Raw genomic sequence first — 140,852 nt, forward strand, 5'->3', positions numbered from 1 at the left:
AAATAAATATCAGTATTTAATTATGCGTTGGAAAACATTACATTTTCAGCATCTTACAATGGAACATAGATTTTGAGAAAAGATATTAACACAAAATCTGACAGAATTTTAAGCTTGATTTACTTTCATTTCAAAGAATCAAAATAATTTATATAATGAGGCAAATTCTGAATCAAAATGAAAGCTTAGGTATTTTCTTGAAAATATTGCCATATTCTTTATCTCATAAAGTCACCCAACACCTTCCATTTCTATGCCAACCTGATAACTCAAGCAAGCAACACTTTGTAATTAAAATTGATGCTAGATGCCTCAAAGTCTCAAAAATGCAAATGTATTTTTGCTACAAGTACAGTGAATGCTTAGCAATTCCTCCAGCTTGAAGTTTAATTAAATACAAGTAGCGCGGTGCTCCAGAATGATTTATGTAATTATAATTACAAAAATAGTCTAAATTTCAAGTGTTGTTTCCAACTTCTATAACCTGTTATTCATCTGTTACATTAAGTTTCCCTTTTTTTGTAATGGATAGCTTGGTTCCCTTTTATGCAATGAATAACTTGGATGGCCTTGGTCCCAGGTTGATGGAGGTGTCTTCTAAACTCAGCATTTCCAGTGATACCTTTGCTATAGGTGGTGAGCCTCAGGGACTAGACCTGTGTTTATGCTAACGGGGTAACACAAGGTATGCTCTTTGATTGCTTATGCTAATATGCTTAGGACATGATCATTCGTTGATTCTGCATAGTTGTGGTGTTAGCCAGACAGAAAGAAAGACCAAGGATGTGATGAGAGGGTTATGGCTATGAATTAGATGATAGCACAATCTCTAGGGAAGAGAGAACTAGACTTTAAGCGCATCAGTTTGACCAATAAACTAATCAACTGAACCTGTGTAATGGGAGGTGGCAGTATGACTCTGAGCAACAAAATTGGTCAGCTCCCCTGTTTTGCAACGTGTCTTGTCATACATTGATGTGGTGGAATGTAATATGGTCTAAACCTATGTGTTCAGAACCCTACCAGGACTTGTCCTATGATTTTTTTTTCCCTTTGAGTTATAGTTTCTTGCTACAATAACACTATGATCATGATAATGATCCTCAATTACTCTGCATCTTATTTTTTGAGATAAGGTCTGTCCTTGACCCTAAAGCTCCCTGATTTGGCTATACAGCCTAGCCAGAAAGCCTAGAAGGCTCCTATTCTCCTCCTTTCCAGCACTGACATCACAGGTACACATTGCTGTGCCTGGCATCAAAGTGGGTGGTAAGGATCTGAACCAGGTCTTCATGATTGTGTGTCAAGCACTTTACTGACAGCTATCTCTGCAGACCCTAGTTTCTATATTTTAAATAAATTTAATTTGTATTCATAACATACAGCAATAAGGTAAAGAATTGTAATAGTTTGAATGTGTGCACCCCAATTGACTCAGGTGTTAAAATTTTCTGAGCTAGGTTCCTAGGATATTACCTAAGTAAATATGGTAAATATGCTAGTTATAATGGTCTCTAAGGTCTACATTAAATAGTAGCTTAAATATGGCTTAGGTTATGTAAGGGCTCTCTTATCAAAGGATTTAGTGTTCTGGAAGGCCTTAACTTCAAGGAGAGATCATGGTATTTCCCCAGCATTACCAAGGAAGTTTATGTTTCTGATTTCATTTTTTTTTTTTTTTGGTTTATTTTTATTTATTTATTTGAGAGCTACAGACAAAGAGCTAGAGATAGAGAGGAAGAGAGGGAGAATGGGTGCGCCAGGGTTTCCAGCCACTGCAGAAGAATTCCAGATGTGTGTGCCTCCTTGTACATCTGGCTAACGTGGGTCCTGGGGAATCGAGCCTCGAACTGGGATCCTTAGGCTTCACAGGCAAGCGCTTAACTGCTAAGCCATCTTTCCAGCCTTCTGATTTCATTTTTTGAAATGAAATGTAAAATGAGGAACTAAGATAAGAAAATGTAAATATTTTTGATATGGATCAAGGAGCCAAGATCAGGAATGTTAACAGATCATATAACTTCCTGAACCCAGCCAAAACACAACGTCAAAAGCTTTGTTTTCTGCCAAACATGATAGCCTAGGACGTGCATGTGAGTGACCTGGACGAATGAAACATTCTCTTATCCTGTCCCCATGATATTTTGATTTCTGGTAACTTTGGCTACAAGAGGTTGAAAAATGAGGAACTGAGAACAAGAGTCATGTCCACCTTAAAGGGGAATTCGTACCCCCCCCCCCCAAGCTGCTGTGTTTCTCAGGACATGAGTGGCTGCAAGTGGTGAGCATCAGGCCATGACAATGGTAATTTACAGACAATTGTCTACAAGACGGAAAACATGGGATATTGACTAACCCAGAGACCACTGGCCTCCTGAATTTCCCATGACAGCTAGCTTTGCTTTTCTCCCAACTTGAGTAAATTTAAAAGAAAAGACTCATATCCTTTTCTGCATGCTTTTACTTCATGCAGTAATTGTTATACCCTATGGCAAAAAAAAAAAAAAAAAACTAGAGGAATTATGATTAGTGAGCTCAGTAGCGAGGTACATATTTGTATCCTCTTGCAAGGAATTGTAACATGCTCTAAGTAAAAATTATTAGTGGTTTGTCTAACACATGGACTATATTCCTGTTTATTGGTTCTGTTTATTCCTTAAATTCCTGTCTAAATCTGCAAGCAAGCTGAGGAACATTAAAGTTAGATATATCAAATAATTTTTAAAACAGAATACGTGGACAGACAGATGTGCACATAGACAAAGTAGGCCACAGTTATGAAGCTGTTCCATGGGACACTTAGCTTTCAAGTGAAGTCGTGGGGCCGTGGTTACTTCATTCTCATTTTGCAGACAGGGGGTATCACTTTCACGTGCTCTAGGAAGGAAGTGTATCACAGAGATCTAGACTGGGCCATCTCCCGGGGAATATTCTTAGTATTAGTGCCTGGGTTGGGGGTGGGAAGAGCTGTGTGGACAGAAAAAGGAGTGGGGGCTGTGACCAGGGAACAAAAGCTCTCTTACGGAAAGAGCTAAAGCTGGCCTGGCTCTGCCGAGGTGTTTAATTTGGAGAGTACAAGCCTTTATACTCACTGGAGCACTCAGCTTTAGCCATCGGGGCATAGAGGCTGTTCCTAGAAGTGCAATGCTGTCAGGTCAGGTGGGGCTTTAGCAAGGGCTAAGGGAGGGTGGGGGAAGGGAGTCAGCTGCCGCACATTGTCATTCGCTTCTCCCAGGAGCTGAGCTAGGTGTGATTTCATCCTGACAGTTGTGGACTTAGGCGGCTCCTCTAAATCCACTACAAAACAGAAAACAGGCTACCCTGGAAAAACAAGTTTATTCCAAAACAGGATAAAAACTACATTATTTTTCATTACTTAGCATAAAGAAAACTGAGTAATACAATGGAAAAAAGTTCTCTCCAGTGACCTACTGGAAACATAGTTAACAGATCTCATATAGCCATTTACTTTTTTAACAGGAACTTTTGATAAGAAAACAAGATCAAACCATCTCTCCATGAAGGTGATTCTGCAAAGTGTTAGCCAAAGCCAACACTGAGATCCAGGCTACTGGACACAGTTTATTCATTCCTTTATTCAAAAAATATTTGAGTGTCTGCTGTCATGCATCATGCTAGGCATAGGAAATATGATACAAAAAAATCCCCCAAAGATTACATACTTTATCAGAATCACATGGGCACAGGTGAAATCAGAAATGTTCACTGTCTAGTGTCATCGCAGTTTCTAATTGGAAACATCTCTTATCTCAGTCTCATAAAAGATACATATATTATGTTGTTAAGAAGTTTGTAATGTTACAAAACCAAGAAGGCATGTTTAACTGCTGAGCCATCACTCCAGTTCCTATTGCTAAGTCAAGTTGTTAACAGGTGCAGCCCTTTCTGGAGGATCAAGGATAGAATCTCTGACATTTCTTGGCTCATGTCACTCTTCCACCTTCAAAGTCAGCAATGGCTGGCCAAGTCATGCCCATATCACATTACTTTGATAATTGAACTCTTCCCGCACAACCCACCCACAAGGGCTGTTGTGATTATACTGGGTCTCTCCAGATCACCCGGGAAACTCAGTATCGGCTGATTTCACTACCTTAGTTCACTTTTCCATGTATGTTAGGCTTTTGTTGTTGTGGCAATAGCCAAGAACATAAGAGATGAAGGCTTTTGGTGGCTCACAGTTTGAGAGGATTCGGCCCGCTGTCAGCTGGCTCCATTGTTTTTGAGCTATAGTAAGTCTGAACATCACATTGGAGAGTGTGTTGGAACAAAGTCACTCACCCTGTGGCAGCCAGCAAGCAGAAAGATACAGGGTGAGAAATAGCACCAGGCAACATGCTCCCCGGTGACTTGCTTCTCCCAGCGAGGCCCCGCCTCCCGAAGTTCCCACCAACTCACAAAATGGTGCCCCTAACTAGGGAGGAAGTCTTCAAGACTTCAACGCGTAAAGCTGTGAGGGATGCTGCCTGTGCCTGTAACACCATGTAGCATGCTCACAGGTTGTGGAAAGTAGAACATAGATTCTTTTTGGATCTACCTACCACGGGAAGGATCAGTGTAGATGCAAGAAGATCAAAGAGAGAAGACCTGTAATTCACTGTGTAGCTCTAATTGGTAGTAGAAAATATGTAAAGCTATATACAGATTTATGTTTGAGGGGAGGTAGTGAATTTTTTATTTGTGGAATTCCTTTTTGTTGATTTCTGTCCCTCTTGTTCTTCTCCCTCAATTTCCTCCCCCCACTCTCGCTCTATTTTTTTTCTTTAGAAGGAACTAAAACTAAGGGAGCTAGGTCATGATTATGTTGGGAGTGATCTCTGTGGAAAGAAAACTAGAGTGCACTTGCGTTTATTCATTTGTTCTGCTCAATATTTCTTTGTGTTCAAATATTTTGAGACCAGGTGTGGATTCTAGGGATAAAGTTCTTAACTGTTCATGAAACTCTATTTTCAAGAAGCTTAACTAAAGATAACTAATATTCTTTCCCACCTGCAAGGACATAGTGGACTTTATGAAGGGAGAGGTTCCTTTCTGATAATGGTAAGAGGAAGTCTTATCCGTGGTCTATTTTGCAAGGTTGCTAGCTTGCTGACACAGATGACCTGGATTTTAATTCCCATTTTGATATGACCTTATGCCCTTGCATTAAAATCTAGAAATTGGGCTGGAGAGATGGCTTAGCAGTTAAGGTGTTTGCCTGCAAAGCCAAAGGACCCAGGTTCGATTCCCCAGGACCTATGTTAGCCAGATGTACAAGGGGGCACATGCCTCTAGAGTTCATTTGCGGTGGCTGGAGGCCCTGGTGCACCCATTCTCTCTCTCTCTCTCTCTCTCTCTCTCCCTCTTTCTCTGTAAAATAAACAAATAAAATAAAAAATAAAACCCAGAAATTAGCACCTTAGCAAATAGTGTTCTAAATTTTTCATAGGTGGGTTCCTCATTTTTCCATGAGACAGATTTGGCCATGAATTTAATCTTTAATTCTGATTTTTACATAGCATATGACATTTTTAGGAGAAAGAGGTAATCTTTTAATATTTAAACTAAGGAGTACCACATTAGAGAAAGAGGTAATCTTTTGATACTTAAACTAAGGAGTACCACATTAGGCCAGAAGTTTGGTCTTAAAGAAGGTTTTCTATCTTAACCTACATTTATATGGTCTGATTTTTATAAATATCCAAATCCCTTTTATAGCTGTTGAGCATATGTTCAAGTGAAAATTATATATGGCTACAAAGTAGTAACTTGGTAACTGCTTTTTGCAGTAATAAATGTCTTTTGAGTTATATAATGTTTCTATTTTATGCTGGTGATTTAGCCCACAACTACTGAAGTATATGTTGGATTAGTTACCTATATGTTATTCATTCTTTTTCTTTTCGACAAGTCATTCTGTTACAAATTAAGTAACACACTGAGAATTCTGATAATAGAATAATAAAATATCCAACATTATCAGTTTGTATATTGATGATTATTCAACTTTTTCTTTTAAAAACATATATTTATTTATTGGAGAGAGAGAGAAAGAGGCAGATAGAGAGAATGTGTACACCAGGGCCACTAGCCATTGCAATGAACAAACTCCAGACACATATATGCACTCACCATTTTGGGCATCTGGCTTTATGTGGGTACGGGGTAAGTGAACTTGGGTCCTTAGGCTTTGCAGGCAAATGCCTTAAGTGCTGAGACATCTCTCCTGCTCTGATAATTCAACTGTTTTGTTTTTTGTTTTTGTTTTTGCTTTTGTTTTTCAGGGTAGGGTCTCACTCTGGCCCAAGCTGACCTGTAATTCACTATGTAGTCTCAGGGTGGCTTCGAACTCAGAGCAAGCCTCCTGCCTTTGCCTCCCAAGTGCTAAGATTAAAGGCATGCACCATCACACCTGACCAGATTATACAACTTTTCCAACCCAAATGTCTCTCTTGTAATTCAAGAAGTACAAATTTTCTTCCCTCTTTATAAATACATGGGGAAAAAAAATCACAACTAAAATCAACTTCTACATGCAAGAAAAGGGGTCCAGAGTACTGCTCAATAGTACAGTACTTGCCTAGCATGTATAAGGCCCTGGGTTCAATCTATAGCACTTGAATTAATTTAATTAAATTTGATTTAAAGAGGACACTTTGAAGATGAAAATATCATGTCATAAGGACAATAGCTTCCAAAGCATAGAAATAGAGTCATTCAGGTGGGAAAAAAATGAATAAATAAAAGCGCCAGTTCCCATGCAGCTGGCTAACCAGCATGGGGTTTGTGCTTCTCTAGCAAGAATGTCTCTAGGAATAAAGTTGTTAGCTAAAAATGACATGGGTTAGCTATGACTTTCCTTCAAGATATCAGCTGTACTTTGAATGTAAAATGCTCCCCAAAGGATCCCATGTTAGAACACTTGATGCACCCTGGCAGTGGTCTGAGGGAAGATTGTGAATCCTCTGGAAAGTACAGCCTCGCTGCATTAAGTGAGTCATGGGAGGTAAGCAGAGAGGTTTGACAGCCCTGTGTCCAGTCACATGCTGCTTCATGACTGTGATCAGCTCCTGTCCTGCTCATCCTCAGCTTCAGGATGGACTATAGCCCTATAACTGTAAGTCAGATTGCTTCCGTGAGCTGTTTCTTGTCTGGTATTTGGTCGCAGCAATGAATTGAGTAACTAAGATATCACAGTTACAGCACTCCGTGTGAATAAAAATGCAAAATTTGTTAATCCCTTTGAACACACACACACACACACACATCTACATTCACAGCTTCACCCATCAGATATTCTTCTTTAACGTGCAACATGGAAAACAACTGTGGCAGATGGAACAAACATTTATCTTCCATAGAAAACCGTCTGATTTAATGACTCACCTCATAATTTAAATTGTTCATTTCTTCTTTTTGGAAGAAAACTTGTATAAATTAGTGTACAAGTAAGCAGGGAAAGTACAGAGTAGCCTGAAAAATTATTTTCTAAAACCTTGTAACTTAAGACCCCTGTTTCCTGGCTCCTCCCACCACCCCAGTCTGGATTCCCTGCATAGACAGTGTGCCATGGTTGTGGCCCTCTGGGGTGCGTAAGCCAGTCCCCTGGTTCCTACCTTCTTCCAGTCCCCTGATCCTGTTAGGTCCCTTTGTGCCTTGTTTGGGGATGCCTGGTCCCTGTATAAGCTGTGAAATCAGGCATTATGCTCTGGAATTCTGACTGGCCACTGGGTACCAACATCCCTGTTCACCTGAGTCAGAGGGTACATGGGCCAAAGGACAAAACTTATTTACTCCTCAATAAAATAAAGAGTCTTCCTGAAATGGATAGACAGCAAAGCAAAAAGGCCAACAAAAGTCAGAAAACTGATAGATCTCCACCAAGGATGCCTAGTACTACAGTGGAAGCCTCTAATGAAATCATAGAGAAATCAACAGAAATTCATTCCTAAAATGAAAATACAACAAGCAATGAGACCCTGGTCAAAAAACCCACTGAACTGGAAGCAAACCAACAATCATATAAATGAAATCAAACAGAATCATCTCATAGAGCATTCAGTGTTTGACAGTAGGCTTAATTGGACTGAAGAAATGTTAGAACCCCCAAAGTAATATGAATAAATTGATGGTAAGTCAAGAAATGGAAGATATCAACAACTGGTTACTTAAGCTTAATGAAGACTTTATCAGATGCAAGAATAAACTCTAGGAAGCATCAAGAGAATCAGGATTTGAACTGAAATCATACTTCAAAAGAGAGATGGACACAATGCAAAATAACACAACAGAAAACAAAAATCAAATAGAAATGATAAAAACCTCTCTAGAAACCCTCACCAACAGAATTACTCATGTGGAAGAAAGAACCTCTGGCCTGGAAATCAAGTCAGAAGAAACTGATTGGGAAGCCACAAACTTTGCTAAGTTTAAAAAAAGTCTAGTGAACAGAATATGAGGGAACTGTGGGACACCCTAAAATGAGCAAATATCCAGAAGGAGAAGAAATCCAGGCCAGAGGCATACAGAGCATATTCAACAAAATTATTGACGAAAATTTTCTGAATCTCTCAAAAGAGAGGCCCAGCCAGACACAAGAAGCACACAAAACACCAAACAGACAGGACCAAAGAAGAACTCCCCAAGACACATCATAGTTAAAATGCCTAACAACAAAAGCAAAGAGAGAGTGTTAAAAGCAGCAAGAGAGAAACAATTTACAACATACAAAGGCAATTCCATAAGAAATAGATCATATTTCCCAATGGAAACTATGAATCTATAAGGGCTTGGAATGGAACACTTCAAAGTCTGAAAAACTATGGCTTCCAACCCAAGGTGCTATACCCAGCAAAAATATCCCTCATAATTGATGGTGAAAGAAAAACTTTTCATGAAAAAGGTCAAATCTATGATTATATGAACACAAAGCAAAACCTACAGAGCATAGTTGAGGTAACACTCCACACAGAACAGTCAAACAACCAATCTCAAGAGCCAACAAGAAGAAGATCAAAATAACCAAAATATACCAGGTTCAAAGTAGTATGAAAGCACCAAACCCCATAAAACAACTCTTCATGGCAGGGATTAATTCAAACCTCACAGTAATAGCCTTAAATAATAATGGTTTTAACTTACCATTCAAAAGACACAGGCTATCAGGAAAGATCAAAAAAACTGGACCCTTCTATCTTCTGTCTTCAATAAACCCATCTCAGCACTAAAGATAGACATGTCCTCAGGGTGATAGGTTTGAAAATGATATTCAAAGCAAATGGAAATAACAAACAAATGGTTGTTGCTATATTAATATCTGATAAAATAGACTTCAAACCAAAAGCAATAAAAAAGGACAAAGTAGGCCACTTCTTACTCATCAAGGGAAGGATCCAACATGAGAACATCACAATCATAAATACATATGCACCAAATACAGGTGTGCCAAAGATTATACAATAAAATCTACTCAACAGGGCTGGAGAGATGGCTTAGCAGTTAAGCGCTTGCCTGTGAAGCCTAAGGACCCTGGTTCGAGGCTCGATTCCCCAGGACCCACCTTAGCCAGATGCACAAGGGGGCACTCACACCTGGAGTTCATTTGCAGTGGCCGGAGGCCCTGGCACACCCATTCTGTGTGTGTGTGTGTCTGTCTCTCTCAAATAAATAAATAAACAATTTAAAAAAAAATTTACTCGACAGTAAAACAGAAATAAACACCAACACCATCACAGTCAGAGACTTCAATACTCCACTATCATCAATAGGCAAATCATCCAAGCAGGAAATCAACAAGGAAATAATAGAGCTCAACATCATAGATCAACTAGACCTAACAGACATCTACAGAATTTTCCAGCACAACTCTACAGAATACACATTCTACTCAGTAGCCCACAGACCCTTCTCCAAAACTGACAATACATGCGACCATAAAATGTGCCTTCATAAAGTCAGGAAAACTGAAGTAACTTCCTGCATCATGTCAGATCACAATTCTTTAAAGCTAGAAATTAACAACAAGAAACACATCAAGAACTCTACAGCTTCTGGAGACTAAAATACACACTTTTAAACAATGAATGGGTCATGGGGAAAAAAAAGAAATTGTAAAATTGCTAGAATTGAATGATAATGAAAACACAACCTACCAAAACTTAATGGGACACTGTGAAGGCAATAATAAGAGGAAAATTCATAGCCCTAACTGCCTTCATTACAAAGACAGAGAGATCCCAAATTAATAACCTTACTGTCCACCTAAAGGCACTGGTAAAATAAGAAGAAACCAATCCAAAGAGTCCAGATGGAAAGAAATAATCAAGATTAGGGCAGAAATTAATAAATTGGAAACTAAGAAAACAATTTAAAATAATCAATGAAATGAAGAGCTGGTACTTTGAAAAAAATAAACAAACCAATGGCCAAATTGATCAAGCAAAAAAAAAAAAAAAGAAGTCTCAACAAAAACAGAAATGAAAAAAAATCCTCACAAACTGAATTCAATAACACATCAAAAGCATTATCCACCTTGAAGCAGGCTGCATCTCAGGGATGCAGTGATGGTTTAAAATATATAAATTGGGGGCTGGAGAGATGGCTTAGTGGCTAAGCGCTTGCCTGTGAAGCCTAAGGACCCCGATTCAAGGCTCAATTCCCCACGTTAGCCAGATGCACAAGGGGGCGCATGCGTCTGGAGTTCGTTTGCAGAGGCTGGAAGCCCTGGCATGCCCATTCTCTCTCTCTTCCTCTATCTGTCTTTCTCTCTGTGTCTGTCGCTCTCAAATAAATAAATAAATAAGTAAATAAATAAATAAATAAATAAAATATATAAATTGGTCAACATAATACACCACATAAATAAACTGAACCATAAGAACCACATGATCATCTCAATTGATGCAGAGAAGGCCTTTGACTAAGTACAACACCATTTTATGATCAAAACACTACACTGGAAAGAATAGGAATGGAGGCTTTATATCTCAACACAATAAAGGGTATATATAAAGCTCCTAAAGCCAAAATAATACTTAATGGGGAAACACTCATGGAGTTCCCACTGAGATTGGGAACAAGACAGGGGAGTCCACTCTCACCACAGCTCTTCAACATAGTACTAGAAGTACTAGCCCAAGAAATGAGATAGGAGAAAGAAATAAAAGGGATTCAAATTGGAAAGTAAGGAGTCAAGTTAACCCTATTTACAGATGACATGAGCTAACATATAAGCGACCTGAAAGTCTGCATCTCAAAACTTCTAAAGGTGATAAATTCCTTTAGCAAAGTTGTAGGATGCAAAATCAATGCACAAAAATCAGTAGCTTTTCTATATGCAAAGGACAAATATACAGAGAAAGAATCAGTGAGGCTGTCCCATTTTCAATAGCAACAAAAAAAGTTTTAATACCATGGACTAACACTAATCAAAGATGTGAAAGAGGGCTGGAGAGATGGCTTAGCGGTTAAGCGCTTGCCTGTGAAGCCTAAGGACCCTGGTTCGAGGCTCGGTTCCCCAGGTCCCATGTGAGCCAGATGCACAAGGGGGCGCATGCGTCTGGAGTTCGTTTGCAGAGGCTGGAAGCCCTGGCACGCCCATTCTCTCTCTCTCCCTCTATCTGTCTTTCTCTCTGTGTCTGTCGCTCTCAAATAAATAAAAAATTTTAAAAAAAAAGATGTGAAAGACATATATAATGAAAGTGTAAAAACCCTCAAAAAGGAAATAAAGGAGGACATGAGAAGATGGAAAGTCCTCCCATGCTCCTGAATAGGTAGAATTAATATGGTAAAAATGGCAATTCTACCAAAAGCAATGTACAGATTTAATGCACTACCAATAAAAATACCTGCATCATTCTTCACAGAGATTGAAAAAATGATCCCAAAAATCATATGGAATGGCAGAAGGCCTTAGATCCAAGCATATCCTCAGGGGGAAAAAAATTAAAAACAAACAAACAAACAAAAAAACACCTGTGGTGTATCACCATACCAAATCTGAAGTTATATTGCATAGTTAGAGTGAGAAAACAGCATGGTACTGGAATAAAAAAATTAAAAAAAGAAACATAGACCAATGGAACATAATTGAAGATGCAGGACCTTAGGTCAAGTAACTACAGCTGCTTGATCTTTGATAAAGCTACCTGTAATGTAGACTGGAGAAAAGACAGTATCTTCAACAAATGATATTGGACAAATTCAATGACCATATGTAGAAAAGTGAAATTATACCCACTCATTTCATCATACACAAAAATCAAGTTCAAATGGATTAAAGGCTTCAATATAAAACCTGAAAGTCTTCAACTACTGTAAGAAAAATAGGATGCATTCTCTATGATATAGGACTGGAAAAGTCTCCCTGAACAAAACCCAAATAGCTCAGGAAGTTAATCAAGCACTCAATCAATGGGATCTCATGAAGCTAAAAAGCTTTTTTCACAGACAAACATACCATAACCAGAGCCAATAGATTACCCAAATGAATGAATGGGAGAAAATCTTTGCCAGCTATACCATGACTGAAGCCTAATATCTAGAATCTACAAAGAACTGAAAAAACTAACTTATATTAAAAAAAAAAATCAAACAACCCACTCCAAAAATGGGGTAGAGAATAGAATAGGGAGTTCTCAGAGGAAGAATTACAAATGACTAACACTTAAGAAAATATTCAACATCCCTAACCATTAGGGAAATGCAAATTAAGACAGCTATGAGATTCCACCTTACCCCAGTAAGGACAACAAACATTAAAAAAAAAAAAAAAAATCAAATGAAAACAAATACTAGGGAGGATGTGGAGAAACAGGAACCCTCATTCACTGTTGGTGGGAATGTAAGCTGGCACAACCACTATAGAAATCAATATGGAGACTCCTAAAAAGGGTTACTATAGAGTTACCAATAGACCCTGTTATTTCCTTATTGAGTATGTACCCTAAAAGATCCACATCTCACTGGGCATGGTGGCATACGCCTTTAATCCCAGCACTCAGGAGGCAGAGGTAGGAGGATCATTGTGAGTTCAAGGCTACCCTGAGACTACATAGTGAGTACCAGGTCAGCCTGGGCTAGAGTGAGACCCTACCTTGAAAAAAAAAAGAAAAAGATCCACATTCAGTTCAGAGATATTTGCTTAACCATGCTTATAGCTGCTCAATTCATAATAGCTAAAAACTGGAATCAACACAGGTATCCATCATTGGATGAATGGATAACCAAAATGTGGTCTATGTACACAATGGAATTCTACTCAGCAATAAGAAAAAGCGTTACAATGGAATTTGTAGAAAATGCTCAAACTTGAATCAGATAATTCTAATGAACTCACACAATCACAAAAATACAACCATTCAGATGGTCTCACTCATCTGCATTTCCTAACCTGGAGCAGCCAGAGTGGCTGACATACCTAATCGGCATCTGCAAGGCTTGGACAATAGGGAGGGCAGGGCTTGGAGGAAGGGGGAAGTTGGGGGGCACACAAAACTCAAATCAAATTTAACTGGTACCATAGAATCCTTTATCCTGGAAGTCAGGCAAAAAGGTGGAACCCACAAGAGGACTATAGGGGGGAACATCTGAATCAAAGAGCTCTGGAGAGGGTGAAACAAAACCTAATTTTAAATTTCTCCTATTTCTCTTTGTTCTCTGTCTTTTTCTTTTTTCTATTCTCTTCCAGGTAACCTGTAATTCCCTGTACCAGGTTGTGGTTTACATCCACATTGAGCTGATCAGAGAGACCAACTAGATCTCCCCAAACAATCAAAGCACTTCATTACCCACCAGAGATTGATGGTAAGACCCTACTGCTGAAGATACCATATGCTGTTGGCACAGACCATGGAGAGACCTGGTTGGAATCTGGAGGAGAGCCAGTCACCATACAAATAGCCCATATAGTGCTGGAATGTACATGAGCTACCAGGGCAAAGTGGCCAACAACTGTCCAAGCAACTCAAAATCTAAACGACTCAGAAGCAAACAACCTGATACGATGCTCACACAAGTGCAGTAGTGACACACATCTATGGTGGGTAACCAACTGCTCTTGTATTGGCTAACAGATTCACCCAGTAGAAAGGAAACCATGCCTGGAACTGGGAAACAAGGCAGAATCATATACAGATAATGTATCTGCATTCCTTTGTCAAACTCCCACTAACCTTGGGTTATAAGAGGAATCTACACCCTTTAAGTTTTCTCTAAATTAATAATAGTTATCTCATTTAACCAGTTCTGACTTCATTCTCTGTTGGAGAATCTGCTTCTATTTTTCAGATGGGAGCTGGACCTGAGGAAATAAACTGCCCAGTGCACTCCACCCCAACTGAAACCACAGAGGAATTGGGGAGATGAGCAAGAGTGTCATTTTCTTAGTGAATCTGATATCAGCACAAGGGTGAAAGAGATAGACACTGAGGACACTCAACACCTGCCAAACCAGAGATCCAGAGGTTGCTAAGTGCCCATTACTGAAGTAGACTTAAAATTCTCCCAACATAGCTCAGGAAATTTTGTGGAAGAGGCCACAAGTTGGGACATTTTACACAGTGACATTGTCTCACCCACCCATAATGCATGGCCCACAGTCCCCATGGGTTGACCTGCATCCCCAATGAGGAAGTCCTCTTCAGAAAAGGGGCAGGGGGGAGGAAAGGATGGTACCAACATGTGTTGTTTGTATACTCAATATGTCCATATCTAATTAAAATTTTTTAAAAATCTTGTAAATTCTTGGCTATTCTTAACAATGGGTGTGATACATGTGTCACTTGAAATGCAAATAGTTCTGAAATCCATACATGAATCACCTTAAGCATGATCAGCATGCTATGGAGTATGCAATGGCATGAGCAGAGTGAATCAATGACAGGGGAAAACCCATATTCCAATCAAAATGACAAGCATTCGCTTTAATGAAGAAAGAAGAAGAGAGTGGGGTTTCAAAAGAGTGGGGATTCATGCATATCCATGTCATCTCAGCACTGCCCACCTTAGACACAAAATGGAAGCAAATGGAGTGTCCATCAGAAGACACACAGACTGACAGGATGTAGTTCACACAGAGAACAGGTATTATTCAGCCCTAAGAAGAGAACTCTGCTACATACTACAAAATACACAGACAGATCTTGAAAACATTAATGCTACGTGAAATAAACATCACAAAAGTACTATATGATTTCGCTTACATCAGCTATCTAGAATAGTCAAACTCATATAGGTAATGAAACGATGATTACTAGGATCTTGGTCAAGGGGGAAACAGGGATTTGTCTAATGGTTCCCAAGTCTTGCAAGATGAGAAGTTTCTAGTGATTAGTTACACAACTCTGTAAATGTGCTTAACGTTACTGCACTGTACACTGAAGTGGTTAAGATGCCACATTTAAAAAATGTTTACTTATTTGAGACAGAGAGAAAGAAGCAGAAAGAGAGAGAGAGAGAGAGATGAATAGACAGAGAGAGAGAATGGGTTCTCCAGGGCATCTTACCATTGCAATAAAACTCCAGACTCATGCAGCACTTTGTACATCTGGCTTTACATGGGTCCTGGGGAACTGAGCTTGGGTCCTTTGACTTTGTATGTAAGCAACTTATCCACTAATCAATCTCTCCAGCTCCAAAGATGTCACATTGTTATGGGTTGTAGTTTTACCACAATTTTTAGAAAGAAATCTTTAGAAAGAAAGATGATTCAAAGTAGAACACAATTGAATGGTGATAATGAACTGGCTACCTTAGCCAAAAAAGAGAATGGTAAACCATGAGAGCAGATGCTTAGGTAGATATCTGCAGGTGGCGTGCTGCACTACAGAAGCAGAACCCCTAGGCCTGAGGAGGCGACACTTGGGGCAGCCTGCAAGGAAGCCCTCTCTGCCCCAGTGGAGACATTGCCTCATCTTCCAAAGTTGTCACTGCAAATACAACCCTGTATTGTGGCCATGCTAAACACTGGTAAGAGCTTTGCACTCTTAGAATATGTAGAAATCTATGAACCTATCTCTAAGAGAATGTTGGGAGGGTGGAACATGTTAGCATATACAAAGTACTAAGAAGAGTAATGTCTAAATGTTCCTAGAGATAAGAGGAGTCAGTTCATAATTACTTATCTTTCTTTAAACTAGCTCTTCAGTAGGATTATTAATATATATTATAACATATATCACATATAATTATTTTGTATATTATATAAAATTTTTATATAATGTATGTATATATAATGTGTGTTATATGATATATATCAAACATATTAAATAATATATATAAAACACATTAGGAAATATATATTCATATGACAGATATATAACACAATTAGAAAATTATATAAATGCATATGAAAATAAAATAACTATTAAAATCTTTAGTGCTGCCACTATCAAGTATTATCAAATATTTTATTTTCACATTTTCATGCATATGTACATTTTCATTTTTATAATATAATTTTTATAATGCCCAAATCCATATGACATATATTTGTTGTATCTTTTGACATTTTACCTCATTAACATTTTCCTTTTAGTAAACATGCATCTAATACTAATATTAAGAGCTACATGTATTGCATTAGATGGCTCCATCATACATTACTTATTCAATTCTCATCCTGCTGAATATGCATCCTATTTCTCATTTTCCATTTAAAGCTTAAACTCTACCTCACAAATACTTAAGATGAATGTGGGGGTTTTGATGGGTATTGTCCCCAGTAGCTTCAGGTGTTTGTGACTGAGCCTCATGCTTGATCGCCAGCTGGTGGAGTCTTTTGGAGATGGAGCCTTTTTGTAGGATGTATGCCATTGGGGGTGGACTTTTGGAATTTATAGCCCAGCCACGCTTGCTGGTTCTAGGTAGTTAATCCTTCCTGTGCTCTCCTTGCTGATAGGTGACCACGTGACCCAGGCTTCCTGCTCAAGCTTGTCAGGCTTTCACTGAAATGATGAAACTTTCCTGCAAGGCTGTAAACCCCAGTAAACCCTTTCCTTTCATAAGCTGCTTCCGGTCCGGTATTTTTTTCCAGCAATAAAAAATTAAATGCTCCAGGTAAATTAAATTCTAATTAACAGTAACTTTAAGTCTAAAGAAGACAGCTCGGTCAGTAAAATGCTTGCATTACAAGAATGAGAACTTCAATATGATCTCCAGAATCCATTAATTTGTAATGAACACTTTTTCCTTCAATCACATTAAGCATTCCTAATCTATCCCAAAGCATCTTTTGTATAGTGGTTCACTGTAGCAGTCAGTTTTTCAAGGCTAGAATACTAACATTAATACAGAAGCTTACATAATTTAGAAAAACCTAGTCTGAAAATTTTCTTAGGACTCCCTATGGAAATATGTCCTCTGTCCTTCCCCCAGTTACTACCTGAAACACTGAACAATGATAGCAACAATAAGAATAAAATGAAGCCAAGAAGGCTCCAAACATCCATGTACAAAACATGGATTTTAACCAAAAAAGAGCACTTAAGATCAACCTTCTTTTATGCTAGCTCTAATTATAAACATCTTTCTCAATGATTAATGTTTATTGAATCAATTCAGTAGACCAGACACATTACAGGTCACGGTTTAGTTTATGTAAATTGGCGAACATTTGTTAACCCTGGAGAGATTGTTAAGGTTAAGCAGTGTGTAACATCAGGCTTACACAGAGAATGCTAAGGAGAAAGAGGCCTGTGAATAATCAGCTTGCATTCTGAAACCCTGACCATCCTAGCCTTTCAGGACCATGGGCATCTCTATAGAAATAGCTGAAGAGAAACTTTGACTCATAAAATAATCTCTCAGGACATTAAGAAAACTCTTCACTGGTATTTTTCCTGTGCAAAAAGAAAAAAAAAAAAGACATATATTCTTAAGATGTTTCTCAGGCATTTTCAGTAACGTTCAATGATCTTGACCTTTTTGAAAGCATTTAGATAGAACAAACTGATTTGGAGGCTAAATCGGTAGAACGTTCATCATTGCACTGCTGAAGGTTCCACCTGCCACGGCAGATGGCTTTCATCTTATCTGAGGACGACTTTCCTTCTCTGGAATTTTCACCATCATGGAAGTTGTATAATGTATTGGCTACTCAAATGTAATTAAAGAATAACAAGAAAATATGAAACGCCTAGATCAAAATGATATTTTAACCAGAGAATACAAATATGGAGAAAAGTGTGTGCTCTCTGATGTTAAAATACATTTCCTTTGTTTATAAACCAAATAATACTGGGCTCGCCTTGCAGAATTTTTGGAAAGATAACCGAATGAATGGAATTGTGTTTCTCTGCTGGGAATCTTGTTCACTGGTGCTTTCCTCTCTTCTCTGTCCTATATCAGTTTACCTTAGTATTGTGGTCTCTCTGTTAGCACAAGTGCCCAGTTAAAGGCCCATTAACTTGACGCAATTACCTTAAGACTTTTCAAGATAAAAGATGGAACTTACCTATCATTAAATTCTGTTACACTTCTGTTTATCTAGAGCTTCCACTAAGAGGTAATGAGCTAATATGAAAAAAGTTGGGAATGAGAATGGAAGCACAACTACAGCAATGAGTGGAGAAATCTAGGACCCAAGTGTGACCTGGAAGCTGAGCCCAAGTTCCCAAGTATTCTTTCTGACAGATTTGAGACCACTGCAATTGCAGAAGAGAAAGTAAGAGGACTAGAGAAGGAAGTCTCTATGGGCTCCTCAGTTAGGAGAAAGCAGATAGCCAAGGTAAGTTATTGATTAAAAATAAAAAATCAGTGGTGGCGCTTTGTCTAGAAGGCTTCAGGTACCAAATTTCCCATCCAAGTTGGTCCCAAAACTTGGCAGAAAGGGAGCAAGGAACAGCTGAGGTGATGGACTAGAGTCTCTAAAGACCACTTAAACTGTAATCATCTGAAAAATTAAATACTATTTTTTGGTTAAAAGAAAAGCATTAAGAAGAATAATTTGGCCGGGTGTGGTGGCACACACCTTTAATCCCAGCACTCGGGAGGCAGAGGTAGGAGGATTGCCATGAGTTCGAGGCTACCCTGAGACTCCATAGTGAATTCCAGATCAGCCTGGGCTAGATTGAGACCCTACCTCAAAAAAACAAAAACAAAACAAAACAAAAAAAAAAAAAAAAGAAGAAGAATTTGCGAACATAGGGTTCAAATAGTAAGACATGTAGAGACATCAGTTTTACAAGCACACAGATGGAAACGACTTCAGGCTTAATAAGTGATAGCTCACTCAGAGTAAGATCCGTGAGCAGCCTGTTTGTTTCAGCATACTGTGTTAATGCTTGACCAGGGAAAAACAAGGATCCTGCCAAAACATAGTTTGGTTACCATGTCTGGCTGTTGATCTGATTTTTAAATGCAGTTACTCAATTTTATGATTATAGATCACATGGATATTATAGAAAGAAACAAAATGGAACATAACTAATCCCTATTACCTGACATTGTAGAAAAGGCACTTCAGATGATTTCATCACACATGAGAAAAGTAGAAGAACTTGCCTCTCTCGGTCCCCACAATTAATACTTGTAACCCCGCAATGACCCTCAGCAGAATTTAGGTGGGGGAGGGGGCTATTATGTTTTATAAAAATGTCTAAATTAAAAGCAAAAAAATCAAAATTTAAGAAAGAAAATAATAAACATTAACTATAAGGAAGAATATATGAGTGATGCCTTTTTAGGTGGCCTTTGTTTCTCCACATAAGTGCTATTGAAGTAAAGAAATCAAGCTAGAAAATAGTATAAAATAAGCAAAATTGTTCAAAAACAAGCAAAACCAACCAACAAACAAGAAAAGAATAGCTTGCCTCTTGCCTAAATTGGTAAGACTTTAAGATGAGAAGACAAAACTATCTTTCAAGATGATCTGGCCCCATAACTTTTGTTCTCATTACTGTACTTCCTGCTCAGGAAAGGTGGAGGATTGACTCTTCAGGAAAATAAACCATAGATTATATTTGAAAGCAAGCCATGAACACATTGTGATGACACAACTGCATTAGGAAGTGCTTTAAAGGAAGTGAAAAAGGCCCAGTCCACTGGAACACTGTCTTGATGATCTAAATCTTTCCAAAACATTGGGGATTCCACAACCAGACAGAAGGGACCAAGCACCAAAGCATTGACTGTACACATGTCAGGGGATTCCCCAGCCACTACCTTTGCTTTCCCCACTTCAGCACCAAAAAATACTACATCATAGAAGAGACACTTTCCCATTATGTACTTCTCCAACATGGTTTTTAAAAGTTATGTAAGTAATTAGTACACTCTAAAATGTGTGCAAACATGAAATAAAATAGCAGGTATCCAGCTCCCAGGTTAAGAAATATCTCATCATTGAAACTTTGGGAGCCTTTGACAGCAGGCTCTTGATCTTACCTTTCACTCTCACAAGACCGCCACTGCTAATTTCTTGCTTGTTGCTGTGTGTTTTGTATACTTTCATATCTGGTGTGCACTCCTAAGCAACAGATAGCATAGACTTTTCTTGTTTCTTACACGAAGTGTGAATAAGCTCACACAGGGGAGTCTTTGGCCACCTGATTTTTCTGTTTTTCCCTTTTCACCTATTTTCCCCTGTGTTATTATATTTGTGAAGTCCCTCTATGTTGTTACAAGGATTAACATCTGAATTAACCTCGCCACTGTGCTAACCTGATCACCATGGACCCACTTTTCCACTGACAAGCAGGGTTGCTTTGTGAATACAAACAACACTGTTCTAAGTGGTCTTTTCCTATGCCCACACACACGTTTCTGTCAGTTACACGTAAGCATGAGTTTTGGGATTGAAGGGAACATTCATTTAAGATAAGGAGGTATTGAAACATTGCCTTGAAAAGAGATTTACAGATTCATAATCTCTGCTTGCACATTTTTTACCAGATATTACTAAACATAAATTGCAACTTAAATACTCCTTGAACCTGATTGAATTCCAGCAGCTATTCCTAAAAGTTTGTTTGCTTCCTTCTCTGTAATCGTGTCCCATCTTCACAGCCTACATCGTTAGTGAAGGTAACCAAGCCAGAGAAAAGCGACTAAAAGTGGCTATATCCAGTGGGCCCATATGAAAAGGAAGAGGTTTTACCCCTTCTTGTGGGTAGATTTAGAGATTTGCAACCCTAATAAGTTCCTAATCTCTTTCAAAGATATCTAAAGATTTACTTTAAGAAAATATTCAGAGGTACACATAGATATTTGTATAGTAATATATTTAATAACATCAGGGTTAAGTATGTCTATTGCAATGTCATTAAGCAAAATATCCATTAGATAGGAACTAACTGAGTCAATGGCTTCATATCCTCAGAATTGTTCACGAATGTGTTAGGGAGATTGCTCAGCAGTTAAAGACAATTGTTTGCAAAGGTTGCCAGCCCCGGTTCAATTATCTTGTACTCACAGAAAGCCAGACCACAAAAGGTGGCATACTCGTCTGATATTCATTTGCAGTAGCAAGAAGGCCTGGCATGCTCATAGCACTGCCACACACACATAGATAAAAATATTTTTTAAATTGTACACTAAACAGAAAATAACCACTTCTTTTTGCTTTAGAAATTGATTGCTACTTAATTAGCCATTCAAATTAAAGCCGTTGTGTATCATGACTCAGGATTTTGTAGATCGGTTAGAAGTGTTCGCTTCATTCAGCTGGCAACTGACCCCAGAACTGGAACATGAAGAAGATCAGACTCATCCTTATCAGCTAGATGTGCCCTAGAACAACCTTGGCTCCCTTTCATGCAGCTCTGTAGGTGGGAGGATCAAGAAGACAAGCTTCAGTGTGCAAATTCTTAGCAAGTCTCTGTTTGCATCCAGCTGGCCAGTGTTTATTAACTAATATAACCATGGCCACAGCTCACAAAAGAGGATTGCACGAGGAGGCTGTCAATTCCAGTAGACATGGTTCATTGGGAGTCACCAGTGGGAAAATCCACTATAATCATGAAGGGAGCAAATGAAAAATATGAGAAGCATCATAGGATAGCCATTGTTTTGACAGTGTTTGTGCAAAAGTATCTGGAAGAATGCATTCTGGGTAGTTTTTGACACAGTGAAATAAAGTTGTTTGGGAATCTGTAGTAAGACTGGGAGACTACTTGCTTGGGCGGTGCTACATACAGGCTAGGTAAACACCCTGTCCCTGAACCACCTCCAAGCCTCTAATACGTGAGAGAGGAGACAGACAAACACAGAGAGAATGGATTGGCAGGTCCTCTAGCCACTGCAACTGAACTCCAGATGCACGTGCCACTTTGTGCATCCAGCTTTATACTAGGGAATCAAACCTGGGTCATTAGGCTTTGCAGGCAAGCACCTTAACTGCTGAGCCATCTCTCCAGCTACTAAAATTGGAGAGATTTTAATGTGTGTGGCTTTATTGCTTACATTTTCTATACTAATCATATATTTTATAACTTAAAAATGTTTCTATGTTGTTTCAGGCCGGTCTCAAACTCATAGCAATCCTCCTACCTCCAGAGTGCTGGGATTAAAGGTGTGCACTACCACATCAGGCTAAAAAGGTGTTTCTAATGGGTATTTTAGAATAAAAGAATTGTGGGCAATGTTTCTTTTCATGGTTTTCTGTATCTTCATCACTTTATTTAAGAAATATGAGCACATTTTAAAATCAAAAAAGAAAAATAAACATAACCAATTCAAACCAGTAGTCATATATTATTCATGATACAATCTTCCAAATTATTGCAACATCATTTTGTCTACATTTTATATTACCATGATGCTCATATGTAATAAAATCTTCCCAGTGACTGAGGACTTCATGTGTTAATTGAATCAGCTTCATATTTTGCAACCTAATAAGACCACAAAGCAACTGCCAGCTTCATGGTGATGGGTTTTTCTAAACGTTCATTGTGGAGTTCCCAAACCCAAGTCCATATGCTAACTTATGAGGCAGTTTCCACAATGTTTACATTTGTCATCCTGCTTTTTTGGATAGCAAGGAAAATGTAAGTGTCTATATTATTTCTTCATGATTGATATTTTTTCTCCCCACTTTCAGAATTTTTAATTCAAAAACAAATTTGATCTCAGTTTGTCCTTTCTTTTCAAATATAGGCAGCATGAACATAGTGTGGTCCCGTTTAATTGGATGCAGTGTGTTATGTGATAGTAAAAATCAAGAGTTTTCCCCTTGCTTCTTCCAATAAGAGATATTTATTTTTAATTTTGCATTAGGGTTTAGATATTCAGGGTTTAAATTTCACTTTGATTCATACTACTTATATAAAAATTAAAACACAAATTCACGTGATAGTTATGGGTACAATATACATATGGGAACAATTTTAAATTACAAATACATATCACATTTGGGATGGTGGTCATTGCTAGGACTGAGAAGTAGAAAAGAGTAGGGATGGAGGTTTCTTTGAAAAGTGCAAACTGAAAGAATTGTTAGATCAGGGTGGTGGGAAAACAATCATCTATTGTAGTATCTTCTCTATATTTAAATATTTTGCAATTAACTCATTTTAATTAGAAAAGCATACAAGTAACTTAAGTGCAGTGGGTACCATCATTGGGATGGTAAAGATGGAGCCCTGAAAAGCTAATGAGGTGACTTCTGAAATTAGCCAGGCCCAGAATGAAATCAGATGCTCCCCAGCCCAGACATGCCAGGATTATTTTTAGACTGGGAATTCTATCCAAGGCTTGTGTACAAGCAGGCTGCATTTTCTTAATATGTTCTCTTTGGAGTGAAAAGGGAGAGAGAGAACGCCCTAGTTTTGGCAACAAGTAACTGCTTTTTAGACACTTGCTAGAGACTGAGGGGAGTGGGAGGCTGGATCCCACCATCTCCTCAATATTGAAGACTGGAACCCAGGCAACGGTTGGCCTGATTAGAATCCAAACAAATCCCAAAGGGCAGGAATTTGCTTAAAAAAATGGCCAAGTTTACCTTTCTCAAAGATAGAGGGAAAATATCTTAGGAGATTTGAAGGTAGTAGGGTCTATGAGAACTTACAGCTTAGCACACATGTAAAGGAAGCTTCTAGAATTCCTAGGGTGCACTGTATTCAAGATATTTCTGGATCTTCGGTGAAAGAGGGACACTTACTTCACCACAGTTCATGTCAAAAGTTCTGGGAAGACAAGCAAGTTTCTGCACTTGGGAACGTAACAACAATGGTGTCTGAATCATGGGCCAGGAAGAGCAGTACAGTAAAATGATGGGAAAATGTGACCCCAAGGAGACATTGTCCCTCCTGTAGACTACCATGAAGATGATGGTCACTAGCTCTATGCTGAAGGTCTCCAGATCTGATCTTTGCATTGGGTTAGTCCAAATCAGACAGAGTTTCCTATCACATTTTACAAATGACAAATTCCTCACTCCATTGGCCCCCACATTTACCATTTCTTCTGAATCTTCAGCTATATCTCAGGGGTGTGTGTGTGTGTGTGTGTGTGTGTGTGTGTGTGTATTGTGTATGTCAGTTTGCATGATAATATGTGTGTATGTATGTACGTATGCTATTCTGTGATGCTTCTGTGTGCATATTGCTGTGTATATGCATGTGTTCACGTGAGAGAGACAGAGAGAGAGAGAGAGAGAGAGAGAGAGAGAGAGAGAGAGAGAGAGAGAGGGAGGGAGTTTAAATCTTTATGTGCTTACAATTCAGTCTCTCCTGTGGCCTTAGGTTGGAAAGCAGTCAAATTAGATGAAATTATATTAATCCCACAAGCAGTCTTCACTAACATAAATAGCATTTTTGTCACCAGAGATTGTCATCTTGACCAGAATAGCAGAGCTGGGCATTGTTATTGTAGTTTCTAATTTAGTTTCTACATTTTGAGTAAATGTTGCTCTTGATTCTTGGAGTACACTGTCTTATTTGTTTGGAAGGGTCTAATTAATGGTAAGACTAGATGTGTGGCAAAGGACAGTGCGTGTCTCTGTGTTACCACTGTATGCAAACACTCAGCAAATATTTGCTCAGTGAGCAAAGGATGGAAGCAACACAGAAGTCCAGTTGGTCTCAGGAACTCTCAGCCACATTGTAATGTTGAAATGCAGATGTTTTGGCCTAAACTCTTAATCCATCTGCCCCATGATATACAAGGCACTCTTCATCTGAGGCCTAAGGGCCACATACAATCACAGGCTGGTTTGTGCTGGCTTGTTTGTTTGGCTGCATGTGTTGACATTTCTCTTCCTTTCCATTAAACAGAAAATGTGAGCCAAAGAGGAAAGAAGGATATCTACAGAAATGCTACCTCTGGCAATATTCAGGATCAAGTGTTTCGTCCATTAGAAGCCTGTCCTATAGTTATTGAGGCTGTATGTTCCAGTCTGCATTGCAATTCCTGGTTTATCCTCACCCCTAAGAAACTTATGTTAAAACCAGAACCAGGGTCAGTTGGGTGATTGAGATCAAGACCCATGGGCAGGGCAAAACAGTAGCCTAGAAGAACTGTTAAGAGGCAGCAAGGTGGGGAGAGCCAAGGAGACGAGAGCAATCATCAGAAGTGGCCCTGGGCAAGTACAAGTCTCTATGTATTTGTGGAACAAGTAAGAACTTCCTGTAGCACTCAGTGACCACTATATATTTTAATAGTGTATGGACCTGCAAAAGACAAAATCCCATTAGCACATATACAGTAAAATGCTATGGTGAGATATGGAAATTAGGGGAGAAATGCCCATGGAAGCAATGAAAAAAAAGGTTGAAGACATTGCCTTATATTAAAATCAATAGTGAAAGTTTAATTGAAAATAAAATCACAGGGCTGGGGGAATGACTTATCAGGTAAGGCACTTGTTTGCAAAACCAAAGGACCTAGGTACGATTCCCAGGACCCACGTAAGACAGATGCACAAGAGGGTGCATTTGTCTAGAGTTCATTTGCAGTGGCTGGAGGTCCTGGCTCACCTATCCATTCTTTCTCTCAAATAAATAAATAAAAATAATAATATGGAAAACCTTAAAAATATAATAAAATTACATGCACTTCTAAAGTGATTTTCAAAAAATGAACAAAGAATTCCATTTATTTATCATATATGCAAAGATCATCTGTAATAACCAGTACATTAATAAACATCTAGGGCTGCGGAGGTGGCTCAGCAGTTATGGGCACTTGCTTGCAAAACCTGATGGCTTGAGTTTGATACCCTAGACCCCACATAAAGCTAGGTGCACAAATGAGCACGTGCTTTCAGAGTTCATTTGTAGTGTCAGGAGGCCCTGGTGTGTCCATGCTCACTCAATCTCTTCCTCTCTCCTTTCTCTCTTTCTTTCTCCCTCAAATTAATAAAAATACTTTGTTTAAAATAAGAATTTACCTGATTGTACTACGTACCATATATTAGGAGAGGCATGTAAAATATTTTAAAAATAAAAACTAAACATCTAGGTGCGATTTGTTTCCCTTCCCAAACCTCTATTTTCCCTAGTGCTAAACTTAATAAGCATATTTCACACTTACTGGGATTACCATCAAACTTCTTCCCAATCTGCGGATTTGCCCCTCTTCGTTAGCATCAGGTTCTTGTTGAATCCACTGGGGCAGCGATTTCATGCTCATCCTCAATATCTCTTTTGCCTTCATACTTAATTTAACACTCTTCCTTGAAAATAAATTCTGGATGTGTTACTGCCTCAAATGCTACCATTCAGATCCAAGGACTGTGATTTCTCACCTGGTTATCAGCAGAATGTCCTAAACGCAGCGACTGCTCTACTGTCTGCTCATTGGAACCTGCTCTACAGCACATCCCTCCACGTCCCTTTCTCGTCCCTTCAGTGGTTCTCTGTCTTATTTCAAGTGAAAAAACGTTTCAAAACAGCGACAAGGTGCCACGTGACCAAGGCTTCAGTTCTCTTGTGCAGTCCTGTGGCTGACCCTTCTGAAACAAGAGGTGTGAGGTGCTGGAAGCCCTGTGAGGATGGTTTGCATTCAGTGGCTCCTGTTAACTTCTGCAATTTCAGTGTTTGATTATTTGCTATGTGTAATTACTTAAGTCTGTAAAAAGTGGCTTCTTCCCCCAGCCTCACCTCTTTTATTTACCATTCAAGAATTCAAGTGTCAGCCAGGCTTGGTGGTTCACACCTTTAATCCCAGTATTTGGGAGGGACAGGTAGGAGGATCACCATGAGTTCGAGGCCACCCGAAGACTACATAGTGAATTCCAGGTCAGCCTGGGCTATAGTGAGACCCTACCTTGAAAAAGAGAGAGAGAGAGAGAAGTTTAAGTATCAGCACCTTGGTAAGAGTCCAAAAGTTGGGGTTTTTTTTTTGTTTTTTTTTTTTTCCTGTTCAGGAAATAGATTGTTCTTATTGCTGTTGATATTTCATGAATTCTTTTTGCCACTAGGCATGCTTGGTGATATATTTGCTTCATATATTATTTAAGTATCAGTTGTATAGTTAACATTTTAGTATGTATTTAAAAAATATCAAATGATAGTGTGTATATATAATTAATGTATAGAATGAAAACTAACATTATAGCATATAAGATAGTTTTAAATGTGTGTGTGTGTGTGTGTGTGTGTGTGTGTGTGTGTGTGAATGTGAAAGGATTAAAATTTGTTTTGAGTCCACATGTGGAATGTAAGTAGTTTGTCATGTTTTTACTCAAGGTCCATGGAATGTATTCATTCTAAGTAGTCCAGGTTGAGATGTCTGTTTCCTAATTCAATGTGAATGAACAGCTAATCAAATTAGGTTTAAAAAGACAGCTCAACTATAAGCACAGTTCTGTCTTTGTAACTCTATCTGCACATTTGCCTTAGCTTTTAAAGATTTTGTTCCTCACTGTTATTTCACTACCAGACGTCATAGTTTTGATCTGGAAGCTATAAACTTTATTATATTTAGGCTGGATTATTCATATGTTTTTTTTTCTTCTAAGTTATATTCCATAATAACAAATTCTAAAAATTTTCAAGAAATTTTAATTCACGAAACTCAGCATTAATAAACTGTTTCATTAATTCTTTTTGCTCTAATTCCATAGTTTTTTCTTATTCATTTAATATAGTGAAGGTTATCAGTGCACAATCCCTGAATTCCTATTTTTCTTATGAATAATTTTTGTCTAGTTCTTTCTGACAAAACACTGATCCTGATGTTTATCAACCCTTTGGAACATCTTCAGTCATATTTTAAATTTTGCGTTTTTTTTTTTTTTTTTGGTTTTCTGAGGTAGGATCTCAGGCTGACCTGGAATTAGTCTCAGGGTGGCCTTGAACTCTCCGCGATCCTCCTAACTCTGCCTCCCAAGTGCTGGGATTAAAGGTGTGCGCCACCATGCCTGCCCGACATTAAACGTTGCTTTTTAATTAATTTATGAGACATGATCTTGTTAATGTAGTCCACCCTAGCCTCAAACTCACTGTTCTCCTGCCTCAGCCCTCAGAGCACTGAGATTTCAGATGTGGTCGGCACGCCTGTGATGGCTTGCTGATTTGCCCCGTTTGCTACAACGTTCAAGTCATATGGTCCTGACTTCAGCTTACTACCGACCAACGCCAACCAAACCTGCTTCTCTGGTCGTGTGGTTTCCTTCTCCAAGAGACTGCGTGTGTGGTGATGTCACCACTTGGAAATTCATCTTTTCACTCCTTGTTCATAGGCTTCATCTTAAAATTCTTATGTAGCAGGAAGCAGGTCCATTTTTGAGCTCTCAGAAGGTAACACAACAGAACATCTTCCACCTCTTTTCTACTCTGCCAGCCGACCAGAAAAGACAAGAAAAGAGAAAAAGGTTGCCTCAGACAGCCAGTGAAAGGACACCAGAGAGGAAGTTCCTTCACGTCACATTTTGCTGTACTTCCCCTTAGCTGATCCTCAGAGCCTCAGAGATGACCTCCAAGGTGGTTCCAGTTATTGTTTCATCCACCACGGCTTCACTCACACATGAAAAGCAGTCAACTTCTTGAAAAGAAAAGCTTGCAAGCAAACTTGGTTGCACAACAGCATGTGGTTGTGATTCATTTCCCATCTGTGTCACTGAAGTAATCTGGCCTTACTGTTTTTCCCCAAAACTCTGCAATCAAAAGCCATTAACTACCCAACAACCACACCCAACACCCATATCCAACAACTTCAAGGGGAACCTGAAGTTTCCGATGAAAAGAGTTGTGGAGTGGTTGACCATTATGGTATGACAGAAAGATTACCATCACTCAAGTCAAAAAATCCCTGAGTTGGAATCATAGCTCTGCCATGTACAATATCCCTGTCTTGGGGAAAATCACTTAATATCACTTAATTAATTAATTAACATCACTTAATACCATTGATTATTTCTTCTACAATTTGAGCATATGATACACCCCGACTGATGTTTTTGGGAGTGACATCTGAGAACACTTAGATAAAGGGAAGCACTGGCACATTGTTCCTGCTCTCCCATGTGGGCACTGAGGGCAAGCCCAGGGGCAGTTGTTGCCATGGAACCTCTTTCAGATGGTCTCTAGTGATGCAGCTTCTGGAGATTTCTCAGAAGAGGCTCTGTAGGCTACTCTCAACCTTTGCCAAGGAATTTTCACCTGGCTATAGATAACAGAGACGCACAACTGGTCAAATTGCTGAGAATAAATGACTATTGATTGCTCAATCCCCAACTTGCCATCTATAATAACACCCTCTACAAAGCTCAGGGAACAGTGGGGAAGAAAGCGTATTGCAGTCAAGTTTGCATTGCTGGTAGAAATCACCCAACCAAGAGCAGCTTGTGGGAAAAAAAGAGGTTTATTTTGGCTTAGGGGCTCAAGGGGAAGCACTATGATGGCAGAGGAAAATGATGACATGAGCAGAGGGTGGACATCACCCCCTGTCCCACATAAAGTGGACAACAGGAACAGGAGAGTGTGCCCAACACCGGCATGAGGAAACTGGCTATAACACCCATAAGTCCTCCCCCCGCAATCCACTGCCTCCTGGAGGCTTTAATTTCCAATTGCCATCAGCTAGGAGCCTAGCATCCAGAACGCCTAAGTTTATGGGGGACACCTGAATCAATCCACCACAGGGGGACAGTAAGAATGTGAGAGCTGGCATATGGGGAGGAGTGCTGTGGCACGGCTTCTTCTGGATAAACGAAGCCAATATCCTCAGGGACTGGTAGCAGCAGTTGTTCCCTTTACAAGACCGGTGCTACCAACGTTCCATCAGGAACGTGGAAGGGCTCATGAGGCTCCACCCCTCCTTGGAACATTATGAGCAGTCAATGGTTACTAGGAGAAGCGAAGACTTTTTCTTCAGTGGTAAAGTCACTGGCCAGTTGCACATGATCCAGTAAATAACCTGCAACCCGTGCTTATGGAAGCAACCCTAATTAAACTCAGTGAGCAGGCCATCCCCCCAGACACACAAAGAAATGAAAGAGGGAGACTCTGGGGGAAGAAGGAGTTCAGAAGGCAAGGGATAGGGATAAAGAAAAGGTAATAAGGGGTGCTTATGATCAAAATACATTGCATGCACTATGAAATTATCAAAGAGGGAAAAAAAGGAAGATGCTACCTAATATGTTTTTCAAGTTAGACAGAGTTCTAGGTTCCCTCTATGGTCATCCAGTAAAGAATCCCGGGGCTGGGGAGATGGGTCAGTGGTTAAAGGGGCTTGCCTGCAAGAGCCTGCCCACCTGGGTCCAGCCCAGGTTCAGATATCCACCATAAAGCCACATGCACATATAGTGCATGCATTTGGAGTGCATTCTCATATTCTCTCTCTCTCCCTCCCTCCCCTCACAAATAAGTAAAATAATTTTTAAGGCTAAGGAGGATTGCTCAGCACTCAGAGAGTCTTGAACAACTTCTGGTGCCCTTTCCCCCCTGTCTGTACTTTAGGATTTTAGACACAGAAACCCAGACTTGCATGTACAGAAATGAGAGGATAGGGTAGTCAAGACCGGTTGCCTAATTTTAAAAGAATTAAAATATTCCCTAAAACTGCCTCTAATAGAAACAACGAAGAAAACTTCACATTCCACAATTATAAATTATTTACTATTTCATTGACACCCATTTTCAGTATAAATGGACTTACTAGGAATGACAAATTACCTTTTCCAGCCATGTTTATCTCAGTAGGAATAACTTTATGATGAAATGATTTATGAGCCCAAACTGGGCCCAAAAGGAAAAGAGATGGGAGTGAGGTTTTTGTGTGGTGCCTATAGCAACAGGAACCACAGAAAGCTGGGGGCTCTGAGGGTAATGTCTGCTCCATCATTCCACGATTCACACCACCCCGTATGTCACGCAGAACTCAGAGCAATCCCTTAAGCAGGGACAGGATACTGAACTTGAAGAATAATTCTGACACCCACTCAGGAATGGGAATGGCTTTAAGCTACATTCCCCAGTGATAGCAAATAAAAACCAGGATATCAAAAAAATTTAATTTTCAATAAGCAATAAATAATCGATACTTTAATGAAATACTTGTCCATTGTTTGTCTTTTTTCAATTTCTTAATATTTCATCAGTTTTTATTTGACACTCATAAAGCTTCAATTTTCTTCAATTTGGTAATCATGGATGCATAATATCGATATATCTTTTTTTCTACTCTTTTAAAATTTTATTTCACATATATCATAACAAGTTATACTATTATCCCCTTGGCCTAACTCTCCTTATTCTGGGGGTCCTCCTTAGTGGGGTTATGGTAATCACTGTGATCTCCTAAAGGCATATCTTTGTTATATTATAAAGTGAATAACTATAATTGTGACAATGTCTACTAGTGTTTGATATTAAAATTTCTGAAAATAAAACTTGAGTCTATTATTTGGTCAAGAAGTTTTCATTCATTTATGATTAAATGTATTACCTTGTAACCTAAAAAATGTGAGTTTTCTTAACTTTTTTATATGAATGACATCCCATTTTCTTTTGAACAAAGGACCTCATGCATAGTAGATAAGCACTCACCACTGAGCTATATCCCTAGCCCTCGGCCTTTCCTGGTAACATCCCAAACTGTTCCTTCAAAACGGTTTGCTAGTCATTTAATTTTTTATTTTGGTTTTTTGAGGTAGGGTTTTGCCCATGCTACCTGGAATTCACTATGCAGTCTCAGGTTTGCCTCGAACTCACAATGATCCTCCCACCTCTGCCTCTCTAGTACTGGGAAAAAAACATGCACCAGGGCTGGAGAGATGGCTTAGCGGTTAAGCGCTTGCCTGTGAAGCCTAAAGACCCTGGTTCAAGGCTCGTTCCCCAGGTCCCACGTTAGCCCCATGCACAAGGGGGCGCACGCGTCTGAAGTTCGTTTGCAGAGGCTGGAAGCCCAGGTGCGCCCATTCTCTCTCTCTCCCTCTATATGTCTTTCTCTCTGTGTCTGTCGCAAATAAATATTAAAAAAAAACATGCACCACTACATCCAACTTGCTAGTCATTTGATGCAGAAAATTATACAAAATAATGTAAGTCAAAAGTTTCAGATCTTGGGGCTGGAGAGATGGCTTAGCAGTTAAGCACTTGCCTGTGAGGCCTAAGGACCCCGGTTCCAGGCTCGGTTCCCCAGGTCCCACGTTAGCCAGATGCACAAGGGGGCGCACGCGTCTGGAGTTCGTTTGCAGAGGCTGGAGGCCCTGGCGCGCCCATTCTCTCTCTCCCTCTATCTGTCTTTCTCTCTGTGTCTGTCGCTCTCAAATAAATAATTAATTAATTAATTAAAAGAGTTAAAGACCAGCAGACACTGTTACACCATGAGTTTTTGTTTTTGTTTTGAAAAAAATACATGAAAGGCAATGAAGGAAAAGTTGTCCCTTTTGTTGGGCATCTCTGGGCTGTTTCCATTCCTTCTTTCTATTACCAATGATCTTTCTACCATTTTCATTCATTTCTGAGGTCTTTGTGTTTGCCCCATTTCTGTCATCCCTCTCCTACATGAACAATAATCCAAACAAATCATGAGCAAAGCTGGGAGTGGTGGTGCAGGCCTTTAACCCCAGCACTAGGGAGGCAGAGGTTGCAGAATCACTGCATGCTGGAGGCCAGCCTGAGACTACAGAGTGAATTCCAGGTCAGCCTGGGCTACAGTGAGACCTTCGTCGAAAACAACAACAAAATGCGAACAGGTACAATTACCAATTCATTAGTTAGTGAATTTTTGTTTGTTTTCTTGAAGCAGGAGCTCAGACTATCCTAGATTAGATGATCCTAAAACTTGAGAGGTAGTCCAGAGTGACCTTGAACTCCTGATCCTCTTGCCTCCACCTCCCGAGATCTGGAATTACTGGTCTGTACCACCTTGCCTGCCATGTTAATACTTTTTTTTTTTTTTTTTACTGAAAGTATTAAAGCAAAAACAGTCTCTGATTGAGACCTATATTTTTTAAGATTTCCCAGGGAAAAATATATACATGTTCTCTTAAATTAGCCTTTCAAAGTTAATGCAAGTAATAATGACCAAATTTTGCCTTGTTCTGGGATAACCTAAAACTCTGCCGCTTGGGCAAATTTCCTCTTCCTCAGGCTCTGCCATTTAGATCATGATGTCACTAGTCCTGCCTGGCACCTGTACCAGTGATAGAGAAATAATTCTTGAATGTGTCCTTCTCTTGTTCATTTTTTTTTTCCATTATCAATTCTTAATAAACCTTCTCAAACACAGTGGCTAGCTCAGCCGGATCTTCAGTGTCTCTGGATTGTGAGTTGATCAGACAGATCTTCTGGGCTCACTCACATGACTGCTTTCAGCTGAAGGATCAGCTAGGATACTCCTACACCACCCAGGCGGGTCATGCTGCCACTGGCTGGGAGCCAATCTCATCTTCCTCTGATCCTCCTATCTTACTGAACTGGCTTTCTTCCATGGCCAACCTGGGCAGTGTTCCACGGGCCAAAAGCCAAGGCTACAAGGTCTAAAGTCATGTGCTTTATTTTTCTTCATAGTACTTAATGTCACATAATCTAATATGACCACGTACGTTAGCAGACTTCTCTTTCATTAGCATGAAATCTTTGTAGCAGCAGAAACATTTAACTTTCATATCCCCAATATCTACAACACCTCCTATCAATGAAGAGGAGCTTGACAAATAAGTGCTGAATAAAAATAAGACTGGGTGTTCCTTTCCTGTAGTCACCAGGCCCCGAGAGAGGTGCACCAGCCCTCACAGGGACGCTGTCATGATTTCGAACCCATGACCCTTGCTGGGATTCATCCTCACCTGCTGTCCATCACTGTGCAAAAGAGGACAGGGCTAAACATGGTATGTCTTTGTTTTATAACATTGTGACTTCCTTGCCACCAACACAATAAAACCATCAGCCATTGCCATGGAAATCAACGTCTCCCTACCCAGTTCCTGTCCCTCTCAACTTCCCCTGACCAACAGGACTTCCAGGTTGTGGCGGTCTCCCACATTTACTCTTCCTTCATGAGTCGTCAGGTCCTTGGATGGAACCTGCACCTCCGCAAATGCATGAAGATTCCTTGTGCCTGCTCTGCCTGGCGAATTGATGTCCATCTCAAAGAGCCAGCAGCTCTACCATGTCCTCAGACATGCCCAACACGTCCTTTCCTCGATTTCCTCAGAAACGTGAACCTGACTCAATCAGTTTCAGTCTCTTCTCTTCCTCTCTTCACCCATAACAAATTCTTGTCTTCCCGCATTTTTCTTTCTCTTTTAATTTCTATACTCCCCTCTAGTCAGGGCTTGGCACAAAGTGTGTGTTGAAGAAAGGTCAGCTGAAGAAATATCCAAAGAAAGATATAGGAGATATTAAAGTTCTAGTAGAATAAGTGACAATCATCCTTCCTAGGCCACAAGATGTTTCCAAACCACAGAACACATAGGACACAAGCATTATAAAGAAATATTGACATACCCACAGATGTTTTTTCATTTAATTTAAAACTTTAAGCTGCTTTTCCTCAAATAACTTCATCAGAAATAAAAACAGGTTTGGAGAGATGGCTTAGCAATTAAAACTCTTGCCTCCAAAGCCAAAGGACCGAGGTTCAATTCCCAGAAGCACAAGGGGGCACATGCATTTGAGTTTGTTTGCTGTGGTTAGAGCCCCTGACATGCCCATTCTCTGTCTCTACCCTCTCTCTCTTTCTCTGTCGCATAAATAAGTAAGTAGATATTAAAAACAGATCAATTCTCAAATGGTAACTATTGGAAATATGATTTTAAAGAAAGTGTTCATACCCATAAGTAATTGCAAGAACACCCTACGGGTTACTTTGCCCAGTCATTTCAAAGGATCACAGGACTTGGCAGGGTAATGAATATGAAATGCCTGAATGTGGGCCTTTTGGCCAAAGATTAATGTGATTTTTAAAAATCTGCTCAGCCTCACAATGAATCTGCTCTTGATTGGTGAAAACCAGAGACTCCCAGAGTGAATAAACAATCTTTTGGAATCCTTTTTTCCTACTCAAGGTCCACGACTCATTAAATAAATACACATATTTTTCTCAATGAAATATTAAATACTTTTCCTTATACACCCATAACTGAGAACGCTTTTGGAAACATTTGAGCTTGTGTTGATACAGTTTTAGTTCTCATCCCACGGTAACTTTTCCTGTAGCTCTGCTAGTATAGAGTGAGCCAGTGTCCTGACGACCTGCTCCATGATATTCCCAGCAGAGTTACACAGGTTTGCCCTCCATGAAGCCCCCCAGCTGTCAGTCCCTGTGTGAGGCATTCCCACCAGCATGGCTCTGCCATATCCCAGTCTCAAGACTTGGTGTTGGCAAGAAAACTGAGAACAGATCCTTCTACTATGGAATCATTCTCCCTGGTCAAGGACAATCAGACCTCAAGAGAGCAGTTTGTGTATTTTTGCTCAATGAAATATTGAAATTTTTTTTCTTGTACAGTTTTTTGGAACTATATCAACTAGTATTGACCTTGTAAGTACTGAGTTCCTTTCTGGCTCTGAATCTGCCTCAATAATTATCAACAACAGAACATTCTTTCTATATTTTTTCAACAAGCATGTGATTAAATGCAGTAGGTTAAATATGATTTATTTTTCTAAGGAAAATGGCTTTAATTAGAATCTTTTGGCAATTATTGATTACAGTCATGAACATAAAAATGTTTAGAATAATACTGAGGGTTTCTAAGGATGACAGTTTAAGTGATTAGTGTTAATCTTTCCATTAAAGCAGATACATTACTGAATGCCACTATTATCTGGAGATGTGATCTCTGCACATGGCTAGTGTATCCCCACAACATGGCTAATATGAAGCTTCTGGTACAGCACCACCCCCTGGCCCCGTGGATTGATCCCGGAGACTTGTCCTCCTTCCCCACTGAAGCCAGTCCCAATGTCATTAGACCCAAAAATCTTCTTCAACTAATGGCTACTGCTGGAATCCATGACCTACCAGACAGGTTAAGCATGTGACATATTTCCCTGAGCATGAACCACCTTCCAACTCTGAAAGAAAAGTGACTGGATGATGAGATCTGAGATATGCAAGAACCATCCTAAAGTATAACCTGCTGAATACTAACCAACTAGCAATGAAAACATGGGGCAAAAATAGGATGGCTTGAATTTAAGTCACACTAAGCATATTAATAAAGTTGAAGGAAACTTGTGGAGAAAGATGAAGCAGATGTAAGTACATGAAACAGAAGTCAGAGATACAAAATTTGCAACCAAAGGAAAGACATTGAACCTGGGGCTCTGTGTCATGGACCAAGAATAGCTCATAAGGCTTTACCAAAATATGCATGAAGTATTCCCCTCAAGTAGCCAAGCCCATCTGAGCTGATTCTGTGTCCATCAAGCGACTTTATATATCTCCTCTCTGTTACTGGTCAGTAAGCCAGCACCGTCAATCTCTAGTGATAGACACATGCAAGAAGAATTTGGAGGCCTGAGAATGATATAAAACTTGGCCAAATGTTTTGCAGTTATTCCATTTAGTTCTTGAAGCTACTCTTCCAGTTGTATTATTTTCATTTTGTGAAAGATAGAATGGACACATGATCAGTTTAGACAACTTGTCTATGTTTACATAGTAAACATGTAGTGAATACAAATTTTGTGCATGGGATTATTTGCTTTCAGAACCCACACTCATTCTGGGTAGCTGGTTCCATGCTTGCCATTAAACAGCACTTTATTATTTACTTCTCTGGGCTTTTCCTAGGTTGAAGTCTTGTAAGCCGTTAACCAGGTGTTGACTTCCGTTACAGCTCAAGCCTCCTTTACAAACCCACTGCTTGTAAAAAGTGGCAAGTTAGGAATGGTAAGTAAGCAATTGTGGCAGGTAGCTTAAAGGAAGCATGCCTTGCCCAAGGACCTGCTGTACTTATTCTAAGAGCACAGGAATTTGGACAGGTGGACTTTATTAAGCCTCTCTTTGAAGTATATGTCCTTTGCAAATCTCTTGAAAGACAGGTTCTAAAGAGTAGATTTTATGAGAAGAAGTTTCAGATTGCTGAAATATTTCTACTCATATTTACATCTTGTTCTTGTCCTTATAAGTTTATGAATTTGTATTGTTATTTTATGAATTATTATCATAAATTCTTTTATGAATTTGTATTATTGTTTATCAGAATTGACTTAAATATATGACTGAACGGTTTCAAAAGATAGTTTCAAGAACACGCTGTATAAATGTGCTAGTTTTAAATGGGCAACATAATGATCTAATAGAATTGCTTTTATGTTATTTGAATATTTCCCCCATTTCATGCTTCTTCAGTTAAATTAAAATTGCTTGATTGCTTTCCCATTCCTATTTTATTCAGTAATTTTCATAAAATGTCTGTTAAGTAAGTTAAAAGAGATGTTATTGCCTCTTAGCAGCAATAAAAAATAACGCCCTAATCAGGCAGTATATAAATTAGTCAAATAGCTCTCAGAAACTCATTTGCTATGATCTACCATAGGGCAGTCTGAATCTTTGTTACTACTAGAATATAAAGTAACTGGTCAATATCATAAACTTTTACTTTATCAGAAAAAAAAGTACCCATGCTATTTGTGACTTTATGTCTTTTTCTTCACCTTAGTTATAAGCAATACTTAATAAACTTTGAAGTTTCAAGCACACAGAAAGAATTCTAAGCTTTGTTCATGTAGTATTCTAGGATGTAAAGATGCAAAGTAAATTCTTTTTATCTAACAAAAGCTGGGATAGGTGTGAACAGATCCTGCCTCACAGAGCTGTCAGTTAACCTGACTAGGGATTCAAGATCAGCCACTTAACAGCAGGACAAGTCACTGGAGTTTCAGAAACTTTACCTGAGCTTTGGGAACAATAGTGTTACCATAGTAACCATACTTTCCAGAGGGGAGAGTCACTCCCGAGTCACCAGTCACGTGTGAGAAAGGGGGAGAGGAGGGTAAGGTGTCAACATGGAGCTCCTCTTGGCTGTCTCACTCATTGGCCTTTAAAATGTGTCTAAACCTAAGATCTCCCACTGGCAAAGTAAGATAATGGCATTGTGCTAGCTGTACATTATTGTGGAAAGTAAAGGAGATAATGACCATAAAACACCTAGGTTAGCACCTGGCTGCATTAATAAAATACTATGGACTGGATAGCTTAAACCACAGAAATTCATTTCCAACAGTTCTGGACTCTAGAAACCCAAAGATCCAGCAATCAGGATCATGTTTCTTGGTTAGTACATGATCTATATCCCTATCTCTTTTTGCTAGAAAGACATCAGTCATATTAAATTGAAGCCCAATGTGATGATTTCTTTAATCTTCCCCCTTTGAATACCCTCTTTCCAACTATACTCACGTTCTGAGGTACTGGGCTGTTGGGACTAAAACAGGAAATGGGAAGGGACTTAAAATTTGTCCTATAAAACTGATCTGCTGGCAGCAGAGGGAGCTGTCATTGTTGCAGCTGCTGCTGATGTTTTATGTTATTACCATTGCTAGAATGATTAATTGAATCACTTGTTAATTCTAAAGGTCATTAAGGTAGCAATACTGAATTAAATGTAGACTATTTTTACATATTTTCCTTCAGAGGCCTGGAGAGATGGCTAAGTGGTTAAGGCACTTGCCTGCAAAGCCTAAGGACACAGGTTCAATTTCCCCATTTAAGCCCGATGCACAAGGTGGCACAAGGTAGCGCATGTGTCTGGAGTTTGCAGTGGCTAGAGATGCTGGTGCACTCATTCTCTCTCTCTCTATTTCATATTAGAAATTAAATAAAATATATTTTCCTTCAGAAACAGAGATTTTTGGTCATAATGACAAAGGTACAGTCCTTCTGGTCACATGGCATGACTAAGAACATTTCTAAGGGCAAGTTTCTGATCATTTCCCACGATAATGTAAATGCTAATGGAGTTAGGGTCAGAATTCGGTCCATGTTTTGTCCAATAGCTTCATTTTTTTTTTCTGTAGTAGAATGTACCCTATTCTGGTCAGGTCACATCACAAGTACAAGCCACTGTTTCCTGACAGGACTACAGAATGAGAGTGACCACGCCTTATCAGAAATCTGCGGGCAAGGCCAGAAAAACAACCCAGAATATGTCCCCTTCTCTAAATGAGTAAATGATTTCTTATCACATTTTTCTTTTTTTCAGAGTTAGATGCCAAAAAAAAAGTGTGAGGAATGATTGTTTACCAAAGAAGCAATCAATGACTAAAAAATGAGATTGACTGACTTTCCCTTTTGAAATCAATTATGCTAAAACAAAAAGAAAGAATTGGCATGGATAGAATGTCCAGCTAGACCTTACTTCCCATTCTGGTAACTTTCATGGAAGTTTCCCAGAACTGTGGTCTGAGTGGGCAAACAGAGGATAAAGGCTTGGTTATGTTTTCAAGTAAGGATACACACACTTTATTCCCTCCTGGAAAAAAGAGTGTTAAGGACTCAGTTCCAGTTTGGGAAATTTTTTGTCATAGAGTAGGCACAAATGAAAGGCTTAAATGCACTTAACAGCTTGCATCCCAGATTCTTAAGTTACCATATTTTGGAGTCACTACCATTTACACGGAACCTTACACTTATTCATGAAACTAAATTAAATAAAAATAGAAGTACGCAGGCCCAGAAAGTCAAACATCGCATGTTCTCCATCATATGTGGCTCCTAGCTACAAATGTTTAGGTTTCTTTGTGAGTTAAATTAAAAGTCAGTAGTGGAGGCCCAGAAGCTAGATAGAGGCTATAAGGGTCAGAGGAGATGGGAGGGCTTAAGGGGAAGAAATTATAGATGTGTAAGTAGAGGAACAGACTACTGGGGGTGGAATGGCCCAAGTGGGATCAGGAGAAAAGACTGAATAAAGGAAGGATGAGGGAGGGCTGAACAAAATTTAAGATGTTATGAATAAGCTATATGGAAACCTACTTCTTTGCTAACCAATAATATTTTTTTTTAAAAAGGAGAGAGTATTGACAGAAATACCCTATGCACATGGATAGTGGTACACTCAGAAGCCATAGGTAATTATTAGAAAAAAATTCAGTTGCAGGGGGAGATACCTTCCACTGAGCTGTTGGCCAGGGGGGAGGTTCCTGATGCCCTCAAAAGGTTATAGGCTATTGCCGAGGCTCTTGGTTTGCCACCATAACTAGATGGTAAGACGCTACTACTGAAGACTCCATATGTTTGGGCTGTAGGTCACTGAGAAATCAAGCTGGGGATGAGCTGAAAACCACCTTCCTATTGACTAGTTGTCAGAAAGCTGGAAAGAGCTACACTGCATGCAGCCCTTTGGGAAAAAGAAGTCATCAACAGTGTTAAATAGCAGTGGCCCCTATAAGATTCAAAGCTGGCCAGCCAGGCTAAATATGCCAACTCGTACAATAGTAGCCTATCTGTTATGGGGTAAAAACTGCTCTCTAATTGGACTAGAAGCCTACTTCATGGGAAGAAATACATGCCTGGTACCGAATTCCTAGTCAAAAGCTTATGGCTGGAGAGGTCATGAGCTAAGTGCATATATTATGCCCACCAAACTGCCTTCTAAGCACTTTTTAATATTTATACATATATTAATGCTACTTTCAGTTTTAGTTGGAGAAGCTTCTCTTCAGATGGTGGTGACTACTGGAGTGACCCCAAAGTCACCATAGTGTTGAGAAGTGATGGTAGAGTGGTCAGCACTGAGACATCTCTATCACACCGTCCAAGACGCAGAAACCATTGCAGAAGAGGTGGTGGAAAGTAGGTAAGAGCCAAAGGAAGGGTAGAACTGCTTACAGTACAGTCTTCCAGGCATAAAGTGGCCTTGATATTCATGACTCCTGACACTACTTATACATGGCCTTCAAAACAGGAGGAAAAGATGATGACATCAAAATAGAAGAGAAACTAATTGTACAGGAGAAGGTATTCAGTAGAGGGGATTTAGCAGGGGAGAATGGGTGTGGGGTGGAAATTATCATGGTTTATTGTCTATATTTATGGAAGGTGTCAATAAAAGGTTAAAAAATGATCAAACATTTTCCTAATGAAATTCTCCTAACTTGGTTCTGCTACTAGCAAAAATTATTAATTAAAATTTGTGGAATCTACAGTTTTGTTTTGTTTTTAACCCTCAATGTCTTGCCTTTCCTTCCCTGGGAGGTGCCTTGCAATTAGGCAGATGCCATCTTGACCAGAAGTCTACAGGGTGTTTTTACATTGCTATTTTATATTTTATGGCCTGACTTACATGAAGCACTTTGAAATTCACATGCCTATCAGAATATCCTGTGGTGTTATTGAGTTATTATATGTTTACAGTCACTTATTCCCATCTAAGCAAGGTCACTAGTGTGGTTTGAGTATCACCAGAAATTCACCTGTTAATGGCCTTGTCACCATACAGCATTATGAGGAGATAGTGAGAACTTTTAGGAGGTAAGATGTGGTTGGAATCCTTAGTCATTAGGGAGCTGCCCTAGAAATAAATCGTGGGGCCTTACCTATTCTCTTTGCACCTGGTTTGAGAGAGACTTAGCTATTAGTGATGAGTCCAAGGGGTATGTCTAGACTGAATTAATATCTGCTTACAGAGGCACAGTAATGCAGCTGCTCTCCTGGATGCAAGGTGTGCCTAGTGCACTTCACTGAAGACAGCAACAGAACACCAATCCTGTGTTAGTGAGCTGGAATGCTGGTCTTTCTTACTTATGGATTCCAACTGAAATATGGGCTCTCCTTGGGTCTCAGTGTGACAGACTTTTGGACTGGAAGTTACTCCATCAGTTCTCCTAGTCATTGGCCTTCAGACTCTGACTAAAAGTATGCACTGGCATTTCTAGGTTTCCAGGGCACTGACTATGGGTCCCTGGTCCTCTTGTTCTCCAAAATCACACATGCCAATTCCTTATTATATATTTCTTTACATCTATAGTAGAAAAGTGAAATAGGTACATATAAATGTTGGCTCTGTTTCTCTGAAGAACTCTAATACAGACTGTGGTACCAGGAGAGGATGCAATTGCAGCAAAACCCTAAATATGTAAGAGAGGCTTTGTGACTGGATAGAGGATAGAGAGTTGAATTTTTGAGGTACTTGCTAGAGGCAGAAATGAAGGTTGCTTTTATCAAAGTCACACAAATAGCAAATATGTTATTGGAAATCAGAGGAAAGACTCTCCTAATGACAAAGTGACTTATGATAAAGGACTTGGATGATCTGAGGTACAGTGCTTTGTGGAAGGGAGCCCTCGTGAACAATAGGATATTTAGTTGAGACAAATTCTGAGTCATGTTGAGAAAACACCTTGACTTCTCGGACTATTTATAAGATGTAACAGTAGAGAGAGTCATTAAGGAAATGTGAGGTCAAAAGAGACCAGAACTGGGCTGGAGAGATGGCTTAGCGGTTAAGCGCTTGCCTGTGAAGCCTAAGGACCCCGGTTTAAGGCTCGGTTCCCCAGGTCCCACGTTAGCCAGATGCACAAGTGGGCGCACGCGTCTGGAGTTCGTTTGCAGTGGCTGGAAGCCCTGGCGTGCCCATTCTCTCTCTCTCCCTCTATCTGTCTTTCTCTCTGTGTCTGTCGCTCTCAAACAAATAAATTTAAAAAATATTTTAAAAAAAAAAAAAAGAGACCAGAACTTGCCAATACGAGAAATTCTCAGCCTATCTAAAATTGCAAACAGTGAGGTCTGAAGAGAGCACTCAGTGTATCTGAACATTCAATACAGACAACAAGAATTGGACCAGTGGGCTTTAACCACCATCTGTACAGGAAACAGGAATGGTCATGTGGTGATGCCAGCAGAGACACTGCCAACTAAACTAAAGAGGACAGAAAGGATGAAATGCAAAAAAAGGATGTTCAACTGCTTTCATTTAGCAGAATGGGACAATAGAATTATTTGGCTTGAAAGTATGCCTTTTCTGGCTAGAGGGATGGCTTAGCAGTTAAGGTGTGCCTGCAATGCCAAAGGACCCAGATTCAATTCCCCGGGACCCACGTTAGCCAGGTGCACAAGGGGGCACATACATCTGGAGTTTGTTTGCAGTGGCTGGAGACCCTGGCGCACCCATTCTCTCTCTCTCTCTCTCTCTCTCTCTCTCTCTCATTCTCTCTCTCTCTCTTTCTTTCTCCCTCTCTCTATTTCTTTGTCAAATAAATAAATAAAATTTTTAAAAAAGAAAGTATAGGCGGGAGAGATGGCTTAGGGGCTAAGTGCTTGCCTGAGAATCCTAAGGACCCCGGTTCCAGGCTCAATTCCCCCAGGATCCACATTAGCCGAAAGCTCAAGGGGGCGCACACTTCTGGAGTTCATTTGCAGTGGCTGGATGCCCTAGCATGCCCATTCTCTCTCTCTCTCTCTCTCTCTCTCTCTCTCTCTCTCTCTCTTTCTCTCTGTGTCACTATCAAATAAATAAATAAAAATAAAAAAAGAAAGAAAGACAGAAAAAGAAGGTATGTCTTTTCTTCAAGAAAAGGGGAGGGTAACCCTGAAAGGTGATTCAGAGGTCATCAAGACCACCACAGTGATCTCAACAGTCCAAACAGCCTCGAGTCAGACTGAGGGTAGCCTTGCTCTGCAGAGCCTTGGGATTGGGGTTGCCTAGAGCTGTGCCCCTGGCCAGCACTAGAACAGGGACACAGATCCCATCCCCCATGGGTCAGGAAGGCAGGTCCCATTGCCCCTTTCCATCAAGAAAGCAGGCAGTTCATCACAGAGGATTATCCTATGACCTTAAGATTTCACATAGTGTTTAGGACTTATTTAGAACCCCATCACCCTTTGGGAATGTCTACTATACGCTAACCTTTATTATGTTTTAGAAGCATTTCTTTTCCCTCATTTCACAGGTTCAGAACCAGAGAGTACTTTTTGTGTGTAAATGAAATATACCTTAAATCTTACCCACATCTAATCTAGATTAGATTTACATGAGACTTTAGGCTTTTTGCTTCGACATTCACACTTAAAGGACTTAAGACGTTCAAGGTTAAGACAGAATGAATGCTTCATGGACAAGGTTAACAATTTTGAGAAGCTAGAACATTATAGACTGTATACATTCTAGGGAAAGCACATTAAAGTAGAGGAAAACTTCTAGAAAAAAAGTAACTCCCTGGAAAAGCTCAAAGATGGACTAATAAGACCCACTCTTCTATAGCATAAGCTTGATATTCTGGGAAATGTTCTCTGCCTTGATTGTGAGGGAGGAACAGAGCATTTCCACAGAAGGAAACAAAAGCTCATTCAGTACTTAGAGGCAAATGTTGGCCTCCTTTTTTTCCCTTTCCCCTAAGATATTTAACCAAAGTGTGATGTCACACAGACCTTACAGAGCTAAATAATTGTTAGATTCCATGGTGACCTTAACATTTGAATTCACACTCCTACTCAATGGGTGGCTTTTTGCAGAACAAAGGGCTTTTTAAAAATATATATATATATTTGCTACAAAGCACAGTGAGATTCAAGGGAAAGAGTAAGAATACGTGACAGTTGAAGAGCTATGCAGACGGATTAACAATCAGCTGAGGGGTGCATGAAACACGCACAGCGGCTGTGCTGACTGGAATATAACCCGTATTTAATCCCCAGAGGCCAGTGAGCTGTATATGGGCCTCTTGTTTCATAAAATACCAAGTGATTGTCACCATCTTATCTGTGGACATCAGCATGAAGAATGACGCTTGGTCTGAAGTTAGTTCCAGTAGGTGAAGGGAGAGAATAAATATCCAGGGCAGGAACCACCCAGAAATCTAGAATCCAGGATAGGAGAAAAGGTAATGCTGCATTTTGGGGTTTTAGTTTCTTTTATTTTTTAGTTATTTATTTTATTTTATTTATTTATTTATTTATTTTATTTTTTTGGCTTTTCGAGGTAGGGTCTCACTTTAGCCCAGGCTGACCTAGAATTCACTATGGTGTTTCAGGGTGGCCTCAACCTCATGGCAATCCTCCTACCTCTGCCTCCCGAGGGCTGGGATTAAAGGCATGCACCACCACACCCGGCGTTAGTTTCTTTTATTTTTTAAATATTTTATTTATTTTTATTTATTTGGTTAAGAGAGGAAAAGAGGCAGAGAGAGAGAATAGCCACGCCAGGGCTTCTAGCCATTGCAAACGAATTCCAGATGCATGCGCCACCTTGTGCATCTGGGTCCTGGGGAATAGAACCTGTGTCCTTTGGCTTTGCAGGCAAGTGCCTTAACTGCTTAGCCGTCTCTCCAGCTCTAGTTTCTTTTATTGTTTGTTTTGTTTTGTTTCTTTATAACTAGAAAAGGAGTCAATTACTCTTCTGGATTTCTTTTTATTTATTTTTTTGCAGATTTAGCGCTTGCTGTTCTACCCCTAGTACTCATTGAGTCCTTCAGACTTACAGAAAGCGGCTGAAAGTAGCAGAGCAGGAATAAATTTACATAAATATGAAACTAAAGCACTATAAGGCAGTCAGGCTTGCTGACTAACAAATGGCACGTCCCCTTTGATGACTGCTGGAACCACAATAGTAAGAGGTAGGAGGTGGGCTATAATCCTCGGCTTGTTACAAAGCAAGAAACCTCAGATCCACACAGTCTCTCCTGACCTAAGACACCGATTCCTTGAGAGAGGGGGTCAGGGAGTTTTGTTAGCAGTTAGGGTGGCTGGGACCCTGAATATAAAAAGCAGGAATGTCGGGCTGGAGAGATGGCTTAGCGGTTAAGCGCTTGGCTGTGAAGCCTAAGGACCCCGGTTCGAGGCTCGGTTCCCCAGGTCCCACGTTAGCCAGATGCACAAGGGGGCGCACACGTCTGGAGTTCGTTTGCAGAGGCTGGAAGCCCTGGCGCGCCCATTCTCTCTCTCTCTCTCTATCTGTCTTTCTCTCTGTGTCTGTCACTCTCAAATAAATAAATAAAAAATTTAAAAAAAAAAAATAAAAAAAAATAAAAAGCAGGAATGTCTTTGGGCTTTGCTAGAGATGAGAGAGGAAGCTAACTTTTTTTTATCTCTTGCCTAAAGGAGTTCCATAGATTTTTTTTTTTTTTTTAAACTAATCTCAACCTCTCCTGGGAGGTCCTCTTTCCTAAAATTTAAGTTTGATCCTGACATTGTGATTGGTCAAGTTCTGCCCCTATCCCTTGGAGTCTTGGCTTTCCTTTTCCTGAGACAGCCTCTAGCACAAACCCATCAGCTGTCTCTGTGGCTCACCTGAGCCAAAAGGTAAAGCTCACTACAGTAAGATTATAAATCTATATGCCAGGGGAGGACAAGCTCTCTCCGTGGCCTGTTTCTCACTGGTGAACCTGCAGCTTCTGATGAGTCTGTCCCTGACCCTACACTACACTGGTTCTCTATCCCCTCCTGCCTTCCACATGGCAGGAGCTCTTTGTACTTTCTTTCTTCCCCACCCCACCCCGTTTTGTTTCTGTCTTTGTTTTGTTTATTGAGGCAAGGTCTCACTCTAGCCCAGGATGACCTGGAATTCACTATGTAGTCTCAGGTGGCCTAAAACTCATGGCAATCCTCCCACCTTTGCATTCTGAGTGCTGGGATTAAAGGCGTGTGCCATCATGCCTGGCTCCCCTCTCTGGATGTTTCTTTCAGGTCTACCACGTGGGCTTTCAGACCCATATGAGTGTAATATCTATTTTCCTTCCCTTGGTTTTGTACTTTCCTAAATAAATATAATTTAATAACTATCCTTCTTGGTCTTATTTTATCTAATTCTTTGGTTAAAAGTAAACACGAACTAAGGGCTTGGGGTTTGATAACTCTATTCTCTAACACCCCATTTTACTTGTATGAATGGGGACTGCAATGGGGACTCAATCAACCTCAGAAAGTCTGATCTTTACTCTCTGAGCCAAGGGGACCAAGGCCGCCACAGTGCCCCCTAGCGCTTTGCTCCGTTGATGCACACTGCCAGCTAGTGTCTCCAGATTCCTCTACATATTTATTTAGGTTTATCTCACAGTTCCAAACAATCTCACACCTAGGTGTCACTCATTTCAATTTTACAAACCACCATTTTATTATAATTATTTATCTAACCTTAAGACATTCCATTTAAATGAAGGAACTCATGAAATAATCAGAAGTAACTCATGGAGTAATTAATCCCCCAAAGGTGTTGATTACAGGTAATTTATAGTTAGCCCAGAGTATAATATTTAGGGTAAATTATTGATCAGATAACATGACCAGAAGAGGCAAGATTGATCCTAGGGCATCATACATGCTAGGCAAAAACCTGACCACTGACCTGTTTTACTTTGTTTTGAAAGAAGTTCTCTCTAAATTGCTTAGGCTGGCTTCAAATGCACTTTAATGCAAGTAGGCCTTGACCTTGCAATCCTTTTGCCTTAACCTATGCCATAATTGCAGAACTTCTAAGGTGCAAGGAGCTAAGCCCTTAACCTTTAAATAACTAAATGAAAGGGGAAAGGAAGCAGGGGAGGGAAGAGAAGACAGTAGAGAAAGGACCAGGTGTCTTGTGCCTCATAATTTCACCATGTATACAGTAATAATTTCAAAGATGCCTGTTTCATTTGGTTGGGCAAGTACAATGAGTGCAGGTGAGAAAATATTATAAGCTAAAGATGTCGAGTGACACAGAATCCTTTGTGGTTGATTTTTAAGTAATCAAAAATATTTAGTGATTAGAATGCAAAAATAATTAGGAAAATATTTCTTTTTCTTTTCTCCTATCTTCCCTTTTTCATTTCTAACAATGTCAACGCAGCCTTAAACAAAATTTTCTAGCATTCAAGCTGAGCAAGAGAATTTCCAAAATCAATAAGTGGGACCCTGCTGTCACTGTGGATAAATAGGACTGTCTTCCACAAAATGGCCAGATTCAGGGATCTCCTTGCCCATGAAACTTGGTCTCCCATACATGGAGGGGATCATAAACCAAGATAACATATCAAGACAAAAATTATCTTAGGCAAAGAAAGTGATCCAAAAGTGAGATTTTCAGGCAGAAATATGTTGAGTCTTGTGATATCACCTCAAGGATGACCACAGGATTCATACATCACAGGTGACCCCAAGATTCATAGCTCCCTCTTCACTCTGACTCATTGAACAGGGTTTCTCAGAGACCAATGCACTTAGGCCCAGGGACCGAGAACTATAGAATCTTATGTTCTTGGTCCTCTAAGTGAAATCTTGGGAACACCAACGAAGTTCAACTATATTTTGTTATGAACTCATACTAATACTCAAAGAAAACTAGGTGCCTATTTTTTTTTTTCCTGAGATAAATTAAAACAATCACAAATTTGACAAAATTTACAAAACTCCTCCCCACAAATTTCGAAGTAAGTAACAGATGGGCTAAGGAGAAGACTCAGTCATTAAAGATACTTGCTCTGAATGCCTGACTACCCAAATTTAATCCCCAGCACCCACATAAAAGCCAGATGCAAAGTGACACATGTGGCTGGAATCCCAACATGCCTGAAAAATGACAGACAGATCGAGGGGAATCCTGAAGCTCACAGGCCAACCTAGACCAGCCTTCCCAGTGGCCAAACAAGAGAAACTCTGTCTCAAAGAAGGTGGAAAATAGACACTTGTGTATTGTCCTGTGGCCTCCACATGTGTACCATAGCACCCTCCCCCCCCCACACACACACATTTATAATCTTTTAAAAGTAAGTAACAGAAAAATCTGTTGGCAGCAAACCCCGGAAGTCAGTGAAGCATTATAGGCTTACAACCATGGATTTGCTAAATATCTGGGTTGACTCAGTAGATCCAGTGACAAGTTAGAATACTGTGAATCAACAGGTCAGGTCTAACACCAAGGGAGATCTGATCAGTTCCCCAGACAAAATCTTGACAATGTTTTAAAAAATATTAACTATAAACAGAAATAAAACTCAATCCTCAAAATGATATGTAATGATATAAACATAAACATAAGTGAAACTTTTAAACAGGAAAAAAGGAATGCAATCTTACCACAGCTAACATATCTGCTTGTAAAATATATAAATAGCCCATTTTGAAGTCAAGAGATGAAATTATCTCCTTTAAAAGTTAATTGGCAGGCAGCAGATGGAAGATAATTCTCCTTTTAACCTCCGACTTGCTGACTCATTGCCAGGAGGGTGTGATGATGTCAGTTCTCATCAGAGCCACCCACTGAGAAGACACAAATTAGGAAGGAATAATGACTTGTACAGGAAGTGAAATTGTAGATTTAGAGCCAGCTTTTCTTTCTAGCATCACCAGATAACCTGATATGCTCTATAGAAAGAATCAAATAAGATACTAGATAAACATTATATATATCTAATTTAAATGCATTGCTGACTTTTTAGAGACAAAAATAGAGAAATGCAGAGAGGAGAAAAAAAGAGAAATATCACATAGGTGCACCAGAAACATGGTTGGTAAGGTACATTCTCTCTCTGAGAGTTTCTGCCCATATTTGGATACTTGAGCATCTTCTAAGGTGGCAGAGAGGGAATAATGCTTGGCACTTGTGGTGGTTTGGATTAGATGTCCCCCATAAACTCATGTGTTTTGCATGCTTGGTTCCCAGCAAGTGGCAATTTGGGAGGTGGAGCCTTGCTGGAGGAGGTATGTTACCGGGGCAGGCTTAGAGGTGTTATAGCCAGTTTCCTCTTGCAAGAACTTGGCTCAGTCTCCTGCTGCTTTTTTCTACCTACTGTGGCAGAGGTGATATTCAGCCTTTGTGAATACCAGGTTCTCCTTGGGATTGTAAGCCAAAATAAAAACTTTCCTCCCATCAGTTGCTTTTGGTCAGGTGCTTGTTTCCAGCAACGAGAAGGTAACTGCAACAGCACTTGTTCAAAGTGTGAGACTTAAGAGTAAAGAAGAGGGGCAAAAAAGATTGCCCAGTGGTTAAGCACTAGCCTACAAAGGCAAAGGGTCACAGTTCAATCCCCCAGGACCCACATAAGCCAAATGCACAAGATGGTGCATGTGTCTGGAGTTCATTTGCAAAGACTGGAGGCCCTGGCATGCCTATTCTTTCACTGTCTCCCTCTCCCTCTATGTCAAATAAATGAATAAAAATAAAGGAATAAAATCTATGGAGAAAGTTAGCAAGCAGAGGGTAAATCCAAAGAAAATTGTCCAGACTGGATAACACAAAACCTATAAGAAATAAAAGTAAGAGAGTAAGTGCCATGAGTATGATCAGACCTTCAAAAGAAATGAGAGATGCAGTTAGGATAAAGTAAAATTACAAGAGATGAAAACTAAAATTTCTCCAGATCTCTGAAATAGTGACAATAAAGAATGGTAACTATACTTTCAAAATACAGTTACAACTCTGAAAATTGGTAAATTTAAGTAATAAAGCTTAAAAATTCTGAGGGGAAAGAAAAAGATTATTAAGGTAAAAAACAGTATTGGCAAGAAAGGAGTCAAAGAGAAACAGAAAGTGCAAGGCAAAAGGGAAGCACATGCTACAATGGCAAAAAAAAAAAATGCTAAAAACACATTGCTAATCATTATGAATTACAAAAAAAATGCTAAAAACACAATACTTCAAGTCATTATGAATGACAAAAAAAAAAAAAATCAAAAGACAGTGCCAATCAATATAAACATAGATTCTACAATAAAGGTGAAGTCTGTCATACTAAATTTAATTTTTAAAAATTTGCTTGAATTTTGCATATGATTATAAGGAAGGAGAAGATTTGAAAGCTGTAAGAACAGACCACACATACCCAACAAGAACAAAGGAAACTTAATTAGCTACATTAACACAAGGAAGTAATAAGGCAGAAAAATAAATAAAGAAAATGCTCACTACAAAATCAAATTCCAAATTTGAAAAGAAAACATAACAAATCTTTACTTCTATGGACCATAAAAAACAATTTCAAAAAAAGGAAAAATTGATAGAAGTATAAAAAGGAAACTCACAAATTCACCATTATCACGTGATTTTTACATCTCTCTGTAAACAGAAAATTCAAACAGATAAGAAACAAGAATGATATATAGAGAATTGAAAATGAATTGAACAGGGCTGGAGAGATGGCTTACTGGTTAAGCACTTGCCTATGAAGCCTAAAGACCCCTGTTCAAGGATCAATTCCCCAGGACCCACATTAGCCAGATGCACAAGGGGGTACATGTGCTTGGAGTTTGTTTGCAGTGGCTGGAGGCCATGGCACACCCATTCTCTCTCTCTTTCTATTTGCCTCTTTCTCTCTCTGTCACTCTCAAATAAATAAATGAATAAAAATAAACAAAAAAAATTTTTAAAGAAAATGAATAGAAAAATGTTCACCTAATGGTTATCATCAATATTATACTGCACATATGAAGGGTATGTATCTTCATTAAGTGCTTATTGGATTTATATATAATGATTCTGATGTTTTAACTGTGGTTTGAATATGGTTTTAGTGTGCTGTGGTAGTTTGAATATGATGATTTAAATGTTTGGCCTCATAGGCTCAAGGGTTTTATTAAAAGTGAGCTTATAATTGGTCACTTGAGGAGGTGTCACTGTGGAAGAATGCAGGAGCCCAGCCCTCAGGTGTGTTTGGGGACAGATCTGAATTCCTGCCCAAAGGTGTGCATCGAGTTTTTGCACCCTGCTGCCTGGTGGTGCTGGTTGGAGGTGGTATGTCTGTGCATGGATCTGTGAAAGGCAGCCAGCGTCTTCCACAATTCATGGTGTTCCTCTTAACTCAGAAACCCTGAAATAAATCCCTTCCTCCCATAAGCTGTGTCTGGTTGGATGCTTGTCTCAGCAATATGAAGCAGACGACAACATGTGCCAAAGTCCTCAAATGTTTAAATTTAATCCTCATTGTTACAGCAGCTCAGATGCTTAACGGAGTGTCTTTGGAGTCTAGATAAAATCATTAGAGTACCCCCTTACAGATGAATTATGGTGACTTATGAAAAAAAAGAAAAGAAATAAGCCTGATAGATACATCCTCGTGTATGTCCCTGATTCTTGCCATGTGTGATCTCCTGTACAATTCAGAACTTTGCCAGCAAGAAGGCTATTCTCACACATGGCCCCTCACCCTTGGACCAGAACCATTGGCCAAATAAACTTCTTTCCTTCACAACTTACCCAATCTGCGCCTAGTTATACCATCAGCAACAAAGAACAGTTGGATACAACTTTCAGAATAGAATATGTGCTCTAATAGCATTTTCTTTAAATAAATAAAAAAAGAAAGAAATCTGTTCTTGACCTTGTTTAAAATCATCTGTAGGGTCTGTTTTTAGCTTTTTAAATTAGAAAGAAACAAGGACATCAAGAAGTAGGAAAATAAGTTACATAAGAAAAAGGTTAAGAAGTCTTTTACTTCATTGATTTCCAATCTTTATCCTTGTGTAGAAAAATAACAGAGCCATATTATGATCATTAGTCTCTGGTTTGCAGAATTACAGGAATTAGAGTCATCATGGAAACAAATCTTTTCTCACATCTGTAAGGGATTTTCTAGATTACATGAGTTGATGCTGAAGGTCCCACCCCAGGTGTGGGCAATACCATCCGGTGAACTGGGTTCTTGCACAGTTCAAATGGAGAGAACTAGGTGAGCATTCAGCACTCTTAACTATCTCCTCCCTGCTAGTGTGACAGAGAAAAGCTGGCTTCCTGCCTCTGCATGTTTTCTCCACCATGATGGACTTTTCCTTGAAAACTATAAGCTGGATATAAACTTTTCCTTCCTTAGGCTATGTGGTACTTTGAATGAATATCCCCCAATAGACTCAGATGTTTTATTAAAGCTTATAACTTGGATTTTCATCCACATAGCTGGAAGAGTTGTCACTGGGGGTGGATCTGAATACTAGCTGAAAGTTATGCAGAGTGAGCTCTGGGGGCCAGGGGGCGGGGATCTGCTGAAGGTTTTGCTCTTACTTGTGGTACTGGTGGTAGCTTTTCTCTCTGCTTGGATCTGTGAAAGGGGGCCATCCTCTTTTGCCATTGTGGAAATTACCCTGGATCTGTAAGCTTCAAAAAAATTCCTTTCTTGTATAAGCCAGGCCTCTTGTTTGGAAGTTCGTCCCAGCAACATGTAGCTGACAACAGGCTGCTTCTGGTTGCATTCTTTTTTCTCCCCAGCAATAAGAAAGTAACTGATATATAAATGAATGCCTTCAAATTGATGAAGAAGAGGAACCCATGAACACCTGTCAAAAACTGAAAAGGAATGAGGCTTAATTTGCAACAAAGGAGACAAAGTGCATGAGCACCCCTAAGAAAGAACAATTCATCCACTGGAAGGGTGAGGAAGCACTTCCCAGGCAGCACCATGGCCCTTCCATGCCAGGGACACTGAGTGAGAAGGTCAACTCACGTAAGTTATTTTGCACACATGACTAAGGCAACAGGGTAGGCAAATAACCAATTAAGTCCCTTCTAGTTCCTTGATTTATGACTTACCCTTAAAGAGCAAATTTGAAACCACAAACTCAACACTGAAAAATTGTAAGCAACTTTGGACTAGAAAGTGCAATTAGATTTTTATTGGACTTTATTGAAATCATAGTTCAGGCAAACACAAGGATTTCAAAACTTTCATTAAGGAAAAGATTATTAGAAAACTATGTGGGGCGCATTGCTGCTTTTCAAAGTTATAAGTGCATGAAAATTATTAGTCTCTGGTATGAAAAGCAAATGATGGTGTCGGTGTTTTTTGACCTGTCTTCAAAAGAGATCATTAACTTCTTAAACAACATAAGTAATTCTTTCTATAAACATACTGGGATGTCTTGTTTATACACACTTCACACGTTGTTAATTGTACATGCTCTTTTAAGTCTGTCTCCAAAGGAGGGATTTCCCAATCTGTGGCTCAGGAAGAAATTAGTTGCTTTATTTTTTTTTTTAATTTTTATTTATTTATTTATTTGAGAGCAACAGACAGAGAGAAAGACAGATAGAGGGAGAGAGAGAGAATGGGCGCACCAGGGCTTCCAGCCTCTGCAAACGAACTCCAGACGCGTGCGCCCCCTTGTGCATCTGGCTAATGTGGGACCTGGGGAACCGAGCCTCGAACCGGGGTCCTTAAGCTTCACAGGCAAGCGCTTAACCGCTAAGCCATCTCTCCAGCCCAATTAGTTGCTTTTTATCTTTCTGTTTCAGTTACATTTACTTGTGAATATGTGTGGTGTTTGTTTAAAGAAATACTCATATGGGGGTAGCGTGTGTGTGTGTGTGTGTGTGTGTGTGTGTGTGTGTGTGTGTGTGTGTGAGAGAGAGAGAGAGAGATATCAGCTAGTTTAGCTCGCCATCATGTTCCGGGCACCCATCCTCTGCCTCCACCACATGGACACTGGGATTATAGGCATGCATCATAATTGCAAGCACTTAGGTGAGTGCTGGGGATCTGAACTCTGGTCCATGCTTTGTGCAGCAAGGTGATTTAACCACCGAGGCATCTCTCCAATCCCTTGGTCAACATTTTAATGGTTTGGTAGCACCTATGCTAGAGAACACCTAGCAGAAAAAATAAGCGATAAAACCCATAGTCGTTGCACTTCAACTATGATTTCTGGAAGGTTTTGAAATTTTAAGACTATTTGTAAACACAGTATATGAATTGTAAGATGATTTTTGACATCTCAGGGCTTTCACCCAAAAGAAACTCAAAATTTTCCTTCAATTAACAAAAATAAAAATGGATAAAATATTATGTGTTCTACATATTTCTTTCTTTATAGCAGTCCAGACCTAATCATTTATCAGATATTCATAAACACAAATATGCCTTAGATTAAGGTAAAATATCATTAATTCATACATTTCTTTAGAATGTGAGAGAAAGATTGCACTAGGCTGTATGGTTTTGGAAAGGACTATAGTTCTACATCCAGTGCCTGGCACATAGTAGGCATTCAGTAAAGGCTTTTTGAAGAGTTGAATAAACAATTTAAAAACATTATGGTTTAGATTGTCCCCAAAGACCAGGAACTAAAGGTTTGGTTCCAGTTGATGGTTCTGTTGGTAAGTCAAGGTCACTTAGGGACATGCTTTGTTTTTGTTTTTGTTTTTTTTTGTTTTTTTCAGGAGGTAAAGGTGTTTAGCAGGGAGGGGTTACTTTATTCATTTTATATTTATTTTTAATATTTATTTATTTGGACAGAGAGAGAGAAGTAGACATGGGGAGAGAGTGAGCATGGGCATACCAGGACTTCCTGCCACTGTAAAGGAACGCCAGACAGATGTGCCAGATTTTACATCTAGCTTTACGTGGGTGCTAGGGAATCAAACCTCAGTGGTCAAAGTTTGCAAGCAACTCTGGTTTGTTTCTTTCTTTCTTTGTGACAGGTCTCACACTATAGCCCAGGCTGCTGTGGATCTCAGTATTGTCACCCATACTAACCTTGAATTCACAGCAATCCTGCTGCCTTAGCTTTATAGGTTTTGGGATTACGGGCATGAGCCACCCCACCTAGCTAACCTGGCATATTTTGTCTCTATCTCCCAATGTTCCAGTGTTCCTTCTCTGCTTCCTAGTCTTCATGAGGTAGGCAGCTTTACTCCACCATGTACCTCTGCCACCATAGTCTACCGGTGTGATGGCTGAGTTCTACCGTCAACTTGACCTGTTTAGGAATCCATAGACATTCTTCTTGAGTGGTTCTCTGAGATTGCTTCCAGGAAGGATTACCTGAAGTAGGAAGTCCTTCCCCCAGAGTGCACCTTTTCCCCAGACTGAGTGGTTCCTCTTGGAGGAAGTTCTGAGAGTAGAGAGCCCTTCCCCCCACCTGGCTGCTGGTGCTGCTTGCTGCCTTCCAGCATGGACTGAAGACCACCAGCTCTCCAGGAAGCCTCCAGGTATTCAGTGCTGGATTGGGACTGCTGGGGCATCCAGCCTCATGGACTGAGCAGCTACTGGGTTCCTTGACTCTTGGGCTTGCAAACTGCTATTGCTGGATCATAATATGGCTCTGTTATTTTTCTACACAAGGATAAAAATTGGAAATCAATGAAGTAAAAGACTTCTTAACCTTTTTCTTATGTAACTTATTTTCCTACTTTTTGATGTCCTTGTTTCTTTTTAATTTAAAAAGCTAAAAACAGACCCTACAGACGATTTTAAACAAGGTCAACAACAGAGTAATATACTCACCATAAACCCAACCAGACCTGGCAGAATAATCAGGGCTGAAACCTCAGAAACAGTGAACCAAGATCAAACCCCCGTCTGGTGAAAGTTGGTTCTCTCCGAGAGTTTGTCTCAGCAATAGAAAGCTTACTAATGCAACGTACGTCCTCACAAATGAAGGACACAAGAATACAACTGTCTTCAGTGTATTGCTTACTACCAGAACTCCAAAGATAACTGATAATACCAGGAGCCTGGAATCTAGTATCTGTGGGCAAAATGTGAGTTAGCTGGTGTCAACTTTCAGTAGGCAGAATAACAGACAGTTTTCATACTTTATGGAACGAATATCAAAGTAAGAAGCAAAAAAGGTGAGCTTCAGGTACAGCAAGTCACAGGAATAATAACATAGTATAAATGTTGTCTCCATATGTGGCCACCTCTGTCCAGAAGGCAGACGGGTCAGCTTTTTGCTCCTGAGACATAATGTCTGACATGAATAACCTGAAGATTTATTTTGTCTCACCAATTCAAAGCTCTCAGCCCACTGGCACCATAGTTTGGGGGTTGGAAAAAAAGCTACTTGCTTTATGGCGGCCAATTAGCAATGAGAGAGGGAATAGAATGACCAGGGTCCCAATATCTCCTTCAAGGGCACACTCACGGTCATCCAACTTCCTCCCAGTAAACCTTATATTCTAGTGGTTCTACTATCTCCCAACAGTTCCTCATGGGCCTTGGGAAATTTTTAAGTGCTAAACCATTAGAAGACCATGATGAATGTGGTCCGTTGAGAATGAAAACGTAAGGAGTTGAACAGTTGTAGTCTTAGGAGAGGACAGAAAATGACATTTGGAACCCAGAAGAGGTCTTGAGGTGGGATAAAGTACAGGGAGCTGGAAATGCAGCTCAGCAGAAGAGTTCCTGAGTAATGCACCCAAGGACCTGGGTTTGATCCCAGAACTGCATGGGGTGGGGGGAGAGCGAGGAGGGAGTAAGCTGAGAGTGAGGCACTGTCCTCTCATACATGAAGCCCTGAGTGTGAGTGCGGGCACATGTGGACGTTCTGTGAGTGGCACAGATGTAGAAGCCATGAGAGTGGATGAGGCTAGCCCTAGTAATTCTGCCAAAGAAGAAGAAAAGAAGTCAAGAGAAGTCCAAGGAGCCCTAATATGCAAGGGCTATGGCAGGCATCCAGCCCATCCTTTCACTCTTTTGGTTGTAATATTTGCTGTCATATCTTAAATGGATGTCAGAGAAAAGTGTGGATCTACAATGGTTCTGGCACAACTAAGAAAAATCCTGCCTCATGTCTGCACTTAACCTATGACATTTAACATTAAAATCCTAGTGGTGTGTGCTGAGGCAAGAACAACACATTGCTGAGTAACCTCTACCCCATGAAGACCTGCTTTTCATCTAATTTCCAGATATATACATTCTTTTCTGGGACAGATGAGACAGAGAGATATTTAGAGGTAAGTGATGAATCATGGTGGCTCCCCATCCCAGGTCCTCTGCCACCCACGGAGATGGGAAGGTAATGATGCAGTGATGAGAAATTAAGAAAGGCACAGCGAAGGATGGTTACCAGGCATTCAGTCACAGCTCTGCTCTGTAAATATCAACGCCACAGCTTTCTACTGGCTTTACAATAAATAATCATTCAGTTCTATAACACGCAGGTAAGAGATGAGAAATCATGTGTTAAGTTCAATTCCCTCCTTCTCTTCCTCCTCTTTCTTCTCCCCCTCATATTCCATAGATGACACAACAGAAGAAAATCAGTTCAAGGTCAGTCTCCCCTTGCCCATAAGGTTTCCTATGTAATTAGGATATGTTTGGTAGCTGTGTATTTTGCACTTTCAGATAAACCATGAAAAAAGATTTATTCATCCATTTGTTCATTCTTCAATCTATCAGTGTTTATTGGGTTCAGCATTTATATGCATAGCATATAAGATATCTGTGGTGAGTAAGATAGGTAAAATTGCTGTGATCATAGCCAAGTTTTCCAGAGTCTCTAATGATAAATGTAGAGGGGTTGGGAATTTAGCACCCTGATAGAGTGCATACCTAGCAAGTTTAGGCCCTGGGTTTGGTCCTCAACACCAGAAGGAAAAAAAATGAAAGAAAATTTAAACAGCAAATATTTAATGATAGCAATAAGTATTACAGTAGAGAGATTCTAGGAATCTAACCTATCCCAGAGAGTCTGGTAAAATCTCCTTGAGGTAAAGTCTTTTAAGCTAACTGCTAAGTGACTGAGGTTTAAATACAGAGACTTGGAGACCAGTATGTGAATTATTAGGAATAGCATGTGAATGTTATCAAAACCTGGAATGGGATTTAAGAAAAGATAGGTGTGTAGGTGGTGGGTGAAAATTTGAGGTAGGAAGTGGGAGAAATCGCTCTTCCCATAAAGGCCACCAAATGTTACAAATGTTAATAGGTACAAGAAGTGAACTGGTGTCATGCAAAATTGGGAATTCATGCAAGAGGAGGAGTGAGAAGCCAAAAGACTGCATGATAGCCTTGCTGCCAGCCCAGATACAGCAGTGTGTGATGGGTGCAAGCTGAAAAGCAAGGGGAGAGGGAGAAGGAGAGAGATACGGGGGGGGGGGGACATATATAGAAAGCAAGCAGATGAGAGGCAGATTAGAGAGATTCAGAGAATACACAGCTGACTTCAGGAAAAGAGGGCTTAAGGAGAAAGAGAGAGAGAACATAGGAATGACACCTGGCCTTTTATGTCCATGACATTGGGGTGTGGCTTGCACGGTGGGAAAGGGGCTTGTGGAGGTATAAGCCAACAATCAAGGAAGAAGACAGGCTGGCTAGATGCCGCATTAAGTTTGTGAGCCCTTTGGGAGATGGAAACATTTGAAGACTTTCATTTGGGCCAGTGGAGAAGTGGAGGGAGCTTCAAGACTTTAACACTAAGGAATGATGAAAATTTAAGGAGCTGGGTTTCATGGTGCATGCTTTGGAGCCTAACACTAGAGAGGCTGAGGAAGGAGGATCGCCATGAGTTTGAGGCCAGCCCAGGCTACAGAGTGAGTTCAGCATTAACCTGGTTAGAGTGAGAACCTATCCCAAATAAATATGCATGTCAGATAGCTTAGCAGTTAAGGTTCTTCCGTACAAAGCCAAAGGATCCGGGTTTCATTCCCCAGGACCCATGTAAGCCAGATAAACATGGTGGTGCATTGTTTGGAGTTCTTTTGCAGTTGTTGGAGGCCCTGGTATGCCCATTCGCTCTCTCTCTCTCTCTCTCTCTCTCTCTCTCTCTCTCTCTCTTTCTCTCTCTCTCTCTCTTCCTCTGTTTCTCCCCTCCCCTCTCTCTCCATCTCTCTCTCAAATAAATAAAGATAAAATATTTTTAAAAACTTAAGGTGGTGAAGCATGAATTTGTCACACAGCACGCATGAAAAAGCAAGAAAACTTCCAGAAAAAGAAACCACCAAATGAAGCTGAGCTCAGTGAAACAGGAGGACAGGGATGAAGAAGAGGCCATAGGCAACAGACATGGGCCACAGGCAGCAGTGTTGGATCGTGCAGAGCCCTGCAGGCCAGATGACAGATTCAGGCAGTCTGTAAAGATATTGCTAGTCTGCATGGTATCTGCCTTAGTCTCTTCTCCTAGAGGCTGATGCCTACAGACTGGATTACCCAGTGTCCTGGATCTCTGTGGTCTGATTTCATTTGACCAACCAGAGGCACTGTCAGGAGAGCTAAGACTCAAGAAAATAAGATAATCAAGGGACTTCCTCTCCCCACTTCCTCACTGCTTCACCACAGACCTACCAACTTGTCATAGATAGTAACCTGGTCCCATGAGAGCCAAGAGCTCACTCATGATCAGGAAAATTAACCTCATCCTATTAGAAAGGTATTAATCCCTCCTAATGACCTATTCACATCTTAAGGGCCACAGTACTTCTCCTTACTATTCATTGGTAATTGAGGTTAAAACACATGAACTTTGGAGGATGCATTTAAACCACAGATCTTGAGAGACTTTTAGGGATTAGCAGATATGAAAAAAAAAAAAAAAAAAAAGTCTTGTATTTTGAGACTGTGAAGCATTCTGAAGTGATTCTCTGATGGCTAAAATTAACTAACTTATTGAGCTCTGCTAGGCACTATGCTAAGAGCTTTGCAGATATGAATATCAATGATCACATTATGCTTATGCAACTCCATTTCCTTTCCCACAAAGCAAACTCTGCATGTACAAATGGGCCTAAACTATTACCACCTTAGTCCCACCTGAGGAAGAAGTGTTGGCTACAATTGCAGATACTAAGACTTTCAAAGGTTTCCTTGATGTTGTATGTGTCCTTTGAGTCTTTATAGAGGTAAAATGGACTTTCAGGATTAGTTTATTTTAATTTTCAACCTTGCATATTTCATAGAACTTGAAAGGAAGCCTAGGATACTAAGTATCTTACTCCAGATTAAACAAATGGAAATTGTCCAGTGACACTTCACCTGAGAAGGTTACCTTTCTTCGAATTTCTCATGCATGTGCTCAGTATCTACACAGCAAGACCGTGCTATTGCCCTCACAGCTTAAAGTCATGCATTGAAGTATTAATTCTTATTTAAATTTCAATCAAATGACATTTTGTTAAATGATTTTTGTTTCCAATGGGATCACTTTTGTAAGATGACTACCTGGTGTTTGATATAGGACAGCTAAGGAAAATATATTATGAGCCTTGGGCTTATATCATTTGCTACATTAAGTGTCAAAAGAAGATAATATTGTGGTGGTGTGAATATAAATGGCCCATAATCCTAGGGTTTGTTTTATCTATTATTTTTGAGAAAAAGAGAGATAGAGGCAGAGAGAGAGAGAGAGGGAGAGAATGGGAATGTCAGGACCTTCAGCCACTGTGAACGAAATTCAGACATATGCAACCCTTGTGTGCAGGTGTGACATTGCACGCTTGCATCACTGTGTGTCTGGCTATATGGGACCTGGAGATTTGAACATGAGTTCTTGGGCTTCACAGACAAGTACCTTCATTTCTAATCCATCTCTCCACACTGCCCCCCAAGATACTTTTTTACTATGCTTCCTACGTGTCTCCAGCAGGCATAGCCATGCTGGAAGAGGTATGTCACTGGGTGGATATTGAGTCCAGCCCTAAGGTTTGTTCAGCACCATATTCAGAATGCTAGTGCGTAGTGTGGTGTCTCTCTGCTGTTGATGTCGAATGAAACGATCCAGCTTCCTATGCCTTGATGAAGCTTCTCCTGGAATCTGTAAGCCTGAAATGAACACTTTCTCCCATAAGCTGCTTCTGGTTGGGTGTTTTATACAGCTATGAGAAGGTGACTATTACAATATTCCACTTGGAGAGTAAGGGATACTAGGGTGGTTAAGCAGGTTTTTAAGAAAGAATGACAATGTATATCTTATACCTGTATCATCACACATGAATTGTAGGTTTTTAGAAACTGCAGGTATAAATATTCTCTAATTTTACTAAATTTGTTCAACTTTGCAATAGTGAATATACAAGATAAATCACTTTTGGTGTGTATATTGAGTACGTGTGGTGTGGTGTGGTGTGGTGTGGTGTGCACATGGGTATACATGTTACTGTACATGCATATACTCTGTGTGTGCAGAGACCAAAAGAAAACTTTGGGTGCTATTCTGTATTGCTCATCTACGTACATTCTTGAGACAAGGTCACTCCTTAAACTTGGAGCTCCTGTACTTCAGCAGACCTAGCAATTCTCCATTCTCTGCTCACTGAAGACTGGAGTTGCAAACTGGTCACACCCAGTTTTTAATATGGGTTTTGGGAAGTAGAACCTGGGTTATCTCAGGCCTCATGCTTAAGTAGCAGTGACGTGCTCTTAACCACTGAAACATCTTCCCAGTCTGGAATCATTTCTAGCCATAGGTTATTTGCATCACATTTGCGTATTAATTAATCTGTGTATCTCCTGCTTTGATGGGCATACATTTACTAAAGGGTATTCCCCAGCCTCCCTTGTAACTGGGAATGAAAGGAATAAGCAACTGCGTGCTAAGCAAGTAAGTGCAGAAAATTTTTTAGCTGTGAGCTCCTTTTCTTCCTTCTTTAATATTAGTTTTAGGTCACTAAGAGTGTTAGAGAGCCCAGCTCCTATTTTTAGAAGAATAATTTGTCTCTGTCTGCTCTTACTTAGTTGTTGCATACAGTCCCGAACACTCCTCCTCATATTCCATCTCTCACCATCCCCTGCTTATCCTTCTCCTTTTCTGTTGTTCATAAGCAACTTGTAAGCTATCACCATGGTAACTGGCACAATGGCTGGCCACAGGCCAAGGAGAAGGGCAGCTTTTAAAGCCTAGAGTTTTTCCATGTCCACTTCCTTCCTATCATTATCCATGTGATGTCATATCCTCCTTCCCTCTCAGGTTAGCACAACGACCCTTTACCTTTGCTTCATCCTTAGACGCCCCACTATCGGTCATTCTTCTGTCTCGAGCAGAACTAAAATCAGATTGATCATTATTTCTTTTTTTTAAAAAAAAGATTTATTTTCATTCAAAACTAACTATGTTTGCTAACTGTTGTTTTGTTTAACTAGGCTTTACTTATGTGAGTTCTAAAAAGGACAATGAGGTAAACTCACCTGCACTGTAACTCCAATATCCAGTTATCTTTCTCCTCTCTTTATTGGTGGAATTCTAATGTGATGGACTGAGATGAAGATTTGTATTGTTTAACCATATTACAATCTCAAAATTTAGCTAAATACATGGTTAGTATGGAATATTGTTTGGCCTCATTGCTGCCTACATTTTAGTTTACCCTAATGATATTCTACAAACTAGGGTTTCTCCAACTATAGCATGAATCAGAATCTCCTAGAGGGAATGTTAAAACCCAGATTCCTGGGTGCCTCCTCCACAGATTCCAACCCAGGAGTTCTGAGATAAGCCACATAAAGTTGTATTTATTTGGGGGGGATGAATCCAAAATGCTCCATCACGGGCTCCCGTGTTTAACCACTGAGCATCCTTTGGGAAGTTATAGGATCCTTGTTCTGCGGGACCTAGTTGGAGGAACCACATGCATAGGAGCAGGCCTCCAAAGGCCTCACTCACTTCTGGCTCACACCCAGTGCTCTTCTTTGTGCTCTGACCTCCACGTGAGCAGTTTCTGCCACATGCTCTTATCACCACGACTTCCCAGCACGACGGACTACATCCTCTGAAACCAGGAACCAAAATCAACCTTCCTCCTTTAAATTGTGTTAGCTGGTGATCCTGTCACAAGAGTAAAATAATTTCTAATACAGTATTCCTTTTAAAAGTTCCCAGGATGTACTGATAACCATGCGTGATACTGTAAGTATGAAAAACCTACAAAGTAATTTGATAATCATGGCAGCCTGAAAAAGAACAGTCTGATCAGTTTCCAACTGAAAGAAAGACATGATCAAATCTGGCCCACATTTCAACAGGAATCTTTTGAACTAAAACATCATTTAATCATGTAATTCTATAGTTGGAAGGGAATTTATCGAATCTATCACTATCATTATAAAAGTGAAAGAAGCAAGATCTGTAAATACTGTTTCCCATCTGAAGAGAGCTGGGAATAAATTTAGAGTATGGTAGAGAATGTTTTCAAAGACAGAACAGCACTTCCTGTTTCTCTTTTGCAAGAAGACCTTGTTGACAAACCTTCAAGAAGTGCTATTTGCCTGCCCTCTGAATCTAGACTGTCCACAGACAGATTCAGCCAATAAAGTACAATAAATTGAGGACCTGTAAATTTCCAAGCAGAGCCTTGAGGAAATACTATGTGGATATTAGCTCTTGATAAAAGCCAGTTGCTGACCACATGTAGGACACCGTCTTGGATCTGCTAGCTATCCCATAGAGCCTACAGACAAAGCAGAAAGAAAAAGAAGGAACAGAAGGCTTGCCTGCCACCCACATAATTATGCAGAACGATTGACCATTGGTTTAAGTCACTAAGGGGGGTGTATTTTGTAACATCAGGTGGGTTTTGAGACTCCTTATCCAGGGTTGCCTGCACCTATACTGTGCTATCATCTCACATCCTCTCCCTGACTTCTAATTTGTTCTATTTTGCAACACATTTTATATGTATTTTTAAAATATTTGTTTGTGAGAGAGAGAGAATGGGCACACCAGGGCCTCTAGCCACTGCAAACCAACTTCAGATGTGTGCACCACCTTGTGCACCTGGCTTACATGGGTACTGGGGAGTCACACCTGAGTCTTTAAGCTTCGCAGGCAAGCACCATAACAGGTAAGCCATGTCTCCAGCCCTAGCAACACTTTTTTGATATTTAAAATATTAATATTAATAAAAATATAACTCATACCACATCCATCAAAATTGTGAGCAAGAATCAAAGTTAGAATGAACAAATAAATGGCAAGTATTATGATCAAAATATTAATACAACTATGTAAAGAAGTGGTAGATATGGGGCTGTGTGTGTCTGTGTGTGTGTGTCTATCTGTGTGTGTCTGTGTGTGTGTATGTGTGTGTGTGTTTAGGGGTTACAGAATCAACTGGGGAAGACACAGAGAAGACTTTACAAAGGAACTGGTGCCTTATACATTAGCAAGATAAAGGCAACATTGGGAAAAAAAATTTTAAAGATAAAGACAACAAGGAATGATATAAAATCACTATCATACCTTACTCAAATGTATTACTTTTGAATAACTTGCAATCATTAAATTCTCTCAATATTTTGCCTAATGTGTGACTACATTAATAGACAATACATATTTATAGTACCTTTTTCCTAAAAACATCACTTAGATAAAAACACATTTTCCCTTATATTTCAATACTACTGTCTTCTGACCATTCAGAATATGTCTTGTCCTGTTCTGTTCTGTTTTGTTTTATTTTGTTTTGTTTTTCTAAGAATGTTTATCAAAACCACAGGTCAAATGACAAATCAAACTATTGTGGAACATGGACAAGTGTCATTGTCAAGGGAGGGTAAGCAGCATGCTCTTGAATAGCTTATAAAGTTCTACTGCCCACAGCCAGAAACTATCTAATGGGATTTGTCATGGTTTAAACATGTTTGGAGTGATCTTTACATCAAGGCACATTAAACTCTAGGCAGAATATCCAAGAAGTTCCCAGTCCCAAATAGAGGTCTACTTCTGCTCTATTTGGGGAGACTGAACCTGCCACAGGAGAAAGATGCTGAATAACAAAGCCAGTGACTTGGGCCCTTGCTGCCTTTGCCACAGGCCACCACAGCAAGGCTCTGGTCCATATCCTGTTGTCTTCACTGGGAATTCAAAGCTTCTGGAACAGACCAGATTGAAGAAGCAAATCACACCGGAAACACTAGCCACAAGAAATTCTGGGAAATGTTTTATTTTGCTGCTTAACTCCCAGTCCCTGCAGTATAGAAGGACAAGGCAGAAGGGGTTCACCGGAAGCACATCCAAAGCTAGCAGGGATGTTGTTACGTGAAGACAGGAGTCAGCGTGCAGACAGAGGAAAGGCGCTGTCCCCACTCAGTGGCAGGTATTTAAAAAGGTCAGGCTCATTTATCCATAGAAGATCACACTTAGGGAATGCATCCCAAACCACTAGGGCCCTAGGACTGAGGAGAACATCATTTTTATTCCTTTCAAGTAAGGTCATTTGTCCAAAAGTCATAAATGTGACCTTTGAAGCTGTGAACACAAACACATAATCTGTTTCTTTTCTATTTTCAACCAAATTTCTTTTTGTCACAAAATTTCAAATTACTCTGATATGTAAAATCATTAATCTTCATTTAAAAAATATAGTACATTTTGTTATTAGAATTAATGTAATGTGTTTTGACATAGCCTCTTAATTTTGAATATTTGAAGAAACTAATAAAAATACAGAGCTAGAGATGGACCAGGAGATGGCTTAGTGGCTAAGCACTTGCCTGTGAAGCCTAAGGACCCTGGTTCAAGGCTTGATTCTCCAGGACCCACGTTAGCTGGATGCATAAGGGGGCGCACATATCTGGAGTTCACTTGCAGAGGCTGGAGGCCCTGGCGGGCCCATTCTCTCTCTCTCTCTTTCTCTCTCTCTCTCCCTCTTCCTCTTCCTCTTTCTGTCTGTCATTCTCAAATAAATAAATAAAAATAAACAACAACAACAAAAGAATATGGAGCTAGAGAGATGGCAGTGGTTAAGGCTCTTTCCTGCAAAGCCTAACAACCATGGTTTGATTCGCTAGTACCCACATAAAGCCAGATGCACAGGGTGGCACAAGCACCTGGAGCTCAGTTGCAGCAGCTGGAGTGCCTGGTGTGCCCATATTATCCGTCTAGCTCTCTTCTCTCTCTCTCTCTCTGCTTTCAAATAGATGAATTAAAATGATTTTTTTTTAAATGCATTTTTGTGCCCTTGTTTCTTGAGTTAAACCAGTTGTAATTTCTTCTCATAATATACTGCCATTACATAGAGGCATCTGGACAACTGGGAGAAGAAATAATTTTCATAAATACTCATAAAATAATACCCACCATAGATTATGTAGAACAAAAATTCTAGGAAAAGACATATTTGAAAAGTTTTAATTCCAGACCAAAAAAAAAAAAAATGGGGCATGAATAATATCTCTGAATATTAGCAAAAGCACCCCCAAGGAAAAGTACTATTTTCTAAATATGAATCTTTTCAGTTTTAAAAAATTAAAACTCCTGGCTTCCCACAATCTAATCTACACTGAATAATGATTTCTTGAAGCCTATGAATTTCACTAACTCACATGCTTGTCCAGAAAAGTGAAAAGTTGAAATTTTATCAGAAGATAAGCTGAGCGGAAAGGAAGCCAGTAGTTCAGCCGAAAGTCAGATGTTATTAACGAGAGTGGACTGCAGCTGTAACACATGAATCATTATAAGGAGCTGAAAGTCTTACTGTTCAGTGCACAAAACTATTAGTCTAATTCAGCCTCGGCTAAGTGAAGAGAGTTGGCAATGAACCAGCTGGATGACGTGGTGTAGTTAAAATGATAAATAGGATATTTTCTTTTATAAGACATGGGGAGCTAATGCTCCTTCCCACAAGAATAGACTAGTGATACTAAATTCAAGGACGAAAGAAATATGATTGGTGCTATTTAGAATACAATTTTGCAGATAATTTTTATTCTCTTTAAAACGGAGCTTCTAAAAGCTACATAATGAACCAACTAGAACAAAAACTGAACTTGCCATGATTATGTTAACACCATTGAAAATACTGGTTTTATATCCTCACCCTCAAAATTATAATCTTACACATATATATGTACATATATTCCTGAATAATTGTTATTTCTGAATGGCAGGCTTCCAAGTAACTTCTAATAGAAGGTTTTGCTTATCTTTCCTCTCCATAGCTTATGTCTATTTCTTAAAGAAATATATAAAGTAACAGCTAATTTACAGTTGCCTTCAAAAACCAAGTTTTTTAATATTCCTAATTATAGGGGAAATGGCTTTCAAATATGATATTTTGTTAATTTTAACTATAATAAAAGCAACTGCAACATGGATTTGCCTATAGAAATTTCAGATTTTGGAGTACATTTACTCATGATATATTATTTGAGCCCTATAAAAACCCTATAAAATAGGTAGGAGGAATATTTTTCCATTTACAAAGGAGATTTTAAAAGCTCTAAGAAAATAAGCATTTTGTTCAAATGGCAAAGACAAATTTCTAAAAGCTGGGCTCTGTGCCATCCATGATTATGCTAAATAAATACTCAATCAAAAGCTATCTCCACCCCCAGCCTCAAAGCGAAAGCAAGCAAGCAAACAAACAAAACCCCAAAATACTTCTGTTTGTTTTAAATCTCTCTTATGGAAAATGTGTTGTCTGGGCCATATTATGGGGAACAGGAAGAAAGGTTTTCTTCTCCTCTCCACCCAGGGAACTAAAGAGCTTATCTTATCAGGGCATTAGCGTATGAGTTATTCTCCCCAAATCAGTGGCTTCCATAGAAGAAATAAGGCCAAGAAAAAGAAGACCTCAGGACAGGCTGATGGAAGTGCCTGTATGCTGAATAGCTTTTGACATCCTCCTTAGACCTCTGACCAGCCCAGACTCACCTAGAGAAACCAAGACTATTTGTATCGACTAATTACAGTACCATACGCACCCTGAGCCTGATGGGAGTACTAAAACCCTTAAATACTAACGTCCACAGGGAGAATGGACAGACATCGACTGATAGAAAGTTTTCGAGCACGTTCTATAACTATCCCCAGAAGGATTATGTAAGGAAAAGCACGTGAGAGATGAAGTTCTTTACTTGCTGTACATGATGATGTACAGTTCAGTGATCCAGTGAGAATGAGAGAATTGTAGCGCTTCTACGCTCACAACGTAAGTCGCTGAGCTGTGCTGCACCCGGACGAGGCTTTATGTGCCATCCTGGGCTCGGTGCAGGATACACAGGGGCTCTTCTCAAGCACAGCTGTTTCAAACCTGAAGGGAAGCTTCACATTAAATTTTCAAAATCTGTGCTGGAGAGATGGCTTAGCAGTTAAGCGCTTGCCTATGAAGCCTAAGGACCCCTGTTCGAGGCTCGATTTCCCAGGACCCACATTAGCCAGATGCACAAGGGGGCACATGTGTCTGGAGTTCGTTTGCAGTGGCTGGAAGCCCTGGGGTGTCCACTCTCACTTTTTCTCTCTCGGCCTCTTCCTCTCTCTGTCGCTCTCAAATAAATAAGAATAAACAAAAAAATAATTTTAATAAAAATTTTCAAAATCCATTTCTATTGTGGACAAAGGGCTTCATATGAACAAAATATATTTTCTGTTGACAGCTAACACTGATAGTGTGTTGGGTTCTGAAAGGCCCAGGCGTGAGACCTAGTGGAACTTAAAGTTTGGCGACCTGTCTCTGGTCAGCTGGGACTCAGCAAGATGCCTAATGGCTTCTGGCCTCCACCTCCAATTGTAATTACCATTTCAATAGTTACCATTTACTATTGGCCCTTACTTCTTCCCCATCCTAAAATCCCCGCCTTCGTCCCCAACATGATATAGGCAACTGCTCAGAATAATAAAGTGAGTTATTTCTGCGAGTTTCTGCATTGAAAAGACTCCCATCTCAGTGTGGTTTTCCTCCAGTGGACAGGAGAGGTCTGGGTCGTGGGACGCTCATCATCCCCTCAACCCCTAGGGAGGAACCAGCGGGCCTGGTCCTTCCCTCGGCACTGCCGGTCTGCCGCGGAGCCCAGCAATAGTGTTATGAAGACAAATTAAATATTTATTCCAGAAAGGAACATATTTTACATTATGGTGCTTTGGGGTTGTGATTAGTCAAAAATTCCAAATACGATGAATTTACGTACAGTTTTTGAAAATAGTTATGTCCTTAACAGAATAAATATGAATATACAAAGCCTATTAAAAATGATGATAAAAATGGAATTTATAAGACCTGGAGGAGGAAAAGCTCATTGCCTTTCTTTTAAAAGAAATGAACACCTTTTTTGATCCTTGAATTTAACATGTGGCTGATGTTCCCAATCTGAGTCAGTCCCAAAGTTGTCGATTACGTCCATCTGACCATAGAGAGCCAATGCGCAAGGCCAGTGGTGAGCAACATGGACTGGGCTTATTTATACAAACTAAGAGCCTAAGAATCCATTATGTTTTAGCAACAGAAATCCGTTGTGGAGAGATGCCTCAGGGCATACAGTACTTGCTGTGCAAATGTGAGTACGGAGTTCAAATCCCAAGAATCCATATAAAAGCTAGACACTGCAGAACAAAGGTCTATAATCCCAGCAGACCTGCTGTGAGAAGGGAAGTACAGATAGGAAAGTTAGCCAGAAGCTCATAGGCCAGCTAGCCTGGCAAATAGAACAGCAAGTGACAAGAGACCCTGCCTTAAGTGAGATGAAATGCAACAAACACCAAAAGTCCTCTGAATTCCACACGTGCTCCAGGCACATGCACACCACCTTCACACACATGAATGCATACACATGCACACATGTGTGTGCACATGGGTGCGTGCAAACACACACACATACATACAGATGGGGCTGGGGAAATGACTCAGTAGGTAAAAGTGCAATTGCTATGCAAGCATGAGTTTTATCTCATCAAAGGTCAAGTGTGGACACACACACACACACACACACACACCCATAGCCTCAGTGCAGAGGTAGGCAGACACAGGATCCTCTGGTGCTTACTGACCAGTCTCAAAAAAAAAGACAAGGGCTGGAGAGATGGCTTAGCAGTTAAGGTACTGGCCTGTGAAGCATAAGGACCCAGGTTCTATTCCCCAGATGCCACATAAGCCAGGTGCACACAATGGCACAAATATCTGTAGTTTGTTTACAGTGACACACTCATCCTCTCTCTCTCTCTCTTTCCCTCTCTCTTATAAATAAATAAATAAAAATATTTTGAAAAGAAAAGAAGACAGGAAACCACTAAGGGAGAACACCTAATGTGCTTCCCTGGCCTCCACAGGAGTACAAAAGAGACCTGTACACACATGCATACAACAAACACACACACTACATATTACGTAGATCATCCAGCTGTGCCTTTAAAACCATTTCAAAATAACACCCATACAATGAGCCACAACAATGAAATCAGCTAATGGTCAATACTAATGAGAACCTGAAGAAAGAGTTTATGTCTTATGTTCAGGTAGGAATTTGGGGCAGTACAATTCTTAGGCAAAGCAAAATTGATAATATTTACCAAGAGTCATAAAAATATGTGATTTAACCTTAAATTCTCTAATTGCAATAATAAAATTGAAACATAACCTATATGATGGTGTATAATGACACTAAATACAAGTGACTTACTGCGGTTTTTATTCCAAACATTATATGGAATGATACTGAGTGTTTGATACAACTGAAGTAATTTACATTGAAAAAAAAATACAACTTGGAATAAATAGAACCAGCATATGAAATCTCTAATAGGAATTCTTAGAGGTTTTATTTGTCTTTTGTTTTTCAAGGTAGGGTCTCACCCTCACTCAGGCTAACCTAGAATTCACTATGTAGTCTCAGGGTGGCCACAAACTCACGGCGATCCTCCTACCTCTGCCTCCCGAGTACTAGGATTAAAGGCATATGCCACCACACCCAGCAGGAATTCTTAGTTTTAATCTTCAAATTAATCAAGCTCTATTACTTTTAGTCTCTAATTGCTTAAAGGAACAGTCTAAATCCATATGTAAAATGTATGGTATCAAAAAGCAAATTACTGATTCATTTCAGGGGCAAAACTAATACAATTTATGTGTCACACATGTGCAAATGTGTACTTAGTGTCTCAGGGGGCATACTACCCCAGTCTGTGCTATTATTTTAAGTTCTAGTTGTAATAGTTTAATGGTGTGCAAATTATGTTTCTTCCCAGAAAAATCTAGGGGAAGACTTTAAAATAAGACAAAAATTGATCTCCACCAAAGATTGACAGTACTAATCACTAGAATGGTAGCTATTAAATGAAGTATTTGAGGTAAACATAGCAATCCTAATACAATCACTTAGAGTTGGGCTAGAGTTAGAGCTCAGTACCACAAAAAATAAGTAAATATACATGGTTAAATTTCCCAGAAGCTTATAAAATTAGGATGATTTATAATCCAATAAGTATATCTATTTTAAACTCTTGTTAGGTTTAATACTTTCTTATTACTAGGTAACTATTCTAATATAAGTCTTTTCATTATGAGTCTTTCCCTCTCCTACTGTAACTTGACAAAGACCCAGGCTTGGGCAGAGGGAGAGAGAGAGAGAGAGAGAGAGAGAGAAAGAAGAGGGAGCAACACAGAGATAGAGAGAATGGGCACACCGAAGCCTCCATCTTCCGCAGACACAGCCCAGATGCATGTGTCACTGTGCATCTGGCTTTATATGGGCCCTGGGGAATCAAACCTGGGTCATTAGGCTTTGCAGTTAAGTGCCTTCACCACTGACCTATCACTCTAGCCCCAGTTATTTTGAGACTTTTATGAAGATATTCTTATAATGTTTTGATGTTAAATGTTATTTTGTATAAACAGTACAATTTTGTTATATTACTTAATTAAACTTTTACCTTTTTATGTGATTAGGCTTCTTAAATATTTTATAGATTCCTCCACCAAGACAAGTTTCACAGCGTTTCATATAAGCCACTGACATAGGGAGTTTTTCACCACAACTCTAAGTGTTAAGGATTAGTCAGTTGTGGCAACCAAGATGGTAAAATGATTTTTTTTTTTTTTCTGCCACTTAAGCGATCACCAGAACTCTGAAGCCCAACAGAGGAAGAAAATATAGGCCACAGAACAGAGAAAGGCATGCAAGGCAAGGTATCTTGGAGCAGTTTAGGGAGAGAGAAAAGCAAAGGGAACTAGCAGAAGAGAAGACTTTCTGTGGCTGGGGAGAGAGGCATCAGTGCTGTCCTGACAGAGCATGGCAGCGCATTATCCATTGTCTCTCTGCTATTTGGATTTCCATATTGCCCGTGAGCCCCATGAGGGGAGGCGCCTGTGGCTTACGGGCCACACCCGTGACTCACAGTGACCTACTGTGAAGGCTGCTGCCCCAAAGGCATTCAATAATATTTTTGAATGAGATGATTCTATTTAAATGTTCGTGTTCCATCACCATATTTTCTTTAACCCCAATAGTTCACATTGTTCCTATTTGTTACTGTCATTCCCACACCCAGGATAACTATATCTGACATTCATCTGTAAATGGTACCTGCAAACACACACACACACACACACACACACACACACACACACACACACATACATTTCTCATCTAGCCCTTCTCCTCCCCAAAACAGCCTAGTCCTACTCCCAGCCAAATAAAACAAGTAAAAACTAGAAAGCTATTTTAAAATACTGCTAATGGGGGAAAAAGGGGAGCTTTGTTTTTCAAGTTACTGGTTCTTTGTATTATAAACACACACGCACGCACATACATATATGTATTTACACATTGAAATTTTACCTCTTTCTTTGAATAGTGATTTGAAATGGCCTGAATCCTTGGTCATGAACCAGTCTCATCTATTCTAAAGCATTATGTACCAAGATCCTACCCAGAGTGCCTAGAAATGATAGTTAGCAACTAGAGTCTCGAAACAGAGCCAGGACAAAGGTAATTAATGCAGCATTTCATATACCTGCTCTCATCTTTTTGCCATGTAGGTGGTAAATCTCTAAGAAGAGAAATGGCATGTTAATGCTTAGACAAGATACTGAGGAAAACAGGGAAATTCTGAATCCAAGTAATATGCTTATTTCAATACTACTCTTACTATAAGGTTTACTGCTGAAATTACAATTCTGCTGGCTTTATCAAAAAGCACTAATGCAGCTGGGTGTGGTGGCAAACGCCTTTAATCTCACCATTTGGAGGTAGAAGTAGGAGGATCACCATGAGTTCAAGGCCACCCTGAGATCACATAGTGAATTCCAGGTCAGCCTGAGCAAGAGTGAGACCCTACCTCAAAAAAAAAAACAAAAAAAAAAAGCACTAATGTGGCACCGGGGAGATGACTTAGTGATTAAGGCCCTTGCCTGCAAAGCCAAAGCCAAAGGTTTTTGTTCGATTCCCCAGAGCCCACATAAGCCAGATGTGCAAGGTGGTGCATGCATCTGGAGTTTATTTGCAGCAGCTCGAGGCCCTGGTATGCCCATTCTCTCCCTCTCTCTCTCTCTCTCTCTCTCTCTCTCATCTATCTATCTATCTCTATCTCTCTCTGGTTCCTTCTCTCCTCTCACTCTCAAATAAATAATAAATAAAAATTTTAAAGGTATATTAGAAAAAGCATTAATGTGGGCTGTGGGGATGGCTCAGTAGTTAAAGGCACTTGCTTAGAAGCCTACTGGCCTGTGTCTAGTTCCCTACAACCCATGCAAAGCCAGACGGAAAGTGGCACGTGCATTTGTAACCCCAGTGTGCCTATGGAATGGGAGGTAGAGCCAGGGAAATATGGAAGCGTGCAGATCAGCCAGATAGACACACATGCAGTAGGAAAACAAGAAAAATGATGCTGTCTCAAAAAGAAAGTAGAAGGAGAGCACACAACAAGGCTGTCCTCTAACCTCCATGCATGTACCTTACACACATGTATGCACACACAAATATACATATATTGTCCATTTATCTTTCTATAGCTATATATACATATATTTCCACATAGAAACACACATAAAGAAGAAAGAAATGAACAGAAGAAAACGCTAGCAAGAAATATCCATTTGACAATGAATACTGAAAGGAAGTTTCTACAATTCTAACGCATGAAAAAAAAAAAAAAAACACTGGATGTTGAAATGGCTAAAAACTCAGCTTATAAAGTCAGAGTCTTCTAAGCCATTGTGACAAACAGTACCAATGCCCCAGTGACAGCACAGGGTTTATCTCATGCATCTGGTGTTCTTTTGCATCATTGAGAAATCCAGGTTTCCTCCAGTGGTCCCACCAACTCCAGTGCCTTCCAGTCTGTCCTTAATGAGTATGGTATAATGCACACATATTTACATACTTAGAAATCAGGAGATGAGGGCTGGAGAGATGGTTTAGCACTTAAAGCACTTGCCTACAAAGCCAATGGACCCTTGTTCAACTCCCGGGGACCACGTAAGCCAGATGCATAAGGGGGCTCATGCATCTGGAGTTAGTTTGCAGCGACTGGAGGCCCTGAGCACCCATTCTCTATCTGCCTCTTTCTCTCTCTCTTAAATAAATAAATAAATAAGAATATTTAAAGGATAAAAAAAGAAGTCAGGAGACTCCGAATTCTAATTCAAAATAGAATTTTATGAAAACATGGCTGGAGCTAAACATTTTTAAAGTAAACCAGTACAAAGAGAACCATAATAATTCATTGCTCCAATACTGAATTTCACTAATAAGGTGATAAACAGGGTTTATAAATGGCAAAAGTCCTTTTCAGGTCAAAATTCTATGGCCTGAGTCTGATTTTCATGAAGTTCCTCAGTTCCAGGTACATCATTTGCAATATGTGCATCTCCCATGCCCCACGGCTTTGATGAGGAAGGAGTTGAGGGAACGTTGAGACAATGAATCCTACACACCTCAACATAGTCAAAGAAAGCCACAAGCAACTATGAATAATGGCCCTGGTGGAAAGGCTATATGACCATTTCCTATATATGCCCTGATCTGACAATAGTTAAGAAGATGTATGGTATGTTTATATAAACCACCCCTTGCTGTGCTGGTTTTGTAAGTAATAACATGGGTAAAAATTCCTTTTATAAAGATCAAGAGGCTTGAAAAAGTCTAGAAAAATTCCCAGAAAAGTCAAGTAAGGTTTAAATAACCCTATGCATACTCATGGATCACAAAATGTAGGGTTATTTCTTTGCTTTTGAAATGTTGCTAGCATGTACGGCCTCAAGGAAGGCAAACACAAGAATTGTGAACGAGGACCACTCATTGTGACGGGCTGAACGGTGTCGCTCCAAAATGTGTTTGTTGAATTCTAAGCTCCGGCACCTCAGTGTATATTACTGCATTTTGAAACAAGATCTTTAAAGTTAAATGAAGCCAAAGGATGGGCCCTTGTCTTATATGATGAGTAATTCTGTCATAAAGATTAAGACACAGGGACACAGAAAGTAAACCATGAAAAGACACCAGAGGAAGACAACCCCGTGCGTACTAAGAGCAGAAATCTCAGAGGAAATCAATCCTCAGATTCCATCTTCCCAGTCTGCTGAGGCCAGCTGAGAAAAATGCATTTCTATTCTTAAAAGCCAGCCAGTCTGTGGCACAGTGCTATGTGAGCCTTCACAAACTAACACATCTGTGTTTACTAAAATCAGACACCTCAATGCTTTCAGACATATGCTCTCCCCACTTCTGGGATAGCTTTGGTTTTCTTTAGAATAGAGTAAGAAAATGTAGTGGTAATCAAAAGTAGTCATCCTATACGAGACACTTTTTCTTTTCTTTTTAATAGTCCTGACATGACTCAGGAATAAGAATGAACTGAAAGCAGAGCTGAAGGAATGGCTTTGTGGTTAAAGTGTTTTCCTGCAAACCCAAAGGACCCAGGTTCAATTCCCCAGGCCTCATGTTAGCCAGATGCACAAGGGGGCACATGAGTGTGGAGTTCGATTTTAGTGGCTGGAGGCCCTGGTGCATCTATTCTTTCTCTCTCTCTCTCTCTCTCTCTTTTTCTCTCTCTCCCTCTTTCTCTATCAAATAAATAAATAAAATATTTTTTGAAACATGAATTAACTGAATGCAAACACAGATGCTGCTCTAATAGTCACCAATGCACAATTAGCATCAGGCAGAGTCTAAAACAGAAAACAACATCCCCACTTCAAAGTCCTTTATGCAACACTCTCTCATCTGGAGAGAAGCCTCACAAGAGACTTCATTCCAGAACAATACTTGGGTCAGAGTAGTTCTACTACCAGGGACAAAAGCAGTGTGTAAAGTTCTCCAGAGTTTAGAAACTGCCTCTCAGGGAGACTTGATCTTTAGAGTCCATGTCTTGAAAGCACAAGTTAGTAAACAATGGTTGACTATGAAGAAACAAAACAAAGAATTAGAAGAAGAGGGAGGCTGGGAAAGTGAATCGATGTCTCTTAAGGAGGGATTAAATTTCCTCTGATTGCTATCTAATACTCATAAGCTAAGTAAGTCCTAAAAGTGGGGCTTTTGAAAAATATTTTTATTTATTTGCAAGCAGAAAGAGATAGAGAGAAAAGAGACGTATGGAGAGAATGGGCATGCCAAGGCCTCTGCCTGCTGCAAATGAACTCCGACTCCAGACACAGCACCACTTTGTGCAGCTGGCTTCACATTGGTACAGGGGAATTGAACCTGGGTCATTAGGCTTTGCAGGCAAAGTGCCTTAACCACTGAACCATCTCTCCAGCCCCCAAAGCGGGACTTTTTAATGCAGAACTGTTGGCCACTGAAACTTGTCCTTTTGGAACACTGCCTGCAGTAGATGGTCCTTATTAGAAGAGATCCCAGGATCCAATTTTGTGGGGAAAAAAAAAAAAGCACTCTAACAGTTCCCCCACTACCTCACAGGGACTGCCTGAGGCCTTCATGACCCCATAGTAAATACCCTAACCCCACTTAGAAAGGCTCCCAGGGTCACAGGAGCCAGGGTGAGGGAATAAAAGAGTATAACCTGTTATATATTAAAAAAATTGGTTTTGGCCAGATGTGTGGTACACGCCTTTAATCCCAGCACTTGAGAGGCAGAGGTAGGAGGATTGCCATGAATTCGAGACCACCCTGAGACTCCATAGTGATATCTAGGCCAGACTGGGCTGGAACAAAATCCTATCTCAAAAAATAAAAATATTTAAAAAAACTTTGTTTTAGAGTTTGTTTTTCAAGGTAGGGTCTCACTCTAGCCCAGGCTGACCTGGAATTCACTATGGAGTCTCAGGGTGGCCTCAAAATGGCAGCAATGCTCCTACCTCTGCCTCCCAAGGGCTGTGATTAAAAGTGTATGCTTAAAATAAAAAAAAAAATTAAAAGCCTGCATTGTAACACTCCCTTAGTGATTCACAGTTTGCATGAATACACTAAAATACCTTAGAAATCTTGTCATTAAAAATTTGTAAGCAATGGTAGAAGCCGGTTCCCAGGTGGCTAGCCTGTACACTGCTGGGAAGCAATACAGGAGCTACAGGAAGGGCGGGAGAGGAGGGAGCATGGCCAACAACATTGTGAGCAAGCAGGGGAGCTGCTATTTGAAGGCATCCAGCCTGATAAAACACACTCACCTTTGCAATGGTGGCACCCAGTCTAGGTAGGTAACCAATGGCTCCCTGCTTGGCTATTAAATCCACACTCAGTGAAAAGGAACTCACAGCTGGAACTGGAAACAGAGTCGGCATCCTACAAAGACCAAAGGTTCTGGACTCCAATGAGAAGCTCCCATTAGTTTTTGGTCATGAAAGAGGCTCCACCCATCAAAATCTCTCTAAATTAACAATGCTGATCCCCTTAAGCGTACACTACTCTCACTCTTCATTGGAGAGTCTGTTTTTCTTTTTCAGAAGGCAGTGAGAACTGAGGAGTACCAAAATCTATTAACAAGACAAGAAAAGAGCCGAGTCCACAGCAGGAGATGAACTACCACTGCACAGCAGCCCGGGCTCAGGGGAGAACTCAGACGAATTGAAATGAGCAAGAGTGCTGAGCCTAACATGGTGAGCTGAACATCTTATGCCAGGGTGATGGAGATAGACACTGAGAATACTCAAAATGCACCAAAACAGAAATCCAGAAGCTTCTGACAGCTCAACACCAAAGAAAGTAGACTTAAAACACACCCACCACGGCTCAGAGAACTTTCCAGAAGAGGGAGCAGATAGATTGTAAGAGCCACAAAGTGGAAGGGAATATCCAGAGGCGTTGCCTGCCCCTCACAATGAGGGACTACTGCTCTCATAACTCCTAACCCACAACTCATGGTAAATACCAGCAATCCCACTGAGAAGGGGCCTCAGTGAAATGGGAGCAGGGAGGAGGGGAATGTTAGTACCACCACGCGATGTGTCTGCACAAAGTTTCTACTTAATAAAAAAAGTTGTAAAAAAATTTTTAAAGAAATTTTGGACTCTGTCAGATGAGAATTTTCCAAACCCATTTGAACATGAAACTGTTCTTAGATTCAATAATAAGTACTCTGTGTTAAACATTTGGGGATGAGATTTTTTTTTTTTTAATTTATGAGACACACTTTTCTAGACAATGATGAAACAAAAAGATATATACACTAAAGTTAGAACATGAAAGGATAATAATATTTAATCATTTTGAGCAGAGCCATATATTTTGCTTACTCAAATATACCGCCTCTCCCTTCTTAAAATATTTGTTTAATTATATATTTGTGACTGGATATGTCACACTAAGTGCTTCAGCATGTGTACAAACTCATAATCCAGCCATATTGTTTATTTCCAAAGACTGTTTTAGGCATCTGCAGTGGAGTGATGGCCCATTTGAACTAAGTTAAGAGGCAGCATGTGGATCAAAAAGGCAACCTTCTGTAAGCATGATTTGATTCCAAATACTTTGGACTAATTTGAGAAGTTCTGTATAATTCTGTCAAAAAGAGGACTGGCTCAGAGAGATTTGGCTCTGAATCACTGGCAGCAATTTTAGTTTCATGACTGTTTATGCCAAAAACAACCAGCCCAAATCAAACTCGTTACAGGCAGAAAGAACATTGTCCAAGTTGGTATGAAGTCAAGTGAAGCGTTAACCTTTTCAAATAGATTGTTAGTTCATTTTTTAAAATAATTTTAGATGGAGGATTTTCCTACCAGCTTTGACACTAAAATATGGAAGAGCATATGAGATATTGCTTGAGATATGAAATTAATGTTAGGTAGACTTTAAATAAGTAAGAATAATTGAACTTGTTTTTAAAGAAGAAGACCTCTGGTGAATTTTTAGGTTATCTAAAATGCCCATTTCCATTTCTCAGCCACAGATTTTGAACACTTTCCTTTGACTATATTGTGTTTGTTGTGCACTGTAAGTATATCAAGAAAAAAGACAGGTCCATCTTGTCTCTAAACTCTCTTAAAATTGCAAGTAAACAATGGTAGCAGGTATATTATTTATTTGTGGACCTCTGCATGTAATTGAGGATAATGATGTAACTTGGTTCTTCCACTTACAAATTGTTAACATTCTACCTTGGGTAATTGTGACCACATCATATACACACACTTGAGTCTATTTATTTATTCAGATCACTATGAATAAAGTTTAATAGAAACTAACAACATAGATAATATAAAAGTACAGAAAATCAGTGAAATGAAGATCAGATTATTTCAAAGCATTAAAAACACTGACTAGGGCTGGAGATATGGCTTAGCAGTTAAGGTGCTTGCTTGTGAAGCTTAAGGATCCATGTTTGACTCTCCAGATCCCACATAAGCCAGGCACACAAAGGTGAGGCAGGTGCAGAGTTGCACATGTCCTCTAGGTGGTGCGAGTGTTTGGAGTTTGGTTTCAGTGGCTAAGGCCCTAGCCCACCAGTTCTCTCTCTCTCTCCTTGTCTCCCTCTTTCTTTCTTTCTCTGTCTCTCACTCACTCTCTCTAAAACAAAAATTTATAAAAAGCAAAAACAAAGAAAAACAATGTTTAGATCAACAAGAAAGAGAAAATATTCAAATTACTGAAATAGGGCCTAAAGAAGAGGCATTTCTATCAGTCTCACAAAGGAATGCTATGAACAATTGTTAGCTAATAAATCAGATAATGGATTATTAATGGACAAGTTCCTAAGAGGACACATGCTACCATAATTAATTTAAGAATACTTTGGGAGCTGGAGATATAGCTCACCAGTTAAAGTGCTTGCCTACAAAGCCTAATGACCTTGGTTCAATTTCCCAGTATACATGTAAAGCCAGATGCACAGTAGTGCATACATCTGGAGTTTGCAGCAGCTGGAGGACCTGGCATACCCATTCTCTTTCTCACACTGTCTATCTTCTAGCTTTGTGCTTGCAAATAAATAAATAAAAATATTTTTTTTAATGCTCTGAAAATTGTAAATATTTTTTAATAATTTTATTATTTTTTATTTTTGAGAGTGAGAGAAGGGGGGGGGCAGAGAGAGAGAATGTGCACACCACAACCTTCAGCCTCCTGCAAACATATGCGTGTCCCCTTGTGGCACATGTGTGACATTGCATGTTTGTGCCACTTTGCATCTGGCTATGTGGGACCTGGAGATTTGAACATGAGTTCTTAGGCTTCGCAGGCAAGCACCCTAACCTAACCACTATGCAATCTCTCCAGCCCTATATAAATATTTTTTAAAGAAATTAAAGAACAAAATAAATGGAAAAGTATGCCATGCTAATATTAAAAGATTAACATGATTAAGATGATAATACTCCCAAAACTGAAATACAGATTCAACAGAACCCCTGTCAGGATCCCAGCTGAACTTTTTGTGCAAACTGAACTAAAATTCATAAGAAATTTTAAGTGGTTCTGAGTAGCCAGAACAAATATAAAAGGGAAAAGGTAGGGGTGATATGTCATTAAAGCAAAACTTAACTAAAAAGCAATAATAAGTAAGACAGCCTGGTATACTCCCAAGTATTGTCATATAGAACAATGAAATTACTGAAATGAACTCATGTGTTTATGGGCAATGGATTGTGGACCATTCAGTGATAGAACAGCAGTCTTTTCAACAAAAGGTGTTGGGGCACCTAGCTCTGAACATGTGAACCAATGAAGTTCAATCCTTATCTCATACATTTACAAAAATTAACTCAGAATGGATCAAACACCTATATGTAAAAATCTAGTACTATACAAACCTGATATGAAAACATAGGAATCTAATCTTAATCTTAGTGGTCAAGGACTTGTCAATTAATTCTTAAATTTGGCATTATAAGGATCAATAAGCAAATTGGACTCGATGAGAAGAACTTTAATACTTCAAAAATACCATAAAGTGAAAAACAATACACAAGGGGCTGGAGTGATGGTTTGGAGGTTAAAGCACTTGCTTGTGAAATCTAAGGACCCATGTTTGGCTCCCTAGATCCCATATAAACCAGATAAACAAGGTGACTCATGTGCAAGGTCACACATACACACAAGGTGGTGCACGTGTCTGGAGTTCCATTACAGTGGCTGGAAACCCTAGCATCCCAATTCTCTATCTCTATCTCTATCTCTCTCTCTGTCTCATAAACACACACACACACACACACACACACACAAAGGCCAGTCTGTTTGGCTTGCTTCAAAAACATTCCACAGAATATTCAAATATTAATATGTATAATATTTATGTTACATAGTATGTATATGCACTGTGTGTGAGAGAGAAAATAATGTATCTGATAAAGGATTAGTATTGAGAATCTTTTTTTAATTTTTTACAACCACCTTTTGGAAACTTCCTGAATTTTTCAACTGTTTTCTCAGCAATTATTCCAATCAGAAAGATGTTCAGCCAGGCATGGTGGCACACACCTTTAATCCCAGCACTTGGGAGGCAGAGGTAGGAGGAACACCAAGAGTTCAAGGCTACCCTGAGACTACATAGTTAATTCCAGGTAAGCCTTGACCAGAGTGAGACCCTATCATGAAAAAAACAAAGAAACAAACAAAAAAAGATGTTCAGCTATGAAGAACTGAAGAAAACATGGTTTCATGAGATTTCTTTCCTGATATTTACTTACCCCTACCCTCAGTGGGAAAAGTTTAACTATAGCTATTTTAATAGGTTTCCTTGAAACATCATAACTAACAACAAGAACAGACCCACATTTTTATATCCTGGGCTTTGGCAGATATCATAATTGTGTAAATATAGCTGGTGTTTAATTGATATAGATTAAAATACTTCTTTTCTGGTAAAATCAAATAAAATATGCTACATTTCAGAAAACTTGTACAAAGCTAAGTCTTAAAGTACAGGTATCTCAGCAGGATGGCCAGGTTAAAGCCCTCTATTTCTGTTCAAAATTTATATAACTGCAGAGTCCATTTGAAGGAGGGTTAATAGTAACCAAAAGGGTGCTAGTCAAAACCTACACCTTTGACTGCTACTTTTGTGGTGGCTACAATTTGTTACCACAAAAAGACTTTAACTCTTACTTTAGTAATTTCTTTTCCTTTAAAAACTGTCTGGCTAGTAAAGGTACTGTTTTCTCTTTGTTTGGGGTGAAGGTGTGTAGGAAGGTACACACTCCCTATAATCCCCTCACAATTTGCGTTTTGTCAAATCATCATTTAACTATTGCCCGTTGACTTGCATGAGTGTAGAATGGAGTCTGACACTCTTTTTCCTGCATTTAGGTTTTGTTTCCAAACCTCCATTTTGAGTGTTAGAACGCTATTTCAATATTAACCAAAGATTACCGTGATTGTAAGAGTGTCTGTGTCTATACCGGACAAGGACAACAGAGCATCTGGGAGCAGAGGGAATATGTTTGCCCTAACCGAGCCCAGAGTCGTGTGTTCATTTTGTCACTGTGCAGCTCTCTTTAACGGTCACCAGAGCCTTTGGAACATCCATTTTGCTTTACAGGTAGATGGAAAAGAAATCATGCATTTAAGTCATTGAGCAAAGTTTCAGAGAACAACATGACTAAAAGTTGATTCATCACTCTTGGTACACAATTAACATGTTTACCAGTTTGGAGAAATACTGAAGTCCTCCTTAGCTCTCAGGAAACAATTCTAAATTCAGCTTGTTCGAACAGAAGGAAAAGTATTAGCATTTGCTTAACAGTGCTACAATTAACGTTCTGGCTTTGTGACTCACAAACCTATCATGTGTTCTAGACAGAAGTTAATTTCATCAGTGTCTACAGAAAGCCAATTAAAATATTACAAGTTCAAGACTTTCCTAAATATTGAAATCAGCAGGTTTTAAAGATGGAGTGAGCTGTTACAACTGATTCTGTGAAATATAAAAGTTCATACCTTCCACTGCTTGCCAGTTTCCTAGCATTCTGTCTTTAGGGCTTCAACATGAACACATGGTGGGTTCCCCTCCTTCCCTCTGCAGTTTGTCCCTATGATCAGAGTCTCAGTCACTCAGGGGTATCTTCTGCTGGACAGAAATGAAGTCAGAAAGGTTACTGTCCTGGTCCCTCAATGTTATCTTATCCAGGAAAATTGTGGCAAGGCCCCTGGATGCTTGTCTTCCAGCAAACACCCCACAGTGACCCTTGCAACCTTGGAACCTGTGACCATTGGTTGTGACTGAACACCTACTCTGGACACTGTGGAATGACAGGCTGGCCCCGAACATGATCTTATGTAGCAAGATGTAGAGGCAAGGTGACCAAAGGCTGAGCAATGAAGTGAAAATGGTTCCTCCACTGGTTCAGGTCTCCCTCCACAGCCCTGATCTTGCCTCTGCAGAAGGCTCGGGAACTTACGGCTTCCTTCTCCCTCACAGCAATCCATCTAATGTTTTCCTTGCTACACAAAATGATGGTTTTCATTATGACATTGCTATGCATGTTCACATTTGCTACCCCTCTGCCCCGCATTATGCCCAGCAGCAAGTGCCCTCTGCCCTTTCTCTGTAGGCTCTTTCCCCAAAATAGGCTCCCTTCTTTTTTGTCCCTAGTGTCTTCCAGACCCTTTCAGAACAGGGGCACCAAATTTTTACTGTGTGTAGTAACGCTCACGGACAGGGCTCACTGGACTGCCCTGCCCGAGGCCCAGCTGCAGAGACCCTGGTCCAGCTCTGGAACAAGACTGAGGCTTCCCAGCTGGTTCTCATGCACGTGATCTTCAGGTGGCTCCCTCAGGAAAATGACTGATGTGGATGGATGAACAAGAATTGAATGGCCCCAAAAGGTAACAGAGCCTACTCACACCAGAGAAGCATCTCTTTTCAGAAGGTGGTGACCACTGGGATGACTGAAAAGACACCATAGAGCTGAGAAGAAGAGACAAAGGAGTGCTCAGCACTGAAACATTATCTATCACATCCTCCAGGGCTCAGGGTTCATTGTGGAAAAAGTGATGGAAAGAATGTAAGAGCCAAAGGAAGGGTAGGACTGCTTACAATGCAGTTTTCTAGACAGAAACTGACCTCAATATCCATGACCTTACAATGCCTAGCACTACCTGCATAAGATCCTCATAATAGGAGGAAAAGATGATGACATCAGAATAAAAGACAGACTAACAGAGAGAGGGAGGGGATATGATGGAGAGCAGAGTTGTGAAGGGGAAAGTGGGGGAGGGGAGGGAATTATCATGGTTTATTGCTTATAATTATGGAAGTTGTCCATAAAAATGCCCCCCAAAAGAATTAAATAGCAGTTAAGTAATCATGTTGGGAACTTTCTGGCTGTGACTAAGGACAAATATTTAAACCTTCCTAAGCCTGGGGTTGGGAGACTTTAATTAAGATCAAATGTGAAAGCCGTGAATTCAGTGCCTATCACTTAACAGAGTGTAAACAAACATGTACTCTTAGTCACATTACCTTTCTGTGTAACAAGAACTATTTATTTTATTTACATTTTATGTGTTTGTAGTGTATGCATGTGTTATGTGCGTAAGTATATTTGGACACTATGGTGCGTCTGTGGAGGTCAGAGGTCAGAGGAAACCTTCTTCCACACACTGTCTCTTGATGCTTCAGAATGTAAGTCTAGGTGGAACACGACCTTTGGGGCCACCCATTGATGTAGGCACGTTGGGATCATGGGCATATGTGCCACATTGGATCTGGGTTGACATGAATGAACAATAGGGACTCAAAATCAGGTCCACAAGCTTTGTAAGCAAGTGCCTTCAACACCAGAGGCATCTCCCTAGCCCTTCATATTAAATTCCAACACTCAAATCCTCACACACCAAATCCTATTTTCTTTCTAGTCCACACACCACTGCTAAAGAAAATCAAATTGTTGCCTGCTCAATACGCTATAACTCGAAAATTCTACTTGTTTTCTGACTAGAGCCATTCACTTCCTCCCAATGAATCCTGTTTTCACCACTAATTGAATTTTTCTTTGCATCGCTATGTTTTGAGCATTTCGAGCTTACTGTAGGTAATCATGCCATTTTTCAACCCTTTGCAAAAACAGTGCATTGGGCACCATGTTCTAGACTACAGAACTTCACCTGAGTTTTATCATGGAGCCTCACGGCCTCAGTCCCTTCAAATGCCACTGTCGGCAAGCTCAGTTCACCCAGCCTGACCAGATCCTATACTGGCTCCAAATCCAAGTACAGAACCCACTAGTTCTGGACACACTCCAAAGACATGAATGCCTTGAAAGTACATTCTCTACCCTGGGTAATACCTGTCTGTGGAAATGGGACAGGGTAGAAATGAAAAGCTTGGGTAACTTATGCTTCAGGGTTTTTTTTTTTTTTTTGAATGTAGATTCTTGATGAAATGCACAAGAGAATTCTCTGACTTATTAACTTCTTACAGCCTATGGACTTTTAACTTAAAGGGACCCTTAATTTAAAATGAATTGCTAATGGAAAACAAATGGTAGTGATCTTTGCATAAGTGTAGAATGGTACAGTCCTCAAAACATTATTAAAATAATATGAAATATATATTTGAAATAACCGCTGGCCTCACCAGAAATGACCTTTGACATTTCCATAAATTCTCGCTTCCAAATTTAGATTTGATCAAAACCAGCAGAAAATATATAAGAAGAGTGTCCTCAGAGCAGTATATACATACATAAAACTTATTTTGCCATCTTTCGCTGGTAGTCAAAAAAAAATATCATTGTATGTAATGGCACTTACCAACATTTCATGTTCTAGATTATTTCTTTTGGGCATAAGCTCAAGAACCTCACTGAATACTTGTTTCTTCCAGTCCAAAGTCTGAAGCCTGGCTCTTCTGGCCTTAAGCTGTGGGGCACAGGTGATAGGTGTCAACATCTCTGACCCTTCTTGTTGCCAGCATAATACAGATATCCAGTAATTTCCTCACAGAGCCATTGTGAGAACTGTGAACTTTTTTTTTTCTTGATTTATAAAGGCAGGTTCACACTGTAGCCCAGGCTGACCTGGAATTCACTACATAGTCTCAGGCTGGCCTGGAACTCACACCTATCCTCCTACCTCAGCTTCCTGAGACTTGGGATTAAAGGTGTGTGCCGCCACCACTCCCTGCTGTAATTTTTTTTTAAGGTAAATTACAGTACAAAGTAGAGTTGCAAACAAAGGCAAGAAACACATTTTCATGTGATATCTAGTTATTTCAAGCATAAATCTTACATGCCACAGACTCTTTGGAAATAAATGTGCATATTCTTAGCACAAAATTTCTTACAAGTTTTAAAAATTAAGTTTGTAAGCTTTCACTGGTTTAATATTAAAATCATCATGCTAACCTTTGGTTTTGATGAAATGATAAATTTGCTCATTTTTCTTACCATAACCGCTGTGCCAGAAACTCTCTGTCCCTGGAGTCTATGGAAGAACACAATGTCCCCAACCCTTTCAATAACAAGGAGATCAGGAGACTTGGGACATAGCTTACTATACCGTAATATGATCGGAAAGTGTAATCCTATAAGAAAAAATGTATTATTATTACAATAAACTGAGGATGCTATCTTCAAAGTGTTAATAGCATATAAGCAAAATTACTGCAGCCCCAAAATATGCAACAGTTTGGAGTTTAATTGCAACTGGAAGACTCTCCTTTGGAAATTGTATGTGGATGGAAATATTTATGAATTGGCACAGAGAGATGGCTCAGTATAATTGCTATGGAATAATTTCTTAACTGTCACCTTTTTTCATGAGTTGGACTTTATCGATGCCCTTACAGGAGGTTGGATAAGTCTCTCTACTCACTCTATCTGCTGAGGTTGTTGCTATCAATCTCATATGTGCTTGAGAATCTCTTAATAAGCTTTTTGTAGAAAAATATCTAAACGAAACAAGCTAATAGTTCCCATATAAGACTGTCATAATATCTCACATGTGCTATTGTTTTATAAATCATCAATTTTGCAACAGTTTTTGGAAAAAGAAAGGAATAATACTGCACCTCAAAAATATTTGGGGACCACAAGCATACAAAAATAGAAGCTGGGGACGTGGTTCAGAGGCTAAAGCCACCTGTTTGCAATGCCTTCCAACACAGACTCAATTCCTCAGCACCTATGAAAAGCTGAATGCAAAGTAATGCATGCATTTCAGGAGCTAATTTGTGGAGGTAAAGCCAGGAGATCTGAAGCTCTTAGACCAGATAACCTGACTTTTGTTGGCAGTGTGAAGTTTGTTTGCAGTAGTCAGAGAGGTTGTCTCAAAGAAAGTGAAGCACTGACAAGATGAAATTGTTCTCTGACTTTCACACACATGCGGTGGCATGCACACCCACCCCCCACACAGAGAGAGAGAGAGAGCAAATAAATAAAAATCAGAACCATGAGTTGGATGCCAAATCTAAAAAGATATAAATTTTCTGTTTATTCCAACTATAATGCATTTGTAAATAGAGTGCTCTTTCTTTAAAAAGTGATCTAAAATCCCTAAGCTTACTCTTAATTATAGTTACACTGCAAAACTATTATAAAGATACATGTATCCACAGCGGCAGCCGGGGGCAGTGACCTGGAGTGTGTGTGACCACGTTGGTTGCAGGGACCCAGTGACAGCCTGAGAGGCACTAATTGCTAATCAGTTTGCATCATATGAGAATATAAACTAGTCGTTCTTGGTTCAGAAGGCATTGGAAAGTCAGTGCTGGTTGTACAATTTGTTTAAGGATTTTTTTTGTTGAAAAATATGATCCTACAATAGAAGATTCTTACAGAAAGCAAGTTGAAGTACATACAACAATGTCTGCTTGAAATCTTGGATACTGAGGGACAGAGCAGTTCACAGCGATGAGAGATGTGTACATGAAAAATGGACAAGGCTTTGCCTTAGTCTGCTTCATCACAGCCCAGTCCCCAGTTAATGACTCACAAGATCTGAGGGCACAGATGCTTCGAGTAAAGACCCCGATGATGTTCCGATGATTGTGGTTGGTAAGAAATGTGACTTGGAAGATGGGAAAGAGTTGTAGGAAAGGAACAAGGTCAGAATCTGGCAAGACGGTGGAACAACTGTGAATTCTTAGAACCTTCTGAAAATTCAAACATAAATGGGTTCATGAGATCTTTTATGACCTAAATTAACAGAAAAACAACAGTGCCTGGGAAGGCTCACAAAGAGTCATCACATCACTGTTTTAATATAGAAACTCACTGTAGCTCTGAGCCAGGTCCGAAGAACCATTGCCCGATGCAACAGTGCCAACACTCCAACTTTGTTAAACCTACCCACACCTTCAATGGACTTTTCCCTGGCGGAACCTTTCAGAGGTGGACGAAAGCTACCGTATCAGTTTGCACATTCTAATCATGTTCCAGTATCACGAGAGAGATTTTTACTTACATAACAGCCCTAGAGTAAGCAGCTAGTAAAACCAGAGGCTATATCCAGTATTAGGCTAAGAGACAATCTTCATCCACCAAAGTTGTACATTACCAAAATGGTGTACTGTGTACTCCACACTTTATATTGGAGAGTACAATATGTAAATCCTAAAAGCACCAATATTTTAGCATAAAAAAAGAAAGCCCAAAGAGCTCCTATGTAGACTACTCCAGATAACTTCGCTTCTTTGATATTCGTAGCTTATTATAAGCTTTTTTAAAACTCAAGATCATTATCATTGTATTGTACAAAATAAATACATTGATTAACACAGCTATATAGTTTTTTTTTTAATTTTAAAAAACCTGTGGAGACAATGATCTTGTCTTTAAAATATGATAGTCCTTTCAATAAAATGTCTTAGATTGAAGGCATTGCCTTTAATATCTGCTGGGAAGGAAATGTCCAGACTTTTCAAATCCCCTACTATATGTTTCCTTTTTTTTGTTTTCAATAGGAAACAATGTCTATAGTTGTGTGTACAGTGGGGGGGGGAGGGCTATAACAAGTCATTTTCAGGCTTCTGCAGCTGCAGATTCTCACTGTGAATCCATTGCTGGCTCACATATAAGTATACTGCAATACCAAATATACAGGTTGAATATTTTTGCCTGTTAGTGATTGTTTCACATGTGTAACATTTTGGTTGAGATGTTAAGTGGTGGATGAGTGCTGTGTATGTGAATGTGGAAAGTAATTTTAATCATATGTGTAATTGATCACAAGGCCTAATTTGCAATAATTATTGCTGTTTTATTTAACAATGCCTTGTTGCTTCATATGCATTAATGTTTGGATGCAAAGATTGTGAGTCTCTCCAACAGGGAGCCACAGTATCTAAATTGACCAAGCTGATTTATCAACTACTTTGAGGTGGCCAAATGTAAACTAAAAGCCTTAATTAAAGTGGTGCAATTTTTGTATAACTTAGCATCAGTAGTTCAATAAATTTGGATTGCCTGCAAGGGCTTGCATTATAATTACTTGCCACTTGAATGTGTTTTGTGTAATGTTTTAACAGTGCTAGTAAATAAATATAGGTTTTGTTTAAAAAAAAAAAGATATATGTATCCAATTGTGAATATATGCCTCAAAGATACATAGTTCTATCCTAAGAGTGTATCTTGAGAAAATATTGTACAGCCATTAAGTCTACAAATATAAGGATGCTCCTATAATGCTAACAAAATAGTTAAATATTTTGAAAACCTAAATTTATTTAAAGTAAGGAGTTGAATAATAAGATACATTTACAGTAAATGATAGGACAGTGGGCATTATTTCCAAGTCTGATAATCCACACTGCAGTCCCACTTTTGTTTTCAAACTTATGTTTAGGCACAAAACTTGACTTTTAGTTCTACTAATAGTAATGTTTTATATGACATAGATTTACAGTATTACTGTTTTGTTTTGAGGTTAAATGTATGTTTTAAAACTTCTAGAAATGGATACACTTATGGTAATTGTGATGAAAAGATTTGTACAAAAATAAATGAATGTGGTGGTTTGATTCAGGTGTCTCCAATACACTTAGGTATTCTGAATGTTAGTCTCCCCACTTGATGGAGATTCGGAAATTAAACCTCCTGGAGGCAGTGTATTGTTTGGGTGGGCTAATGGGTTTTATAGCCAGTTTCCCCTTACTAGTGTTTGGCACACTTCTGTTGCTATTATCTACCTGATGTTGGCTAGAGGGTGATGTCCACCCTCTGCTCATGCCATAGTTTTTCCTGCAATCATGGAGCTTCCCCATTGAGCCTTTAGGCCAAAATAAACCTCTGGTTTTTTTTCCCACAAGCTGCTATTGATTGGGTGATTTCTACCAGCAATGCAAACCTGACTGCAACAGGAAAGTGGTACCAGAAGTGGGGTTGCTGATAGACACCTGACTGTGTGGCTTTGGCCTTTTGGAGCTGATTTTCAAGAGGAATGTGGAAGGATTTGAAACCTTGGCCTAAGAGATGCCTTTCAGTGCTGTAAGAACAGCTTAATGAACTATTCTGGTCAGAATTCAAAGACCTGAATGCAATAATAACTGTGGACTGTGAGGTTTGGCTTATAAGTGTTAGAAAGAGCTTTGATTGGACTGAGCCAGAAGTTTGTGTGAGAAGCTTGCTGTTATACCTTTGCTCTGAGAACTTGTGCAGGGTTGCTTTGCAAAGAAATGAACTTGTGTGAGCAGAGGGATATATCACAGAAAACACTTTGAGCCTAAACTGCTGCCTGTTCACCTGAAAATTGTTTGAGTGATAACAACTATTGAGATTGGGCCAGCTGACCTGCACTTTGGCAACAGGTAGAATGTAGACTCTTTTGAAGGGACCTTAGTGCTCGAGGAATGTCCTGTTCTTTCAAAGTCTACTTTATTCCCCCTGGATTAACAAATTGGCACCCTACCTGGTACTGTGTAATATAAGAAATGCAGGAAAGAAAGAGTCATTGAGTTTGAAGCATGATCTTGTGTTTTGGAAATGGCCATGGGCAGTGTGAAGCAGGTTTGCTGGATGCCTGCAATGGAGACCCCATGGGGCCATGGATTGCAGTGGAGACCCATTGGAGATGCCAGGACCATGAGATGGCTGCTAAGAAAAGCTGCCACCCTGAAAAAGTTTTTCAGGACTGTGAATAGCCTAGCTGGAGGGGTGGAATTGAAACTCCAGAGACTTGTGCTGGTTAGAATTATTGGATTTGGAGACTTGTCATTGGCTAGAATTATTGAACTTGGAGCTACTGAGTTTGTTGTTTTCCCTGTTTAAATTATGTATTGCTTGAATATTTCTTTGCTATGCCCAATGCCATCTTTTGCAGTGTGAATGTTTATTCTGTACCATTATGTTTTCTTTTTCTTGAGGTCAGTTTTTTTGGTATTATGGCTTGTTAAAAGATCTTGGAGGGCTGGAGAGATGGCTTAGCGGTTAAGCGCTTGCCTGTGAAGCCTAAGGACCCCGGTTCGAGGCTCGGTTCCCCAGGTCCCACGTTAGCCAGATGCACAAGGGGGCGCACGCATCTGGAGTTCGTTTGCAGAGGCTGGAAGCCCTGGCGCACCCATTCTCTCTCTTCCTCTATCTGTCTTTCTCTCTGTCTGTCGCTCTCAAATAAAATAAATAAATAAATAAAAATATTTTTAAAAAAAGATCTTGAATTATAGGGATGTATGAACATCATTGGAATTGATAAAAACTATGGGGACTTTTAAAGTTGGATAAATTAATTGCATTTTACATCATGTATGGTTATCAGTTTGTGAGGGCCAGGGGAATAATGTGGTGGTTTGATTCAGGTGTCCCCTATAAACTTAGGTATTCTGAATGTTAGTCTCCCCAGCTGATGACAATTGGAAATTAAACCTCCTGCAGGTGGTGTATTGTTGGGGGCAGACTTACGGGTTTTAGAGCCAGTTTCCCTTTGCTAGTGTTTGGCACACTCCCATTGCTATATTCCACCTGTTGTTGGCCAGGGCATGATGTCCACCCTCTGCTCATGCTATTTTTTCCCTGCCATCATGGAGCTTCCCTCTTGAGCCTGTAAGCCAAAATAAACCTGTTGTTTGTTTTTTTTCCCAAAAGCTGCTCTTGGTTGGGTGATTTCTACCAGCAATGCAAACCTGACTGCAACAATGATTAAAGATTGACTATAATTAATCATTACTGTGTTTTTTTTGTTTTGTTTTGTTTTTTGTAAGTGAGCAGACTATTTCCACATTCAAACTAAAATCAGAATGTTCAGATATGTCTGGCTTGGCATGTCACCAGAATAGCCAAATCCTGAACCAAAGTGGAATTCCCAAAAAGGGCTAAAGGTGATGATCAGGTCCTAGAAAAATAGCACAGAGTTAACTGAGGGACACCAGAGAGCATCCTCTCTCTCTCTCTCTCTCAAATAAATAAATAAATTTTTAAAAGTATGAGCAAGGGCTGACTTTTCAAACAGTGCATTTCCAGCTGGCTTTCTACAAAGTCTCATCATCTCCCAGTGGTAACACCCACTGGACAGAGCCTCTCTTCAGGATCCTTACATTTGATCCTAAAGATTTTTCCTTTCATGTCTCCTTTATTAACTATTTTATACACTTACACATGTACATAGTGTATTTTAATTATCTCTTCCCATTACCTCCTTTTGTTTGCCTTCCTCATCCTCCTCCAATTTAACCACTTTTCTTCCCAACTAGTCCCTCTTCTACTTTGGGGTGTGTGACTGTGTGTGTGTGTGTGTGTGTGTGTGTGTTTTAGTATTACTTCCATGGATATAAGTGAAGGATTATTTACCAGATCAGATCCAATTTACAAGTGGCCACACCACTGAAGAAAGTTAAGTGTCTTTCCCTTCCCCAGCAGCCATTAGCTGCCAATAACCTCTCAGGGTGTAATGGAGGCCTCATGCCCTCCTCCACCACCCATGATGGGCCCAATATTGTACAGGTATTGTGCAGGTAAAGATAAATTGCTATGAGGTCATAAATGTAGCCACCTTGTCATGTCTGGAAGACAATGTTCCACAGCACTCCTCTCCATCTTTTGGCTCTTACATTCTTTCTACCACATCTAAACCACTTAGATACAGATCTACAAAAAGAAATTAGATTGAAGCAGTTATTTAAAAAAAAAAAAATCTCCCAACTAAAAATGTTAAGGACCAAATGGATTTGTTGATCAGCTTTACCAGACCTTCAAAGAATAACAAACACCAGTGTTTTACAAATTGTTTCATAAAATAATAAGAATAAAAAATAAGAAAAATAAAATAAAATAATAAAATAATAATAAAAAAAATAAGAAAGGAAGGAACACTACCGAACTCCTTTTATGAAGCCAATATTACCCTGATATCAAAACAAGATAAAGGCACACACACACACATACACACAGCACTACAGACCAATCTCCCTCATGAACACAGATGAAAAAACTCAACTAAATACTGATAAACAGAATAAAAGAACATGGGCAGGAGACATTGCTTGGCAGTTAAAGCACATGCCTGCAAAACCAAAGGACCCAGGTTCAATTTCCCAGGACCCACATAAACCAGATGCACAATGTGGTGCATGCCCCCAGAGTTCGTTAGCAGCAGCCAGAGGCCGTGGTGCACCCACTCTCCCTCTCTGTCTCTCTCTCCCTCAAAATAAGTAAATAAGAATAAAAGGGCACATCAAAAATATTATTCACTAGATCAAGAGGGTTTTATTCCAGACATGCAGGATGGTTTAAAATATGTAAAACAAGAAATGTAATACATCATATAAACTGACTCAAGGATAAAAATCACATAATTATCTTAATACATGTACAAAGATACTTTGAAAAAGCCAACATCTCTTCATGCTATAAAGGCTATATCTGACAAATCTGGAGGCATCATTACACTATATGGGGGAAAACTCAAAGCATTTCTACTAAAAACAAGAACAATATAACTGTGTGCTTTCTCCACTCTTATTAAATATAGTACTGGAAACCTTAGCTACAGCAGTAAGACAAGAGAAGCAACTAAAAGGAAGAAACAGAAAAAGAAGAAATTACCCTTATATGCAGATTATATGGTTCTATAGATGATTTGAGTCTATGTAAGAGATCCTAACAACTTGATGAAAAAACTTTCAACAAAGTGGGAGGATACAAAATTCACACAGATAAATCAGTATCTTCCCTATGTACCAACAATGAATGTGCTGAGCATGAAATCAGGAAGGTGATTCTATTCACAGTTGTCTTTAGAAAATATAAAATACCTTAGAACAAACCTAACCAGCAAAGTTAAAATCCTCTAAATACAAAAATGTTTGCATTTCTTATGGGACATCCTCTATGGCTCATCTCGATAGAGCCTACCAAAACTGCTGCCAAGAGAAAGAACCTCAGCTGGACGTGGTGGACCCAAGTTTGTTATCCTAGCATGTGAGAGACTGAAGCGGGAGGATCAGAGTTCAAAGCCAACCCTATCACAAAAGCAATCAAACAAATAATTGTAGCAACACTTCTCTCTAAGTCTAATAATCTCAGAGGACACATTTCACCTAAGTTTAGACTGGTTACTCACTTTATCTTAGCATAGATACATAAATACATAAATTCAGGTCCTGCAGATAACTAATTCTATTCCCCATCTGACCACTATATGCTATACATTAGTGCTTAATCACACCCTTGAAGAGCCAACCTGAGCGATTTCACGTAATCCACTAGGGGGCAGGAGTGCTCGCTTGGAAGTGGAGACAGCTCCTGGGAACTCCTTATGTAAAGTTCATTAAGCAGAAAATGAAAGAAAACCTGATGAGAGAAATTTGTGGCATTTCTACATGACAACAAAAATAAGCATTAAACTGTAAAACAATACATAAACACATAGAAACTTCCATCTAAAATATGACCTGGAGTCCATCACAAATTGTAATGGCTACATGACTCAGCCAACCCTGCTCATTTTAATTGTATAACAAAATTGTCTACTTTGTTTTTCAATTCTTAGGAGAGGAGCTTGAAAGGAAATCCTAGATGACTGGCACTCTTGTGGCACAGTCATTTATTTCCTGTTTGCCCTTCCAAGCACTGAGTTGTTTCCTGTTGTGCTATTTGCTGCATGGCATCACTTGCAATTTAATCAGAGCCAACATATGACCCTTTTAGCTGTGCAACTGGACTCCAACCTTGGCACAGTTTGCAGGAAGACATGCTTTGTTCTCTTTCAGCATCCCTGGTCAAGCTGTGTTAAAAATCACCCTGTTGGTTTAACAATCACCTTAGTTCCATGTGATAAAAACTGAGGCCTGGTGGGGAAAAGCTCAGAGTTTCTGTTCAACCAGAGCTCTCAGTTTAAGTGGTGATGTTGCCTCTTATTACCAGTTTGATCTTAAGTGAGTTTCCCATCATCTCCAAGACTTAGTTTTGTTGTTGATAAAATAGAACATAAGCTAAGTGCGAAAGATTGTGATGATCGCATCATGAAGCTGGAAAGAGAATATGTAGAAAACATAGTGTTAAACAAATGTGAATGAATGTGTATATATATACATGTGTGTGTGTGTGTCAAAATATGTGAATGTGGAGCTAGAGATATTGCTCAGTGGCTAAAGGCACTTGTCTGCAAAACCTGATGGCCCAGATTCAATTTCCCAGTACCCACATAAAGCCAGATGCACAAATGGGCGCATGCATCTGGAGTTCATTTGCAGTGGCAAGAGACCCTGGTGTGCCTCTCTCTCTCTCTCTCTCTCTCTCTCTCCTCTGTAAACAAATAAATAAAAATATATTAATAAATATACATATTATAGCGTATTCACAAATAAAATCCGAAAGCACAAGATCTGAATGCGACTTGGCTCTGATGAGAGCAGGCAGGCTCCGCTGATGGACAGCTCTATGAGCCTTGCAAGACAACATGAGAGGATCAGACTGCAAATGCTCTTCCCCAGAAGTCAAAATTACTTAACTAGAAGAAGGTGTGATTCGACAGCTTCCTTTGACACAAGTGCAAAGAAGCATTCTCTAAAGCCTCATGTCGCTTCGCTTTGTTCTAAATTCTTGTCATTTTACTTCAATCCTGGAAAATGCACACTTGCTAGGCAGGCTCTCAGCTGGGGGTGTAGCTCAGCAGTAGAGAGTTTGCCTAGCATGCATGAAGCCTTGCTGGGTTTTACTCCCCAGGGTTAACCCCAGGGTTAATAAATTAATTAAATAACGGGGACTATTTCTCCATTGCGTGGAGAGCTCTATTGCTTCCTCGTTACTGGAACAGAACACCTGACCAGAAGCAGCCTAGGGAAGGAGAGGGTTTATTTTCGGCTTACGGTTTTGAGGGAAACACCATCATGGCTAGGAAAGTATGCCAAAAGCAGCAATCTGGATTCACCTTGTCACAGCCACAGGAAAAAGGTAGAGAAGAACCCCAAACTGGACGGGACTAGAAAACCTGGAAGTCCACCCCAGCTTGCCCCAGCCAGGCTCCACCTTCCAAAGCCTCTACAGCCTTCCAGAACAGCGCCACCAGCTGGAGACCAAGTGTGCAGACACATAAATCTACGGGGCCATTTGACACTCAAGACTACCACATCAGAGTATAAAGGGAATGAAGATTTTCATGTTTCATGTACAATGAAAAACATTTGTTCTCTATGAAGAAAGTCTCACTCTCAGGTTTCCTTCCCCTAAAAATAACAGCATCAAAATAATCACATTTTTAAAGCCTTAACAACTTGACTTCAAAATATTTTGTAATGGGATATATATATACATATATATATATACACATACATACATACACATACACACACACACACACACACACACACACACACACACACATACATACATATAACTTGATTGAGAAAGAATAGGCATGCCAGGGCCTCCAGCCACTGCAAATGAGCCCAAGACACATGTGCCACCTTGTATATCTGGCTTTTGTGGGTCCTGGGGAATCAAACTTCAGTCATTTAGCTTTGTAGGTAAGCACCTTAACCGCTAAGCTATCTCTCTGTTCAACAATGGGTAATTTTAAAGGAGTTTAATGTCTCAATCATTCAACCATAAATACATATGTGTATTCATGTGTCTGTGAAGTATATATACATATATAAAATCCTTTAAATTGCTGGTTAGTATAAATGAAATAAATAACCAGGAATAATGTATGTATGTATATACATAGATATATATGTGCATATATATATATGTGTGTGTATATATATACAGTATATATATATATATACATATATATACATATATATATACACACACACACATATCTGTAGGTATATTCCTACAAACTCACTTATATACGAGAACTCACAAGCCTTGTGAAGAATTATACTGCTTAAGGTCATAGCATAAAATTAAATAAAGATGGTTTTGACTTTGAAGAATTTATTCCAGAGCTCGCAGTTAATATTAATCATATTAATTTTCATATTTGCCTAAGGTTAGTACTGACTCTCATCTTGCCTGGCTTAGTTCACAGGAAATGACATAAACAGTCCCATTTTATGACAAATGATCTGATGGGAAATTATTTTTCCCGATTAAAAAAAACATTGTGGGGACTTCCAGATAAGATGGCTGCATAAGAGTCACACCAAACCAGCTTAGGGAGGGATTTAAGCAAAACCATAGCAACATACACTTTCGTTCTGAAAATTGAAGTTATATAGGTTTTTACTGGCCACATCAGAGAAGCAGGAGAGACCAAGATCTACCAGGATGGAGGAAACCAGCCAGAATCCCACCAAGGCACTTGCCGCCCATGCATGTCTGAGTGAAAACATTTGAAGGACTCCTTCCTGTTGAGGAGAAAGCAAAGCACACATATGAAGAAACAGGAAAAAAATAAACCATACTCAAATAATGGTTAAAACAAGAGAGTAAAGGAAAATCAGGAAGCACTAGAATCACAAGAAGAATGGATAGAATAAATACATACCTTTCATTAGTAACTCTTAATGTTAATGACCTCAAAGCCCTAACCAAAAGACACAGGATTAAAAGGCAGGATTCTGAAGTTTGTTGCCTCCAGGAAACTCATCTCTCAATAAAAGATAGGCGAGGTCTTAGGGTGAAAGGATAGAAAATGATATTACAAGCAAATGGGCCTAGAAAGCAAGCAGGGGTTGCTATTCTAATATCTGACAGGATACAATTCAAACCAACATTCATGAGGAAAGATAAAGGTCACTTTACACTAATTAAAGAAACACTCCAACAGGAGGACATTCAAATTCTAAATGTACCTTACATGGGGGCTACCAATTTCATCAAACAAACAGTATTAGACTTTAGGTCTCAGATATAATTGTAGTGGGTGATTTCAATACCCTACTCTCATCAATTGTCAGGTCATCCCAGCAAAAAAGTAGAGAAACATCTTGATTAAACTATGTCATGGAACAAATGGACCTAACAGATACCTACAGAACATTCCATCTAAATGCTCCAGAATAAACATTTTTCTCAGCAGTGCATGGAACATTCTCCAAAATAGACCATATATTAGGACACAAAGCAAATCGTAACAAATACAGGAAAATTGAAATAATCCCTTGTACTCTATCTAATCACAATGGGATTAAACTGCAAATCAGCAACAAGAAAAACTACAGAGTATATACAAATTCATGGTGACTAAACAGTACACTATTGAATGATGAAGGGGTCAATGAAGAAGTCAAAAAGAAAACCAATAAATTCATAGACTCATATGATGATGAGAATACAACATACCAAAACCTTTGGGACACAATGAAGGCAGTTCTAAGAGGGAAATTTGTAGCTCTAAGTGCCTATATTAAGAAATTAGAGAGTTCACAAGTAAACAATTTAATGCTTCACGTTAAGGCCTTGGAAGAAGAAGAATAAGGAAAACCAATAATCAGTAGATGGGAAGAGATAATAAAGATTAGGGAAGAAGTTAATGAAATAGAAACCAAAAAACAAATCAATGAAACAAAGAGTTGGTACTTTAAAGGATAAAAAGGATTGATAGGCCCTTAGCAAATCTGATCAGAAGAAAGAAGAGACAAAAGTTAATAAAATTAGAGATGAAAAATGCACCATTACAACAGACACCAAAGAAATTCAGAAAATTATAAGGGCATGGTTTAAGAATATATATATGCCTCTAAATTTTAAAATCTGAAAAAATGGGTGATTTCCTAGATTCATATTACTTACCAAAATTAAATTGAGATAAACCATTTAAATAGACCTATAACATCTACAGAAATCCAAGCAGTTTAAAAGACTCTCCCAAATAAAAAATGGCCAGGCCCATATGGATTCACTGTAGAATTTTACCAGACCTTCATAGAAGAACTAACACCGCTGCTTCTCAAACTTTTCCATAAAATAGAAAAGGAAGGAATTTTACAGAACTCCTTTGACGAAGCCAGCATCACCCTGATACCAAAACCAAACAAAGACAGAACAACAAAAAAAAAGGAAATTACAGACCAATCTCCCTCATTACCATAGATGCAAAAATTATCAACAAAATATTGAATCATAATACAAGAATATATCAGAAAGATTATTCACCCCAACCAAGTAGACTTTATCCCAGAGATGCAGGGATAGTTCAACATATGCAAATCAATAAATGTAATACACTATACAAATGGACTGAAGGACAGATTACGTGATCATCTCAATAGATGCAGAAAAGGCATTCAGCAAAATCCAACATCCCTTCATGGTAAAATTCCTCCAGAAACTGGGAACAGAAGGAACATATTTCAACATAATAAATGCTATTTATGACAAATCTACAGCCAACATTATACTAAATGGGTATAACTTGAAGCTTTTCCACTAAATTCAGGAACAAGATAAAGGTTTCCACTGTCACCATTTTATTTAATATAGTACTGGAAGTCTTAGCTATAGCAATAAGGCAAGACAACTCATAAAAGGGGTACAAATTGTAAAGGAAGAGGTCAAATTATCATTATTTGCAGATGATATGATTCTATACATAAAGGACCCAAAAGACTCTACCAGCAAACGGTTAGAGCTGATAAACACTTGTAGCAACATAGCAGGATACAAAATAAACACACAAAGATCAGTAGCTTTCCTATATACTAACCACAATCATGCAGAGGATGAAATCAGGAAATCTCTCCCATTCACAATTTCCCCAAAGAAAAAAAAAGTACCTTTGAATTAACCTAACCAAGGAATTGAAGAATCTCTACAATGAGAACTTTAAAACACTGAAGTGAGAAGTTGCAGAAGACACTAGAAAATAGAGATACATCCTATGTTCTTGGATTTGAAGAATAAACATTGTGACAATGCCAATCTTACCAAAAGCAATCTACACATTTAAGGCAATCCCCATTAAAATTCACAGAAATAGAAAAAGAAAAAAACAATTCTAAAATTCATTTGGAAGCACAGAAAAGATCAAATATCCAAAATAATTTTAAGCAACAAAAATAAGTCTGGTGGTATCACCAGACCTGATTTTAAGCTATATTACAAAGCTATAGCAACAAAAACGGCATGGTACTGGCACAAAGACAGACACGTAAATCAAAAGAACAGAATAGAGGACCCAGATGTTAATCCAGGCAGCTATAGCCATTTGATTTTTGACAAAAATGTCAAAAATATTCACTGGAGAAAAGTCATCCTCTTCAACAAGTGGTTCTGGGAAAACTGGATATCTATATGTAGAAGGATGAAAGTAGATCCGTGTCTTTCTCCATGCACAAGAATTGAGTCCAAATGGATCAGAGTCCTTAATATCAGACTGAAACTCTGAAACTGATAGAGGAACAAGTTGGAGAAACCCTTCAAAATACTGGCATAAATAATGACTTTCTGAATATAGCCCCAATTACTCAGGAAATAAAACCAATAATCAACCACTGGGATCTCATGAAATTACAAAGCTTTTGGACAGCAAAGTACTTTGTGCATAGAGCACAGATGCACCCTACAGAATGGGAAAAAAAATCTTTGCCAGCTATACATCTGACAGGATTATTGTCCAGAATATATGAAGAACTCAAAAAACAAATAATAAGAAATCAAACAACCCAACTTGAAAATGAGCTGTGGAACTAAATATAGAGCTTTCAAAAGAAGAAATACAGATGGCATATAAACATCTAAAAAGGTGTTCTACATTCTTAGCTATCAGGGAAATGCAAATTAAAACTACTTTTTGAGATTCCATCTCACTCCTGTCAGAATGGCTATCATCAAGAAAACAAATGAGGGCTATAGAGATGGCTTAGTGGTTAAGCTCTTGCATATGAAGCCTAAGGACCCTGGCTCACGACTCTATTCCCCAGGACCCATATTAGCCAGACGCACAAGGGGGCACACACATCTGGAGTTCATTTGCAGTGGCTGGAGGCCCTGACATGCCCCTTCTCTCCCCCCACTCTCTAATAAATAAATAAAAATGAACAAAAAATAAAGAAAAAAAATGACAATAAATGTTGACAAGGATGGGGACAAAGGGGAACCCTTCTATACTGCTGGTGGGAGGGAACTCAGTACAGCCATTGTGGAAATCAGTGTGAAAGTTTTTGAGACAGCTAAAAATAGATTTGCCATATGATACAGCTATAGCACTCCTAGGCATATATCCTAAAGACTCTTCTCACTACCTTAGACATACTTGCACAACCAGGTTTATTGTTACTCTATTCACAATAGCTAGGAAATGGAACCAGCCTAGATGTCCCTCAACAGATGAATGGATAATAAATATGTGGCACATTTACACAATGGAGATCTATTCAGCAGTAAAGAAAAATGAAATTTGCAGGGAAATGGATTGATCTGGAAAGGATTATACTTAGTGAGGTAACCCAGGCCCAGAAAGCCAAATGCCACATGTTCTCTCTCATATATGGATCCTAGCTACAAATGGGTGGACTTGTGTGTGAGCTGGAACCAAAAATCGGTAGCAGAGGCTAGTAAGCTAGGCAAGAGCTGTAAGTGAGGGAGGATGGGGAAGGTCTTAAGGGGATGGAATTGTACATATGTAAGTAGAAGAACAGTTTACAAGGAGGCCAGGGGAGGAGACCAAGTAAAAGAAGTGTGCAGGATGATGGTCAACCTAAATGCAAAATATTCTGAATATGACATATGAAAACCTACATTTTTGGATAATAGGACATCCAGAAGCCACAGATTGTTACTAGAAAATTTTCAGTGTCAGGGATGGGAGACCTTCCAGTGAGTTGTTGGCCAGGCAGGACCCTGTTGCCTCAAAAACTTTACAGACTATTGCCAAGGTCCTTGGTTTCCATGAGAAAGAGATGATAAGACCCTATTTCTGAAGACTTCACATCCCTGAGTGGCAACATCACTGAGAAATCAAGCAGGGTCTGAGCTGAAAATCGCTTCCCTATAGACCAACCAACTGAAAGCTGGAAAAAGCTAAACTGCGTGCAGTCCTATGGCAGACAGAAGTCATTAGTGGTGAAAACAATGGACACTGTAAGCCTGAAGTTTGGCCAGCCAGGCCAAATGACCAAACAATACAATAGTACAATATAGTAATATATTATATATATAGTAATATATATAATAATATAATAATATATATATATTAGTAGTACAATAGTGGCACATCTGCTCTAGGGGAAACCTACTGCTCTCTAATTGGACTAGAGGTCTGCTCTTTTGGAAGGACTACATGCTTGGTAATGAAAACCTAATCAAAATCCTGTGGTGGGGAGATCATTAGCCTTAGGGGTATAAAATCTGCTCTTGTCTGATTAAATGCATATGTTATGCTTACCAAACTGCCCAGTAAGCGCACTACACCTAATGTTCATATTCATATATTAATGCTACTCTCACTTTTGGTTAGAGAAGCTTTTTGTTTCAGATGGCAGTGACCACTGAGATGACCAAAAGAGGCAACATAGTGCTGAGAAGAAGTGATAGAGGAGTGTCTGGATCTGAAACCTATATGTCACACCCTCCAAGGCTCAGGGTCCATTGCAGAAGAGGTGGCACAAAAATGTAAGAGCCAAAGGAAGGGCAGGACTCCTTACAATGCAACTGTCCAGACATAAATTGGCCTTGATACCCATGACCTCACAGTGCCTAGCAATACCTTCACAAGACCCTCATAATAGGAGAAAAAGATGATGACATCAAAATAAAAGAGAGAGAGTAATGGACAGAGGGAGGGGATATGATGGAGAGTTGAGTTGTAAAGGGGAAAGTTGGGGAGGGGAGAAAATTTTCATGGTTTATTGTCTGTAAGTATAGAAGTTGTCAATAATAAAATTATACATTAGGGCTGAGAGATGGCTTAACAGTTAAGACACTTGCCTGCAAAACCAAAGGACCCAGGTTCAATTCACCCAGGACCCATATAAGCCAGATGCACAAGGGGTTGCACACATCTGGAATTTGTTTGCAGTGGCTGGAGGCTCTGGAGTGCCCATTTTCTCTCTCTCTCTCTCTCTCTCTCTCTCTCTCTCTCTCTCTCTCTCTCTCTCTTTCTCTTTCTCTCCCCTGCATATTTTGTTCTCTCTCCCCCTTAGATAAATAAAATGAATTTTTAAAAATAAAATAAAGTAAAATTATACATTGAAAAAATAAAATTAAAATTAAAAAAATTGTAAAGGCATGAATAGTGAATATACTAGTCAAAGCACCTCAGGAATCATCTTAAAGGGATTTGGTGAAATGGGTCAAGTGCTTGTCTCATGAGGAACTTAGTTCGTATCCCCAGATCCCACATAAAAGCTGAGTATGTAGTGGATCACAAGGGCTTGCTGGGGAACTAGTCTAACAATGAGCAAATTTCAGTTCAGTAAGTAAGTTAAAAAAAAAAAAAGGGTGAAGAGTGACTAAGGAAGACACCAGTGTCAACCTCTAGCCTACACACGCACACACACAAACACACACACACGCACACACACACATTCACATGTTTTTCACACATTCACATCCACACACATATGCATCCACACACATACAAACATGCACACACATATGCACACACACCATATACATGTATACACATAAAAAAATAAGTTATTTCAAAGAGTAAAATCACATACATTAAATTCTCATAAAATCTGGGATAATTTATCATAGCTAATTTTGCCTTTGAAGCCAAATAATTGACATGTAACTGACTAAAAGATTTTCATATCATTATATCCTAGAACTTAAATGCAGCCTTTTATATACATTAGTGAAAATTAAGAATTTTTTTAACTTGAAAGAGCATAGCATGTTTAAAACATTCTACTTATTTATGCCTTATAGTTGTCATAATTACTTGAGTATGAAAGAATTTAGTTAACACATTCAAGAAAACCTGATTCTTATTAGATGGAAGAAATTAGAAGTAAATAAAACCTCTTCCTTCCTCTGGGACGCGGTTAACAAGGCAGCCCCTAGGTTGGCTTGTTCTCAGCCATGGTAGTAAGGACGTGCTCTGGAAATGCATGGGCTGCAGCTATGAGGAGCAGCTGAAATGGAAGCCTCTACCCCTCCTAGCAACAGGATATTTGTAAAGGTCATAGATGTGTCTCCTCATTATTTTTAATATCAAAATAAAATCCACACATTAGAGGGAAGGAAGCAGGTATCTCTGGCAGCCTAAAGCACAGACTTGATTGTGAAGACAAAATGCATTGCTTAATTCTGAAATCATGTCAAACGAGAGGTGTGCTGCAGGAACTCTACATAGTTCTCTTACACGCTTCACCAAAAGCTGCCACTTGTTACATGCCATGTTTGCTTCAGCTCTCTCACTCTTCCCTACTTGTATGTATATGATGCATAAGCAAAAAGGAAGTCTTCTGCTGAAGAAACTTAAAGTAGAAAAATAAGAGGCTGCCGGGAGCTCAGCACTGAAGGTTTCTGACACACTCCAAGGCTAGGGTAACTGTGGAAGAGGAGGCAGATGGCAAGAGCCACAGGAAACATAAGCGTTCTTTAGGGCACTGTCCTGCCTACATGATCTGATTCATCCATTCATGACCCCTCAGGGGTTACCAGTACCCCCACAAGACCAGCATGGCTCTGAGCCCATCAACATTTTGCCATAAAGGACTTAGGAAATAGAAGGAATGAGACAACAAAGCAGAGGAGGGACTACCTTGAAAGAGGAGGGTCCTCTCAGAAGATGGAGAGTGGCAGAGAGGGACACAAGAGGATAACAAAAGCAGAATAACCTCATCTGTTTCCATGGGAAAGTTGAAGAATATGTGCCCAATAGGTATTTACACTTGTCTAAGCAATCTTCATGGCAAGTGCCATGCACTTTAAAGTTGGTTATATATCTTAAGACTTTTTCTGTCACTCAAAGTTTAAAAAATAATTTTTGCAGACAGATAACTATCTCCTACAAAATTATGTGCATACTTAAATCAGTTTATCTTTTATTTATTTATTTGTTCATTTATTTATTCGAGAGAGGAGGAGAAGAGAGAGGAAGGGAGGAAGAGGCAGATAGAGAGAAACAGAATGGGCACATTAGGGCCACCAGCCAGTACAAATGCACTCCAGATGCATGCACCACCTTGTGCATCTGACTTATGTGGGTAACTGGGGAATCATACCTGAGTCCTTAGACTTTGCAGGCCAGCACCTTAACCACTAAGAATCTCTCCAGTCCTTTATTTTTAATTTAATAAGAAATTTTTTCTATCTATTTTTGAATCAATATAAACTTGTATTATTTATTTAAACATCATTTTTAAAGAATTATTAGTTGAGATCATGGAATCATTATTTGTAGTCATTCACTATATCCTCTGTGTATATATTAAATAGTTTTCTACTGATTTTTAGTGATTATATCAACTATAGTTAATTAAAAATGTTTTTTCTTGAGTGGGGGCAGGATTTAAGGTATGGTTTTGATCTATTCCAGGCTCACCTGGCATTCACTACATAGTCTCAGGCTGGCCTTTAACTCACAGTAATCCTCCTACTTTTTCCTCCTGAGTGCTGGGATTAAAGGCATACACCACCACACCCAGCCAAAAGCATTTTTATTTTAAAGAAAGTACATTTCACTAAGTCACAGATTAAAACTGCAGCATATTGGGGCATGGCACATAATTGAATGATGTGCTCATCCTGTAGGTAGCAAGAAAGAAACATGTCTAAGCCAAACACCGTGCTGGTTCTCATTCATGCATCATGTTCTGATGAACAAGGAGAAGGAAATTAACAAAGTGTGGCATGCTCATTCCACTTTACTCTTAACTTTATTGTTACCAGTAGACAAGCCCAATTTTAACTTTAAAAAAAACTTTCTTTTTAAAGCTCAGGATCAGTTAAAAGTGTTCTCAACAATTGTCTCTAGTATTCAAATCAAATATGCTGGATAAAGTATTCTCAGAAATACATCATTTTCCCCACAGCATAGTCTCCACTTCTCTTCCTGACACACCCAGTCAATTCACATCTTAAGTTATAATAATTTAATTCAAGTACAAACTAATGATCATGTGGAAAAGAAATAAGAAGTTCCCTGGCATGGGATATGTGAAAATGTCGTAATGGACACTAGACACAGATGAAGTTTTCTAGTTTTTTTTTCCACAGCACGAGAATGAAAGATAGCCTTGATTTTCTTGGCATTCAGAAGTGTGGCCGTGTTCCCCACAAAGGAAACATGAGCATCTAACATTTAATTGATCCCCACTGAATGGGCAGAAATTGAAACCCCAGTAAGTGGAAAAACCCGAAAGCACTATATTCCCCGAGGTTTGCCTCCTCCGATGTAATGACCCATATGCCCCTCCTATTCTTCAAACTTGCCTGCGTTAGGACACCAGACTTACTTCATCCGTTGATTGCAGGGCACTGACTACTATAGGCTGGGAAAGGTGAGGAGTGGAGATTAAGCAACACTGGCTAATAGGTCCCACATCACAGGTAGAAGCAAGGTGGACCACTGCCCCCAGCACAGGTATACTTCATAATAGCCAGACTAGCAGGTATTTTATGAAGTTTGAGGTTCCAAACAGAAAGTTATGAGAAAGATAGAAATGTTCATTGCTCTAAATGGATCAGCATGTGATGTATGTACATATATATGTATGTATGTATGTATGTATGTATGTATGTATAAATGTGTATTAAAATATCACACTGTAGGGGCTGGAGAGATGGCTTAGTGGTTAAGCGCTTGCCTGTGAAGCCTAAGGACCCAGGTTCGAGGCTCGGTTCCCCAGGTCCCACGTTAGCCAGATGCACAAGGGGGCGCACGCGTCTGGAGTTCGTTTGCAGAGGCTGGAAGCCCTGGCACACCCATTCTCTCTCTCCCTCTATCTGTCTTTCTCTCCGTGTCTGTCGCTCTCAAATAAATAAATTAAAAAATTAAAAAAATAAAATAAAATAAAAATATCGCACTGTAACCATAAATAGATACAATCATGTGTTAATCAAACTTTTTTACATAAAAATGTTTAAGGGTGTGGAAATGTTAACTGCCATGGTTGCACATCACATACTATATGTGCAACAAATTATCATGATATATTCCATTTTTGTATAATTCAAATAATAATTTTAGAAAAGAATCAGAATTAAGAGCTGACTCCACTAAAACTACAGTGGCCATAAATAAAACATGATGAATTCTCTGCTCAGCAAAATTCTATTTTGTTTTTGTTGGAGTTTTTTTGGAGGGAGAGTTGGGAGGTGTGTGTGTGTAACTTTACTTCTAATCTTATGATCTAAGTGGTAATCAAATTTCTTATGCTACTCGGATCCATTCTTTACTCCAAAAGTACCTGGAAGTTTGGAAAAACTCAAGCCAATAATTTTTCATTTTCTGTTTAATGCTAAAGTTTCCAATCTAGGAGGTCACCAATCCTCCCTGCTATGCACAATTTTTTTTTCTACAGATTGAGAATACTAAAAATATAAATGTTGACAACCTTGCTGTGGGAGCAGTTGGAGAGGAGAAGCCAGTGACGGATGTTCCAGCTCTTGAACTCACAACCTTGCATGTTTGTCTGAATTCCACTAGATTATTCATCAGCATTATGGATTGAAATCTGACAACCTGATTTTAAATTGCAGCTCTAATATGGGAAAGATTTCCAGTTCAGTATGGGAAAGAGCTTGAAAGAGCAAATGCCTAACCTTTCCCAGTCTCCTTCTCTTCATTTATACTTACCATTAGTGCACATTCTTCTGAGGATCACAGTCACCATAACTGTGTAACTTTCATCGCCCGTGACTGTACTCAACCATTCTTTTAGCTACAAATAGCAGAACTTTTGGAGGCCATCTGAGCTCATGTCAGAGGAGCTGATGGTGCATGGTGACACAGATCAGCTCAATGACTCCATGGTGTCAGCTGCACGTCTTTCTTAGCCACTTGGCCTGCTTTCTCATTTTTGCAAACATGGCTCAGATGGATTCCTGCTTCTCATGCTCACACTAGAACTCTGTAGCCCTTCTCTTCCTCAGATTCACTGACTGAAAGCACCTCTCACTTTGAGCTTCAAGAGAAGTCAGGAACATTAGTCTTTACCATTTGAATTTTCTAGATTAGAGCCTCTTAAGTGTTTTGTATTTGCAACCCCTTTTCACCTGAAAATTTTTCACATAACCATGGATATATAAAGAAAAAAGTATCCAGTTCAAACCTTTACTGATAATAAAACACTGAGACGTGAAGAAATTTATCTTTTAATATTTTATTTATTGATTTATTTGCAAGCAGAGAGAGAGAGTGGGTGTGCCATGGCCTCCAGCCACTGTAAATGCACTCCAGATACACGTGCCACTTTGTGCATCTGGCTTTATGTGTGTAGTGAGAAATCAAACTTGGGTGGTTAAGCTTTGCAGAGAAGTAACTTAACCCCTGAGCCATCGCTCCAGCCTAAGAATTTTATTTTAAAACAATTCTTGATATGCATATGATTTTACCATTTTAATTTCTTTTAGTTTAGTTTTTCAAGGTAGTGTCTTGCACTAGCCCAGGCTGACCTGGGATTCACTTTGTACTCTCAGGCTGGCTTCAAGTGCTGGGATCAAAGGCATGCACCACCACACCCCCCACACTCCTAATTTTACATTTTAAAGGCCAAGATGAATTTGCATACTGATGGGATATGCTTGTTTATCTAACACAATACCACCAAGATACATAAATTTGATACTTGCCTATTGAGGAATGACATCAGGACAATTACTAAGTTTTATTGTGTGTTTTCAGTAATTAAGCCACTGTGTTACCACAAGAGCAGAAAATTTTTTATGCACAATACAAACAACCATCTAAGTGAGGTGCCTCAGGCAGCATTTGTTAGCTTTGGGTGAAGTGATAGCAGACTGGGTGAAAATCCTTATTTTGTGTGTCTGGATCCAAGGCTGCTGTGAAGCCACACTTTGCAATCTGGACCTCAGCTGCTACAAGCACCTTGGATTTTTTTCGATATACATTGGATTTTAAACTTTGCATTCAGAAACCTTTCACTATGGCCAACTTTTGTTTCTGACCCCACATGCAATTTACCTGACCCCATATATGGTCATGACCCACAGTTTTAAGAAGCTTTGCTCCATAGCGAATGTGTCAAAGGGGCTAGTGGAATTGGGTGTTGGAAAAAGAATAGAAAACAATATCTGCCATATTTCTTTTGAAGAATTTTGAATAGTATTTTGGTAATGCTATCAGATTCCCTTATTGCAAACTAGCTTGGTTTTACTCTCTCTCTGTAGGGCTCATTTGTTATCACCCTGAGGTTGCTTACTATCTGGTTTCCATAAGCCTCTGTCACCATGGTCTTGGCAGCAAGGGATGGCATGTGATGGTTCATCAAAGCCTCCTGCTCTAAGGTCTTAGAAACCTGGCACAATCTTTGGACAATGGAACACTCAGAAGCCATGGATTGTTACCAGAAAATTTTCAGTACCAGCAATGAGATACTTTCCTTGGTTTCCCACCAGGAATAGATGGTAAGACCCTATTTCTGAAGACTCCACATACTTGGGCAGCAAGGTCACTGAGAAACCCTGCTGCAGCTGAGCTGAAAACCTCCTCCACGTAGACCAGCTGACAGACAGCTGAAAAAAGCTACACTCCATGTAGTTCAATAGGAGAAACAGAAATCACCAGTGAAGATAGTCAACAGTGACACTGCAAGCCTGAAAGTTGGCCAGCCAGGCCAAATGAGCCAATGGGTGCAATCGTGGCACGTCTGTTGTGGGAGAAACCAACTGCTCTCTAATTGGACTGGAGGCCCACTCCATGGGAGGGAATACATCCCTGATACTGAAAACCTGCAAGAGGTGTAGTCGTGAGCCCTATGGGTGTAACGTCTGCTGGTGTCTGGCTAAATGTATATATTATGCTCACCAAACTGTCCAGTAAGCACTTTCTTAATGTTCACACACATATTAATGTTACTCTCACTTTTGGTTAGAGACGCTTCTCTTTTCAGATGGCAGTGACCTTGGGATGACTCAGAAGACACCATGGTGCTGAGAAGAAGTGACAGAGGAGTGTTCAGTACTGCAATATCTCTATCACACCTTCCAAGGCTCAGGGTCCATTGTGGAAGAGGTGGTGGAAAGAAGGTAAGAGCCAAAGGAAGGGTAGGACTCCTTGCAAAGTGCTCCTCCAGACACAAAATGGCCTGGATACCCATGACCTCACAGTGCCTGACACTACCTACACAGGACCATCATAATGGGAGGAAAAGAGCATGACATCAAAATAAAAGAGAGACTGATTGAGAGGGGGAGGGGATATAATGGAGAATGCAGTTTCAAAGGGGAAAGTGGGAGAAGGGAGGGAATTACCATGGGATGTTGTTTACAATTATGAAAGTTGCCAATAAAAAATAAATAAAAATAACAGAAGCACACATCCCAGAGTCCCCCTAAGGAAGAAAGAAACAAGAATATCCAGTTATTTTATTCCAAGCAATTTCTAACATTTTAAATCAGTAATAAACGCAATTTATATACAATGCTTCTTTGAAATACCTTCTCTGCAATTAGTTGATTGCTGCAAACTGCCTTGCCTGACTTGGCAGAAAGCTGACTGTCTTACAACTTTGCTCTGCCAGCTCCCAAGTGCTTGTTTCATGTTTATTGCCATCTTCCTGAGGATCTTTTATCTAGTCCCAAATAGTTAACCTTAGAGGAGGACATCTCCACCCTTAGAAGGGCTTAAACTCACAAAGCCTTTTCAGTGAACACGGAAAAAGCAGATCAAATACCACAGTCCCAGAGCATCTAAGTGTGCAGCGTGGCAGCATGCCCCTTGTGGTATATATACCGCAACGATTACACTAAGCCATAGGACCCAGAAAAAAGAAAAAAGAAAGACCCCCCACTTACAAACAGAGGCCCTTATTTCCACTGCTGGAGTTCCATTTTGGTACAAAACTGCCCTTCAGGTCAAAAGACAGAAACCACTGGAGAAAAATCATCTTGAAACCAAATGAGCCAAACTGCCTTTTGGTATGAATGAGAGTAGAGTGCTTTTCTATCATGAACTACTGCAAGTTGGGTGCCGAGAGGAAGGACGAAGAGCATGCGCGGAGTGAAGGCTACATCCTCGGACATCACCCATTAATGCGCCGCTGTCTCAAAAAGCAGCCGCAAGGGCGCTGCAGTGAGGCTAGAATCGCCAGGGAGAGACGTGCAAACAAACGCGGGGACGAGCGCGGCAGCCTGGAACGTACGGCGCCCATCACGCCTGCAGACACGATCCCAGCCCAACCGCAATCAAGCCAACACGCGAGCTGAACCCTTTGGAAAGCTCTGGGGATGGCAGTGATGAAACGTTAAGTTGTCGGGTTGGCAGAGAGATGGATGGGTGGGCAACCAGCTCTTCAGCAGAGAGCAGAGCTTGGCCCTCAGCCAGGCGAAAGGGCAGGCTCAGCCTGGGCACCCACACCTGCCAAGAGTAGCATGTGTTAGGGGGAATGGGCTGGGAAAGCTCACTCTCCTAGACCTGGCAGAAGAATCCTGAGCTTTCTTGCATTCCAGTTTACAAAGAACGTGGTGCAATTTCTACCCTGAGGAAAACGGATGACACCAAACACAGAAGTTCTAGCAAGTGCAGATTTCTTTCTTTTTCTTTTTCATTTTTTTAATATTTTATTTCATCTATCTATTTATTTATTTGACAGAGAGAAACAGGGAAAAAAGAGAGGGGGAGAGAGGGAGAGAGAGAGAGAGAGAGAGAGAGAGAGAGAGGAGAGAGAAGTGGCACACCAGGGCCTCCAGCCACTGCAAACAAACTCCAGATGCATGTGCCACCCTGTGCTTCTGGCTAAAATGGGTACTGAGGAATCAAACCTGGGTCCTTTGGCTTTGCAGGCAAGTGCCTTAACCACTAAGCAATCCCTCCAGCAACACCCCCCCCCCCCCAGTGCAATTTCTAACCCTCAATGCCACTAACTGATGGGAACCCCCAACCTATGGAGCAGGCTGAGGCCTGGGTTCTAAATGGACCCAAGGCAGATCCATAAGGCAGGAGGTCTCCTGAGGCTACTAGGGGCCTGGGGTTGAGGTTGGCCTCTGGGTAGAAGGGAGGTTTTTTAAATTTATTTTTACTTATTTATTTATTTATTGCAAACACTTTAGAGGGGCAGGGAGGATAGGGAGAAAACAAGTTTGGATGTTCAGAAAACTAAGCTCGCGCTAACTTTGCCTAGACCTAAGAACTGCAAAGTTTTTATCAGAACATCATCACATTGTTAACCATTCCTTCATGCAGCACTGAATCTGCACCACATGGTCAGCAAAGAACAGCATGTCACATGTACTCCTGAGTAAAACAAACACCATCTGCAGCCATGCGTGTGAACCTACTGAAGAAGGTTGGCCCTAGACACAGAGTCTAAATCTTTCCTGATACATTGTCGTAAGAACTATAAGGGGAAAGAACAGGCACTTCCTCTACAAAAGAACATCATATCGAAACTCTTAAATTAGTGCTGGAGAGATGGCGCAGCAGTTAAGGTGCTTGCCTGCAAAGCCAAAGAACCCAGGTTCAATTCTCCAGGACCCATGTAAGCCAGATGCACAAGGTGGCACATGCATCTGGAGCTCGTTAGCAGAGACTGAAGGCCCTGGCATGCCCATTCTCTCTCTCTTTCTCCTTTTCTCTCTATTTGCCTCTTTCCCTCTCAAATAAATAAATTAATTAATTACTCTTTAAAAAATCTTAAATTAGCAAAAAATGACCTATCTAAGGAAACTGTATTACAGTATCCCAAGAAAATATAATGAGAAAACATTAGCAACTCTTTTTAATAATTCTAAACACAATTTAACCTTCCCTCTACTATATATATATATATATATATATATATATGATACGTGTACATGCTAAATATGCAGTAGTTCTAGTAATTATACAGGTTACTGGGGGTATTATCACACAATCGCTAAAGTAAATAAACAAAGCCCCTTTTTGAAAAATTGACATTACTGTTGCAGTCCGGTTCACATTGCTGGTAGAAATCACCCAACCAAGAGCAGCTTCAGGGAAAAAGAGATTTATTTTGGCTTACAGGCTCGAGGGGAAGCTCCATGATGGCAGGGGAAAATGGCAGAGGGTGGACATCACCCCCTGGCCAACATAAGGTGGACCACAGCAACAGGAGGGTGTGCCAAACACTGGCAAGGGGAAACTGGCTATAATACCCATAAGCCTGCCCCCAACAATACACTCCCTCCAGGAGGTATTAATTCCCAAATCCCCATCAGCTGGGAACCTAGCATTCAGAACACCTAAGTTTATGGGGAACACCTGAATCAAACCACCACATTCTGCCCCTGGCCTCCATAAACTGATAATCATACATGATGTAAAATGCAATGCATTCATCTCATTTTAAAAGTCCCCATAGTTTTTATCAATCCCAAAGATGTTCATACATCCCCATAGTCCAAGATCTTTTAACTGAGCCATAATACCAGAAAAATAACCCATAATGGCACAGAATAAATATTCACAGTACAAAAGACGGCATTGGGCATAGCAAAGAAACATTCAACCAATACAAGATTTAAAACAACCAGGGCAAACCTCTGTAGCTTCAAGTCCAACAACTCTAGCCAGTGACAAATCTCCAAGTCTGATAATTCTAACCAGCAACAAGTCTCTGGCATTCCAATTCCACCCCTCCAGCTAGGCTACTCACAGTCCTGGGAAGCTTCATTGGGGAGGCAGCTCCTTGGCAGCCATCTCATGGTCCCGGCATCTCCAATGGGTCTCCACTGCAAGCCACGGTTCATCTTCATGGTCTCATGGGGTCTCTATGCAGGCAACCAGCAAACCTGCTTCACACTGCCCATGGCCATTTCCAAAACACAAGACCGTGTTGCAAACTCGATGACCCTCTTTCCAGCATTTCTTATACTCCATGATACCAGGTTGGGTGCCAATTTGTTAATCCAGGGGGGAATAAAGCAGACTTTGAAGAACAGGACACTCCTTGAGCACTCAGGCCCCTTCAAAAGAGTCTACATTCTTCTTCTTGCCCCAGCGCAGGTTAGCTGGCCCAATCTCAAAGGCTGTAATCTCTCAGTTGCATCTGAATGGGCAACAGTTCACCCAAAGATTTTTCTTTCTGTGCCATATCCTTCTGCACACACCAGTTCATTTCTACACAAAGCAACCCTGCACAACTTTTCAGGACACAGGCGTAACAGCAAGCTCTTCACACAAACTGCTAGCCCAGTACAAGCAAAGCTCTTTCTCATTCTCATAAGCCAAACCTCACAGTCCATAGTTCTTATTGCATTCAGGTCTTGCAGCTCAGACCAGAATAGTCCATCAAGCTGTACTTACAGCACTGCAAGGCATCTCTTAGGCCAAGGTTTCAAATCCTCCCACATTCCTCTTGAAAATCAGCTCCAAAAGGCCAAAGCCACACAGTCAGTTGTTGAGCAGCAATCCCACTCCTTGGTACCACTTTACTGTTGCAGTCAGGTTCACATTGCTGGTAGAAAACACCCAACCAAGAGCAGCTTCAGGGAAAAAGAGATTTATTTTGGCTTACAGGCTCGAGGGGAAGCTCCATGATGGCAGGGGAAAATGGCAGAGGGTGGACATCACCCCCTGGCCAACATAAGGTGGACCACAGCAACAGGAGGGTGTGCCAAACACTGGCAAGGGGAAACTGGCTATAATACCCATAAGCCTGCCCCCAACATTACACTCCCTCCAGGAGGCATTAATTCCCAAATCCCCATCAGCTGGGAACCTAGCATTCAGAACACCTAAGTTTATGGGGAACACCTGAATCAAACCACCACAATTACTATGCAATATGACAACCAGGCTGGATTCTAAATTATGACTCTTTCATATGAGATGTCAGAGAGCACTTAGCAAAAGCATCCATGCCCAGAAGAAGAAGAGAGAAGACCCAGATTCTCTTTCTACAGATCCTTTTATTCATAGTTGCCATCTAAATATAAAGGCTGAACTCTGAGCAGGCAAGTGAAATTAGTTAGCATGTGTGTTTAAGATTAGAAGCTTCTGAAACTAATGATATATGAAAAAAAGTAATAAGGAAATCCAATACTTGGTATGCTAATTTAAAAATAAGATTTCAAAGAAAAATAGAGCTTGAACAGAGGTACCCTGTATGGATGAATAAAGCCATTCCCAGAAGCCATGAGTTATTAAAAAAATATCCCATGGCCAACAGTGGGCTTCTTCTGGACAGGGAGGCTCCTCGGGCCTCAAAATAATGAAGGCTATTGCCACTGCTGTTGGTTGCATTCCAGAACGAGATGGTAAGACCCCGATGCTGAAAATATCACACACTGATCAAACAGCACAGAGAAATCAGGATGAAACAGGCCTAGAAGTTTCCTTCCTGCTGGCTAGCTCTCACAGGGGTGGAAGGTGTTGTGCAGGCTCCAGGGGGTGACCGGGATTGGTATTAATAACCTTAGCTGTGGACCCCGACCTTCAACATTACTGACTGCCTGAGCAAGAAGTGTCCACCGGCCCAACAGTGGTCAGTCTGTTATAGGGGTAACCGTTCACTCTCTAGTTGAATTTGATGTCCATTCCATAGCAAAGGATTCATGTCAAAAGCCTGCCACTGCGAAGATCCTAGGCCCTAGCGAGGAAGCTGCTACTATTGTTTTACTAAATAGCATGACTGTAAAATTGCCGTGTGTGTGTGTGTGTGTGTGTGTGTGTGTGTGTGTGTGTGTGTGTGATGTGATGTGACGTGCATGTATGTGTATGTGTGTTCATATGTGTAGGGATGTTGATATGCATGCATGTGTGTGCACATGGGTGTGGGGGCCAGGTCAACATCAAGTGTCTTCCTCAATTGCTGTCCACCTTATTTATTGAGACAGGATCTCTTATCGAACCCAGAGCTCACCAATTCACCTAGTCTATCCAGCCAGCTTTCCCACCAACCTAGTCTCCTTTGCCTCCCAGGGCCTGGGATTACAGGTGCTCACAAGCCATACCAGGTATTGGTATGATATCTGGAGATCCTAACTCAGATCCTCCTACTTACACAATAAGTGCTCTAGTGACTCAGTCGTCACCTCAGCCCTGAAACTGCCATCTTACTAACTATGTCTGTGACCATAGGTTAATGCTGCTGACAGCTTTGGTCACAGTCATAACTGGTCAGAGTGATGGGGAGAAATGATGTATGAGCGCTCAGTCATAACTAGGACATCTAAATCATCTCCCCCACCCCATCTCAGGGAACATTATAGAAGAGAGGGTAGAACAAAATATGAGAGCTGGAGGAGGAGGGTATTCTGGACCACACTGTCTTCTGAGCAGGACGTGGCCTCCCAGCAGCTGTAATGACTTACTTGCGTAAGGTGAATCCTGTCAATATCCCAGCCTGGAGAGAAGAGCTTACGAGGCTCCGCCCCTCCCTGAGGATCTGTAAGCAGGTAGTGGTTGATGGGAAAAGGGGAGACATTGTCTTCAGCGGTATAGCCGCTTATATATGCTTCACACAAGCCATTGTCCATGCTCCTGTAAGAAACCCTAATGAAATTCACTGTGCCACTGAACTAAAAAGAAATGAAAGTAGAAAGGGGGCTGTACTAGTTGGAATGAGGAAGAAAATCAATGGGACTGGTGGGAGGGTGCTAAAAGCATAATGGGCTGGGTGATATCAATTAAATACTTTATATACATCTATGAAAATGCATAATGCATGAATGATATATGCTAATAAAACTCATTATTAAAAAGATCAGAATCTTTCAGTTGATAAGGAGCTTTCTAGTACTAGGAAAACATAAAGGTATTCAGAGGATAACCCAACAAGTTCATTCTGAAATAATGTAATCTATTTTAAAATGTTATTAACTAGCAAAGGGGGATGAAAAATATAAACCTTACAGAGACCAAATTGGAGGTTGGTGGGTTCTCAAGTTTTGTTTTTATACATAAAAGTTTGTGAGAATCTAGAAGAAACTAGAAAAAGATTCTCTGAGGTGTTGGATATATGGTGTGTTCAGTTTCTCAGCATATACATAGTGTGCACTTGCCAAATGTGCAAACTATGTTGAAGACATCAACTGAAAGTAGTATGCTCTGCCAGGCACCGTAGCACACGCCTTTAATCCCAGCACCTGGGAGGCCAAGGTAGGAGGATCGCTGTAAGTTTGTGACCAGCCTGAGACTGCATAGTGAATCCCAAGTCAGCCTGAGCTAGAGCAAGACCTCGCCTTGGAAAAAAAAAAAGTAGTATGCTGGCCTGGAGAGATGGCTTAGTGGTTCAAAGTGCTTGCTTGAGAAGCCCAAGGACCTGGGATTCCCCAGAACCCGTGTAAAGTCAGACACACAAAGTGGTGCATGCATCTGCAGTTTATTTGCAGTGGCAAGAGGCCCTGGTGCACCCATTCCTTCTTCCTCCCCCTCTCTCCTCTCTCTCTCTCTCTCTCTCTCTCTCTCTCTCTCTCTCTCTCTCTCTCTCTCTCTTCTGCTTCCAAATAAATAAAACATTTTTTTTTAAGTAGCATGCTCTTATGTTGTTTTGTTTGTTTTGTTTAGAGGGGGAAATTAAGCTCAGGGAAATATATGAACTATTCATTAATGTTGACCACGAGGACAAATTTTAGCAATTAGTTGATGAAACATCTGTAAGTATGTAGTTATTTTAAAAAGTGAAAGACAATATAAGAGTACTATATGAAAGCTAATCAAATCAGAGATTTAAAACAAAGACTTTTCAGAATATCGCTCTCTGTATCTGCTTGGTAGAACTAAAATCACTATGGTCCTCTGCTGAGGTGCCTACCACCAATGCAGTAAAAAGAAGGAGAGCAGGAAGAAAAGAGAAGACAGGAAAGGAAAAGCAAAGAAAAGGGGCCTGACATTTGATAAGCCCGAATGTAGGCAGCCCAAGCCTCCGAGCTCTGCATTGCGCATTGTGAGTGTAGCTTTGCCTCACATCTACTTGTTACTGGCATAGACCTGGACGACCTGATATTTGCCAGTGCAGCAGTCCCGAGTGCCTGCAGCAGACTCACAATTATAAACATGACAATGAATAGAAAGGAAAGTGCCCAGAAATTGACACTATGAGACCACGGAGGAAAAGCTGAGGCGCTTATTCGGTTTCTGTGAAACGGTCGAAATTTAATAAAGAGCATCCTTTTGCTGATTCATTTTGCTATTCTATACTTTTTGTACCTTATAGATATTATTTCAAGATATGACACAACTTCCTGGCAGTATGTACCCTTACTCTTTTGAATTTTTTTCCCTTTTATTGATACATTTGCTAGACCTTAATCCACTTGACATTTTGGGAGAACAGCAAGGCTATTCACCATTCTATTCCCACCAACAATTAATAAGGATCTCTCTAGATGTGTAAGGTTGCTGGCAAATGTTTTAATTAGTAGCTATTTCCTTTCCGTCAGAATGTTTACTATGAAGCTGTGGTAAAAATTAGGCTTAAGTTTACCTCTTAGTGGTATATTGTCACTTCTAAAGAACTTTGCAAACAGTAACTTAGAACACAAATTATACAGATTTACAGCAGTCATTAACTTGTGAACAAAAAAACAAAAGAAAATAGTAATTTGGACAATATGGAAAATTAGAGCTTTCAACATCCATTATTTTCTTCATGAATGGAGCCTTAAGCACATCAGAAGGGAAAATCCCTCAGTCTTTGCTAGTGCTGTGGTTGGTTGAGCTCAACAGTTGTCTCACATCAGATCATACAATCCCTCTTTGACTATGAAAGCAGTTACTCATGGTCACTCTGTTTCTTCCCCACTCATTCCAAACAAAAGCATTGAGCAAGCCTATTGTTTTCAAAGGTTAAATACCCCATGAGTCATTACATTACTGCCAAAGCTTGTCCAGGTCACAGGAAGAAACTCTTCACATGAACCAGAGACTCCTGCAGAGAAGATGAGGAAGCTTGAACTTTTTTTTTTTTTTTAGGCAAGCCCAAGAGACTGCCCCTCTTTTATGAGAAAGAGAAAGAGAATTGGTGCTCTGGGACCTCCAGCCACTTTAACCAAACTCCAGATGCTTGTGCCACCTTGTGCGCATGTGCAACCTTGCAAGCTTGTGCCACCTTGTGCATCTGGCTTACGTGGGACCTGAGGAGTAAACCGTGGGTCCACAGGCTTTGCAGGCAAGTGCCTTAACCACTAAGACATCTCTCCAGCCCGGAAGCCTGGATTTTAATCAGATTTCAACAACTACCCAGATAAGAGAAATACAGTCAAGTGTCCTGCCTTGCATTTCTGCCCCAGATTACATGGACATTTTAATCAAAAAACATTTGCTTAATAGTCTCTCCTAATATGTAATCCAAAACATTAAGTTTTTCTTAATAAAAGTTTGGACAATTCTGAGACCAATATTCCCTTCTAGAGGTTCACATGGAAGCTTCTGAGAATTGCAGCAGCTCTGCTTAGCACTGCGCAACCCACGCAGAACAGTTTCCACAGTGTGTAATCTAACACCCCTCGACATCTGTGGGACCTGCTTGGAGAAATACGGCCCAGGGGATTTTTAAGATATATTCTGCAGAACCTTCTCAGAGATTTCCAGGAAACCCATGATAACAAGGACAGAGCAAGAAGGGGAGAGAGAGAGGTCAGCAGGCAGGACGCTGGCTTCCAGAGCTGTACTCTAATCCTTTGTCCTTCGACGTTCAAAATATGACGTCATTTTGAATACGGGAATTTATGACTCAAAAAAAAAATCTTGTGTTTATGAAATGCTTTGACTTAGAAGTAAGTTGTTTCTGGTCTTAACCGACATACTCATCTTTTTCTTTTTAATTTTTTTATTTATTTGAGAGCGACAGACACAGAGAGAAAGACAGATAGAGGGAGAGAGAGAGAATGGGCGCGCCAGGGCTTCCAGCCTCTGCAAACGAACTCCAGACGCGTGCGCCCCCTTGTGCATCTGGCTAACGTGGGACCTGGGGAACCGAGCCTCGAACCGGGGTCCTTAGGCTTCACAGGCAAGTGCTTAACCGCTAAGCCATCTCTCCAGCCCTGACATACTCATCTATGGAGCTGTACAGAGAAGGTCCACAGGGCTCCCAACACTGCTTCTTGTAGTAGATCAAGTGATTGTCCACAATTATTCACACCTGCCCAACAGTGCAGAGCTTACCAGGAAATAGTTTATACTTCTGTCCCTTTGATTTGGCCTTGGCCTGGTGACCTGCTTTAATCAAAGGAGCATGAGTGTCCAGTGTGCCTTTGGCTTTCCTGTGTCCCTCGTGTGCCTTCGTTACCCCAGCAACGCTCTGGTGGTGGGAGCTCATCATCCCAGGCCCAGCAAAAGAAGCGCCTGCTGCCAAGCGGAGACCACCAAATCTCAGTCTACTCAGAGCGCTAAGGTAGCCTGACAAGAAATGAAGGTTTACTGTTTAAAACCTCTGAAGTCTGGGGGCTCTAATTTCCATCCAGCATTTCTTTTTTTTTTTTTTTTAATTTTTATTTATTTATTTATTTATTTGAGAGCGACAGACACAGAGAGAAAGACAGATAGAGGGAGAGAGAGAATGGGCGCGCCAGGGCTTCCAGCCTCTGCAAACGAACTCCAGACGCGTGCGCCCCCTTGTGCATCTGGCTAACGTGGGACCTGGGGAACCGAGCCTCGAACCGAGGTCCTTAGGCTTCACAGGCAAGCGCTTAACTGCTAAGCCATCTCTCCAGCCCTCCATCCAGCATTTCTAACAGTACCCTTGCATGGCTTTAAACTATATAATAAAATCCTGTGTAGATAATGCTGAGTGTTCTAAGTTGCACCATAAATTTGAATAACTTTCAAAAAGTTCAATAATGTTCGTTCCTCTCTCTATACCCTGATTGCAGTTTTCTCCCTCCAAGAATAATTTCTTAGGCCTCCCTGACTCATAAAATAATCAGAGGTTAACAATAATGCCAATAAAATGCACAGTATATAATTTTCCACCAGGGGAATCAAAGGCATTTTCTGTCATTTATGAAGCCAAATGCTGCTTTGGGGTTAGGATTTAATACAAAAAAAAACTTCAGTATTCATTATCCATGCCTACAATTGTTTTCAGAGAGCTTAATGAGGTCAAAATTAAATACAGTTCTGTTTAATCAAGCTGTAAATCAAACAGGAGCTTTCCCAACTAACACACACACACAAAGAAGTTCAAGGAAAAAAAAAAAAAAAAAAAACAATTGTATTCCCTCCTCTCCAATCCTGATCATTGACATCTCCTAAAAGCAGGCATACCAGGAATAAATAAATCTTCACTGTATTCATGTTACTTCAATATCTAAGACAATTGCTGAAAAGCAACTGCTCGGGCTGGAGAAATGGCTTAGTGGTTAAGTGCTTGCCTGTGAAGCCTAAGGACCCCGGTTTGAGGCTCTATTCCCCAGGACCCATGTAAGCCAGATGCACAAGGTGGTGCATGCATCTGGAGTTCATTTGCAGTGGCTGGAAGCCCTGTCGCACCCATTCTCCCTATCTATCTGCCTCTTTCTCTCTCTGTCTGTGGCTCTCCAATAAATAAATAAAAATAAACCAAAAAAATGTTTTAAAAAAATATAAAATAAAATAAAAAAGCAACTGCTCACAGGGAATCATCCCACACAAACGAAAGCATAGTGAGAAAAGCTCACTTTAGAGATAAAGTCCTCTAGCAAGGTATCCACCAAGGTACTGTGCAAGATAATTAAAAAATAAAGTCTTGACAAAGTAATCTATCATTACAGAGTGAAATGAATGATGAGAAAAAACATCAACAAGATGCAAATTTCCTAGAAAGCGGATGCCAGTAGTAATAGCAATGCTTAGAGGCTTTCATTCCTTAAAAATAGAGTTTTTAAAAATTATTTTTTATTTTTATTTATTTAGAGACAGAGAGAGAGAAAGAGGCAGAGAGAAAGAAAGAGAGAAGGGGCATGCCAGGGTCTTTCTTCAGAGATCTTCAGATCCTTACACCCATGTTGTGCTCTGATACACTGGTGCCTTTGGTTCTTGGGTTCTTGCCCTCCAGGACTGACTCCAGTAGTTCTCATAGATCTGAGGCCTTCAGTCTTGGACTGAATCATACCTGGTTTCCCGTCTTACAGACATTTTATGAGATCAGCATTATTCTAATACAAAAGCCAGATAAACATGCTACATAGAAACAAAACTATAACTCTACATTTCTAAGATTATAATGTATAATATATTCAACAAAATGCTACCAAATCAAATTGAAAGGAGCCATTAGAGGATGGTGACAGGTATAATTTATTCCCATAATATGAAAATTGCTCAACAGGCAAAAATTTAATTAATGCAATATATCATATTAGCTAAACAAAGATCAAAATACTATATTTGTTGATGCAGAAAAAATGACCAAATCCAACATCTATTCATAATAAACCCTTTGATAAGGGGGCTGGAGAGATGGCTTAGCAGCTAAGGCACTTGCCTGCAAAGCCTAAGGACCCATGTTTGACTCTTCAGATCCCACATAAGCCAGACTCACAAAGGTGAGGCAAGCACAAGGTCGCACATGCCTACTAAGTGGCACAAGCGTCTGGAGTTCTATTACAGTGGCTGAGGCCCTGGCACACCAATTTTCTTTTTCTCTCTTGCTCTCAGTCTCTCTAAAATAATAACAAAAATAAGTTTAAGAAAAAACATTCAATAAGGAGCTGGGAAAATGATTGTTCATCAGTTAAAGGTGCTTGTTTTCAAGGTCTGCTAGCCTGGGTTCAATTTCTCATCCACCCATACAGAGCCAAACAAGCTGTCATTTGCCAAGGCAAGTCATCCTGATGTTCGTGTGTGTGTGTGTGTGTGTGTGTGTGTGTGCAAGCACACACAAATAAATAAAAATCAAAATAAGAAAAACACTTAACAAACTGCAAGCAGAAGAAAACTACATCCTGTGGGGGGCAGGCAGCAAGACTGTAAGAGCCACAGGTTGGGATGGCAGACCCAGAGGCATTGCCCCCGTCCCCATGGCTGACTGCTGCTCTCTCAACTCATTACCCACAACCCCAAGCGGAATACCAGCAACCCCACTAAGGAGGGCCAGCAGTGAAGTGGGGGCAGGGAGAAGGAAATGATGGTATCAACACATGTTGTGTCCATACGAAGTCTATTCATTAAAAAGAAATTTAAAAAGAAAACTACATCAATATCATAAGTAGTATATGTAAAAAAAATAAATAAATAAACATAGCCAATAAAAGGAGAGGTTATGCCCATCAAAAAGGTCTTCTAAATCGCTATCTTTATTTATGAACACCAGCAGGGGAATGCTTCATAAGTGTGGATTTGCCTAGAGCTCCTGAAATCTGACCCCAAGTGCACAGGGTGGCAACAGTAAACGTAGAGAAAGAGAACAACATTAAGCTTAAATACTTCAGTGTATCAAAGGACATAACCACAGAGTGAGGAAGGAAACCTAGAGAATACCTGAAAATCATACATGGAAGAGTTGAACTCAGAATATATAAACACAGCAAACAATTCAATACCACCAAAACCCAAAATGTTCATCAGAAAATAAATGGTTAAATTGTGTGTGTGTGTGTGTGTGTGTGTGTGTGTGCTTGCTTGCTTGCATGTGTGTGTAATATACCACTAAGCTGAAAAGGGAGGAAGATACTGCTGCGTAACAGCAGGATCAACCTTGAATGTGAAGTGAAATCAACTGACCACACAAGGACAAATCCAGCGTGAATTCGCTTACATGAGGTATCTAACATTCAAATTCATAAAAACTCAAATTTGAATTATGTTTGCCAAGGGATTGGAAGAAGGGAGAAAATATGGGTCCATGTTCAATGAGTGTAGTTTTAGTTTTGCAAGGTGAAAAACTTCTGGAAATAATAATACAGCCATGTGAATATACTTAACACTAATGAACTCACATTTAAAATAATAAATTTATGTCATGAGGCTTTGACCATAATTTTTTAAAGTACATCTTGACTTCAAAGTCAGTCTTTCTGACAAATTTTTTTCCTGCCACATACACTAAGAGGAGATGAGAGGAAAAGCAGGTGGTCCAAGTTGGATGAAAGAAGTGGGCAGAGAAGCAGGTGCTTGGTGGCCACTTGCATTAAAGGGGGATAGACAGTGAAGAGAAGCTGGTGATGTCCAGCAAGTAATAATATAGGCAGAGTCTTATACTTCTAAACACCAGAATATGAGCACTTCTAAAGTATGAATGACTCTAAGCTTTCTTGTCTTACATCATTATCACTGGATCTGTGTGCTAGGGCTGCCAAAACCGAATCTCACGCACAGTTATTCTCCACATGGTGCAGTCTAAGATAAAAAGTGTGGGCTGGAGAGATGGCTTAGCAGTTAAGCACTTGCCTGTGAAGCCTAAGGACCCCGGTTCGACGCTCGGTTCCCCAGGTCCCACGTTAGCCAGATGCACAAGGGGGCGCACGCGTCTGGAGTTCGTTTGCAGAGGCTGGAAGCCCTGGCATGCCCATTCTCTCTCTCTCCCTCTATCTGTCTTTCTCTGTGTCTGTCGCTCTCAAATAATAAATAAACAAAAAATATTTTTTTAAAAAAGTGTTACCATCTGTAATTTCTCCTGAGCTTTCTCTCCTAGAATGGAAGTTACCTGTCCTCTTCCTATGTTCTCACATGGCCACTTGTTTGTACACATGCATCCTTTGTCCACATTCATCCAATTCTCCTGTTATTAAGGACACCAGTCAGACTGGGTTGAGGGCTGCCATGAAAACCTCCTTTAAGGGCTGGAGAGATGGTTTAGCAGTTAAAGCATTTGCCTGTAAAGCCAAAGGACTCAGGTTCATTTCCTCAGGACCTATGTAAGCCAGTTTGTTTGCTTTGGCTGAAGGCCCTGGCTTGCTCTCTCTCTCTCTCCCCCTCTTTCTATCTTTCTCTTAAATAAATAAAATTTTAAATTTAAAAAAAAAAAACCTCCTTTAAGTTTTCTTTGCTTCTTTCTTTACTTTGAAAGCCCTGTCCCAAGTACAGTCACACTTGAAAGTGGTAATGGATTAGGAGTCCAATGTGGGAAATTTGGAAGGACACAATTCAATCTATACCAATTACCCATTGAGTTCAGTTTCCTAGTTGGTTTACATATACAGTTTGTGTTAACAAAAGTGACATGGATAAAAAATGTCTAGGTCATGCATCAACAAGGGAAAATGAGAAATCATATTCTCCCTATGTTCTTCATGTCACCACCCACTTAGCCATCAGACTGTAGTTTGGGAGTTTGGAGGGGTTCCCTATCAGGGGTTCACTATTTCACTAAGGATGCAGTTCTATAGACCCAGTTTTTTTTAAAGCCTTGTTAGTTAGCTATTCTATATTTCATCCAGTATTTGGGTAATTAAAAAAACACTAATATTAGTGGTGTCAGGGCCAAGTGAAAGTTTAGAAGAACCTCTCTGTAATCTGCAAGCTTGTGTCTAAGAGGTCTAATAGCATCCCCAGAGGAGGCTGAAATTAAGACCATCTCTTGAGGTTGTAGTATCCTGGCCTCCTGACTTAACTATTCACTGGGAAGTCCCTAAGTGTTTCAAAGCAAACTTAAAGAAATCTATAAATATTTCATTAGATCTTCTTTCTAATATTGTGAAAAAAATACTCTAAATATTTTTATCCTGGGAACTATATATATTGTCCCTTGAGCTTATTTTCAGGTAATACCAGCATGACTTTTTAACCATCATCAATCTTTCCTCATGAATTTTCAACTGAGTTACATTCTTTAGAAAATAATATCCTTGTATATAGTGACTAGTTTTCTCAGTTGTCATCTGACATATATAAATATTTATATCAGAATTGCTGAGAACACTCTGTCAATGAACATACATATACTTTTTCTGACAAAATATAGCTCATGACACATCTATAATTCAAGAAACTATTTGGTGGGATTAGATGAACACTGATATATATACTTACTGGCTTAGCTTCTCTAAATGAAAATTCATAGTATTGAGGCAGAAAATCCAATTCACTTCTTTCTATAACTTACAAAGAGCTGTGTTAACTGCATTGCTGGTTTGGTAATATAATTTTAGACACAGTTTTTCCTCAGTAAAATAAAAATGTATTGGATATGATTTAGGATAGTTTCTAAATGGACAGGAAAATCGGATTATTCAAATTTCAGTATTTGAAGAATGCATTGATCTTAGTAAGAACAGTGTGTTCTGTTAGATTGTATCTAAAGCTACCATATTCTTACAAATATGTTTGATAAGTTACATATTTACACTTACAGATCGAAGTGTTAATGAAATATGCTAGTAATTAGTCTCTCCAGCATACCAAGAGTATCCTTAAATATACTTACCATACTTAAAAGTCCTGTTCAATGGGAATATTAGTGAATGCATTAAATACTAGGAGCAGTAACACTATACCTAGATGAGGTGAACAGAATGTTACACTGAAAACAGATTTACATCATATCAAAATGTTTTCTTTCAACCTGGAGAAGCTGACATATCATTTCATGGCTGCCATCTTAAATTGAGCATATGCTTCCATTAAAATATCATGAAATGTGGGAGCAGCGCATACATTAGAGATAAGTTGTACTTAATATACAACTGCCATCTAATATTAGGAACACCAGCGTGGTGGTTTGAATGTAAAATGTCCCCTATAGCCTCATGTGTTTGAAAACTGAATCCCCCGATGGTGGACCTGCAAGGAAGTGTGTGGAGCCTTTAGGAGGTGGAGGCTTGTTGGAGGAGGTGTGCCACTGAGCAAGGCCTTGCGCTGATGTAATCCAGACATGTTTGGTGCTCTTCAGTTTTTCTACTGTCTCCCTAGTGATATGAAGATGTGACACCAGCCATTTGCTCTTGTCCTGCCTTCCCCAGCATTATGAAACTTCCCATGAGACCATCCCCCAAAGAAAGCCCTTTCCAATATTAGTCCTGCTTTCGCTGACAGCCAGAGAAACTTCTATATGGAAATGGTGATAGGCACTGAGGAGACGAAAAACACATCAGAGCTGAAAAGAAGAGGCTGCTAAGTAAGAGCTCAACACTAAATGAGACATCTCCTTGTCGGCCTCCAAGGCTCAGGAAGCATTATAAAAAAAAGGATAGAAAGACTGAAAGAGCCATTGGATCGGAAGGAGTATTTTGGGACACTGTCTTCCAACCATGAACCACTAGTGCAGGTACAATCTCACAGGGGTTCTCATTGGCCCCATAAGACTTCATAATTCTAAATCCCGCAGCATTTTGACATTATTGCAGTCCCTTCTCATTGCTGGAACAAAGCAGCTGACTAAAAGCAGATTATGAAAGGAAAGGGTTTATTTTGGCTTAGAGTCTTGAGGAAAAGTTTCATGACGTTAGGGGATAGGATGACCTGAGCAAGAGGCTGGACATCATCTCTGCTGCTGAAGGTGGAAAGCAGTAGCAGGAGAGTTAGACAAACCCTGGCAAGGGGAAGCTGGCGGAACACCCCTAAGCCACAGCCCAGAAACACGCTTCCTTCAGCAAACCTCCACCTCCCATGATGCCACAAGCTGGGAGCAAAGCATTCAAAACACATGAGTTTGTTGGGAACATCTGATGCAAACCACTGCAGACATAGAGGAGATCAAAAAGAGTGAGACATCAATACCGAATAAGGGCTCCTTGGAAAGAAGGAGGTGCTCGGCTGAATAATGATTGGGAAGGGGCAAAAAAGAGAGTGATAGGGGAGGAATAAGACCAAATTACACTAACATTCATGTGTTGAAACGCTCAACAAATTTTTTTTAAATTACTCTTTATCCTCAAACATACAAAGTATTCTTTTTATTTTTTTTGTTTATTTTTATTTATTTATTTGAAAGTGACAGAGAAGAGGCAGAGAGAGAGAGAGAGAATGGGCGAGCCAGGGCCTCTAGCCACTGCAAATGAACTCCAAACGTATATGCCCCCTTGTGCATCTGGCTAACGTGGGTCCTGGGGAATCAAGCCTTGAACCGGGGTCCTTAGGCTTCACAGGCAAGCGCTTAAATTCTAAATGTTTTTAACAATTGCTGAAAGAATTTAGATGTTCTTACTACAAATAAATAAATAAATACTTGTAAAATCAGAAAAAAAAACCACAAAATAAATCCTTTCATGCAATTAGATATATTTTTTTCCAAAAGAATTTACACATTTATTTTTGGTCCAACACATCCACGTAGATCAGATAGAAAGTATAATCAGATTCCAGTGTAACATGAAGAAACCTCCGCAATGTAGACACTATTAACTCCATTTGGCAGAGTCAATTGTTGACTATAGTTGGGCACAACTAGTTGTACCAGTGTGCAAATCCTTACAGACAAGCTTGGTTCTCCTCCAGTGTCTTCTCTTGGAGTTATACCTGATTTTGTTACCAGATTTCATCCAAATCAGTTTTTGTTTTTGTTTCTTGGCAAGAAATCGCTTGATTTTGAAAGTCTTGTGAGAAGATATGGCAAGATACCAGGCAAATGCAATGGAGCACCATACCAGAGGAAATCAGAAGAGCTCCATTAGGTATTTCCTATGAAGAATTTTGTCCCAGCAATAAGAAAGTAAAAGCACTGAAACAAAATATAAACCTGCATATAGTTCACAAAAAAATCAAATCAAAATGCTTCCAAGTGTGTTTTACCATTGCTTTTCTTTCTTGAATGACGATTTGAGTACATTTATAATTGATTTCCAAGTCTCAATTTCACCATTAAAATGTCATCTAGTCAGTGAAGATTCACATTTGGTTGGAAAGCATCTCCCGTTGACACCCTATCTAATCTTACAGTGAAAACATCAATGGTAAGTTTACATATGAAAGCTGACTTCCTGACTACATTTGATGGCTGGCAGGAACTAGAAAAGAAACTATGCTATGTGTGGTGGTTTGATTCAGGAGTCCCCCACAAACTTATGTGCTCTGAATGCTAGGTCCCCAGCTGGTGGCAAGATGAGAATTGCACCCTCTTGGAGATAGTGTATTACTGGAGGCGGCCTTATGGGTAATACAGCCAGCTTCCCTTGCCAGTGTTTGGCACACCCTCTTGCTGCTGTTGTCCACTTAATGTTGGCCAGGAGGTGATGTCCACCCTCAAATCATGCCACTGTTTTTCCCTGCCATCATGGAGCTTCCCCTCGAGTCTGTAAGCCAAAATACACCCTTTCCTCCTACAAGCTGCTCTTGGTTGGGTTAAAGCCGACTACCACACTATGCTACGCCACATTACTAAGAAAGCAGGCTTCTTTTACAAGATTTATTTCTTAGCCAGGCGCGGTGGCGCACGCCTTTAATCCCAGCACTCGGGAGGCAGAGGTAGGAGGATCGCCGTGAGTTCGAGGCCACCCTGAGACACCATAGTGAATTCCAGGTCAGCCTGGGCTAGAGTGAGACCCTACCTCAAAAACCCAAAAACAAAACAAAACAAAACAAAAAAAGACTTATTTCTTTTCTTTTTTTTTTTCTTTTTGTTTTTTTTTGGGGGGGTAGGGTCTCACTCTGGTCCAGACTGACCTGGAATTAACTATGTAGTCTCAGGGTGGCCTCAAACTCACGGCAATCCTCCTACCTCTGCCTCCCGAGTGCTGGGATTAAAGTCGTGCGCCACCACACCCGGCCAAGATTTATTTCTAACTCTTCAGAGGCTAGAGAGCAAATTGTGGTGTGAACAAGGATTGCTACTGGCATCAGTTATGTTCTGCTCACCTCTCTCTCTCTCTCTCTCCCAGATCTCCTGCTATCTTGTGAACTCCCTGAGACCAGGGCATGACACATACTTGGCTACCCCTGCCCATTCCTTCCCCACCTTCCAGACCAGCATGTCAACCTCATGCTGGACGTTGTCGTCCTGAAGACCCACCCACACCTGTGGAGGTTCATCACGGAGCCACTCTTCCCTGCCTGCTTCCCCGACTCCACCGACCTGCCCACCCACTTTTAAAGTTCCTGTGTTGCACCAATATCAATCCTCCATCAGTGAAGCGATGTCCAGGACCTTCTTCCTCAGTCTTCATCAACCTTTCTTTCCCAACCTACGTGCCTAGTTTTGTGTGAACTGTTTTCAAATTTTTCAGTCCCACCTTAGAGCAATCAGTCCTGTGCTCTGTTTTAAGTTGCGTCTACCTATGGCAAAGCTATCACAGGCTGCCATTACTCTATATGGTGCTATTGTAAAAATTTTTTTAAAAACACTCTGTTTTCAAGACACTTGTCTTCCATGTGCTAGGAAATGTGTCATTGTGTATGTAGTCCACGTATAATGGCTGGAACATAATCATAATAACTATTGAAATCTGCAGCTTTATCCTTTGAATGCTGTTTCCTAAGACTAAACGGTTTGCAGTCAGCATGACAACGCCAGTACTCAGCTCCATGCTTTTTTGTTGTTGTTTTGTTGTTTTGGAGGTAGGGTCTCGCTTTATGCCAGGTTGACCTGGAATTCACTATGGAGTCTCAGGGTGGCCTCAAACTCACAGGGATCCTCCTACCTCTGCCTCTCGAGAGCTGGGATCAAAGGCATGCACCACCATGCCCTGCTCGGCTCCAGGCATTTTAACAGACTCCCATCACCTGAGGAAGTAAGTGTGCACTAACTGGCCTTCAAGAGATGCACAATATGTGGCTTCAGCCTGCCTGAAGGGTGTGAGCCTTAACTCCCCACAGGCCTGCGCTCCGCCCTGCCCGGCATGCTTTCTCAGGACTGACTCACCTTCCCTATCATCTTCCTTGGCATCGCTTATCTGCCTGGTACACCTCCTTCATTCTTCACCCCACCCTTCTTTACATACTAATGCTTGTACAAAACCTTATCTATTTCCCACCCTAAATAGGAAGTGATCTTTTTTTTCCCCTTTTTACTCAGTGTGTGTTCCATTCTGTTAGTCATTGGCTCATCTGGTGAACCTGTATTACATGATAAACTCTGAGATGGAGAGTATGTCTCATTTCTGTACCTTCCTCAGGGCCACATCAAGGATTTAATTAGGTTTTTAAGCTCATTTAAATGAACTAAAGCAAGGAATTACAAATTCTTGAGGCATCATATCAAAAGAAATTTTTTTTAATTTTTATTTATTTATTTATTTGAAAGCGACAGACACAGAGAGAAAGACAGGTAGAGGGAGAGAGAGAGAATGGGCGCGCCAGGGCTTCCAGCCCCTGCCAACGAACTCCAGACGCATGCGCCCCCTTGTGCATCTGGCTAACGTGGGACCTGGGGAACCGAGCCTCGAACCGGGGTCCTTAGGCTTCACAGGCAAGCACTTACCTGCTAAGCCATCTCTCCAGCCCTCAAAAGAAATTTTTTTATTTCCTCTTTGCTTGTCACTAAAATGAAGTAATCAGGGGCTGGAAAATAGCTTAGTGGTTAAGACGTTTGCCTGCAAAGCCAAAGGACCCAGGTTCTATTCCTCAGGACCCATGTAAGCCAGATGCACAAGGGGGTGCACATGTCTGGAGTTTGTTTGCAGAGGTTGGAGGCCGTGACACACCCATTCTCTCTCTCTTTCTTCATCTCTCTCTCAAATAAATAAATAAATAAAATATATTTAAAAATAAAAAGAAGTAACCATTGTGTTTATCCTGAACTGTCCTCTGCCCACTTTCCTTCTCTAATAGCTAATGACCCTCCAGTACAGTTAAACACATAACCCATAAATGTGATCACTATTTCACTGCAGAAACAGACATGTCTTCTTCTGGTCATGATCTTATAAATCTAGTCCATCCTTCATTTTACAGATCATCATTCTGTAGCATCATTATTATAAATAAAGATCTGGGTGTTTGGGGCCTGTGGGGATGGGGCACCAGTATGTTTGCAGCCTATTTGCTCCAGGCAGAAAGAAGCAAGAACAAAGGAAAACCAGTCTATCAACAGGACAAGAATAGATATCTGCATCCCTGGAAGGAGATGAACCACCACCCCTCACACGTCAGCCAAGGATCAGGTGAAGTCACAGAGGAATTGGTCAAATGAGCAAGACTGTTACTTCTGCTGTAAGGCTGTCCACCTGCGCCAGGGTGATGGAGACAGACACAGGATACTCAATACACACCAAAGCAGAAATCCAGAAGCTGCTGAGAGCTCAACACTAATACAGACTTAAATCAAACCCGCCAAGGCTCAGGGAATTTGAAAAAGAGAGATCAAAAGAATGCAAGGGTCACAAGCTGGGAGGGGAGATCCAGAGATGTTGACTCTCCCCATAATGACTGACTGCTGCTCTCACAACTCATAACCTAAAACTACATGGTGAATGCCAGCAATCCCAGTAAGGGGGACCCTTAGTGTAGTGGAAGCACAGAGGAGAGAAATGATGTGTCCATACAAAATTTCTACTTAATAATTTTAAAAAGAATGTAAGTGGGCTGGAGAGATGGCTTACGGTTAAGCGCTTGCTTGTGAAGCCTAAGGACCCCAGTTCAAGCCTCAATTTCCCAGGACCCATGTAAGCCAGATGCCCAAGGGGCCACACGCATCTGGAGATAGTTTGCAGTGGCTGGAAGCCCTGGTGCGTCCATTCTCTCTTTCTCTTCCTCTCTGCCTCTTTCTCTCTCTGTCTGTCACTCTCAAATAAATAAGAATAAACCAAAAAAAAATTTTTTTTTAAAGAATGTAAGAGTCACAGGGAAGAAGGGAATATCCAGAGATATTGACTCTCCCCATAATGACTGACTGCTGATCTCACAACTCATAACCTACAACTCCATGGTGAATATCAGCAATCGCACGAAGGAGGGCCCTCAGTGGAGTGTGGCAGAAAGGAGGGAAATGATGGTATCAACATATGATGTGTCCATGCAAAGTTTCTACTTAAGAAAAGAATTAAAAGAAAAAGATAAAGATTAGCATAAATTCTAAAATAAATAAATCTAAATGAAGATCTGCAGTCCTGCAGGGGATGTCTTATTCAAAAAATAGAACAGATCCAGCTCACAAAGAAATTATAGGACAGAAAACATTTTTGGTCTTTCAGTTATTCAAAGTTTTAAGCCATGATAAGTTTCAAAGAGATTGCGTCAGCCAGTTGGGACCTGTTAACTCATTTTATCACTTTGTTATTAAAACTATGTGTAAAAGGAGCAATATTGGGGAAGTAGAAAGGGACCAAAGTAGTATTTACAAAGAGGGTAATGTGGAAGGGGGTGCCCAAGATCAAAATGTCACAATGAAACTAATAGATTCATATGGTCAGTATATGCTACTGAGACAATTTAGAGATGACAAAGCCCCAAAGTAAACAGCTTTCTCTTGGCTAAATATGAGAATTACCTTTAGGCCTATTGGTGGAAATCTGGGTCATTTCACTTTACAGCAGGTCAGAAATATCAGTCTTTCCACTCCCTTCTGAGAAGACCCTATCTAAAGAATTAAGATTTCTTAGAAGATTGCCCTTTTCCAGAAATCCTGACCCCAGATACCTGGAATCAGGATTAGACTGACTATAGTGGCCTTCCATCCATGGCCTCACATAGTAAGCCCCCTTATGGCAGGCTTCTCAAATCCCTTCTTGCTTCCATGGGCAAGAGCTCTGCCTTCCTGCCTTGCCTTAAGTTCTATCTATAATCTAATAAAACTGCTTCTGGGAGCTGGAGAGATGGCTTAGCAGTTAAGGTGCCTGACTACAGAGGCAAAGGACCCTAGTTCAATTACCCAGGACCCATGTAAGCCAGATGTACAAGGTGGCACATGCATTTGAAATTCATTTGCAGTGGCTGGAGGCCCTGGTGTGCCCATTCTCTTTCTCTCTATCTCCCTTTCTCTCACTCAGTCTCTCTCAAATAGAAAAAAACATTTTTTTTTTAAATCTTTCTGAACCTTTTCCTCAGGTCTATAGAGATCATTAGTTGAATCCATAAGACAAGGGCCCAAAGACCTCTGACTCAGTGGTAAGTTTATGTAACCATTGAGTTTTCTGGCACCCTATCTCTTGATTTATTCCCCACTCAAGAGCCAAGGTAAGGCTCCAATGCTCACAAGCTTTCAATATCTCCAAAAATTCCTGCATCACTAATAAAGATCAAATGACAATAAAAATGTAACAAAGTGCTACTGAATTAAGCACTTTCCTTGCCTAAACTGCATCTGCTGAGACATTTTGTTCCAGCACTGAGACAGTAACTGATACAGAAAACCATATTGAGACATTAGGTTGTTGATGTCATAAACCTGACCATGTGGGTCTCGGTCATTTGCAACTGGTTTGTGGGAGGAATGCTTAAAGTTTATAAACTTTACCGAGTATGGTGGTTCACACCTTTAATCCCAGCACTTGGGAGGCAGAGGTAGGAGGATCATGGTGAGTTCAAGGCCACCCTGAGAATACAGAGTGAGTTCCAGGTCAGCCTGGGATAAAGCAAGCCTCAATCTCAAAAAACCAAAAAAAAAAAGTTTATATACTTTAATCTACAAAAGCCTCACAATGCTGTCAGCAGAGATTAATGGGCCATTCTGGTAGGAGTATGAAAGACCTAGAGACCAAGAGAAATGTGGACCATGAAACCTTTATTCCTGAGGCTCAAGGGGTACAGGAGGCTAGAGGAAGCTCATGTGATATTCTGGTAAAGAAACTGGCTACATTCTGTTAATGTCCTAATAACCTGAAAGAAATTGAGTTTAAAAGTAATGGACTGATGGATTTGGTGGAGGAGATTTCATGGCAGAATAGCATTCAGTCGTGGGCTGGATTCACTTTACTGCCTTGATTCAGGCCTATCATGGAAGAGAATTATGGAAGAGAACACAAAAATGTGAAAACTTCAGTTTGATGTGGGAAACGATGTGCACAAATTTTAAGTCCCAAGCACAGAAACTGAATCTACTTCAGCTAGAATTGTTAAAGAAACTAACCACCACTAAAGAAAAGCACCATCACACAGGGCTCATACTTTCTAGGCCTCAATGACACAGGAACCTCGAGGCTGCAGAGTCACAGGAAAGTAATTTTAAATCACAAGGTCACATTCCCACTCTAAAATGAATTCTCTACAGTATCTCTAACATGTGGCCGACTGATCTCCATTTGACTGTCTTAACAATGATCACTGCTCCACAAAAACATTCGTACCCCTTTTGGGTAAGTTCCAGACTTCAAAAAACCCTTACTTTTAGCTCCAGAAATCTATCTTTTTTTGTTTGTTTGTTTGTTTTGTTTGTTTTTTTTTTTGAGGTAGGATCTCATTCTAGCCCATGCTGACCTGGAATTCACTATGTAGTCTCAGGGTAGCCTCAAACTCACTGTGATCCACCTACCTCTGCCTCCCTAATCGCTGGGATTTAAAGGCGTGCGTCACCATGCCCAGCTCAGAAATCTATCTCTTCATCCACCTTCCTATTTGGTCTTATTTCTGCCCTCAAGAATGCCAGATGACATAAAGAAGACCCCTTTTCATTTCATTTTCTCTGTTGAATGTACAATTAAAACTGTCTTGTTCTTCCTTAGGTTTCAATCTTATGTCTGTTTCTCGTCAGTTATAGGCCCCTGGGAAAGATGGTCAATGTCTTTGTCAACATTTCCTCCTGTGACACAGTGATAATCAAAGAATCATCACAGGCTTGTCAAGGATATTGAGAAAGGAGCTCATAGAAATGCTTAGCACAGGAGTCCTGCGACTATTACAAAGATCTCTTTCCCTCAACTGTGTTCTCTTCATGTTTGATATGAAACAGTCTCTTGCATTCAATCCATCACTAACCATCAGCACCACTCGTTTTGGTATTGTTCAAACGGTTCTTTCCAAATTCCATTCATTTCCTCTTTCCTGGCAAAAAAAAAAAACAAGCAGGAAGTGATGTTGCAAGACCCCCAAACAGTTCTAACAGCTCATGCTAATAATTGCAACCCATCTGTTCCTTCACTGAGATCTACTTTCTCTGCCTATTGGAGTTCAATCCAGTCTCCAAAAGAGGGCTCTTTTAGGGATCCACATTCCCCTTCCTTCTTGAATATTATCTTCTTTCTCCTGAGCCCCTCATCGAGAGTTGTAAATTCAGTACTGTCTGGGGCCCTTTCTTACCCAGCTTGCTTCATGGGTTGCCTATATTCTTTTCCACCGATGCCCTGGTCTGATCTGGTACTTGCCAACTAATCTGGCAAAGTAATTAGTCTGTTGACCTAATGGTTTAATGTTTCACCCTTCCAAGCAACAGAAACATAACTCTAACCTGACACTTCCTTAGAATTATTCTGAATCTTGGAAACATTTGATATTTTTCCTATAGTTGCATCTTAACAGTCATGCTGAGAGTACTGTTCATTGCTTTTTTTAGTTTGACCTTAATTTGGAAGGTGTTATAGAATATCACAGCCCCTGAAATCTATTAGTAAAGAGCAATATCTCCTGCCACATATTTTTACTTATACTATATGAAATCTACAAAATATGAGCATAGAGACTCAAAGGACAAAATGGTGGCTACCAGAGGTTGGAAAGTGGGGGACCAAAGAAATGTTGGTCAGAGAGTACTATGTTTCAGTTTGACTAATTATAGTTATTTGAGACTATAGATATGTTAATTGGTATATTCCAATTCATATGATTCAATCACTCAAATATATATATATGTATATACATACATACATATATATAATGTATATATATATTATATATTATATATATATTTACATATATATATATGTGTATGTATATGTGTGTGTATATATATATATATAATGTATCATAGTATCACATTGTATCTCATGATATAGACAATTATCATTTGTCAACATTCAGCTAAAACAAAAAGAAGGGGTCCTCCCTTAGGAAGGTGATGGTGGTAATCTCAAGTACAGAAATTAGATCATATGACGCAGATTCTCAACAACAAACCTTGTCACCTACCTTCAGTAAATATCTCTCCCAAGAAAGTTCTTGCCATTTGTGGTTTAGTCCAATTCTAACTACAAATTTGTTCATAACCTCACGCCACAACAATGTCCCTACCTGAAGAAAATCAAAATTTAAAAATACTGCTTGCTGTTTGGGGAGAAATGTTTCTGTCAGCAGGCAGCCCTCTAAAAATTAACACAGAAAGACAAAGAGGATTCCAAGCGCCTTAGGGATAAGTGGGTGAGTCTCGCTTTCCTCCCCATTTTCTAAGCGCTTTCTTTTATTTTGTCCTAAAGCCTTCTTAAGCCTGACTAAAAAGTGGATTGTCCAAGAAGACTGAAACGACCCCTACAATCAAACAGATTTTTCAACCAAAGGCAATAAAAACACAATGATCCCTCCTATTTCATATATCCCCCAAACAGGAAATGACTGAAATTCCTCTAAAAGCAGCCGATTCCCTCGACATAGCTTTTCAGTGTTTTCCATGTAGAGGCTCCTCCTGTGAAACATGAGTTCAATCTTGGAGTGTAATCGTGCAATAGTGTGTTCAAGCTGATTTTGCTCACCTCAATGGCTGGCTTTTCTGAAACAACATTTTCTATTAGCTTTGTTTTCTTTAGAAGTGTGTGTGTGTGTGTGTGTGTGTGTGTGTGTGTGTGTGTGTTCGTGTGTGTTAGTGCAGGCAAACTTGGGCCATGCTGTGAATGTGGAGGATGGAGGAAACTTTTGAGCATGTGACCTAACCATCCACCTCACGTGAGGCACGGTCTCCTTTCGCTGTTGCCTGGGCACACCTTCTCCAGTAGGTGCCCGGGGATAACAGACGCTTGCACCACTGTGACCGGCTTTATGTGGGCTCTGGGAATCCAAACTCAGCCACTTGCACAGCAAACACTTGATCCACCTAATTGGCTTGTTTTCTATTTTGAGATGTGTCAAATTTCTGAATGGCTACATTACAGAATTTAAACAGCAGTAAAACGCCAAAGAAAAGGAGTGACTCAAAGGGTTGTTTCACCTCCTGAGCCAGACAGTCATCTAAGTGCTCGGCGCCAGGCAGCGTAGGACACGGTCCTGTCAATCAAGTTGAGTACAACATTGATAAAGAACAAGGCATCGGAAAGGTCACCCTTTGTGGTCACAAACATCTGACATTCTCATTCTTAAAAGAAAAGGTGGCATGAAATACATAAAAGTATAGAGAAAATATAATATAGTGGAAAAAAGATCTCTTTTATGGAAATTGCCATCTAGAATGGGGGCAGACGGGGAAGTATGAGTCAATGAAACTACTAAACAGCAGACAGATGGATTTACAGTGCAGGCTTTAATCCAAGCTGCTCAGGAGGTTGAGGCCATGGGACTAAAAAGTTCAAGGCCTGACTAAGGCCTGCCTAAGCAATGAAGTGAGACTCTGTCTTAAAACGTCAGAAGAGGGCTAGAGATTTAGCTCTGTGATAAAAGACTTGCCCCACGTGCCTGAGGTCATAGGTTCAATCCCCAATACCCGGGTGCGGGGAAATAACAGGGGTCAAATAGTTAATCAATTCAGTAAGTTTATAATCAGATTTCCTGAGTAATCCCATGTCTTTCTTAATGAAAGAAAAAAACAGATACAAACACCCAAAGAATTATACATCCTTAGATACCTTCATTATTAAGGAAAATACATTTTCACTGAACATTCTACACATTTTAAATGTGCCATTGTTTTTCAAGAATGTAACAGTTTCCCTAAGATCCCTGTTGCCTCTTCCCAAAACATTCCTTTGCCTTTAACAGCCCCTCCATGGGGCTCACTACGCTGTTGTTGCTCCATTCCCTCAGTAACAGCAAGCTGTTGTCTCTAGCCAGGTATCCCAAGTTGATGGGAACTTGCTCTGTGTCCCATACTGCTGCCCCTGGAAAGGTCATGGATGAAGCATCAGCAGCCTTGAAGGTCATGTCCCCTGTGCCACTTGATAGCTGTCTGCCTTGAGTCTGATGGCTGACCTTCAGATAAAGTCACCTTCCCTGAGCATTTAGTGAGATCAATGCTCCTGGCTTGTGTTCATAGTTCAAGGGCTTACTTAGGGCCCTCTGAGACCAGACACAGCCTTGGAGACTGGTGATACCCCTCAAAGCGAGGACCCGTCTCTGCCCTTGAGAAGTTTAGGATTTCTAGGGGAGTTTAAGCATTTGAATTGGCAAGCAGAGTCCAGAGTGGTAAGTGCCAAGTAGAGGGAGGCCCCAGTGACCTCGGTGGAACATTTACGCATCTCAGTACCACTGATAAAAGATAGCCCTGGTACTTAAACTTGTCACAAAACAGATAAGATGAGTTGCCCAATTTAGAGTCAGAACATACGCAAAGGTGAAAAGTGAGCAGAAAATTATTTGTTTGTGGCTTTTAGAAGGGGATTCTATCTACACGTGGCTTCATTTAAGGGAGTAAAAAATATACGTACAAGTTTTGTGGGTGTGATAAATTATCTCTCATCAAATTATCAATTTGTTGAATGACCCAAGAATTGGTTCCATGTGTGCATATACACACAGGGTTTCATAATCCCATCTGTCACTAGCTGATGGGCTCCAAACACCACTACTGCCTCTGTACTTACTCTTTTTTTATTATTAATTTTTTTTTCTTTTTTTTTTAGGGGAGGGCGCGAACGCAGTCCCCCACTACCACAAAAT

The 140,852-nt window shown here is 40.0% G+C and overlaps 1 protein-coding gene and 1 pseudogene across 1 annotated transcript in view; both read left to right on the forward strand.

Annotated features, from left to right (window-relative positions):
• Window positions 1–21,912: 21,912 nt before the first annotated feature.
• LOC101610396 lies at window positions 21,913–89,351 on the forward strand (annotated as a pseudogene).
• Window positions 89,352–112,384: 23,033 nt separating this feature from the next.
• Window positions 112,385–140,852, forward strand: part of Abcb5 (ATP binding cassette subfamily B member 5) — a 150,109-nt gene continuing 121,641 nt past the window's right edge. Inside the window, exon 1 of the mRNA XM_045135642.1 lies at window positions 112,385–112,617. Coding sequence (XP_044991577.1) covers window positions 112,385–112,617 — 233 coding nt within the window. The remainder of the gene's footprint in view (window positions 112,618–140,852) is intronic.

The sequence above is a fragment of the Jaculus jaculus genome, chromosome 16 (genome assembly GCF_020740685.1).
Source record: "Jaculus jaculus isolate mJacJac1 chromosome 16, mJacJac1.mat.Y.cur, whole genome shotgun sequence".
Lineage (NCBI taxonomy): Eukaryota > Metazoa > Chordata > Mammalia > Rodentia > Dipodidae > Jaculus > Jaculus jaculus.